The sequence below is a fragment of the Triplophysa dalaica genome, chromosome 10, assembly GCF_015846415.1.
Source record: "Triplophysa dalaica isolate WHDGS20190420 chromosome 10, ASM1584641v1, whole genome shotgun sequence".
In the NCBI taxonomy this organism is placed as follows: Eukaryota; Metazoa; Chordata; class Actinopteri; order Cypriniformes; family Nemacheilidae; genus Triplophysa; species Triplophysa dalaica.
In genome coordinates this window covers 21787878-21932056 of record NC_079551.1, presented here as the reverse complement: position 1 = coordinate 21932056, position 144179 = coordinate 21787878, and the positions used below count along the sequence as shown (strand labels likewise).

General features: G+C 37.4%; 8 protein-coding genes across 10 annotated transcripts; 4 read left to right on the top strand and 4 right to left on the bottom strand.

Moving 5' to 3' along the window:
* Positions 1 to 2105: 2105 nt before the first annotated feature.
* On the bottom strand, positions 2106 to 3780 carry LOC130430374 (receptor-transporting protein 2-like). The gene is made up of 2 exons (XM_056759463.1): positions 3568 to 3780; positions 2106 to 3063 (listed from the first exon to the last, which is right to left on the bottom strand). The coding sequence occupies exons 1-2, from the start codon at positions 3711 to 3713 to the stop codon at positions 2721 to 2723; spliced, it is 489 nt and encodes a 162-aa protein (XP_056615441.1). The 5' UTR covers positions 3714 to 3780; the 3' UTR covers positions 2106 to 2720.
* Positions 3781 to 5514: 1734 nt separating this feature from the next.
* LOC130430435 (uncharacterized) lies at positions 5515 to 9745 on the bottom strand. Its single transcript, XM_056759551.1, has 5 exons — positions 9647 to 9745; positions 8687 to 9037; positions 8435 to 8593; positions 6853 to 6887; positions 5515 to 6751 (listed from the first exon to the last, which is right to left on the bottom strand). The coding sequence occupies exons 1-5, from the start codon at positions 9708 to 9710 to the stop codon at positions 6530 to 6532; spliced, it is 831 nt and encodes a 276-aa protein (XP_056615529.1). The 5' UTR covers positions 9711 to 9745; the 3' UTR covers positions 5515 to 6529.
* Positions 9746 to 10626: 881 nt separating this feature from the next.
* On the top strand, positions 10627 to 12293 carry dynlt2b (dynein light chain Tctex-type 2B). Its single transcript, XM_056759386.1, has 5 exons — positions 10627 to 10769; positions 10976 to 11109; positions 11203 to 11272; positions 11619 to 11682; positions 11775 to 12293. The coding sequence occupies exons 1-5, from the start codon at positions 10720 to 10722 to the stop codon at positions 11820 to 11822; spliced, it is 366 nt and encodes a 121-aa protein (XP_056615364.1). The 5' UTR covers positions 10627 to 10719; the 3' UTR covers positions 11823 to 12293.
* Positions 12294 to 19662: 7369 nt separating this feature from the next.
* Positions 19663 to 22537, bottom strand: nmur1a (neuromedin U receptor 1a). Its single transcript, XM_056759476.1, has 2 exons — positions 21640 to 22537; positions 19663 to 20054 (listed from the first exon to the last, which is right to left on the bottom strand). Exons 1-2 carry the CDS (start codon positions 22535 to 22537, stop codon positions 19663 to 19665), a joined length of 1290 nt encoding a protein of 429 aa, XP_056615454.1.
* A 21611-nt stretch (positions 22538 to 44148) lies between these two features.
* On the top strand, positions 44149 to 51695 carry hykk.2 (hydroxylysine kinase, tandem duplicate 2). Of its 2 annotated transcripts, none has more exons than XM_056759632.1 (5): positions 44149 to 44178; positions 47926 to 48231; positions 48335 to 48477; positions 50239 to 50419; positions 50693 to 51695. In XM_056759632.1, exons 2-5 carry the CDS (start codon positions 47928 to 47930, stop codon positions 51127 to 51129), a joined length of 1065 nt encoding a protein of 354 aa, XP_056615610.1. In that variant the 5' UTR covers positions 44149 to 44178; positions 47926 to 47927; the 3' UTR covers positions 51130 to 51695. The 2 variants fall into 2 exon arrangements, with proteins under 2 accessions (XP_056615610.1, XP_056615609.1); XM_056759631.1 differs by lacking the exon at positions 44149 to 44178 and adding an exon at positions 44740 to 44865.
* lamp3 (lysosomal associated membrane protein 3) lies at positions 51223 to 58334 on the top strand. The gene is made up of 7 exons (XM_056759633.1): positions 51223 to 51358; positions 54200 to 54373; positions 55042 to 55274; positions 55863 to 55982; positions 56100 to 56172; positions 56473 to 56643; positions 57200 to 58334. The coding sequence occupies exons 2-7, from the start codon at positions 54313 to 54315 to the stop codon at positions 57337 to 57339; spliced, it is 798 nt and encodes a 265-aa protein (XP_056615611.1). The 5' UTR covers positions 51223 to 51358; positions 54200 to 54312; the 3' UTR covers positions 57340 to 58334.
* Positions 58335 to 58750: 416 nt separating this feature from the next.
* Positions 58751 to 68622, top strand: mccc1 (methylcrotonyl-CoA carboxylase subunit). Its single transcript, XM_056759715.1, has 19 exons — positions 58751 to 59042; positions 59546 to 59589; positions 59674 to 59807; positions 59914 to 60009; positions 60097 to 60218; positions 60319 to 60466; positions 60554 to 60675; positions 60763 to 60874; positions 61194 to 61275; positions 61440 to 61567; positions 62364 to 62547; positions 63067 to 63176; positions 63844 to 64060; positions 65320 to 65406; positions 66835 to 66884; positions 67077 to 67214; positions 67307 to 67414; positions 67792 to 67863; positions 67939 to 68622. The coding sequence occupies exons 1-19, from the start codon at positions 58987 to 58989 to the stop codon at positions 68056 to 68058; spliced, it is 2130 nt and encodes a 709-aa protein (XP_056615693.1). The 5' UTR covers positions 58751 to 58986; the 3' UTR covers positions 68059 to 68622.
* Positions 68623 to 68707: 85 nt separating this feature from the next.
* atp11b (ATPase phospholipid transporting 11B (putative)) lies at positions 68708 to 96118 on the bottom strand. 2 transcript variants are annotated; one of them, XM_056758450.1, is made up of 31 exons: positions 95846 to 96118; positions 91860 to 91976; positions 91611 to 91700; positions 90693 to 90773; positions 90485 to 90592; positions 90099 to 90227; positions 89811 to 89914; positions 89207 to 89254; positions 88992 to 89056; positions 88660 to 88741; positions 88421 to 88571; positions 86924 to 87121; positions 86549 to 86707; positions 86205 to 86380; positions 86008 to 86076; positions 85846 to 85919; positions 85655 to 85758; positions 84101 to 84282; positions 82238 to 82441; positions 81989 to 82142; positions 81751 to 81853; positions 81485 to 81630; positions 81346 to 81405; positions 79418 to 79545; positions 79157 to 79295; positions 78469 to 78534; positions 78290 to 78393; positions 78038 to 78203; positions 77231 to 77316; positions 73427 to 73560; positions 68708 to 70113 (listed from the first exon to the last, which is right to left on the bottom strand). In XM_056758450.1, the coding sequence occupies exons 1-30, from the start codon at positions 95870 to 95872 to the stop codon at positions 73458 to 73460; spliced, it is 3423 nt and encodes a 1140-aa protein (XP_056614428.1). In that variant the 5' UTR covers positions 95873 to 96118; the 3' UTR covers positions 68708 to 70113; positions 73427 to 73457. The 2 variants fall into 2 exon arrangements, with proteins under 2 accessions (XP_056614428.1, XP_056614427.1); XM_056758449.1 differs by lacking the exon at positions 77231 to 77316 and having other exon boundaries at positions 95846 to 96117.
* Positions 96119 to 144179: the final 48061 nt, after the last annotated feature.

The window sequence follows — 144179 nt, the reverse complement described above, 5'->3', positions numbered from 1 at the left end:
CCATTTGAGTGCATTATATTGATAGATCTGGATAGAAACATACACTTGTTTCTTGATTTATTTCATTTTGATTATTCTATTTCATTTATCTCATTTATTACAATATAAATCTATCATATGTATTCCTTCATTTATTTTATTATTCACTTCTATTTGTTTAATTTGTTCCTTACTTTCCTATTGTTTAACCTTGTTGGGAGTTGTATTGTGAATTATCCTGATATGAGTATCCATTGGTCTCCATGTCAAGGTTCATAATAATGTCATAAAACAATGTTTTGATACTGTAATCTTGAATGGTTAAAACACATTGAATCTGTAGTCAGACGAAGTTTGACAGAGCTTGACTGAGCAATAACGGACATCAGAGTATTCAATGAATCATTCTTCTGATTACTTAACATCACTTCGTCTCCTGCCTGCTGTTCTTCCCTTCATCCCTATATCTCCCTGGTGGTTGGGTTAAAGGATTGACTCACAACGGAGTTGATATCTCCAGGTGTAATTTGTTCCTGACGGAGAGAGATCTAGTGAAACTGGACTCAAAGTTCAGATCTGTTAGACCTACAAGCCATATCTCATAGTTGGATCTATCAATATGTTGTCATCAAAACAAATTCAAATATTCTGGAGAAATAAAATGATTGGATGTTCTACTAGAGGTTATTTTAAAAAAACATATTATGTATGGGAAAAACAAAGAAATAGTGGAAGAAAGAAGTGTCCATGACTAATATACACCAACACACAAAGATATTTAGGGTGAATTCAAGTAATCTGGGACATTTTTTGCAGTTCAGATTTCTGCAATTTATTTCGATATCTATCTAACACATTAGAACAACACATAAGACTTTTCTGAAATCCCTAAGATGTTTTCTAACCAGAAATCACCTGAGAACGCATGAAAGTACCAGCATTTGTTCTTCATATTATAAGGATGCATATGCATTGTGCATTGTACTTGCACACACAAAACCCACCAAGTCCCAAAAGTCTTTGCGGCACGTCCATCCGAATTCATTTTTGCAAGGTTGCCTGCAGGTCTCCACGAGATCGTAAGTCTGTTCTTTGGGTTCTTGGAATTGAGAAACGGCCATTGAGTTAAGGAGTGTGCATTCAATTTGCTTTTGGATTAAAAATCTATGAGCTTGTTGTAACCAACAAGTGTTAGTTAACTAACCAAGAATGATTTTCTACTTGCAAAATAGTTTCAGGTGGTGCAAGGAGGAGGTTTGGGCTAAACTCTGTGTAGTGCAGGATGGGTCTGTTTTCCGGGGAAAAAAGGATATTCACTGATTTACAGATAATAAATGCTATGGCAGGTTGTTATTGAGTGCAAAATAAAATGTCACAACTGTATATCTCTCTTATAAACTCTTACAAATTTGTCTTCATATTTGTGACTGTCAAAGTTTTCCCTTAATCACTAGTGTTTTGTTAAAGGAGGCATGATTGAATATATAAGGGAATCGTATTCACCTGAACATCATGTAAGGGATAGAACTGATATGGCCCTTGTTACTGAGATTACATCTGTTATTGACACCAGGCCCAAGGTTCTGGAATGCATCTATCTATGAAGACATTGATAGGTCGAACACCACCTCCAAAGAATAAGATCAACGACTACTTCTCTAGCCCCGCCTACTGGTTCGTGGATGTCAGAACTGAGGTACCACAAGTGGCGAGGAACGTGCAAGCAATAAACAAATAGGCCATTATAGAAAGCTAAATATTGTGCAATCCCTGGTTGTGGAAGAATAGAGTCGCTGCACAACCTTCCTTCGGATTACGGTATTAGGAATGTGGGGTAAAGTTTATTTTTAAAGACCTTCCATCTAAAGTGGGAAAAACATAGACAAAATCACTATGCTTTGTTAGAGATCACTTGATGTGCCCTGAGCACTATTTGCACGAGATTAGTATTACCTGGATGTGGACCTCTAGTCATTTGTATTAATTGCAGAGGTTGTCTGTGATCTTAAGGCCGTGCGAAAACTGTAAATGGTGCTAATGTGTACTTATTGATTTTGATGTTTTTGAATGTAGAAATCACGCGAACGTCATAAGTAGACCTCATATAACAGGATAAAACAATAAACAAGCACAGTTCATAAGACCTTTAAAAAACTGTTTAATAAAACATATTCAGTATATATTAACTAACATTTCTTTTTGTAATAAATAAGATACAGTACATCATCAGCAGGAGGACAAGCAATAACTCATGAAAAAGTGCAGTTTTTAAACAGATTCACAAAACTGATTGTTGTGGAGTAGGCGGGGCGAGTCCGTGGTTCGAGACCGGTGAGTTATTGTTAAAGAGCGCCAGCTATGCGCGCACCGGTCTCAAATCACGTAGGATATCGGGAGCATATAAGAGAACAAGCGACCGGACCGTCAAAGAGAGAGGACCGGGCCCGAACATGTTTTACTTTGTATTTATATTTTATTCGCCGGCCTTCAAACCGTGAGGGGCGGCCGGCTGTCATTTTACTTTTTATTATATAGGATTAAGTGTTTAAATGTTTGCCTGTTCCCGTCTCCTTCCTTCCCTACTTTGAATCTGCTACACTGATCTTAAGAGATAATATAAGAACTTTCTTGAGAAAAATTAGAGGAAGAATATTCTTATGTGGGGTGCTACTTAAAGGTTCGTACCGCACAGTATTTTAATGTCACTTTACCTGGACTTTAACAGTTTAATGGACTCGGTATCATGTGGCCTGACTACAGACGCCATTCTGGCAGGCTTCGCAATGCATAGTTTCATGAGGCCCATTCATTCTGCCACTGAACCTTGAGGGCCTGTTTGATTCACCCAGGTATTCAAGGTAGCATCTTACACGAATCTTTGTAACCAGTCTCTCAACCAGCACGTCAATGTTTTCCACCGAGAAGTTTGGATCCTCCATCCGAGCTCCAGTGCACCTCTTGCATTTCTGTTTGAAGCGTCGCACCTTAATGGTTCCCTGGTTGCTTGCTGAGTTCAGATAGAAATGGAAGATCACCTGCACTCTTTTAGATGCCCAAGTCCTTCTACAAAGGGAACAGGAGAACCTACAAATTGTAGTGGAGATTTAATGGTTAGTATAGTTAGTTTTGCTGACAAATGCAGTGAGCGTTGTATATTGTCTCCTGACTTTTTATTATTATTTACCGTTTAAATTTAGTATTTATTTTTCTCTTAGTATGTACTGCATTTTTTATTCTTTTCTGTTGTCTTGCAATTTATTGCTTCCATCCCGTCTGTGTGTGTGGTAAAACAATATAAACATTTTACCATATGACACTAAAGTATCTTTTTTTCAAGTTATCAAGTTATCCGTTTGAAGTGCAACCAACAGATCCAAATGCATTTACAGTACAAAATTAGAAAACATATCTAAGAACAAATCTCTCTGATTTTGTTCTATGTCTCAAGAATCAGTGATGTTATTTCACAATATAAAATCCATGTATTCCCATATGAAAAAAATAACATATGAAATTAAATAAATAATTATTATTATTCATAAATGAAAAGGTTAAATTATTACACGGTATAATTATTTGTGTTCTTACCCTGCAAAAGATCCGGAGATGTAATGGTACCACCCAGAAGCTGTGTTGTGTTGAGTAATAGAGTCATCAAATACAACATCCCAACTGTCTCCGTGAAGCTCAGTAGCTCTCTCTTGTACTGCACTGTTCCACAATATTGATGCCATATCCTTAAAGTCTTGTTACAGATGTTCCATACAGTGGTGAAATGATGCACTGCTTAGTCTTTGCACACCTAATATATAGCCTACAGCTGCTCTCTCAAATCATATGAAATGAAACTGAAACTGACAAAATGAAAGTCAGGGCGCCTTTGCTAGTCAAAGTAAGTGAAACCTATTGTGAGCCAAAGTCTCTTTAGGCAATGATCAGTGTTGTGTTATAAATACATTAAAAGTAATACATGCAAATCAGTCTTTAGATCTGCGTCATGACTGTTCGTTCATCTTTTATCATTCATCTGCTAATCATTTAGCGAATAAATGTGTTGATATTTTTAATAAAAAATTATGTGCTTGAAACTAGTGGATGTGGAGCATGCATGTAATGACAGAGCAAGCGTTCACAGAGAAAGATGATGTCAGATCTGTCATCGATTCCTACTTCTGATTGGTTCTTACGCTTTGGAGGCTTTGGAGGAAATTAATTAGCATACTGGTTTATAGAAGTGCTGAAATGGACGATGGACAGTTTTGATACATGACAATGTGTCACAAAACATATTTCACTGCTGTGGTTAAACTGACACTTTGCTCTTTATCGCAGCCACAAACGTAAAGCACAAAATTCTGTTTAAAGAAGAAAATAAAGCGATAGTGATTCTTACTTTTGATCGCCGCCTACTGGCCAACATGGTGTATTATATGCAGAATTCACTAATTTCTTGACCTCTCTTCATTTAGATTTATCTGAGAGGAAGCTATTAGAAACGTCAGAACATAAAATCCACATAAACATTAATAAACTCAACCCAAAGGTTAACCATTATATAAATCTAATCCTAAAATCTGACAGTTGAATAGAATCTTGTTCCAGAACCAACAAGGATGTTGAAAAATAATCACGGTGTTGATTGTACTTTGTTATAAAAATATGAAATAAATTGAATTTGATTTGAAAACATTCTGTTTCTGTTCATCCGTCAGGGATTATTTCCACCAGAAGCACTTAAAAAATGTAATGTTATAAAATGATGTACATCTAGTGTAGTTAAAATGTAATTCCCATGTCTATGCTTTATTGTATAAACATTCACTCAGCCGAGCCTCTTAAGCCTTCAGCTGTGAATAAGGATAGTTTGATAGTGATTTACCTTCAATGTTGATTGTAGGATGTGTTGACAATGAGTCGAATGATGGGAAACGACAAACAGAGCGCCGGTCTGCCTCCAGAATACAGTAAATGCTTAACCAGCACTACTGTGGTTTTCTTGCTGGTTAAATGGAAAATATTTATCTATAAACTGAAAGTAGTGAAACTCGCGTGTGGCTCCCTTTGTCACCCCACGGTTTATTAAATAGGCCATATCACAATTGAATGAGATAATCAAGCTCATGTGGGCGCTGGAAACTTTGAAGCGTTCAACGTAAACTGGTCGGAGTTGTACATCTCTCAGGCAATTTGCATATTTTGCGGTGGGAAATGTTTGATTTTGATGCTAGCTGAAATTTAGTGAGAGGAGCAAATCTTCGTTTTCTCTAGCTCTCTATTTAGAAAGAAAGCAGCATTTCTACATCAGCACTCCTACACACAACTGCCATCAAATGCAACCACATGAGATGTTATCTTGGTGGCCGTATACATAGGCGCCTGCTCAAACGCAGGCGTGCATGCAGCGATATTGAGGATTGTGTGAAAACTGCCAAAGCGAGATGTTTCTTTTGGTGCTGTTTGCATTTTTTACGCATCTTATTTACACATCTTTTATTAACTTTGTGACTATACATTCATATACAGACAATATTCAAGTACAGTACCATGTCAAACTTCCACATGTACAGAGTACATTATTAAAACGTTTTCATGGTAATATTTTATGAACAACTGAATACTCAAATAGTGTTAAAATACACAGAAGCATTTTAGCAGCAGTAACAGAGTCATAACTAGATTTTTGGTGCTTGTCAATGCAAAACTCATGACCAGAATGCAGAGACGTTGCTAACTTGTACAAGGTGTTCTGAGAGGTTTATAGCATGTTGCAATGAGGTTGCTTGGGTGGTTGCTAGGCTGTTCTGATGTAGAATACTTTGTCGGATGTACGTGCCTGCCCCAAAGTTAACTTCGGATCTGTGTTTGGTTTTCAGTCTGGCTATTAAGACATTTTTTTTCATATTTAATTTATATACATTTTAATTTATAGTATTATTTAACTGTATATTAATTATTTATTTATTAATTCAATTCAATTAAAACTACTCGACAGTTAATGATACTTTGCAGATGTCCACCGAAAGTTAAGTTTGGCCACATAACATTAATGTTGTTGCCGCTGAAACCATTGATAGGATTGGTGGGTTTCTGCTTCTATATTTTTCTCTATAGGGCCCACCCAAAAGATTTGAGCAAAGGCCCAATACAATTAAGCGACCACATTAAACAGCAATATTCAAGTAGAAAGTTCCTTCTTCATGCATGGGGGCTTCTGTGGTTGGCAACTCGCTATGACTCAGTGTTACAGTTTGTGGCATGTTTACAGTATTATCATGATTGACATCACATTTCATTAACACTTTCAACTCGTGGTTGGTCAAAATATTGAAAAACCCAATTTCTGGTTCCCACATCTGACACAACTGTGGCTCTAAACCGCCCAACTCATCATTGGTTTATACCTTTTACTCATCCATGGGTTAAAATGATCGAGCACTTTTTAGAGTGTAAGGAGCATGTATGAAGCATGTATATAATGTCCCACATTTTGCGTGTACAGCAATCATGCAAGAGAAAAGGTTTGGTGGACAAAGTGTGCTCATGGCTTTGATTATCTCGTGACGGGATGTACTCGCTTTTTATCTCTCATCCGCCCACCTGGTGTCGTTTTTTTCTGAGGGAAAATGATAGCAGCATATTCCACGCCATCTTGGGTATTTGATGTCACCTCAACAGGTTTTACTTTGTCATCTCTTGTAGGTCGGTTTTGAAAGTCTAACTCTCCGTACTCCACACAGCTGACAGTCACAGCATCCGGTCTCCTACAATCTCCCTGCAATCAGTTCATGGCTATACAGTTAGCATTTGAATTGAAAGTGAAATATAACCTTAGTAAAAAATTATTGAGTTGAAATAAAGTGGTTGGAAACGTACTTGTGTTGTGCCATTGCTTTGGGTTTGAGGGTTGTCTGTGGATGGGCAAAACAGAAACAGTTTGATAAGCAACTCCATAAACATGAATTAATCCACTTTAAGTAACTCACTAAGTTAAAGCTCAACAAAATATGAATGCCTTAAAAACTGTAATAAAACACACCATAACAACCATCCAAACTGACTTATCCTCTGCATTTTAGCCCATGGGCTATAATGTAATGTAATGAAGCATTGGGTGGCTTATTGTGAGAAACAGACCGATATTGCTTCTGAAGAACAATTTAGCACAATTAAGTTAAATGTTACAAATATATGATTTTGGGGCATTTGTAGATTAACAATTACTGATCGAAGTCTGCTTTTGCTGCATGTAGACCAGGAGCTGAGCCATTCCGTCAACCGATTGTGATTCAAAATGATCGTGTTAGCGAAATGAGGTTTAGCAAATGATAATTGATGAACCTTCATTTTTGGTAAATGATTCCATTGTATGTCCACCACCTAATAGTCATTCTAGATCTTATGTGCAACTGCCTGAGTAAACATTTCTTATGTATGCATATATGTTAAAGAAAGCACCGTGCTTATATGTCACCAGTTTTTCCAATTAAAAAAAGCACATGTTTCTTTTTGTGTGCATGATCACGATCAGAAACATAAAGAACATCTGGATTCATTTTTATTGCACTGTTATTTTAAAAGTTTAGGGTCATTGCTGTTCTAGTTCTACAATATTTTATATTGTGATCTTACAGCCGTGGAAAAAATAGTGATCATATAATATCTAAATAAATAATATTTTCGGTTTTATCTGAATTTACAATTTATAGGTATGTGTTTAAGTAAATTGATTATTCTTTATACCGAGACCTAGTAATATCCCACAAATTCCAATATACAATCTGGTCGAAATAAAAAAAAAATCTATATTTGTAGATTATGAATGCTAAAAAAGTTCATATTTATGTTTAACACAATTCTAATGTTTTGCGTGTATTGTTTCAGTTCAAAAATGAATATTTAATGGAATAATCATGATTTTTATTAACTTGGATTCGTCTCTCAGTGTTTTACATTACTGTTGGGTGATTTTATGTTATTACTGAGATCTGTTTTCTGTTGAAAATTCAACACACTGGATTGGAATTGACAAAATACAAGCAAAAATGCTGAATAAAGGCAAAACTGGAGTGCTCTCTTAACTTTACATACATACAATAACAAACTCAGGTAATTGTATTCTGACAAAATAAATCTATTTTTTTTTAGAATTGACATTGTATCAGCTTCCGTATAGTGACTGTTTGTCTAGAATTTGTAAAACGAAAATGACATTTTACAGGTCTCAATCTGAGATGCTTTGCATTAAATTCACATGCTGGGCTTTTATTGGCTTCCTTTGGGGTCCAGTTTCTAGTCTTGGATTTCAAAAACTTTTTTTGTGGTTTTATTCAGAATTTGTTTGGACTCTATTGACTTTTAGGATCATAAAAAACACATACAAATGACACTAAACTTTTGAAATGTTATGTGTGTTTTTAAACAAGATACATTCTTGCATGAATACTAGCACACATACCTTGTTTTCTTGAGTTGATCCAAAAGAGCCAAGACACCAAGGCTATACAAAAACATATAAATAAAATGACTGATGCACTGATGTAAATGAAGAAGGTTTGTGCTTTGGATGTCTCCGGTTTAAGGATATCGTCTTCTGTATTCAAAGATGTCCTATTTTCTGAAGAAAAAATAACTTGTAACACTTGTAAACTTGTCTAAAACACATTTAATGTTTGCTCAATACAACAGTATAGGTCAAGTGAAAACCTACCGTTTGTTATATTCCGTGGTTTCACTGCAAATGTGATTTTATTACTAAGAACCATAGGTTGGGCCCCATCCAAAAGGAGTGAAATATGATATGTTCCTTCATCTTCCAATGTGATATTTATGATGTATAATGTTGCAGTACTGCTATCATCCACATCGCTGAGTACAAATCTTTCATGGCAATGTTTGCTAGTTTGCTTGCAACTCCCAATCTTTTTGTTATTTTTGTGAAGAAGAGGCATTCTAGAAAGACTATTGATACCAGAAGCTTTAAACTTGAAGTTAACGGTCAAATTTTCTCCTGTTATACCATGGACTGGTATACTATTATCATACGTAGATTCAGCTGAAACTAAAGAGAACCAAAGTCACTTCAACATAGCACTCCATCAAAGGACATTGAATCATGCAGCATTGCATTTTTCTTGTCATTTAAATCTATGTGTTATCTCTTTATCACCAAAACAGCAGGCGGACATTTTGAAACTCTTGAAACGGGTATGAAACTCTAAGCAGTTGTTTTGTGTGTTAAGTCACATTTTCCGTGAGTCAAAGGAAATTATTTTGCCTTTTTCTAGAATCCTTTGAAGCCTTTCAATCAAATGATGTTCATTTACTAAGTTTTCATACATCCACTACAATTTTCTGACACCTGGTGCTTTAAAATTATCACAAAATGGAAAAGTTTTGTTAATTGAAGCTTTGGCATACAGTTTGCTTGCAGATGCCAATTGTTTTTATCATTCAGTTGGACAATGCCGTGACATGAATTGTCCAAAATGGCCCAAAACATCTTTTGGCCCACTGTATGTCACTATTTTACGCTGCCAATTAAAAAGAAAAAAAAAACCACCGCATTGTTTTAAAAAGAGAAATAGATTTGACAAGTTTCAATGAAAGTATCAATAAATGATAACTGAGCAAAAGGCAAAACCAAGATATAATTGTGACAGTCGCTTACCTTTAAGAATCGAATAAACCATGAATAAAAGTTGCATGAGAGTTTTTTTGAGGTCACACTTCATGCTGTAGACCTGACAGCAATTGGAACCACACAAGACGCAAACTCCTTCTCGTTTCTGCTGATTTATGCTTTGCACTGTTGTTTATGAGAAAACCTTTGGCTTTAAGGGGGAGGTACAGACAGGAAGCCTCTCATCAGATTCTCTTACAGTAGTATGGCAGGTTTTTTTCCCTTCTTTTTTCCCTTCCGCTTATGTTGAGAAATTGTAGAGATTTTAGATTTCAGGATCCTATTCAATCGGCAAATCACAGTCTCGCCCCTAGACCACCTGCAGACGACCCCAGGTTTCACAAACCCACAGAGGAAGTGTTTGGGTCTTTCTCTAGCAGACATTCACTTTTTTGCATTAAAGACCACAAAACAGAGTTCAAAATAGTTCAAAAGGTTCATAAGCTTATAACAAAGCTACAAGATGGCATGTATATAAGCGCACGCACACACTTTTAATGGGTCGCATGTCAGCAACTAAGTTGTGGGTGTAGAAAGTTTTTCATTTTAATCTGTGAATATCTTGATAAAATTTGAATTACTAATTCAACAATTTCCTTAATTTTATTCACAATTCAACAATTTCTTTAATTTAATTACTAATTCAACAAATTCAGCGAATGTTGATTATATAGACTTCACACACTTATTGTTTATCTCCTCCCTGTTTAAAGTTATTATTTTTTAATGCCCTTTTTCCTTTTTTACTGTATGAACACTTACAAAAGTATTTTAAACACAAACAAGCGCTTAGAGATCACATGCGCAGATTTATCGATATATGACATCAAACACCGCGAGAGCAGATAGCTCTGCACGCTTCTCAGTCTCTCTCTCGCGGTACTCTGATGTCATAATTTGATCAAACATGCGCAACGCATGAGCACAACCCACATTCTGCGCGTGCTGCCAGGCCATTTCCCGGATGTTACCGAGCAGGTCGTTATCATGACAACGACAGCGCAGAAATCTTACCACGCGTATAACGTCTGAATGCGGAACGCTTTACGTTTATTTCATTCATGGAGACTAGCGCGAGCTCGTATCTTATTAGACCGAATTATAAACACAAGTAAGACAAACTCGCTTTTCTTTCAAATGCTTGAATGATAACTTTAGTTAGCTACAGCATCCAGCTAAACTGTAACGTTACATAATGACGTGTTTATCTAGCGACAGCTTACTTTGCACGACATTTGTGTTTTATTACTCTATTAAACTGCATTTACCCAATAATATTTACTCCAGGCTTATTAAGTTACATTATTCCATTCACAGGTTTAAGGCAGGGGTGGCAAAAGAGTATATGAGGGAAATCCTCAGAGAAGAGCTTTCTGGAATTCTGTATAACCCAGAGGAGATCCCCACACTGTCCAGATCTTTAGCAGACTCTATTAAAAACAAACTGAAAGGTAAAAGACATACACACATTTGAAAACATATACAGGGCGATACATTATAAGCAGATACATTATAACTGCATGTGTTGTTTTGTAAATGAACAGATGTTGGTTTTGAAAGATACAAGCTCATCGTGCAGGTGGTTATTGGAGAGCAGCGAGGAGAGGGAGTCAAGTAAGTGCAACGCTTACAGGACATGTTCACATGTTAAGTGCTTATAGATCTGAAAAGATTATTCTATACATGTTGCTCTTTCATAGATTTAATGAACTCAAATGCAGATATGACTCTTTGATATATCTCAGATATGACAAATGCAGATGCTGACTCTTTTCTCCAGAAAAATATGTGGTACTCGGGAGACTAACATTTTATCTCCATTTAATCTCATCCTGAAGTGACTGACATTATTAAACAGTTAATTGTGTCCAGTAATATAGTTTCAAAATCTAACCATAGGGTGTTTATAGCTGTTGAGCCAACAAATAAAGATTTTTCCATGAATGCGCTTTGTTCATAGGATGGCTGCACGCTGTTTTTGGGATGCAGACACGGACAGCTACGCTCAAGAGATGTATATGAATGTAAGTGTGACCTGACTTTACTCCAGGAAGATGTTTCTGAGATGTGATTATTGTTCACTGCCCTCTCATTTTTTTGAGTTATGTCTTTTTAGGACAGCTTGTTCTGTGTAGCAGCTGCTTTTGGTGTCTACTATTACTGATGGAACAGAAGACTCAGATCTCCAAATATATTATTTTATTTATTTTCATGTAACTTACTATTATTTCAGTTATGTTCATGTTTACGTCTATGTCTAGACGTTTGTCATTTTTTTTAAATATAAATATTTGTATTATCATTTTGTGTTTGGCATTTGTACAGGATACACTTTTATTGTACTTTTGGATGGTTTCTACAGTAGAGGTTGGTTTCTTAAGAGCGCCTTCATGTTTCTATAGATACATATACTCACTAACTATATGTGGATTCACATAAAACCTGACATTTTGTGGATGTGTGAAAAATAACTAAAGTGCCTTAAGTGTGAACAGCAGGGTGGATTAACTTTCGATATTATGTTTTTTACATTCTCATTTATACTGGGGGCGTGTGATGGTTTCACATTGTTGCAAGTCTTTTCCTGTTTACAAAAAGATTTTAAGAAAATATAATAAAGTTTTAAGCTTCATAAGCAACTGTTTAGTGGTTTGTTTGGTGCTCATTTTAAATATGCACATGAATGTACATTGGACACAGGGGCATTTATCTAATAGTGCTCTTTACCCATGTCACAGAGTTTTTTCTAAGATAGTATGTGAAAACACACATGCATATCTGTAGATCTTGCTTGACATTACATTGATTTCCTGTCATAAGTTATACACTATTATAGCCTTGAAGTTGAATAGTTAAACCTACCTTTCGACTGTGACTTATAAATACATGAGCAAAGTAAATTATATTTTTGTAGCCATTTTTAAAAACTCCTTTCCTACCGTTATTGACATTTTCCATCATTTACACACAAGAATTCCTGCAACTGAAGGTTTAATTCCATCATTTATTATATGACTTGATTAGTTTTTTTCTGCAGGCCATGTTTTCACTGTTACGCAGTAAGGGGGCCATTATGTCATCTTTTGAAAGATATCCAAAAACAAGCATAATCTGATTTGGACAAAGTCTTGACAAAAACACAATTTACACGCTTTAGTAGCCTTATCTTGTTCAAGGTGTGTTTTTTTGTTTGTTTGTTCTCTATTCTCTCCTTTGACATACTGGATGTCAAATATAAGTTTATATATTCATAGAAGAAAATATGATGAGGGCATCAAAGTTGAAATGATTAAAGTTAAAGTAAAAATCATAAAAAACGCTTGTGCTGGATGAGGGAACTATATTAAAAAAAGCTTGCGGGGAAAAGTTAAAATAAACAACCAGTATTTATTCTAATAATTAATTTAAGTCAGGGCTTGACATTAATCACTATCATGTGGTTGTCCTTCGCAAAAACATTTTTTTCATTCACTTGTCTGAAATACATTACACTTTTACACTTCCGGTAAGATAAAAAATGATATTTAATTTGAAGTGTCAATATAATTGTTTTGGATCCTGATTGGTCATGTTTGCTTCTAAGCGTTTTACCCACTGTATGCTGCTGCCACTGAAATGTGTAAATATTCTCCATTTTATATAACAAAGGCAAGCAGTAATTATTATTAGTGTTAAGGCTGTATCTGAACTTTTTTTGCACATAGCACTGTTGCTACAGAGGTTTAAAGTTTTGTAGCACAGGCCAAGTATAAAACTTGCATAAGTATAAAACTTCTGTTGTCATCATTAAAAAAAAACACTACAGTGTTTTTTAACCTTAATATAGTATACTACAGTGTTTACAACAGATCAATTTACAACAAGGGTACTACAATGTCCTTTAGCAAATACTACAGTATGGTTTTCGTCTGAGTGTTCAGGGTAACGAGGCTTTTAGTTTAAAGTCTCTTCTGGAAGACGCTCAAGTTATTGTGCGTTTGACGATAGCTTCACTCACTCAAACAGTAGTTTACTTGTAAAATAAACTCCAAGAGCAACTCTGGAGAAGAAATTTGTGTTTATATCCTCATACAGTGCAGACGTACAGATCGTCGACCATCCCTCTTGTAGTATGTTAATGTGCACCTCATTCAACCAGACACAAATAACAGCCAGATTGACATTTAACATTAAACAACAGGATTCAGCGTCCGCATCTAGTTAAGATACATGGACTCGGTGCGGTGCACCATTGATTATTGTCACACAATGCTTTGACTAAGCATTAACTTTTCAACACCACTAGCATGATTCTTTTTTTTGCTGGGGAATATACAAAAAAGACCTTCAACCCTGCATAGATTACTTTGGCCTAAATGTCATCACTGTCTAAAAGTGTTTTCATCTTAGCTGCCGCACATCCCAAAACTGACCTTATGTGAAATTGCATTTCAATATTTTGCTCATGTACAATATGAGTATCCACTACTACCATTAACTCCCAAATGTATCAGTGCCTGAAAAGATCTCTGGTGATCTTAAAATATAGTCATGGGCTCATATTTCTTATGCAAAATAGGGGAAAATATAAAATGTAAGTATAAACGTATAGAAAGGACTTGTCATATTTTCCCCTCTAGGTTTTCTCTTTGACCGACCACATGTCTTTGTTTTAACAATGTTTGTGCTGCTGAAAAGCAGTCAATGTGATGGCCACAATGACAGTGATTTTAGCAGTGAAAGCCCATGGGTGTGATAATAACAACCCCATGTCTCTGCAGATCAAACTCTGCCTAACAAAAAATAAACACTAAGCAGAGAAATGTTTCACATGAAGCCACAGTCAAACCTTGGAATCATTAATAAAAAGGTCAGACTCTTAATGTGTCGAAAATAACGAGATATAGAGCTCCTACAGGAGAAAAGAGTTATTCGGTAATGGGTAACCGTGGTAACTGATTTTTCCAACCACAGTGGCCATAAATGTTGTCATCCACTGTATCTAGAATTGAAAACAATATATTTATTATCGTAAATTGCCTCAAAAGCTTTAATCAGTGTATCCGGGCATAATGTACTTGTCTAAGTAAGATAATAGGGAGTAATGCACAGTTATTATTTAGGTAGGAGTATCACATTGTTTCTCCTCATTAAAAATCTGAAGGATAAAATAATTTTGTGTTTATAATCGGAAATAATTTTTTCTCAAAGACGACTTTCTGTATTATTGACATAATGTTCTTTGTCAGGATGGTCAAAAAACATCATGTTTCAATTTATAATGCTTTTAATTTTGCAACAATAACTGCATTCATTTCATTCTAATATCAAGGGCTGGATTTCCTTAACTCTACGTAACTCTGAAGTTATACCTAGCGATATCTTCTTATGAACGACGTAGTGATACGAAGGTTCGGGAAACCCAGCCATGGTTATTATGACATAATGTAGACCTTCCACAGTGGCAGTACGTCATATGGTAAATTAGCTTCTATTACCAACGGATGTGATTTTTAGGAAATATATAGCTGTATAAAACAAAATAAGAAGCTTTTAAATAGCCAAACAAGAGGTTCGAATAACATTAGGTAATAATGATACAACAGTCGTGTTCTGTTGAAATCCACAAACCAGAGAAGTCGCTGTTACCATGGAGAGGATAAAGAACCATACACTGAGAGCCTATTGCCATTAGATATTATATATAACCATTGATAACGTCAGCATTTCCCCTTTTAAATACTGTATATGTGCATACGTCTTGATATTTTGCAATAAGCTCAAACTATATTGTTAAGATAAATTGGATACTTCAAATAGAGTTTGCGGCATTTTTCAGTGTATAAATGTAAAGTCTAAATTATGTTGTTGAGTATTTGCTAAAAGAAAAACAAATCTAATGTGAAAACGTCTTGGTTACGCCTCCGCCCCGTACATACGGGTTTATATTCCCTTTGGGCTGAGGAACCTAAGAAGTATCTCCCGGTTGCTGCAGGGGACCGACGATGCGCTTATAGGCGCATCCATCAGGGGAAGGAGATTACAGACGAGACATTCCCTTTCAGTCGGTCTCTCGACGTTGTGTTGAGAGACAGACTGGGGACCTATCTTTACACGCCACATCGCTGAGCCATTTCACAACCTCAAGCAGAGCAACACTGACTAGCTTAGCGAGTCACAAGTGAGCGCTACAGCGAGACATATTCTTCCAATGGAACAGTAGTGGACATACTGAGAAGCCTGTACTGAAAGTCATCACGGACAGAGGCGTTCGCCTCTAATAGTTAGGCGCTGTCCAGAGCCGTAGCACTGGGGAAACACTGCCCTCCCATTTGGTGATTGTGTTACGGAGACCACATCCTCGGCGGGCCTTCTGGGTGTCACCCATCTGCGCAACGTTGAGCCACAGATGCCTCACTTGGGCCACCATAGTGGACATTGAATGACCCAAGGTACGTGCCGTGGCCTTTGTCGTCCGGAGCGCGAGGTCAGTGGCAGTGCGTAGTTTGCTCATGCTAGTTGGGCTTCCCATCATCCAGGTCCTTCAGGGCTTTAGACACCTGGAGGATCGCCATGCCGTGGAGGGCACAGGTGCAACGCGACAGCATGCTCCACTTCGGGGATGTCTACATAGCCTCGGATCACCTCGCCATCCAGGGAAATCACAGCTACAGAGCTCTCTAGCCTAGAACGCACCGAGAAGGGTGCAGTTCTGGACTTAGTGAGCTCCTCATGCACCACCAAGAAAATTGGCACCAGGGTGGGCTTTTGACCGCTTTTGACCACGCTCTGACTCCAGAAACAATGAATCAATGAATGAGCGTTTCGAGGAGGGCGGCGTTCCGCACTGCAACCCGATGCTCACAGTCGTCCGGGTGAGCATGGCCTACTTCTCACCTTCGGTCTCATCTTGAGATGATCCACTGCGTCTGATGCCAGAAGGTAGCTGTCCGACAGATGACAGAGACAGATGACAGAGATTTCGTCTTCATGCCTCTTTTGAGTCTTCCCGCTATGAGACGCTCTACCGCCGCCCATCGGGGGACGCACCAGGTGAGCGTGTTGGGGTATGGGTGGGCTGCTAAGCCGAAGCTGGCGGACTGACATCCATAGGAACCCCCAAATCACCCTCGCTGCTCGCCGAAGCCGCAGTCGAACTTGCCTTGGAAGCAGATAGGGTGGCGGCGGCATTCACAAAGAACGACGCCAGCCGTGACAGCAACACCTTGATCGCCATGTTCTCGAAGACAGAACATGCCGGATCAATGAAACCAGCCTCAGCATGTTTAATACACAAATATGTGACACAGGTACCATCTGTCACACACAAGGAGAAATTTGCTCTTTTAGTAAAGGTCTGTAGCTCTTTGTCGAGGCGCCCAGGAAAGGGAGAAGTCTGCTGTTCTGCATCGTAAGGTTCCCGCAGTAGAAGATCTCGAAGAGATAAATGTGTCGCAAATGGGACGTAGGCGGGCATTACATGAAGTAATGCACATCCTACCTAGAACTGATATTAGAACGAAAGACAACTCGTCCTTTTGTCCCAATGAATAACCTGTTATTCGTTCACTTTCGGCTTTACAACTTTTAAGGACATTAAAATACTTACTCTTTAAATACAAATATGGCTAATCAATAACATAAATACGATTATAATTACAAAGGATTAAACCAAATGGTATGTTCAATTCAATTCAATTCAATTCAAGTTTATTTATATAGCGCTTTTCACAATGTGTATTGTTTCAAAGCAGCTTTACAGGGGCAAATAGGAAAAACAGATAAGTTAGGACACAGCACAGTGCATGGTGTTTATACAACGAGTAAGATCATTCTAATAAATAATATCTAATTTATAAATAAATAAATGAATGAATGCAGTCTCCCGGTGAGCAGGCCAACACTGCCCTGTTTGTTCATCTTAATTGAATGTCTTATGTTGTTTAAAGCCACTAGGAAACTTTATTTTCAGTCTCATTATTCACTTTTGTGGCAATTATTTGTGTATTAAGCAGGACGATGTACATTCAGCCGGTTGTTATCACAAAATATTACACGGCGCTCTGAAATACTTGATTCTGATTGGCAAGTTGCAACATTTCAAGTTCATTTCACTGACGGCTTAAAAAATACCAAAGTCATCCAGGTACTGTGATTCATGTTGTCTAGTGCACTTTAATATTACATATAAATTAAATGAAATTATGCCTAAATAATAACATTTCTGAGATTATATTTATAAATGATTGAACCAGATTGTCTTGTTTAATCTTTTAAAGGTTTTCCTTGCAGAATGTGGTTGTCAAAATGAGCTATTAAAATATTTCAAATCAATATTTCATTTCTAATCATTTTCTCATGAGGTATAGTAAGTAAATGTCAAAAAGCAGGATAATGTTCAGACAGCCAGTCGCAAAATAACCCCCTTCAGTCTTATACTAGATCATTTACACAATTCTGTTTATTTTGCAATAGTAACCAGCTGGGAATTGTTTGGCTTCTCAAACAAACACTACCAATTTTTTCCACAGTATTTACAGTTTATTAGGAGACCAACCGTATTCTTCATAAGAATTCATAGTACAAGTAACACAACGGACACATAGCGTGCTCTAGGCGTGACGAAAAACAACAGCAAAAATGACACATCATAGTTCAAGTTTTTTTTGAGGGGTTACATTTTTTTGTAATTGAGGAATTAAAAAAATTGTATTGGAAGCTGTCACAGTATGGTACCGCAGGGACTTTTTTGTATGCAAAAACCAGAAGCAAGTTACCATTTTAGCTCCATTTGTTCCATCGCCTCAAAGTTTCTAAATATTTTCATGTTTAATTCTGACATAAAACACATTTACTTACTTAACTTACTTTTAGTATTTAAAGCTTTAACTGTGTCTTCAAACGGTGTTTGCTAACAGGTTGCTGAAAGCGACTACATCCTTTGGCGGGGCCATTAGATGTCACCACACATAAAAATCTCACAAATAATGTAACATGGGCACAAATCTCTGAAAGCATGGATGGAGATCAATTTAAAGAGTGATTACTTACTGGTAGGGATGCACCAATGTTGGATTAATTTGACCTCATTAGTTTATTGATTAACTGTATAGAGGCAATGAGTTGCAAGTCTGAATAATCCAATGTTTGTCTCTGAGCAAAATAATTAAATAGCAACAGCACAGACTTTATTTAAGTGTATTAAAGAAATGTTCAATGTTAAGTCAATCATGAGTTAATGTTGTTAATTAAATAAATATTGGATAGCAAAAGTCGCCTATGAAGATTGTCATGTTATCTAATTGTATTTTTATTTTTTACCTTGCGCCTCTCCTAAAACTTTAAATTGATCCATTTCATGTTCAAATCAAAATAATTTTATTTAATGCAGAAAAAACTTGCTAGTATTGTGAAAGTACTCTACATTTGACCAATATCGTTATCGGTATCGGACAATAGTTGTTGCCAAAATAAACGTTTTTAATAAAGTGGCTCGATGGTGGTGATGTTGATATCGAGCGACCATAGTGTCTGTTTAAAGCCTTGCGTTAGCTTTTCACCTCTCGTGATTGTTATTTAGGCTTCAAAAAAAGCAAATACTTTGTTCATTTGTAAAGATTATCTTGATAGACAAAACGTGTGAGTAGCATAACCTTTGTTAATTACTGAGCACATTTTTTTGTGTTCTTTCAAAAGTCGATTAGGAAAATGCGTTTCAGTCAAGGAAACCATTGTGCCGCTAACTTCCGGGTTTGCCTACTAATATGTCATTCCTGCACCAGACTATTCACAGCGTTGAGCTTATAATCATGATTAATAAATTTGGTAAATTTCTCTGGAAAGGTCAGTTTGATGTTAGCTGACTTCACAGACAAAGATAAGTACACAAAGGAACCAGCAATTGTTTTAAACATAGATGACGATAGAGAGAGAAAGGTTACAAATTGCAGCTCTTAGCATACAGAAGATTATCTGAGAACCCAATGAGCACTTAATACAATACAATCAAAGTTCCTTTTGTTTTTTTAGGATGAGGTGGTCTTATTTTCCTGGCTTTCATATACATTATAGTCTTCTCCGTCTGTAGCGACTGTGCCATTACAGGGTGGGATCTCACTGACGGTGCTGCGCATAGTGACCCTGGTCATGCTCAGAGAGCATTTCCTCGGGGCTGGATGCCATTTACGACGACACATCACCTCTTTAAACATCTCCCTGAAGCGGGTCGACATCAGGTTGTAAAGGATGGGATTGACGGCCGAGCTCAGGTAGAAGAACACCCCGGAAATGACGTGAACGTACTCGTACACCTGAAATATTTCCATGTGGTCGCTGGATCGCTGGTCCATGAAGCTCCACATCAGGCGATCGGTGTGAAACGGAGCCCAGCAGATGGCAAACATGACCACTAGTACAACTGAGAAAAAGCAAAATAAATGGGTCACATGTGAAATTTGACAGGTCGAAATGTTCATATTTTTTTATGAAAGGTAAAGCAGCTTCTAAGAGATCATATGTGAAATACTTCAATATTGTTTAAAAGCATGTCATGGTAAGACCTTAAGAAAACATGAAAAGGAAACATTTCTTCAAATTCTAGAAAAAGGGTGACCACACTGAACATGATCAACTATAATATAGTTTTAATATATATATGTAACATAATTCAACATATAAATAAATTTCGAAAAATATATTTATTAATTATAAATGTTGAATATATATTTAATATAGAACATACCTTTATAGTAAAATGTGGTTTATGAATGTTTTAGAAAATAATAATAATAAATTACTGTCTATTATTAAAATAATATAAATTTGCAAAAAGCACTATAGAAATACATTCACATTGAATATTTATTTTTTAAAGATTACACGGTAGCACATCAGTGTCAAGATAAGCCTGATAAAAGACATTTCCGTGTCTTCAGCTGTATGTTTATCACCTGCTGCATTCCACTTCAGGTCAGCAACCAAACGTGACCTTTAACAATGCTTGACAATATTGAGCTGTTTGTACTCATTAACAGGGAAAGACTGACCCACTGATTTCCCCTCTGGCAGTCAGGCTTACATTTTAACAGTGTCTTACATTTCAAGAGCTGATTTCTGTTGTTTTGCACGTGTGAATCTTTTTAACAAACGCAATGCTGCACCATGGCACTAATGTTGAGCATCCTAGGTAGTCTTTGAGAAATAAATTTTTATTATTATCCCACTTTGAGGACACCCTGTATGTATTATACACAGTATGTAAAAAGATGGGATGAATTACGTCCTGCATTGATTTTATAAAAGGTACACAGTCAAGATGTCATAAGAAGGTAACAACTTGTCGCAGACGGCCCTGAACACATCTCATTCGATACGGCATGATCCCAAATTATAAGAGAGAGGGAGCAACTGGAATTGTGTCTGTTAAGTGTCTGAATAAGATTGTTCGAATTGTTTGAATTAGCCAAAATTACCACATCTTAAAATAGTTTATTTTGCTGTGAGATTGTGTTGGAATAGACATGTAAATATGCTTTCTTGAATATCACATTTTTCTTGGGATCTTTGTAATTTGAATCAAGTCTTAAGGCTAATTTATGCTGATCTGCCAAACAGCAACAAGTGCTAACAAACACGTTAGTCATTCTAATATTGAATTAAAAAGTTTGTAGCCGTTTCTCAGATCTGTATGAATTGGAATATAGTTTTTTTTAATTGTTTTAAAAAATACACGAAAATCTAGCCATATTTTGATTGGCGGGTGTAAATTTGAAATCAGATGTTGCAACTGTGAAAAGTCCATCCCCCACATTTTCATAATGATCAAAACCTTTTGTTTACATTTCTAAATATTTCAGATTCTAAACACTCTAGGCCCCAAATTAACTCCATACACCGGCACCCAAACCTCTGCGCTTTCTATACATGTGTCATCAACCGATTACGTCACAAACAGCTGTGGCACAGATATAAATGCGTTAAACTGTAATAATTGACCTACTTACACAGCATTTTAGTGACCTGCTGGCGTCGTGTTTTCTGCTGCTGACTGCGCACATTCGAGTAGCTGTCTTGCCCCAGGCTGGCTTTTGCGTCCAAGACCTGCAACAACTTCTCTCGTTTCAGCTGGATGCCGATGAGCAGATACAGCACGCTAATGGTCAGCATGGGCAGCAGGAAAAAAAGAAGCGTTGTAATTTGGATGATCAGGTTGTACATCCAACGTGGCTTGACCAGCATGCAGGTGGCAGAATTGGCCATGTGACCTGTTGCTCTGCCTTTGGGAAGAGGAAGAGTAAAGATGCCGTGGATGCTGGTGTTTGGAACGGCACACAACATGGACGCGCTCCACACGCTCAAGATCACTCGCTTGGCGTGAGTGCACGTCACAACGTATTTGGCTCTGAACGGGTGAACTACAGCGATGTAGCGCTCCACGCTCAACGCTGTTACGTTAAGGATGGATGCGAAGCACACAGTCTCAAACAGGAAGGTTTTGAAGTAGCAGCCGCCCTTGCCCAAGAGGAACGGATAGTTACTCCACATTTCGTAGAGCTCCAACGGCATTCCCAGAAGAAGCACGAGGAGGTCAGACACAGCTAAACTAAACAAGTAGAAGTTGGTGGGCGTCCTCATGACCTTGTTACGAGCAATGACAGTGCACGTAAGAACATTGCCCACCGCCCCTACTAGGAAGATGATCAGGTAGGTGATGCAAACGGGCAGAAACACAGGAGAACGTCGAGGTCCTAGATGTTTCTCCAGGTACTCATCTTGGTCGAGACAATACTCATCCATCTCCTCCTGGCTAAGGTTTAGCACAACACTGATGTTACAAAGCACATCTTGCACACAACTAGACATTAAGGAATCCGTAGAGGAACAGTTTGAGGTGGAAATCATTGTATACCTAGTGATAAAATGAGAGAGCGTGAGATTAAAAATTGGATCTCTATTGAATTTTAAAAGCCTATAAAAATAAAAGGCTTTTGAACTGTCAAGATGTTTTATGTTGACAAAGTGGAGCTACAGTAAGAAATTACTCAAGATTTTTTAATAAAAAACATTTATTCTTATACTACTAAAATGAGACAGGTGACGTACACACGATACAAAAAGGAAAGTCATCACAAGAAATGACGCACAAGAAATGGACATTATCACAAAATTGATGAGCCTTAATAATTTCCATGAGGCCTACGTGTCTTCCAATGATGATACACAATAAATGAACTGCAGGTAGAGAAATGAGACTTTTATTTGAGTGAGGCTACATTTCATGGTGTACTTAATGAAACAATCAATTCAATTTGGAGAGACGTGGAGAGAAAGGAAACGTCTATATCTTCATCCAATAACTCCATCCAGCTCACTCTTCAAGGCCAATTCTTCTGGAGAATTGTTAGGATTCCATATTTCCATATTATAAGTCACTTCTTTCAGGAAGGCCATTTCTGTTGTAAATACGTTAAATGTACAATAAAAGGCAGTCCTAGTTGAAAAACATGACTAGTCAAACGTTTAGACTAAAATTAGGATCTTAAAGACCTTGCATTTAGAGTTGTATGTTTAAATAATTAATATTCACAAAAAAAATTATGCAAAAAATAAGTAAGTCCTGCATAAACAGTAAATGTGGTCATTTACTCACCTTTGAGTTGTTCCAAATGTGTGAACACAGAGAAAGATATTCGGAGAAAGATATTTGGAATAATTCTTATAACCAAACAGATCTCAACACCCATTGACTACCATAATAGGAAAAGAATAATGGTAATCCAAAGTGCCCCAGAACTGTTTGCTCTACTGCATTCTTCAAAATGAAGAAATAAAGCATTTGTTCCTACTATGGTAGTCAATGAGTGTTGAGATCTGTTTGAGAGGTGATCCACAATAGCTCTAATGCACAAAAACGTATTATTTATGAACACATTTTTTTAATTTAAAACTCATTTTTTATATTCTGCGTTGTTATTCTTGCTTGCAAAAAGAAATGTTATTCATTTAAAATGTGGTTTCATTATAAATTTGATATTCTGATAATAAAATCATACATTCTAAAGAAATTATCATACTGGTTGAAAAAGTACATGACTTTATAGGGTAATGATGACAGAATTTATTTTGATCTTTTACAATACCAACAGTCTAAAAAAACCTTTAAAATGTTGTCTAAAATATTTTTTTCTTGTTTTTGTTTTTTTTAGGTTAATTTAAACCAACAATTTTGTTTGTCCATATTATATTCAAAAATTGGTTGAAAGATCCCTTTATTTTGATAATGTATATCAACATTTTAAACAAATAATCCTTACTTCACAAATTGCTATTAGATTGTCTAAAACCTTACAGTCTAAAACCTTACAGATATCAGATTCATACTTATTCCCTAATATTAAAAAGTAATATTCCTAAAAGCCACAGGTACCTTTGATTAGAAAGTCACATAAAAAATAAATAAACATCACCAAGAAAACTTCTCTGTTACTATTTGATTTCTGCAAATTACAATTATTTTTTCATTTAATTTCATTTAAAGAGCATTAAAAACAAACATATGAAAATCACACAAAGATCAATTGGGATTTAAGGCATTTATCTTACCTTGAGGTTTCACAGTCCGGTATTTTGGAAACATTGAATGACGTTCAGATGTAAAGTAAAGATTCACTCTCACAGCTGATGATCTTGTTAAAGATGCTGTATCACCACGTCTGCTTTTCTTAGAGCTCAGCACACACAGTATAGGAGTGCTTAATTCGCCTTAGAAATAGAGAGAAACACAGTTATGCTCTCTCTCTCTCTCTCTCTCTCTCTCTCTCTCACTCTCTCTCCCTTACTCTCTTCTTTAACCCTATACAAGCACATGTAATGTGATGTAAATGTATCAGTTGATGTGAAATTGCGTGGACTAACCTTTTAATTTCTAACAATGCAGCACACACTTAATAATTCTGCCCCATTTATTACTGATAATAAGTTTTAATCAAAGATAAAAAGCATCTCTCATTGTCTTTTTTAATCTTGTCTGCCAATGATTTTATCTCTTTAATTTCAATAGCATTTCATGACTTTTTAATGACGTCTGGAAAACCTATGCACACAATAATACGAACAGCACATCACACAAACACTATTAACAGTTAAAAGTTATCAATTCGTCTAGACATCAAAGTGCAGGGACAGAATCATTAAACTGATATTATTTAGTCAAATATGAAAAAAGTTCCATTCCCAAGTATGGTTCCTGTTGCTCAGGTCATGGGTTTGATTCCCCGTGAGCATACAAAACGTTAACCTTGAATGTAGGTCGCTTTCGATGAAGGGGTCCAACAATGTAATCATTTAAAACTGTTTTCTATGCAAGTCATTTTTTCTTCTTGATTCTTGATTTGTCCATACAGTATCTTTTAAATCCAATTCCAAGCAGCACGTACAAAGGGGAGACCTTGATTGGCTTCATTAGCCTAAATCATGGCCATCCAACTCCAGTCCTGGAGGACCAGTCTTAGGAAATTAACAATGCTTTAATTTTATTGACCCTGTATTTCTACCTATATTGATTACCATTTGTATTACCGTAGTTTTCTATGAATATTTTTGAAAAACTGTGATTGCTGCAAACATAACAGCTTTCCTTCATCTCAGTGGTAAGACCATTGCGTTATCAACGCAAGGTCGTGGGTTTGATCCCAGGGGATTGCACATACCTAAGTATAAATGTATAGGTAAATGCAATGTAGGTCGCTTTGGATAAAAGCGTCCGCTAAATGCATAAATGTAAATTTATTAACAATGGTTATACATTGCGCTCTAAAATACTTGATTCTGATTGGCCAATCATGACATTTCAATGTCTGTTATTCCCAGAAAATAACACAGTCATTGGGGTCACATTGACCGGGGCAGTTCGATGAATGTAATATAAATATAGTTAATCATACATAAGATATTATATTATCCAATAATCAAACCAAATTGCATGTTTGTCTTATTTGAACTTTGTCTTGCAAGGTTGCGTTGAAAACGTTTCTGTTTATTGAAATTCCATAAAAATGGGCATACAAATATTCCAAAAACTGAAACTAAATGAAATATTGAAACGTTGTCTCAGAGAAAAATTGAAATAAGTTTAAGGCACTAAAATTATAATAATAAATAAAAACAAAAAATCTTATAGCAACATGAAAAATGAATAAACAATAAACTGACAAAAGCATGAGAAAAGAAGTTGTGTGAAATGTAAGTAAAAAGAACTTGATAAAAAAAAAATTGTAAATGAAAACAAAACAAAACTCTTATCACTGGTGTCTTGTCTTAAAACCAAAAGGAACTTTTGCTGATTTATCTTCATGTATTCTTGAAGTCCGGTAAAAAAAGGTAAATTACAAAATTAAACTGAACATTTTAGATTGGTGTAAAAAAACATAAAAAAACATGTCATCGTGCAACATAAAGTAAATAATGTTTTTTGGGGCCCCAGAAAAAAAAAGTGCAACTTTTATTAGGTAAATTATAAGGTAAACTGGACTGCTAAAGCAACACATTTTAGTTTGCTTCTACAACTCTCTCAGCGTCATTTTGTACACAAGTACTATCCAGTGCTGTACCAACGGAGCTACTAAGCAAGTTTGTAACTAATTATTTTCTCAGCTTTGCATGAGGAAAAGGGTCATGAAAGGGTCATTTTTGACATTTGTAAGGCTATGATACTATAACATATTCACCTCTGGAACTCAAAATGTCATGTAGCCATTACACATCAAGGATACATTTGTATGATATTATATTTATATTTATTTTGGAGCTTTGGTGTTGCCGACTTTGCATTCCTAATAGGCTTCTAATTGTTTTTTAGTCAAGCAACCATTTGAGATCGATGTGCATGCTTTTGCTTGCTCTTTATGATATTATATTTACCACACAATTAAGTAGTGATATTTGTTAAGTATGAATTATGTTTAGATCATAAATATGGCTGTGGATCAGCATCTCTGGGTAGCCTCTTCAATGATTCTGGCATATTGATTTTGTATTTTTATGACGTGAAATGTTGCTGAACTTTGTGGAATTCACAGGCTCGAAGACGGTAAGTAAATTGCACAACAAAACGTTATTGAACAGGTTGAATAATGCAGCTAATGTTTCTCAAAGCAGTTATGCAAAGCATGGAAAATGACTGTTTATTAAGTAAGTCAGAACACACACACTTTTGCATTCTTATTTGCTAATTCTGATGTAAAAAATTAACCTTGAATTTCAATCAGTGCGAAACAAAAGGAAGATATCTGCAAAGGTTGCTCAGGTCATGCATACAATATGTTGAGGAGTTCATTTGTAATCAAATTATAGTATTTCGCTTAAATGTTCCCTGCAGCATTGTCAGCACCTCATTAATGACACAATTATATACATTCCCCGGCGTCTCATTTAGAGATAACCTTTCCGAGGTGTGAGAATGGAAAAGTGCTCCTAATAGCATTCTCTAAGTAATTCGGAAAAATCAATCACAAGCATTATCTATAATTAAAGAACATTAAAGCCTTCTGCAATATAATTATGTTGTATGCATTGCAAATATGGTGCATTTTTCAGCTTCTGTGTTCTGGACAATATGTGGGGCAGAGTTGACCTGCCCTGAACCCATATCACTAAGAGTGGTCCATTAAAATGACAGCATGTTGAGTGGTGCCATTGTCTGCTGTTGCCAATAAAATAAAAATGAATCGTTTCTGACAGATCTCTTGAAAAGCCTTTCTGTGAGAATACATAATCCTTTCAGACTGTTTTGAATCACCTGCAAATCTTGAAGAAAATATAAAAAAGAGAAAAGCTTGTAGCATTCCAATGTCATTACACTGCCTTGGTGTTTTAGAATATACAACTACTTAATGAAGTACATTAATGGCTCTTGAAGGCTGTGTTGCATTGGGGAGTCTGGGTTTATGAATTTAACTAGGGCCAAATCACTACTTGAATCCAACACGGAGAACGCTATCTAAAAACAAAGAATCGACCACTAAAAGTAGAAGTTTGTTTAGTGTGTTCTGAGATCAAAAGCATCAAAAGCAATTATCAAAGCTTTTTACTTTTACAATAAAATATTTTGCACCCACTGCATATGTAGTATAAATGACTATAACCATAAACCATAACAGGTATAAACCTTAGATGCTGCAAAAATGACGGAGGACAGTTTTTGATTAAAGGGTATTTTTAGACAATTATTTTTCTTTTCCATGCAACGTTATTTGAGACAAACCATTAACAGCATTAAAGCAAAGGTAAGCTGCTTGTTGTTTTCTTTCCACTTCCCTTCTCTGTTCCAAAAAACGGATAAGTCCTGAAAAATAGAGGGCTTTTAAACTAAAGGGAGGAATAGCCCCACTACACTATTCAACATGTTTCTTTTCTATTGTTTCATTTTGTACAGTAACATAGAAATGAAAAATATAATAACATTAGAAAGATTTAGGCTCACCGACCAGGAATAAAATGCTTCATAATTATTTATTAAATGGTGTGGAATGGGACACGTGGGCAGTTTCAAGACACATGAATTCATTTAGCTCTAAACTGTAGTGTTTTTCATCAATGTTTGAATTTTTTTAAACAGTGTTGGCGTACATCTATGCAGAATAGAGGGGGGCACATGAATACAAACATGAATAAACAATGACATGAATAAATCTATTAAGAGTGTGAAAATCGCTTTGGATAAAAGCATCTGCAAATAAATATATATATAAAAAATATATTAATATAAAAGCATATTGAAAAAGTGACTCTGTCATTACAGCACAAACACGAACGAGCTTCTTATTTAAGAATGCTAATTACGATTCCATTAAAATCCAATATCCAGTTCTATTAAACTGTGAAGTCACACACCATGTCAGAGGACGTTGCCTCTTTTATCAAATACTGTTGACACATTTATTGCTCATTTTTGTGTCATTAAATGATCAGGAAAGCTCAACATCTGGATTGTGTCATTTCAAATGGTCAAGAAATAATCAGTAAGACAAGACAACAGACATGTTTGATCCTAGAAGAGATGAACAAAAGTGAGCATATTAATTATGCTTTACACATTCAAGACTGAAAGACAAGACAGACTTCCATCAGCTCCTCAAGTTATAACTTGAAAGTAAGAAAGACATTGGATTAGCAATTGCAGAGAAAGACATCAAACATCAAATTGTCAATTATTTGTAAATGATATGGCATGGTTTCTCTTATTCTTGTATTGTTTTTATTGTATTTGTATATGTTTTGTTTTGTTTCATTTTTTTTACTGATGTTAAAAATATGTAATTGGAAGCTCCACAGATGCAGTGCTCGAATTGAGAGAGGCGTTAGGGACACCCTAGGTGGTCAAACATTTACTTCCTCAGATAATAAATAATATTAATGACAAATCTACAATGTAATGCAGATAAGATATGGTAATTATTATAAATGAACGATTTACTATTTTAAAACAATTTCAAAATAAGCTTTAAGATTTTTGGTCCCACCTGAGAAAACAATCCCACGATGGGATCCCATTACTGCTCAAATGGTTATTGCTAAGAGAGCACAGGCCTTTTTTCCACTAATGTGAATTTTATACACAGGCGTAGGTTTTTCAGAGTTAATCTACATCATTGTTTCCACTGAAACGGTAGTCACTGTGGTGTGAGGGGAGACAATTTCCTCTTCACCTCATTCTGGTAGAGTAAAGGGCTGAGGAGGCCAGTCGAATTTCTCAGCACGTCACACAATATGCTGTAGCTGCCGCATCGATGATGCAGAACTGAAGCAGATAAACAAGTTGAAAAGACACAGATTCCATCATGGCAAGGAAATGAGTCCTGGATATGAGTTGAATGACTCATAATACTCTTCGTGGTAACAGAAGTCAAGGCAACTGGTCTCTAATTATTCAAGCAGGTATCCGAGTTCCACTGCATTACATTCACAGTGTGTGCGTGTGGGTTTCGCCATCGGCAGATTCCGCACACACTGTCTGCAGAAGATCTGTTGCCTTTGGCTGATCCAACACAATCTCATGGCAAATTGTCAAATTCTGATGATTTTGTGCAGTGTCATTTATATGATTTAGTATGATCTGCTTTAGCACCAGTGACTGTTTTATGGGTGGGGCTTCATTATATCTTCTTCTAATAATAATACATGTAATTAATAATTGTCAAATGGATGTCACACTGGCTGGTTATAGTATTGGAGTTGACGAGCCACTACTTCTATAAGTCCGAGCATAGACTGAAGAAACCTGAACCTGGACAGTTCATTCAAATGAAAAGATCTTTGTCTGCTGTCTCACAGACTTCATTGTTCCACAATGCCCAGGGCTGCGTTTCTCAAAACCTTCTTAACGCTACGTTGTTCTTAAGTTATAGCCTACGTTAAGCTGTACCTTATCGTTAATACGTGTTTCCCGAAATCTTCTTAGTTAAGTATACTTTCTGTAAATCATACTTTCGTAAGGTTGGTCTGGACCGCTCTTAGGACCTTATCGCCTTTGATGGTTCATACCACAATGCAAAAAGCTTTTCTACATCGCAGTTAAATTTCACATATAAAATGTGATATAATAATGTCATTTAAATTTCTATTTAGTATTAAAAAATTTTTTTTACATTAACTTAGTTCAAATTTTACAAATAAAATACTCGGGTTTAAGACACTCGGTGTAGGTTATTGAAGTGTTTTCATGAATAAAATTGTCATACACTGAATGTTGTTAGCGTTTTAATAGCGTTACAGCCTATTATCCCAAGACACATCAGCTGGCAAACCATTTGACAGGAAAGTGTCATGATTCTGCCTCATCATGTCATGTCTTTCTTGGTCTAGTGGCAGAATCATGACAGGGCCTCATGTTTTATGTGGAGAGAAGCACGTGATTGTTGGTTCTGACAATATATGCGTTCTCTCCGGTCTCTTTTTTGGCCTCGCCCCTCTCGTTTCCCCTTCCATTAGTGTTTCATCCCTGACACCTGTCCCTTGGTAATTATACTTTAGTCTCCCTATTTAATGCCGTTGTGTTTGCTGTCCTGTGCTCGTTCATTTTGATTGTTTGCGGCACGTCTTTGAAGACACTATCTTGTTTCTGCTCGTGATTCTCAATCGAAGTCTAGTCTAGTCTAGTCTAGTATATTCCCAGTGTTGTCATAGTCCAGTTTTAGTTAGTTTACGTTACTGTGTTGTCTGTGAGTATTATCCCTTTGTCCTTGTTGTTTTATCCCCTCATGGGTCTTTGTTTTGTATTTTTGATAAATAAATATTGTTTTGTTGACCGCTGCCTGCATCTGGGTTCTCTTCCTGTCCACCCAAATCCTGAGAGGAAAGGCGTAGTCTATATAAAGGGAATGAATGTTATGGGGAGTTTGGTCAAACTATGGCAGAGAGACAGCGAATAGTTCTTTTAAATCAAAGTCGGCGCCATCCGCGAAGCCAGTTATTTGATGAATAGGGGCTGAGAAAGACCTTGGTGAGGTGGTGCGTTCACATACTGACAAACATCATGCCCCGTCATCCCACCGATTACATGCCTTTCGCCAGGCACGACGTGATGGGGGCACATCAAGGCTTCCATGCCATTGCGGGTGTCCTGAGAGTTATTTGTATTCTTGATGGGACACTTATCCCTATACACAAATGAGTGATTTATGCCAATAATGTGAATCAACACAGATCAAGGAGAACATTAACACACGATGGCAAACAATGAGAATATAAATGACTCTTTCAAAAACAAGCAAAGCCAAACAGCCACTCAATGTAGCTGGTTTTCTCAATACTTCTCCTACTCTATAACGCAAGGTAGAGCGAACAATCGATTCTCAACCTATTCAGCACCACCGCCATGGACAGCACTAACGTTGCACTTAAGAAGGTTTACCTTAAGTAACCTTAAAAGGTTTAGTTGTAGTGTTGGGGAAACACGCATAGAAAAGGAAAAACTTGAGTTAAGGTGTACCTTTAGAGTTTTCGAAGTGCGCTAAGAGACAACGTTATCGAGAAACGCAGCCCAGTTTACTATGCAGGAAAGGCTTGGGGCAAATCGACAAGCTTGAGAAGTCCATTAGCCATTAAGTTAAAATTCCTTTGAATTCTCAAGGTTTATTTTCACGGTGAACAATTGGATGTGACTGAGGGATAATATAAACTGTAAACGGCTCTTTCTTTTAAATAGCTTGGATAATGTCTGCAAAGTCTTCTTTCTTTTTTTAATAGTTTAGTAACGACATATTGTGTTTAATTAGTTTAGGGACTTCCATCGCTACACAAAAACAAACTCAAATGCCCTGCCAAAAAATAATAATTTGATATTAAATTGGGTTGGAATTCATCATTTTTAAATATAAATGAATGAAGCACATTTTCTATGTAGCTGTGATGTAACAAAAACAACCCCAATAAAATCGCACACACTTTTGTGATGTCATCTCGAAGATGTTATTCTAATAGAGGGTGTTTAAGCCAAAACATTTACCTAATGTTCTCAACTTGAAATAGAATAGGATAATGTGCAAAGTACGACTAATATAATGTATGATGTTTAAAAATATATCCTATTGTATGTTTTATATACAATTTGAAAGCAAAATCTGAATTTGGTTTCTGTAAACGTCTGTAGTTGAGAACTTGGAAGTGATTTTATTGTCAGCAAGTTACTGAACAGATGGAAATACATAATAAACAGTACCTGCTTAATGCATAAATGAATCTGTGTCTGTTCAGTCATGACACCCATGTTGGATCTTTTCAATAATACATACTGAAAGAACATGTCAACATTAACCGAGCACAGGTCCAAACTCTCTTGAGTGACATGAGGTTACAGTAAAAGCAACTTTATAAATCATTTTACTATAGTATTTTTTAAAGCATTTTATGCAGACCAAGAAACGTCCAGAATCAGATCATAAAACATAAGTATCTGATGTTAAGTAAAAAGTAGCTAAATGTTATTTTAAACAATTGAAATCAGGTAAAAACACAAACATGTTACAAGTTACAGTATTTCTAATTCCGTTGCATATTAATACTTGTTTTCATTTCGAAACAAACTTGGTTAATAATAAATATGGCAATGGCAATGGCAAGTAAACACTGTGCATGCAGTGTCAAAAAAAAAGTATTTCACAGGAATAAAAGTACTCACAAAATTGCTATGACTTAATGATTAATGTAAGAAAAACTTTAATGAAAAAAAGGTCAATGGTTTCATACAATACAATTTCTCACAATAATACTCTTTAAGACACTTTAAATGAAAGACATTACGAAATGATTACTAGTCATGCAAACAAATGCTTAAGCAAAAAAGTGAAATTTAAGGCTGTTGACAAAATTTAACAAGTTGCCTGTGAAGCCAAGCCAAAAGCAAATACACAGAGCTGAGGATTTTTATTGCAACTTTGCTCGGCATTAAAAGGGGTTAACTCGTACCGATCTGGAATATTTATTTTCTTTCACAGGGCTCAGCGTTGTGAATGGTTGTTCTTCGCTGCTGTCCAAAGTTTGTGTACAGTAATTTTGCAGCATTGGCTTCCTAAATGCGACAAGAGCACTATATAGCCCACTTGAGGCAACCTTTTAATCATGATAAAGGCCTCAGGGATTGTTGTTTTGGGTACGCGATCGTCCCTTATGATTATGCTTTTTCAGAAGAAATGGGCTTTTCTAAGAAAAGGGCAATATGCACAAACAAATTCTTGGTAATGTTAACATCATTCTCAGTATGTATGAGAAGCCTCAGGCTTACAAAGCGTCTATTATACTCAAGCTGCTTATAATAATCAAGGTTGACCAGAGCGAATGTCATGAATAACAGGCAAGCAAAGTTATCATTTTATTGCAGTATGTAGTCTCCTCTTCCTGTTGGAACAGTTCACCCCAAAATACCAATTCTGTCATCATTTCCTCATGCAACCTTTCTTTGTTCTGAGAAATATATTTGGAAGAATGCTTGGAACTGAATAGGCCACCTTTTAAATTTTGCTCTGATTACATTTACATTTAGACATTTAGACTTTTATCCAAAGCGACTTACAAAGAGTTTGGAGCCATAATACATTAGGTGCCAATACAAAGTTACTGGTTTCAACAAAAGCTAGCCCACTACCTGTTGAGAGAAAGGGTTAGTGTATTTTTTTTTCATTGTTTGTAAAGTATTCACAGAAGAGTTGGGTTTTAAGTAGTTTTTTAAATGTTGTGAGAGATGTGGTTGAACGGACAGAGTTCGGAAGAATGTTCCACCAGGAAAGAGTTGCCCTTATGGGAAGGCAATACAAGACGCCGCTGGTTTGCTGAATGCAGGGATCTTGATGGGGTGTAGGAGTGCAGGAGAGTGTGGAAGTAAGCCGGTGCAGATCCAGTAATAGTCCTGTAGGCAAGCTTCAGTGACTTGAATCTGATACGGGCTGCAACCTGTAGCCAGTGAAGAGAGATGAAAAGGGGAGCCACGTGAGCCCTTTTGGGCTGTTGGAAGACGAGGCGTGCTGCTGCGTTCTGAACCAGCTGAAGTGGTTTGATAGCCTTTGCTGGAAGACCAGCAAGGAGAGCATTGCAGTAGTCCAACCTTGAGATTACCAGGGCCTGGACAAGGAGATGTGCCGCATGCTCCGTGAGATATGGTCTGATCTTTCTAATGTTGAATAAGGCATATCTGCATGACCGTGTTGTCTTTGCAATGTGATCATTGAAGGACAGCTGTTCATCAAATATGACTCCGAGGTTCCTGGCTGTTTTGGAATGGGTGATCGTGGTATTGCCAAGATGGATGTTGAAATCGTGTTGGACTGTAGGGTGTGCCGGAAACACGAGTAGTTCGGTCTTGGCAGGGTTCAGCTGGAGGTGATGGTCTTTCATCCAAGCTGAGATGTCCTCGAGGCAGGCTGTAATGCGAGCTGCTACAGTGGTATCGTCTGGGTGATTAACATAAAAGAAGATATTTAGAAAAATAAAGGAAAGTATTTTCCCTAGGGTAGTAGCCTGTAGATGCATTTTTACTATCTGTGCCTGAAGATTATTTCCGAAAACAAGAAAATGAAATAACAAGCAAATTTCATTAGCTAGCAAGTATGTCTCGTTACTTGCAGAGTGAAGACTTGCAATTATTTTTATAAAACAAAATTAAATAAAAAAGTCGCAAATTTGCAAGAAAGCAGGAAAACGTGTCATTTGTACAGTGAAAATGTGTTATTTAACTGTTTATTTTTTGGGCCCCAGCTGCCAGAAAATTACCGCTTTTTTAACAAGATGTCATTTTTACAATTTAGTTTTCAATCATATTTAAAAACTACAGAAAAAGACAAAAAATTTAAAACGAAATCGCGGAAAACAATTTATTATTCCTCATATCCTGTGATTTTACAAAACTATAATTTTACGGTATATTTCTGTCAGTCCAGCAGTTTTTTTACTGATTTTTTTACTACAATTAAAGGTAAAAGTTACACAACACATTCAACAAATTGTTTATTTAATACGATTGTAATACAATAAAATATTGATATAAATTAATATTAATATAAATTAAATATGTTATTAGCCACTAGCCAGACAAACACAGACTAGAAATTAACTTTGGGCCAGGCGCGTGCGTCCCATAAAACATACATAGAGTTAAGAATCTGTGAATATCTAGATTCAAAGTAGAGACCAAAACTCTTTGTGCACATACGTCAGAAACTGACGTTCGTCAGAAACTGAATGTTCTTTTGCTTCTGACCTAGAAAATCTGCACCTCCTCTGTTGTATTCCATGTGATATTACCAATATAGAGACACCATTGACCAACGATTCAATGCTCAATATGGCATTCTCCAATTTTAAATTCTCAAATGTCTGTGTTCAGAGTCTAGTAGAACAAAATCAACAAGAATTGTTGTCTGTCACTTTATTTCTACCATTGAGCACTATTGTAGATATGTGGCATAAGTGGCCAAAAGTCATGTCTGGGGGCGTATGGTCTGATCTTTCTAATGTTGAATAAGGCATATCTGCATGACCGTGTTGTCTTTGCAATGTGATCATTGAAGGACAGCTGTTCATCAAATATGACTCCGAGGTTCCTGGCTGTTTTGGAATGGGTGATCGTGGTATTGCCAAGATGGATGTTGAAATCGTGTTGGACTGTAGGGTGTGCCGGAAACACGAGTAGTTCGGTCTTGGCAGGGTTCAGCTGGAGGTGATGGTCTTTCATCCAAGCTGAGATGTCCTCGAGGCAGGCTGTAATGCGAGCTGCTACAGTGGTATCGTCTGGGTGATTAACATAAAAGAAGATATTTAGAAAAATAAAGGAAAGTATTTTCCCTAGGGTAGTAGCCTGTAGATGCATTTTTACTATCTGTGCCTGAAGATTATTTCCGAAAACAAGAAAATGAAATAACAAGCAAATTTCATTAGCTAGCAAGTATGTCTCGTTACTTGCACAGTGAAGACTTGCAATTATTTTTATAAAACAAAATTAAATAAAAAAGTCGCAAATTTGCAAGAAAGCAGGAAAACGTGTCATTTGTACAGTGAAAATGTGTTATTTAACTGTTTATTTTTTGGGCCCCAGCTGCCAGAAAATTACCGCTTTTTTAACAAGATGTCATTTTTACAATTTAGTTTTCAATCATATTTAAAAACTACAGAAAAAGACAAAAAATTTAAAACGAAATCGCGGAAAACAATTTATTATTCCTCATATCCTGTGATTTTACAAAACTATAATTTTACGGTATATTTCTGTCAGTCCAGCAGTTTTTTTACTGATTTTTTTACTACAATTAAAGGTAAAAGTTACACAACACATTCAACAAATTGTTTATTTAATACGATTGTAATACAATAAAATATTGATATAAATTAATATTAATATAAATTAAATATGTTATTAGCCACTAGCCAGACAAACACAGACTAGAAATTAACTTTGGGCCAGGCGCGTGCGTCCCATAAAACATACATAGAGTTAAGAATCTGTGAATATCTAGATTCAAAGTAGAGACCAAAACTCTTTGTGCACATACGTCAGAAACTGACGTTCGTCAGAAACTGAATGTTCTTTTGCTTCTGACCTAGAAAATCTGCACCTCCTCTGTTGTATTCCATGTGATATTACCAATATAGAGACACCATTGACCAACGATTCAATGCTCAATATGGCATTCTCCAATTTTAAATTCTCAAATGTCTGTGTTCAGAGTCTAGTAGAACAAAATCAACAAGAATTGTTGTCTGTCACTTTATTTCTACCATTGAGCACTATTGTAGATATGTGGCATAAGTGGCCAAAAGTCATGTCTGGGGGCGTATTTATAAAATATTTGTTTACAATGACCCCTTAGGTTAAAACATGGGGTCTATGATACAAACCTGAGAAAACAATAAACTTGGTATTTAGAAATATTTCTGAATAATGCATAAATTGAGTAAAGATGTATCTATTAATATTTTGTTGATGGGTACATCTATAATAATATTCCTGTAGCTCAGTGGTTAGAGCATAGCACAAACAACGCCAAGGTCATGGGTTTGAGCCCAGGGATTGCGCATAAATGTAAACAACAGTTTAGTATAATTCAATGTAAGTCGCTTTGGATAAAACAGTCTGCCAAATGCACAAAATGTAAAAATGTAAATAATATATTTGAAAAGTGAAGTTGGGCATACATTATCAACAACTATTGTAGATTGTTAACGCGGTGATATTAATAAGATAAAGCTCACAAAGAAAGAATTAATAAATATTTATTTAATTAAAAAACTTGTCAGGTTTGTGTACAGTTCATTCCCAGTTTAAAGAACACAATGTGAGGTGTGGTCTGCAAATGTTAAACAGTTCAACAAAAAATCGGTCATTTTTTAATCAAATTCCCATTTTCATTTCCTCGCACACAGTTCATGGGGACGTCAGATGATGAAAGGAGCATAAAAGTAGTTGACAAACATAAAAAAGTAAAACAGAGGATAAATGTTGTTGATATGACATATGATACATTCAGATTCAGAAGGCATGAACAGTTTCGTGTTAGAAACATTTTGATCATTCTTAAGGAAAATCTTTGAGGTATTCAAAGACTTGCAGTTGAATCAATAACAACATAATTGGTGTGCATTTGTGTTCCGCAAAGAGTCAAATGAGGACTAAAACATGGGTTTCCTCCATTTCAGGTTATTTACTTATAAAACGAACAAACAGGAAATGACACAGAGAAATAGCATCCAGGTACCATATAGCCAATGTACAACAAAAAATACTTTGTTTTTATCATTCCGTTTAAAGGCACTGAATAGTGTGCAGATCATTCAAAGTTTGAAGTTTAAGTCTTAGTTTAAGTCTAAGTCTATATCTTTCAGCTTTTCAATGTTACAGAGCATTGTGTTGGCAGTGCAAAGGTCATGGGTTTGATTCTCATAGAACATGAATACCAATCGAATGTATACCTTAAATGCCCTTCAATGCGCATTTGGAAAACAGCGGCAGGCATATGCATAAATGTAAAATGACAAGCAATAATGGCCCGATAAGAACCTCACCACAGGATGCTGAGGCAGATGAGCGCTTATACATTTCCCTTTGACACACAGAGTTACTCTTTCGCTTTTGGCTCCAGCACGCACGCCACTGACAATGTCTTCCGCTGTATATTTAGAAATATTGTGCCGCTTTACGCCAACTCATTTCCTACTCAAGCCTTTGAGACCTCTATCCCACTCCCTCCTCTGTGTGTGCTGGAACAAATGTCAACGTTTAAAAAAACATATTGGTATGAATTCTGAGCAGTGTGTTTTTTGTCAGCTATAAAATTTTGATGAAAATTTACTTAGTTTTCCCAGAAATAACATGACATATCAATAAATGTTACAAAATAACAGCATGAAGAATAAAATAACTAATCAATGTTTGACAATAATGATTACAAAACATAAAATGTTATAATCCATCAACAAGTAAATGACCCTCACTATACACCATATATTAAACTTTTTTTGTTATTATATCATGTATACATGCGTAATATACTACATATCACAATATAACTTAACTTACAATGTTTGTAGAAAAAAATATTAATTCTACTCAAGTATTTAAAAATGGCTCACTTGGAAGCTCACATGCTCCACAACTAATCTTTTAATTATAAAAATATTAAACTTAACAATATTTGATATTAAACATCTATTTTGCATCTTCTTATTTCATTGTGGGGGGCCAACATGCCTTTCAAATGCCTTTTTAATCCTACATACACTACCTCCACTTATGTGACAGTTCCTAAAGTAACTTTTTTGTAATGACTGAAAAGTAATTTATTGATAATTGTTGTCTTATACTTACAATTCATCATTAAAGTCTGCAACTTTCGAAAAATGATTATATTAAAAAATTCTTACGTTGGGTATTATAACCTATATCAATGGCATTGCATAATAATGACATATTTGGAATTTAGTGTTTTAGCAGAAAGCAAACCCACAAGAGCTGGTTGCCCAGTGTGGTTTTTGGTCTTCTACACTTGCTTTGTCTGCCCAACTCCCCATTTGGAACCTTCTAGTGTGTCACTCGTGTTATAGTCATAATATTACATGTGTAATATATAGTAACATTTGTCCACACACCAGTTAACATGAAACGGGACATTAAATTTCATAAAGGTGTCATTTTGAACTCTAAACCGCTGAAATATATTCAATTCATTTAGTCTAAGCTCTATGTATTTTTCTGTGTACGCTGCAAAATTTGTAAGCAACTCACCAAAGAAAAAAATTTCCTCATTGTGGTAAGATTATATATCATAACCTTGTTACCTGAATATTATGCTTCAAAACAATTACTAATGTGTCCATGCACAGTCAATTGAAATACTTTTAGCTACCTAAGACAACTTTTTCTTATTTACTGAATTACTTTTGCACTGTTAGTATTAACATCTCCTATATTTATAATTAATTATAATAATTATTTACATTTATATAGCGCTTTTCTGGGCTGTCAAAGTGCTTTACATGGAAGGGGAATTTACTCAACCACCACCAGTGTGCAGCATCCACCTGGATCCACCAGAATGCCCATCACACACCAGCTTATTGGTGGTGAGGAGACAGAGTTACAAAGTCAATTGGTACATATGGGGAAATATGTACCAAGTGTCCTCATTACTATACTGGGGCATAAGGGCCCACACAGACCACAGGGTGAGCACCCCCTGGTGGACTAACTAGCACCTCTTCCAGCAGCAACCTAGTTCCCTTTCTTTCTGTCTCTCGACGCTGTGTCGAGAACGACAGATGGGGTTCGCCCTTAAGAACCAATCAACCCTGACTACAATAGAAAAGGCCAATGAAATTTGGCGAATGAATGCTGCAAAATTTCATTCGCCAAATTTCATTGGCCTTTTCTATTGTAGTCAGAGTTGATTGGTTCTTAAGGGCGAACCTTACCTTTTGTTCTTCAGAGCCTTCGCTCATGACTCCTGAAGTCCGCCTGTATTAGCAGCGTTAGTGATGTGGGGACCTCTGCGAACGTAAACCCGCCAGCCAAGTGCTCACGGGCCGATCGCACCCCCATTCGCTCTTCTGAATGTTTCCTAACCGGCGGTGGCATACCGTCCGGATCCTCAGGCACGCACTCGGAAACGATGCGTGACGTAGATGAGATGTCGCTCGCACCATCGGAGGGAGACTGGTATCCGACTTTGACGTATCTGAGCTCCCCCCAGGGGGGTTGAGCTCAGGAGGATGCAGAAGTGATGTCAGCCATGCTAACCCGGGGATACGTGGTTCCTGAGGTCGGAGCGCGGTGCAAACCGCCCCCACTCCGGGTGCCATTTTTTTCCCGGAGGTGAATGAGGAGCTGTGTAAAACTTGGAGCTGCCACCTGGGGAAATCGGCCACGCCTACCATCCAAGGCGTGTAGGACTTCGGCATCACTTGCCATCCTGCAGGTCCGCCAGGCCATGGCTTTGAGAGCTCCATGAGGGTAAGGCCGACCCGGGTATAATGCATGATTTCTGTGCCACCATTGGGAGCGCTCTATGGGCGACCAAGGTGGCGGCAAGGGCTATGGGTCAGACGATGTCCACGGTAGTGGTCCAGGAGAGACATTCCCGGCTGAACCTTGCGCATATGAATGACACAGAGAAAGTCTGCTTTCTTGGTGCACCCGTCTCGCAGGCTGGGTTGTTGGGGACTGCGCTCAGCAGTTTTTGACGGTGAAGAAGCATACAGTGCCGATTAGGCACATTTTACATTTAGGCCGCCCAGAGGCCTCCGAGATCTCGCGTGATGTCTGCTTCCCGGCAGCCCAGGACCCCTTCGATATCCGCTTCCAGGATGCCGCCTGTGGGGGTCGAGGGGGAAACCTCCACCCTGTAGCAACCATCTCGCGAGAAGTGACACAGATGGGAAGACCCTGATCAGCTACGGCTCTGATCAGTCGGTATGGGAAGGTTCCTGCCTCGTCACCAAAGCCCGACCCTTTTCAGGGCCTGGCGCCCACTTACTCACAAAGAGAGTTTTCTGTTTCCTCTGGGTGTTCCTTCTAGCCGATCACACACTCCACTGGACTGTGCCCGGCAAACCCAACCTCACTCCCTGGCGAGGCGGAGGGTCGTACACACGACAGCTGCTACCACTCTCAAACCGACAGTGCGTGCACCCCAAGAGCCCCTCGGAGGTTCCAATCTTCCTCACCTAATGAGTAAGACGCACCGCTTACCCGGTGTAAACCTGAGCCGGACGGCCTCCGTCCAAGAAAGGTTACCGGTCTGGGCTGTACCCATCTTTCTCCAAGAAAGCTCTGGAACCCCCCGACCACCACACTGGAAGGTTACAGTTTCGTGAAAGCACCGAGCTGACACACCCAGGCCTGTAACCGTCGCTTCGTTAGAGATTGTCACGCGATACAGCGTTGTGGCGTTTTCCATAGGCAACCCCATCTGTCGTTCTCGACACAACGTCGAGAGACCGACAGAAAGGGAACGTCTTGATTACGTATGTAACCTCAGTTCCCTGATGGAGGGAACGAGACGTTGTGTCCTTTATGACACAAACATGTATCGTATTCTTCTGCCGTCGTGAGAGGCTCTCGGGCTCTTCAGAACAAGAGGTAAATGAATGCTGCACGCCGGCTTCCTTTTATACCGGATATCCGGGGGCGGAGACCGGCATGAAAATTTCATTCACCAAATTTCATTGGCCTTTTCTATAGTAGTCAGAGTTGATTGGTTATCAAGGGCGAACCCCATCTGTCGTTCTCGACACAACGTCTCGTTCCCTCCATCAGGGAACTGAGGTTACATACGTAACCAAGACGTTTTCCCAGCAGCTCTCCCATCCAGGTACTGAGCAGGCTCAGCCCTGCTAAGCTTCAGTGGGCAACCAGTGGCCAACCAGGGATACAGGGTGATATGGCAGGATGATATTCATTTACACTTTTATATGTATTTTATATTTGTACATCAACATTATTTATTTATTTTTCTTAACATTAAAGTAAATTCATATGAAATAATGTATTCAACGTTAAATATTCAATACATATTATGCATTACTGTTTTTATATGTTTTTATTCATAAATAATACGCTGCTGCGCGTAGAACGGTGCACCAATGCTGCACTCCAGACAACTCGGTATTAGAATATTTTCCACTTTAAACCTGGAGATAACTTCTTACTTTGTAACTTTTAAAGTATGTAGAAATATTAAAACATTTGAAGCATTAAAACAATATTTTCTGGATGAAGTGGGAAATGTCCTGACTCCGAGATGCCTGGAACTAGGCACACTGCAAAGCAATGCAAAAAAATAAGTAGAGCCTATGTCCCATCAACAATTCAACCTGACAAAATGTGCCATACAATTTGATTTTTAAGCTTAAATTGCGCTAAAATCACCCGCAGATCGCAAGTTCGATTCCAAATGGGTATCATGCCAGTTACGTCACTTTTAGGTGTTCATATCGTCCGTGTTTGCGCAAAGGTTTGTCATGTTTCGTGCAGAGCTTCTCGCCCAGAGGATCGTTATGCTTCAACGATTGACGATTGGTTCTTTTAATAGAAGGCGGGACTTCCGTCGCTTGACTGTTCGCTTGTTCCTTCATTCATAATAAAGGCACTGCTGTATTATCTGATTTTCAGTTTTAGCATATTCAGTGACGTACGACTTCCAACATAATGTCTTCCGACCAGCCGAGAAATATTCCTCTGCCAGGTATAAATGCACTTAACTCTTTTACCGGTCCGTTATTTATTACTATTGTTTATTTTATATACACTGACTGTACACGGTTCGTGTTCAACAACACTTTTATAAACAATTTAATCAATCATTTACCTCGCAGTACTTCCAAGGACAACTGGAATACAAATGTATCTGTTGCAAATGACTGCATGCTTGATGTAAAAGTTTTAAAAAGTTTGTGTAACCTTTAAAAGTGTTTAGTAATCTAAACGAGCACATTGCAGGCAGTCATAATAAATCACGTCATGCTTTGGATAAGATATGCTACACAAATGAAATGTTAGGGGTAGTGTTTCAGTTTTTGTAATGCTCTCACAATTGCCAAAGTGCTAACATCAAACATGTTATAAGAATGATTTATCTGTGTAGTGTACAGAACTGAGTAGTTTTATAACCCAGTTACTTTTAAAAGTCTGCTTTCATTTAAATAAGGAACGGATGTGGACAGATGGCGTAGAGCAGTGTTTCTCAACCCGGGGTAGGCGGACCCCTAGTGGCCCGTGTCGTAATTGCAGGGGGTCCGTAGAACTTCTTTAAAAATAAATTGAGTTATTATCTTGCATCAGGGTTTGAAATCAACACCCTCTAGACGCAGATAAGTTCCAACCGAGTCGGCTATTGCAGTCGAATTAAATGCCAAATGTATGGTCACTTTAAATTGTGTTCATAAAATGTCATTCACTTTGCTGTGAAGGTTCATGTAAACCAAATCATATTCTGCGCATTTCTGACTCAAACATAAGCTACTCATCTTGCGGGATCATTAAGAGCGGTCGGCGTGAGAGAGAGTCGACTGCTCTGTTTGCTTTTGAAAGCGCGGCCAGTATGAAATGCGTGCATGATTATACGCGTTCGTAGCGCTTGCTTGTGCATCCATTTTCCAAGCAAAAAACGCATAAAACAACGAACAAGTGACATTTTTACTCAAAGGAATAAACTGTTTTTAAGTGTAATTGTATTGCAAAAGTCATATAAACTTCCCAAATGACCGTTTGGGAACCACCGTGAGAGCTGCAGTCAAAAAGCGGAATGGGCAATGGACCGCCCACTATATATGATAAATATTCACAACGAGTTATTACAGAAAGAATTTATTAAAGTATTTATTGTTTTTGTCCCCACCACTTTTCAAAACAAAGTTACGCCACTGAAGGAATGCGTCAGGTCAGGTGCGCGTCATGGCAAGTTGGGCAACTCACTGCTCTTGCCCGCCAGAGTTCAAAGTCCGCTCCTGATACTAGAAGTTTAAAACGTTTTTTTTATTGAACAAAGGATAGCCTCTATATCACGTTGGTAAATGTGTAATTGTTTTTAATCATTTTCTACAGATATTAAACATTATATAATGGTTACAACGCCAACTGATCAGTACTGGTTGGTGTAAGTCTTCGTTGACAAATTAATATCAAAAGAATGAACTGAAGTTACGTGTTGGTTTATACTGTTGGAGACACTGAAATATAATGTTTTGGCGCGTAATTGTGATTAATGTTTAATTGTAATGCAATTGAAAACTATGAAATTGTCACATGTCATTTTAAGTTAGGCTTCCATATATAGACTTTCCTATTTTAGTGGAATGATGTTGTTGTGCTGGGGACAGAAAATGGGACGGGGTGTGAGCGCGGGGGTCCATGAGGATGTTTTGAGATATGATGGGGTCCAGTACTCCAAAAAGGTTGAGAAGTCACTTTCACTTTTAGGTGTTCATAGCGTCCGTGTTTGCGCAAAGGTTTGTCACGTTTCGTGCAGAGCTCCTCGCCCCTATGGGATTAGAATCCCATACTCGCCCAGAGGATCGTTATGCTTGAACGATTGACGATTGGCTCTTTTTAATAGAAGGCGGGACTTCCGTCGCTTGTTCCTTCATTCATAATAAAGGCACTGCTGTATTATCTGATTTTCAGTTTTAGCATATTCAGTGACGTACGACTTCCAACATAATGTCTTCCGACCAGCCGAGAAATATTCCTCTGCCAGGTATAAATGCCCTAACTCTTTTACCGGTCCGTTATTTATTACTATTATTTATTTTAATATACACTGACTGTACACGGTTCGTGTCGAATGAATGAAGAGTTCAACAAAACTTTTATAAACAATTTAATCAATCATTTACCTCGCAGTACTTCCAAATACCACTGGAATCAAAATGAATCTGCTGTTGCACATGACTGCATCCTTGATTTGTTAATGTAAAAGTTTAAAAAAGTTTGTGTAACCTTTTAAAGTGTTTAGTGATCTTAATGAGCACATTGCATGCAGTCATAATAAATCACGTCATGCTTTGGATAAGATATGCTACACAAATGAAATGTTAGGGGGGAATTGTAGGGCTACAGAATATTGTGATGTACATACATTTCTTTCTGAAATAGCCTACTTTACAAATGTGTATATAAATTCATAAACACCAATATGGAAGCAAAAAAGAGACATAATGTTTTGAAATTTAACAGTCTATGAATACTTGATTTTGAATTATTTTACTTTGGAAACCATGTATTCGAATTTATTTGTTTCGAATTTACCTCTATGAAATTTAAATAAGAAAATTCTTGATTTCCAATTTAAAAACCTGAATTTAATGCTCACAAATTCAGATACAAAAAAATCAATTTACAGAATTTCAGATAAAATACATTCAGATTGATCAAATTTGATTGCTCTTATTCAGATCTCAAATTTCAAGTTAATACTTTTCAAAGAAACATATGTCTAATTCGACTGCTCAAATTCAGATCGAAAAATTCAAGTTAAATATTCACATGGTAACATCCGGGCTACCCAGGATAGGAAAAACAGTTGAGCCCAGAGCCCGTCTGCAATTGAACCGAACCATTGAACCGAACCATTGAACTGAACCAATAAACCGAACCGACGTCAGTCGAAAAATAATAATAATAATAATAGTTCCAAAAAATAATTAGCAACAACATACTTTTGTTCTGTAGAGTCTGATTGTACATAATCAGCAAACTTACCGGAGCGCCTTCGTTTTCCCTAGATGTCATCTTCTTAACAGGTTTAATTTCCGTGCCTTGGCCTCTTCTTGAAAGTGAAAAAGTGAAGTGAAAGTGACTAATTTGTCAGTTATGGTGACCCATATCCGAGATATACCTCTGCTTTTAACCCATCCAGAGAGTAGTGAACACACGCACAGCAAGTGGTGAACACACATACACCCAGAGCAGTGGGCAGCTATCGCTGCAGCGCCCGGGGAGCAAGTAGGGGTTAGGTGCCTTGCTCAAGGGCACCTCAATCGTTACCCGCCTGACCTGAGGATTGAACCGGCAACCTTCTGGTCACGAGTCCAACCCTCTAACCATTAGGCCACGACTGTCTTGGATCATGACAGTCAGGTTGTCGTGCTCTGATAGGCCGCCCGACGTCGGTTCATTTGTTCGGTTCAATGGTTCGGTTCATTGGTTCGGTTCAATGGTTCGGTTCAATGGTTCGGTTCAATTGCAGACGGGCTCTGGGCTCAACTGTTTTTCCTATCCTGGGTAGCCCGGATGTTACCATGTGAATATTTAACTTGAATTTTTCGATCTGAATTTGAGCAGTCGAATTAGACATATGTTTTCTTTGAAAAGTATTAACTTGAAATTTGAGATCTGAATAAGAGCAATCAAATTTGATCAATCTGAATGTATTTTATCTGAAATTCTGTAAGTTTTTTTTTGTATCTGAATTTGTGAGCATTAAATTCAGGTTTTTAAATTGGAAATCAAGAATTTTCATATTTAAATTTCATAGAGGTAAATTCGAAACAAATAATTTCAGATACATGGTTTCCAAAGTAAAATAATTCAAAATCAAGTATTCATAGGCTGTTAAATTTCAAAACATTATGTCTCTTATTTGCTTCCATACTATGCACCAACCTCTTCTTTAATACTACAACTACTATAATATTATTATTAGTAGTAGTAGTAGTTATGTAAATGAATAAGGAAGTCACAATTTGATCCAACTTATCCATCAAATAATTAAATACAAATAATTTTGTTGTTTTTGAAAGGAAATTGCCACAATTTATATTCTCCTTATATAGATACAAATATATAATATACATTAATGTTCAAAGGTTTAGTGTCACTTATCTAATTTCATTATTCAGTCCACCTTTTTTTCATTAAAGGAGTCATATGACACGGCTAAAGCGAATATTTTTGTTTGTAATATTATATGTATAAACGATTTAAGGCTAAAAAACGCTGTATTTTCCACATACCGTGAATGTTTGTATCTCCTCTTTGCCCCTTCTCTCTGAAACGTGCAGGTTTTTCACAAAGCTCATTGCTCTGGAAAGCGAGGTGTGCTTTGATTGGCAAATTAACCATTGCATAGTGATTGGTCGAAGCGTGATATGGAAATGTAACGCCTCTTACCATATTTGGAACATCAGGTTCCAAAGCAACTGTACTGACAGGTATACCCTTACCTGGGTATACATTTGGGCGGTCTTAGTCTACTCATACCACAAACTGATGTGTGGATTTGTGGAAATGTGGTTACACAAGGCGTTTCAGGCAGGTCTAGATGAGCATTTGCATTTGGATACAATGCATCTTTTGTTTCGACACTTTATTTTGTGCAAATTTTCTTGTCTAATACATGAATGGGCAACTTATAACACACTAAAAACACAGAAAATCACGTGTTCGCGCCATATCACGCCTATAAAATGTTAGTTTTGTTTGATTTAACTCATTTTCTGCACACTATATTTGTCTACAAAATCAATTTGAATCATTTTGGCAAATGCCTTCCAATCAAAAGGTTTGTTAAACGTGTCACTCAAATGATCCTAGGCAGTAGTTTTATTATCATCTATAAAACTATTTTCATGCCTTTTAGATTTAGGTTTTTAGAAAAACTCAGTCAAGTGCATTTTTCCGTTTCTTCTGCTCCATAAACAAAACAAAACACAAGTTTAAAACACAAAACATATATTTGTTCTCAACAATATACATGTTTAATTCTTAACAAGCATATTGTTTGTCTTATCATTAAAGGTTGTGTTTTTCTCCCCAGCCATGTTAGCTAAAGAATCAAAGCCAAACCTCAGCCATTCCCAGGTCACAGAGGCAATCCGGAGGCTGTATGGTCTGAACGCATCTGTTATTCGCCCGTTGCCCAGTTATGATGACCAGAACTTTTATGTGGAATCAAGTGAAGGTGGAGAATACGTGCTGAAGGTTATGAACTCAACAGACAGTCAGAACGTCACTCTGATGGAGCTACAAACTCACGCTATGAATTTCTTACATCATAATGGCCTTCCAGCTCAAACGGCTCTGCCCACCCTGACGGGTGAGCTCATGAGCCTGGAGGACTTTGGTAAGCTGTCAATTACTGTAAAAAAAGTGTCTAAGTAACAAGGTATTGTTTGTTTTGTCATTTACAGTATATTTTTTAGTTCTTAACCAACTTTTTTTGACAGTTTGTGGTTTTGGTAAGCAGAAATATTTGGTGCGATTGCTCACCTACCTGTCTGGAACTACGATAGCCAAAATTACCCCCAGTCCCCAGATTTTGTATGAGGTTGGGAAAATGGCAGCTACATTGGATTCAATTTTACTGCAGGTACAGTCCTTCATTTCAAATGATTGTTTACCACAAACGTTCATTTTATTCAAGGTAAAATTCTCTTAAACTATTCTAATATATATAAAAATGGAACATTATATAATCAGCATGTTTGATATCCTTTTTGGAAAAGAACCCTCTGTTATTGCAAATCATATCATGATATGTATGTTTAAAACATTTTGAGTATTTCGAAAGATTTACAGTATTTAATTTCAATATATCGTCAGGGATGTTATTTTTATGTGTAAATACGGATTTCTGTATTTTTTTACCTCGCTGGGATCACCCGCGTCAATTGCATGAATTCAATTTATTTTAATTTGTGGCGGGATCGGGGATGTGCACATGGTAATCATACAGCTGGCCAACAGGATTCTTTCTACACTCTCTGCATCATGCACACGCTTGTTATAAATGCTGAGCGACCGCTTAATTAAGAAGAACGTCATTTTGGGAGTGAGCCTATCTTTATGTTTCCATAGAGTCCAAACAGACTAGTAGAAGCCAAACACGGCTGTTTTTGTACTAAAAAATGTGTGTGGAGTCATGTCATTTTTTATTAAGTGGGGAAGTGAAAAGCGTTTTGATGGCTTGAAACTATACAAATGGCAACTATACAAATGGCCGATCTAGTCACTGTAATATAAACGCGTTGTCGTCTCTACTGGAAGCATACATTTAAATGAACTAAAACCCAACATGCATCATTTGCAAAACCTGCGGATTAACTCTTTCACCGCCATTGACGAGTTATCTCGTCATTTAAAAAAAAAACGGTTCCCATCCAAAGATGAGTTATTACGTTAATCAGTGTTTTTACTGTTATACAGCAGGTGCCGCTTTTACACACCTTTGGGAAAAAGTACAGAATCCCTGAACCTAGAACGTATATGTTTTAGTGGTTTTTAATGATTGTTCTGAGTGTAATCTGGACGGAATCTTTGACAAAAAACATTAATTATCTCAGCTGTTTAATCAAAGTGATGCATTTTTGAAGACATCTATGGAGTGATAAAAAACTAACTAATGAATGAGGTTTCTTTTGTTTAAAAGCAGAGACTCTGTTCTTTCATTTGACAAATTGTTTGTCCATATATTGTTTACAGAAAATTTACTGTGAGCCATTAAAGTTAGGTGAAAATGGCAACTTTTTTTTAAAAAGGCTGGCGGGGAATGAGTTAAGGGCCTTTACCTGTGAGATGCGCCTCTTCTGTATCGTTTACAGTCGGCAGGAAGCGTTTTGCACGCTGCTTATGCACGCCGGGTACCTCGTGTCTTAGGCAGAGCGCTCCAAACGGCCAAAGCTGAAAAAACTCAACTCTAAGCATAAAAGCGCTTGACGTCGTTTGCGCTTTTTTCCAATGTCCAATCGAATATTGTTTAGGTGACTGTTAAACTAACACACATTTCAACTGATATTTCCGAAATTGGAAGACAGAATTGGGAAGTTATAATAGTTTGTTTTTGTGTTGCTAAGTGAAAAATATCTTTTAGCAGACAGTTTCCTGTTTTTAATCCTGTAAAATGTATTAGTTACATTAAACACTATGTTTGGGGGGATTGGGGTTGGGCCAGGGTGCGTGCGGTCGTACTTCTTTTTTATCCTTGGCTGATCACATGCCTGAGTGTGCATTACAATGAAAATAAAAAATTCTAACATTGACAGACGTGATCAATTTAACGTGAACTAATCATTTCTTGCTCATATAAGGATTTTTTATGTGTATATGATAATTGTTTGTTGTTTTTGTGTAGATGGAGCACCCAAACATCAGTTGTCTTCAGAGAGAAGGGTTTATATGGAGTCTATCCAGTATTCCGCTCTTGAATCATTATCTTTATGTGATGGATGGGAATCCTGTACATAAGATTGTTAAAGCAGTTTTGGAGCAGTACGAAACCCAAGTCGTACCCAAACTATCATTGTTTCGCAAGTGTACGACTTTTGATTTACTTAATATTTATTTTGATTTAAACACTCCAGAGTTAATGCAAACTTAATGACAACTATTTAAACAAAAGGCTGTCAAGCTTTAAAAAGCACCATAACTCAATCAAAGTATACTTTTAAATACAGAAATGTTACATGTGTTTGAAGTTAATTAGTGAACAATGATTTCAATTTGATTTAAAACTTTCAGAAGTTGCAAGTTTCTTCCTATTTATATAAAAAAGATCTTGAATTATTCCTTTCATTTCCCCATCGCAGGCATTAACCACGGAGACCTTAATGACCACAATCTCTTGATGGAACCCGACGGACCCACGAAGTACAAGATGTCTGGCATTCTTGATTTTGGAGATATGAGCAGCGGGTATTTCATATTTGAGCTGGCCATCTCTATCATGTACATGATGATCGAAAACCCCGATCCCATAAATGTCGGAGGGCCGGTGTTGGCGGGATGGGAAAGTGTTTTTTGTCTCAATGAAGCAGAAAGAGACTGTCTCTATTTGCTGGTTCTGGCTCGCTTCTCTCAGTCTTTGGTTCTGGCCCGGTACACGGTCACACAGCAGCCAGAGAATGAGGAGTATTTGATGACCACAGCAAAGACCGGCCTCCTGCACCTCTGCCGGCTTTGGGAACTAGGGAAAGAAGAAGTGGAAAGGATTTGGTTCCAAAGGGCTGCACAATTCAGACAGTAACCAGAGCTAAGTGTAGTAAATTGTTGTGCTTGGTGATTGTTCACCCAAAATGTAATTTCAAAACTGTATGAATGCAGAACACAAAATGTGTTTTTTAAAAACAACACAACATTAGCCCCCTTGACTTCCATTGTATAGAGACAAAACCCCTGAGACTTTTCTCAAAATATCTTATTTTGTGTTCAACAGAAAGAAAAGGAGTCAAATACAGGTTTTGATCCACACGAAGGTAAATAAATATGAGCTGCTCATTCAGAAAAAGAATCACAGCACAGACTGTCTCCTTTTTTCTTTTTAGTGAATTAAGAGTTTACCATGTATAGCCACCAATGCTTATTTTTACCATCAAAACGTTTTGAAGACTGTTTTCCTTTTGCCTTTAACCTGTTGTTGCACAAATAATCCAAAAGCATTTGTCCACAAATTAAAGTGATGTAAACTAATCTGATCATTGTATATTTACTATAAAATGGTCTGTCTGGAATGTGATGAAGGGCCACATGAATGTTTTGGGGGTCCAGTCTGTTCTGTTCACACAGGTAAATAAACCACCAGCTGACAATGAAGTTTGATATCTGGCTGCACAGAACTTTATCAAAGATCTGTTTTACTGCACAGATTATCTGTTGGTAAAGCTCTGAGATCTGATCAAATCTAAACCTGGCTGATATATTGTGTCATTGTTAGCATGTGTCCATTGTTGCTGGTGCAGATGCCAAACATGAGCAGGGTACATGCCATTAGTAAATACAGTATGAACAGTAATTAAAAATGTAAAATGATGTTTCTTTTCATTTATAATGGAAAATATTTGGAATGCTAAGATTAAGACACAATTGAATTATGGGATAGCAGCCCTGTTGATGTGTGACTAACAGAGAGCAGAAGTAGCATGTAGCCTACAAAGTGATCTTAATAAGTCTGGATAAATGTTTTCAAATGAATGGTAAAGCACGCAGTACAAATGTCCAAACATCACAGATGTGATTGTCCAGTTCTTTTGCTAAAAAGTCTTAAGAATGAAGGTCTCATGTGACTTATTATAATCAATATCATGTGACTACTGTAAATACTGAAGCCTTAGTGCTTCAGTTTTTGTAATGCTCTCACAAGTGCCAAAGTGCTAACAGCAAACATGAGGAATTTCTCTGTGTAGTGTGCAGTACTATGTAGCTTTATAACCCAGTAGTATTTTTTAATGTCTGCTTCCATCTAAGTACAGAACTGATGTTGACAGATCGAGTAGAGGAAGGTTATGTAAATATTCCTTAAGGACAACACACAAAATTTGTGTTACTTTCAATTAATCTTATGGTGCACCTTTATTTATTTGATACAATATTTAAACACAAAATTAGATTTGAGCTGTCTTAACTGAAAATAACTTGCCCTGTTATATGTAAAAATATGTCTGTTGCATTTTTTTGTGTCACATTGTATTTTTAAGGCATTTGAATAAAAGCGACTTAAAAAGCCTAAATTAACCAATGCCTAGTCCTGGTTTAGGCTAAGCCTTGTCTATGAAATCGGCCCATAATGTGTTAAAAAGCATAACACAAACAGTGAGTTAATAAGGAACACATCCTTTTTTACAGTGTACAGTAAGCATTGATCAAATTTGTTTAGATTGTATTCAAAGCAGATATTTGCATATAAAATGTGCAGCTTCTTTGACAGCAGCTTTTAACAGTGACTGAGTGTGCAGTATGTTTGTACTTCCACAAGACGTCGTGGTTACTGCACGGAGAGCAATAGACCTTGTCTTGGCACTACAAGCTTTTACTTCTCATCAATTACTCACAAGGGCCTACACAAAAAAACATTGCGACATCAGAATCAGATGTCTATAGATGGCCAATGGACTACATAAGAAACTGTTTAAGCAATAAGTACCATTTTGTCATTCATAGCAGGTATAGGCCTATTCTCTGCATGCTATGTGTCAAATAATGTCAGGTTCCAGGTTCTTGCTGAGTTGGGAACTTCTTAATGAAAAGACGACTGAATGGATTGACAAATGTGTCCAGCCTTTAAGGCAGTGGAAATGCTTCAGAAATATATTTTTAAGTATCTCAATGCTTTAGGGGGGATAATGATTCAAGATAGGCCCTACTCTATGAAGGTATATACTTGAGACCGTAAGACATGTAAAAGTTGACAGGTATCAAATCAGCTACAGCTCATTACAGCTTACTTGGAAATGCCCCATCCCCTAAATGTAAAATACATGAAAACTTGGCAATGTTTTTAAGCTTTTAATCATACTGATCATCTGACACCCTTAAGCCATTATAGCATGCAACCCAACATGGCAACCCAAGGCAAACCGATGATGACTGAAGACCTGAAACAAAATACGCCCATATCTACCTGTGTCACGATGTATGCTGATATTAGAAGTGCATTAATGCATTTTTTAATACATTGTTTGGCAGGTGAATTTAGTTTTTGACTGGGATTATTGTTGAGATAATATTTCCACAAATCGATCATGTCAGTTTATATTATAGCAACATGGCTAGTGATTCATTCAGTGCATTTTAAACATTTTCTAAAACATTTACTTGTATAAGCGCACAGCAAAAAAGGAGAGATAAGAAATTGTAACAAACGAAACTTACCAAAGTGTGAAAGGAAGTAAGAAAACTTAACAAAGCACAAACAGTGATGTGTGAACAAGTGAGTGTACTTTTTCATCATTTTACAACACATTGCAAAATAACGTGGTTTGAAATGTGTTGTACAAGAAATGTTGTGTAGTTACTACTTAAAATTTACGAATACATTTTTCAGCATCACATTAACACTAGAGGTAGCCTATATGCAACATCTTGGCTCAATAAATACAATTAAAATCAAGGGGCATGATGACAATAAATTAACACTTTTAAAAATAGCCGGGCTGTTTAAACCCATGGGTTTGTTAAAATATGAGCAAAACCAACTGTTGGTTTAAATAAATCTAGAAAAGGTCCATATGAGACTCAAACTTGTTTTTTTAACAACCTAGCATATTGCTTACTGACAAAATATTTTAAATTCTATTCATTTTTGTCAAATATTTATGCAGGTCACTTCCTGATGTCACACAACAGTAGCTGATGACATCAAAGCACACGGACCCTCCCTCATTAATGTGTGTATTAGTCAACTGCTTCAGCAACCCATAAACACTTCGTCAACATGACTCGCACAAGTTGCATCACCCTTCTGTTTCTCGTGCTCTGTTCCCTCAACTCTCAAGGTGAGTTTATTTACTTTTTTATTGCAAAAACATCTGAATTGAATATTGAAACGAATAGGCCGACACTGTAAAACTTTGATGTAGACTTTGCAGTACATTAGACAGTAACTTACTGTAGATTTAATTTCTTCTTTATAAACTAATACAATTATTACTGTTTTCAATGACTTTAATCAAAATTAAAACACTCTTTTTTTTTCTCACTTTTGAGATTCAAAATGAGCTAGAAGAGACATCAGCACGCAACATTACAAAACATGACATTGTTCCTAAGCATTTTTGTCTTGTTTTCTAGTAAAAGATTTAAAACTTCTTAAATTACGATACATTTACATATCAAGAAAGTGACCAAAGATATTTAGTCTTGTTTTATGAATAAAAAATAATTAAAATAGTTACGTTTAAGCTTAAAACAATAAGTTGTAATAATTTGTTAATTAAATCTACAGTAAGTTACAGGCAAACTTGCTGCCAAATTACAGCAAGTTTATACAGTAAGTTACTGGCAAACCTGCTTTGAAATTACAGCAAAGTTTACAGCGTATGTATCTATGTATTCTTATAACTCTGTTCAGTTTTTTACACACTAAACCCCAGTAAATGCTGTCTGAGATGCTCGTGACAGCTCATCTCTGGTTAACACTTGGCCTTTTGCCTTGTGGTTACAGGAAGTCCCCCGACCTCAAATGCTCTTGAATCTATGACTAAAGATGCTCCAGAAGAGGGTCTTGTTAGCCTAACCAGTGATGCACGGCCTCCCCTCACCAACGTCTCGATCCGTCCCGTTCTTCAGCCCAAAGAAAGCATCCCGCCTCGGTTTACATACATCTTGAAGAACCCTCAGGGTAAAGTGTGTGTGCGGGTCAGTCTGGGAGCGGAGTATGTGGTGAGAGAGAACAAAGTAAGTCTGTTAGAGTCTCAGCACTTTTACTTGACTCCTCAGCATATACGCTCAAGGGGTGAGAACTCACATTTGGTTTATGAACAACCCTGTGGCAAACCAGATAACGGTTCGCCAACGGTTCGGTGAACATTCATGCGTATCAAGTATTTTGTCATATAATCAATATTTTAAAAAGCTGTCAGCCATTGCTCTTTAAACAAAATTCTTAATAAGAACAGACATTTTCTGTCAGCTGGACCAACAGAAATATACTGTAAAATAACAGTTCTTTTCCTGTAAAATTACAGAATATAAGGATACGTAATAAAATGATGCACTGTTTATGTTGTAAATTTGCTGTATTTTTATGTAATTGAAGGGTTTTTGACCGTATTTAAAAAATAAATTGTAAAAAAATCTGGAAGCTGGGGCGGCACAAATAAACTGTAAAATAACGTTTTTTCCTGTAAAATTACATGTTTTTAATTTACTGTAAAAAACATTATGTTCTTTTACAGTAGCCTTAAAGTTACTATATTTTTTTAACATTTATGCAACCATAAAGAATAATTTAGATTTTAGTCATTTTGTCGTTTTGCATTGCAGAAGAAGTATTATTTCAACATCAATCCCAGTTTAACACGACCCACGGGATACTGTGGGGTCAGTGAAACTCTGCTCTCATTGGACTTTGATGGTGGAAATCTGCAGTTCGTTTTCAAGAAGGTCTGATTCATCTGAATGTATTTAGCACAAGAGCTTAATGGTCATTTTATTTTATTAAACAAACATCCCAACACGCTAATGTATTAATGTGTTGCATGTGTTTAACTATGTTTTTAGGAAGGCAGCTTCTCATATGTGAAATCCATTAAAGGTCATCTGAAACCTGCCCCTCCTTGTAAAAATTGCAAAAGTAAGTATGAACTACACAAAATTCCCCAGCAGTCCCAATAAAGAGAAACATGTTTTGCATAAATAATAGATACTACTGAAGCTACTAGATTTTCATAACAGTATATCACCCGTCCAGACACAATATGTATTTTTAAGCATTTAAATTTTTTTAAATAAGATGCATAAAATATGCACATAGTTAGAATAAAATAAAATTTTGGTCAGTGCTTTGTCAAAGAAGGAATGAAACATTACTAATGTCACAATGTTTTTTGTTGGAATTACTGTTTGCCATTAACCTTTTTCGCACACTCAATAGACAAAACGTACGTTGGAGTTATGGCTCACGAAAAGCTATTCAAAGCCACCAATGGTCTGAGCTTCAAGTGCAAAACTGAGACAACACTTATACTGGCAGACTTCTTCAGAGTCAAACTCGTACCTTTGCAGATTCAAGCCTTTGATCTTAATAATGGAGGCTTTGGAAAAGGTACTGTGGATATATATGTATTTTATTTTTAAAATCATGTTAAGTAAAAAACTCTTACTTTACATTTGAGCTTTCCTGTAGCTCAGTGGTAAGAGCATTGCAAGGTTGTGGGTTCGATCCCAGGGGATTGCAAATACCTATGTAAAATGTATAGGATAAAGCAATGTAAGTCGCTTTGGATAAAAGCGTCTGCCAAATGTCTAAATGTAAAGTAAATGTACATTAATGGGATGCATTAATGGGATAGTTCATCCAAAAAAGAACATTTTGTCATCATTTACTCACGCTCATGTAATTTCGTCCCTGTTTAAATTGCTTTGTTCCGGGTTTGGGTTTTCTTGGTAGGATGTAAGATGGCAGATGGCAATCAATAATACACTTTTAAAAAAGACCCAAAATAAGCTGTCTAATGAAACTCTGTAATGGTTTTAATGGTCTTTGTAATGGAAACCAATAGAACCATTGGTTTTCAGCAGTGTGGTTTAAATAATACTATAGGATGCATGCATGATTTATATTCATCAAAGAAAACTCAATTTTTCTGATTTTATTTCAGAGGTTGAGTGCTCGGCGGATTATAACAGACGGATGATCCCGATTATCTTGGGCGCTGTAGCTGCAGCAATTTGTCTCATTGCAATTCTTACCTATTTGCTTGTCCGTGAGCGGCGTGGGCAAGGCTATGAACAGCTCTGAGGCTCTATATGTGCATTATGCTAAGCACTCTCTCGTGATTTCATCATGTTATATTGTTTGACTTTAGTAAACAGTACTGTTGCTCACTGTAATAGTCCTCCTTTGATGGCTAGTTTTCATTTGTAGAGAAATAACTCAAATGCAGTCAAATATATTTTGAAAGGATTATCAAATACCTCTTACAAATAAACACAAAAGACTGTAAAACGTATCGAAAATAAACTCTTGTGGATTTGTATATAATAAAAAAGCATTTAGCAGCCATACTTTGCCAAGTAATTAAGTTTATTGCAAAGTATTTGAAGCGTGAATTTATAACAAACTCCAAATTGTTGACCTAGTTTGATAAAGGTTAAGATGTAAATGAATTTGTATTACTGTACGTTTACAAATCTATAACTTTTAACTGAATGAATGTCGCTCTGTAATCTTCTAAGTATTTTTAGGCGGATATAAGTGTTTTAACAACTTGTGTTTAATCCATGCTTTATTTCTGGATGAATATTCTGTGAAACACTGTTTGCCTTCAACATGTTCTCAAGATTTTCGTTTAATATATATATGAAAGTTTGTTAATATACATTTGTGCAAGATGTAAAAATATGGACATTGATGGGCATTAACACACAAATTAATGAGTAAACCAAAGACAGACACAGTATTAAAGGGGGATAAGAGATTCACTGCTGATTTACATGCAGGGATGTTACGTGAAGACTGTTTAGCTAATTTTTATTATGTAAAAATTCATGTTTGGTGCTGTGGTGGAGAGGGGAGAGACTGCTGTTTACTGTGAGGTTTCTGTGACAGCCTGAAATAAAGACCCAATTACTATAAAGCTTTTAACCTTGCCCCTGGAATAAATGAAATTATGTTTATGAAACTTTTTTTAAATCGTATCGAAAACAAGCAGTTTAATCAACTTCATGTTTGGCATATAAGGACAGGAAAGCAAGAAGTGGCTATTTTTTCATCATTATTCAGCCTACATTATGCACCCATGTCAACTTTTACAGTTTTTCACAACTTCCTTAGAAATAACTGCTGTGTAACTGCTAAAATTGTTGTCAATTTATATTTTATTATGTTTAGCTTTTTTTAGTATATTGAAATAAAACCCACCTTCCCTAATTTGCTATCATTTATTTAATTAATCTAGTTAATTTTTTTGTTTATATTTATTTTACTTAGCCTACTTCTTTATAGCGATGTGTGGTGAAAATGCGGAAGTTAGAGATCTTGACTGCATTATCTGCTTTTCTTTAACTGCTTTTCAGTTAAAAAAAAAAAAACTAGTAAAACCTCAAGGCTAGAGTATTTTGACATACTACATATCCCACAATACCTGCACACACGCTTCAGTTTCCGCCTCCCGACTCTCTACTCTAATTGGCTGCCGAAAGTACGGCAAGCTGCTAAGGTTAAACCGTTCTTCTGTCGGTTCTGGCTAAACTTATTACCAGTAAATATCATTTAAAATTGATAAATAACTTCATTATGACAACGAATGTTATTATTCGGTTAAGTATCATCTAATTTGACTTGACGATGTAGCTGTGAAATTCATGAAATAGATCAAGTAACGTTAAACCAGACGTTTTAAGACGAATCAATCGTTTGGTACTGCTAAATGCTAACACAGTCAACATGGCTACAGTGTTTCTGACAACTCACACGAGCAGAACTTTAAACAAACATCTGCTGTAAGTTCATATCTACAATATTATTAAGTGCACATCTACACGATTATAAAGGAAGCATGTATGTTTTAATTCTAACTTAAATGTGAATATTTAGCTAGACTTCAGTGTTCTGTTTTTAGCAATTGAAGAGATGTGCTTAATATGTTGTCATATTAAATGTTACATTATAAAACTGATGCATATTGCGTTACATTAAACAAGCAAGCAAACTGCTTTTGAAAAAAAAAGACAAGAAACCTGAAATAGACTTAAATGCAGTTATTTTTACTGTGCGGATAAACTCTGGATAATGAATTTTACATATATTGTTAACTAAAGAGATGTTCTAAAAGTTTTTTTTGGTGCTAATATGTATTTCATTGCATGAAATGGAGAGGTCACCTCTGCAGATGTATGTGCCCTTGACCGTAGCAAACCCAATCTGTTCACACTGTTTACTAAGCTCAAAGTAATAAAGTCAAATAAAGTTGATCTACTCCGATCTCACATTCTCTTGGCTTTAGGAAACTGATCTGGACTAATGGATCGGTCAGATATGCATCCGTGGGTAAGATCACATAGGAAACAATTAGTTTACTGTCATTGAGATGTGCAAGGATGCTCATATGTGTCTTTGTTCATATTTGTATAGGCAGGATTGAGAAAGTCCTCATTGCTAACAGAGGAGAGATAGCTTGCCGGGTAATGCGGACAGCTAAGAAGATGGGTGTTCGCTCTGTTGCCGTGTACAGCGATCCAGACAGACATTCCATGCATGTGGCCATGGTGAGAAAATATAAAAGTGACTTTCTTTCTTCTCTAGTCATTGCCATCTAGTAGAGAAGTTGACAGAAAAGTATTGTCATATATTACAATATCACTGCAATAATAGGCAGATGAAGCGTATTGTATCGGACCTGCGGCGTCTCAGCAGAGCTACCTACGCATGGACAGGATCCTAGATGTGGCCAAGAAATCCTGTGCACAGGTATTTCAATGAGTGAAAATGTTTTGTAACCTGAGCATTACAGTCGACTTCAAACGTGAAAAATAAACTAGATGTTTTTTTGGCAAGGCGGTACATCCCGGATACGGTTTCCTCTCTGAAAATACAGAGTTTGCTGAACTGTGCAAACAGGAAGGCATTATTTTCATCGGTCCGCCTTCATCTGCCATTCGGGACATGGGGATCAAAAGGTGCAAATAAGATGCTTTAAACATCAAAGTTTGTCTAGATATTTTTTTCCAGTTTCTTTTCTTATTGATATTCTAAATTAAATCAATATTTTCGTCGTAGCACATCTAAACACATTATGTCAGCTGCTGGCGTGCCTATCATCGAGGGTTACCACGGAGAGGACCAATCAGATGAAAAGCTTCAAAAAGAGGCAGCAAGGATCGGTTACCCCGTGATGATCAAAGCTGTTCGTGGTGGCGGTGGGAAAGTAAGCTGAACGTTGTACACAAGAATAATTTGGAATAATAATACACTGTTCATTCTCCTGACGTCTCTGTGCTTCATTGATTCGCAGGGAATGCGAATTGCGCTCTCAGAAGAGACCTTTCATGAGCAACTGGAGTCCGCAAGAAGAGAAGCCCGCAAGTCTTTCAATGATGATGTCATGCTGATCGAGAAGTTTGTTGAAAACCCCAGGTCTGGTTTGTTTGCTTAATTCCCAAACAGTTCTTGCCGTGTGACCTTCTACAGTATGATATATGAGTATTTGTGTTGTTGCGTTAGACATGTGGAGGTTCAGGTGTTTGGTGACCAGCATGGGAACGTGGTGTATCTGTTTGAGAGAGACTGTAGCGTTCAGAGACGACACCAGAAGATCATTGAGGAAGCTCCAGGGGTACGAATGACGCCATGCATCAGTTACATTCTTACATCCTTTGATATGACTTATTTGGCGTAGTCGGCAGGATGAACTTTGTTCAAGTAACATCTCTCAAATCTAAAGATTTTTCTAGGTTACAATAAAGTACGATGCATTAGATATATTTATCTGTTTTATATTTACTCTGATCTCTCATGACCTCTGCTTATTGTTAGCATGAGAAGTTAGTTACACAAAGAGACGTTTTTTCATCACATAGGAGTGACGTGCCTGATTTATTAATATATTCGTTTTTTTGCTGGTGACATTATTGGCTGTGTTCGTGTCATAACAGCCAGGCATTAGTCCCGAGGTCAGACGGAGACTTGGGGATGCAGCAGTGCTGGCGGCTAAAGCCGTCAACTATGTCGGAGCAGGTGAGGATTTTTTATGCATTCTAGTTTGCCAGTGTTCAACAAGAAGGAAATCATGTGATCTTGTTCACTGTATAATAAATAAATATTGTTGATAAAGAACGATATGGAGTTTTTAATGCAAAATATGATGTATCTATTTTTTATTTTTAACATTATTGTAACAGGCACTGTCGAGTTCATCATGGACGCCCAGCACAATTTCTACTTCATGGAGATGAACACCCGTCTTCAGGTGGAACACCCCGTTTCAGAGATGATCACAGGAACCGATTTGGTGGAGTGGCAACTGCGGGTGAGACAAGGGCCAATGGCGCAGTCTACAGACCAAACTGAAAATGGCATCCTTGTTTAAAGGGCTAGTTCACCCAAAAACTAAAATTGTTTCATTATTTACTCACTCTCAGGTTGTTCCCAAGCTGTATACATTTATTTGTTCTGCTAAACACAAAGGATGATGTTTGGAAGAATGTCAGTATCTAAATATTATATCTCATTTCCCATTGACTATAGTAGATAGACGATAGTATTTACTTTCACAACTATGGCAGTAGATGGGGTATGAGATCTGTTTGGTTACTGTCATTCTTCCAAATATCTTACTTGGTGTTCAACAGAACAAAAACATTTAAACAGGTCTGGACAACCTGAGAGTGAATAAAAGACGACACAACCTTCATTTTGGTTGAACTTTCCCTTTAAAGCAGGTTGCCAAACTCTGAGATAAGAGCTGCATTTTCAGATATTTTTTCGTGAAATTTCTAAAGTACAGAGCCAGTTTTATGCTGCGGTGAACAAAATGAATCTTGTCAGATTTTCATCATTTTGATTATATTGAGGTAATAATGATATTGTTCATACTGACAACAATATGGCTACAACATGGCATCATTTTTTAAACTGTAGTGTTTATGTAGCATTCAGACTGATTAAAATAAAAAACAATAGGCTTTGCAAAGTAATAAACTACCATTGTTTTAAGTTCTCAACAAGGGGTCACAGTTATACCTTTATTTTCCACAAGGGAGCTATTGTATTTCTTTTCTGAAATGGTTATAATGAAAATGAGTTGTGTTGGCTCTGCCCATCAGGTGGCAGCGGGGGAGAAGTTGCCCCTCTCTCAGGAAGAAATCTTGTTGAGGGGTCACTCATTTGAAGCCAGAATTTATGCTGAAGACCCCAATAACAACTTCATGCCAGGAGCAGGGCCGCTGCTCCACCTGTCCACCCCGCAGGGAGATCAGTGCACACGGATAGAGACGGGGGTTCGAGAAGGTACTTCCCATTGAATTGTGTGAAATGATTGCCTTTACTGAATTTATTGATATGATGTACCTAGACATTTAATAGTTGAACTCACAAAGACATGTTCAGGTTACAGTTTATTCTAAAATCAAAACCAAAATGGTTTTCTTTCATGAAAACCTTTTTGCATTGTGATGCTCTATTTATTGACCCCCACATTTTGACTTTTTGAAGTACTGCTTCACTCAAGTTTTCAAAATTGTATTAAAATTGAAGGTAGTGCAACGTACTCTGCCATGTCACACAGAGGGTTAAAACTTAATATAATATAAATCATACATCTTTTTTTTCCAGACAATATATTTAGAACAATAGTTCAGAATTGTTCCCCTGTAGTCAGAATTCATAACTGTTTATTCTTTGTGACATTTTGGCTTATTTATTTTAAGGTTTTGTTTGTTTAATTATTATTATAATTAAATGTGTCACTCTAGACATGTTTATAGTTGTTGATTCATGTGTGCAGTATCTGTTGTTATTGTGTTTAAGGTGATGAGGTGTCGGCCCACTATGACCCCATGATAGCTAAGCTGGTGGTTTGGGGGGAAGATCGCTCCGCTGCTCTGAAGAAACTCAGATACTGCTTACGCCAGTACAACGTAAGCAAACTATATGTTCATACATCTAAAAGAAGATTTTTTAACCAAATAAAATTTGTACACAATACATGCCAAAAGTGATATTACAGGAGGAACATTAATAAGACATCTTTGTGATTCAAAAACAAATCATACGCACGAGCGATTTAAAACAACATGAAAAATACAGAATGTTTAGATTTTAGATTTCAGCCTATGGTATTAGTGATATTATTGGTGATACAATCTGACTCAAACAATGAGGTTGACCTTCACAGGTCGGAACACTTATTTACATAAACAACACATGCAAAACATACACAACAAATAAAAGAATGAAAAACGACAGGACTGGGCACTTAAGGCTTGTTCATATCAAGAAAGATAACTTTATTAGCGTCCACACCAAGATGTTCATGTTTATTATAGTGTTATTCACACGCTGCACTTTAAATGCAGAAGTTGGTTAAATTCAAATGGGTTTCGATTGAGTGACAAATGTTTTATCATTCATCAGCTGGAAAGACATTCTTAAAGTGATCTGATCTGTATCTTTATCATTAATGTTGTGATCTGATCTTGATATTAATCTTTGTAGTAAACATCCTGGGTATGAATGGAGACTCCAGCTCAGTATTGAATGTCTGTATAGTAATATCTCACACTGACTGATCTCTCTTTTATACAGATTGTGGGTCTAAACACCAACATCGAGTTCCTGCTGAGTCTATCAGGACATCCAGAGTTTGAAGCAGGAAACGTTCACACCAGTTTCATTGATCAGCACTATGATGAGCTCTTCCCAGCAGCACAGAAGGCGTCCGGAGAGATGCTGTGTCAGGCTGCCCTTGGTTTACTGCTCCGAGAAAAACAACACACTGACAGCTTCAGAAACCAATCCAACGGTGAGACATTACAAGAGATCTGCAGTATATTTTCAGACCATTCACAATATGAGCATTTTAGCAATACATAGACAGTATTTACATACATGAATTATATTAGAAAGTTTGTTTTTAATTCCTTGTCCAAGTTATATATGGAGAAATTGAAATCCAGTAAACCCATTAATATGAAGTCTATTGCTCATCTAGAAAACACCTTTAAAGTCCTGTGAATCGGAAGTTGCGATCGTTTATACATAGCGTATTCTGACACATTTCCGAGTGAAAAGGAATTTCAAAGGAGAAAATGAGTTGGCGCGGCTTCTGTTTTTCACTGCAAATTGATTGGATGTGTAAAAAAAAAACACAGCCGATGCATTGACTTTGAAATGAAACTGGCAGCATACTGACAGAAGAGGGGGAGGAGTAAACGGATGCTTCGGCCCAGAGCCATTGAGAGAGAGTTCTGCCAACGGAAGTCCAAAACGCTGGAGTGTCACGTGATTCATGGAGCTTTCAGATAGTTCAAGGAAGTTATGTTTTCTCTTTAAATGCTTTATTTCTTTCATTTTTTTATTCATTAAATGGCTTTCGTCTTTAAATGGTTTAGAAGTTAACCTCAGTTGGTCTGTTTAGTCACAGCTCCATGCGTTATTGGTAACTTCCGGGATATATTGAGACTGTGAAAAAACTGTTCAATTGGAGTTAACGTAGAAGACGCGACTCTCTCTCTCTCAATGGCTCTGCTCCGGCCAAGTCTTTTGAGATGGATAGTCATTTCATGGCGGAAGTGCATTTTTAGATTTTGACTGAAGATTAGGACGGTATGTGAATTTTAATAAGAAAATGACCCACATTGATAAGTTATTTACTATATACTTGCAATATTTAATGAAAAAATAAGAATTGTCATTTTTTATTTCACATGGACTTTAAAGGTGATGTGTGTAATTTTTTTGAGAGAAATGCAAACCCGCTAGATACTGCTAAATTTCAAACACTGGACCTTTAAGGGCTTCTGGTCAGAACAAATAAAATGCATGTTAGCTTTTTTTTACAAAATAGACATCTTTTTACCACTTGTTGTTGATGATTATGTAAGACTCTTATCTTATAAATACGATTGTTCTGGGGTCAGTTATCTATAAATCATAATTAATAAGCCGAAAACGCTTTAGGAAGTATTCCTGTACAATTGATGTCATTTAAAAACTGTATTTAAAATCAATGCCAGTTCTCTAGTAAATAAATTGTTGTTTAACAGTAGTTTCTTTTTGCAGACACTTACTCTCCATTCGCCTCCAGTAACGGGAGACGACTGAATGTTCTGCACTGCAGGAACCTGACCCTGCAGCTAGGGGACAATAGTAAGTGTTCACGCTCTAATAAACACACAAATAAAGCAAAGCTGGACCGTGATGACATCATCAGCTGATGACTGATATGCTCGTGTGAACACATAAGTGCTTGGGGTAATGGACACACAATGCTAATCATAAGCATAAAATGTGTTCCTATAACTCGGTTGAAAGAACATTGTGCTAGCAGCATCTTAGGAAAGACGCATACTGATAAGACTTAGTGACTTTAGATAATAGTCAGATTTTTTTAGTTATTTGCTTATCACAAATATATACACTCACCAATATGAACAGACAGTATTATGTTGTTTGTGTCGTCAGGGCTAAAGCTCCAAGATCAGGTGATCCTCTTTTGCTTTGATTTAATGCCCCGGCTTAAAATGTCACAGAATGAATTTACATTATTCTGAATGAATGCATGATGGGTGCGGCTATTAATAGGCCGCACACATCTTCATTCTTCTACTTGTCAAGACTGTGAGGTTCTTCTCCTGAAATAGCAGCATATCCTCTGCATTATGTATGAGCGGTAATGTGATGGCATTGATCATCAGAAAAGCAGATTGGAGCATAAATATGCTTGAGTCGGGTCATATTTCACCTTGAAAGTACTTATTCATTAGTTTTTCACAAGACTGCATCAATGTTTCATATTACATGGGCTTTTGTTCGTAAATGTGGCAGTACAACATATGCTGTCCTTGGAAAATGTACAGTATGTATTTTACTGTCGGGCTGTCAGAATACCAGATTTACAATTATTATGGCCAAACAAATTCCCAACAACTTGATATTTGATGATAAAAACAAAGCTTTTCGTGACATTTATTTGTAAATTAGTTTATTTTGTGTCTTCTCTTTTTGTTTGTTATTGTCGTGGCTCTTAAAGGGATAGTTCACACAAAAAAGAAGATTCTGTCATCGTTTACTCACCCTCTTGTTGTTTCAAGCCAGCATACATTGTATTGTTCCACTGAACACAAAAGAAGATATTTGGAAGAAACAGTTCTGGGGCACCATTGACTTCTATCGCGAAAAAATTGACTACGGTAGTCAATAGTGCCCCAGAATGGTTTGGTTTTCTATATTATTCTAAGTATCTAACCTGCAGATTTGAAACAACATCATTTATGTAGTAAATTATGAAAGAATTTTCATTTTAGGCTGAACTATCCCACCACAAAACCAAAATGGACAGTTCTTATTTTTATGTAATATTGCAGTGTTTATTATATATTTATTATAATAATATTTTATGAATTTGATTAGGTTACATAAATAAATAAAATTACCTACTCAAAGTCAGAAACCTCCCCTTACCCTTATAAGAATTTGTGGTGAACATAAAAATGATAATAACAATGTCACAATGCAAGAAAAGTTAATGCTTGCTTCACTTGGATGATTTATGAACATATTTGTTTTTTTTTGCAGAAGTGGCAATATATGTTACATACAATTCAGATGGGACATACAGCATGGAGGTACGTTTATATTTTCAGTTTTTAAAATCTTGACGATGTATTATGAGGCTCTATGTGGATGTATATTGTATTAAGAAACTGTTTTGTCAAATCAAAGTTCGTTTGAGTTATAGAACCGAGGCTGTTATAGTCAAGGAGTGTCATGCTTTTAAAAAAGTGAATGTGCAGAAATAATTGTTTTTTTGTTGTCAGAACGAAGGTCAGGTGTTTCACGTGTCAGGAGAGCTTCAGACGGAGGGTGATGTGACTTACCTGTGGTGCTCTGTCAATGGAGTGCTGTCCCGACCCAAACTGGTCATTCTGGACAACACCATACACATCTTTTCTATGGTGGGTTTGGTTGTGTTTATGAGTGGTGCTTTGTCACATGTGGCATGTCTGAGGGAACGACTTTTTATGGTCTTGTATGTTTTCTTTTGCAGGAGGGTAGTGCCCAGATCAGCGTCCCTGTGCCCAAGTTCCTGGCCGGTGTCAGTGCCACCAGTGCACAGGGAGGCGCTGTTGCACCCATGACAGGCACTATTGAAAAGGTTTGAATTTGTAAATTGTATGATCAGGATTTCTACTGCACTGTATCATAAAAAGTCCCATACAGTGTTGGTTTTCTGAGTTTTACCATACAGTAGACGTGTACACCTAGATGCCACATTTGGCCATACCACACAACATTTGAAGCATTGTCACTTGTGCATGCCATGTTTGCTCTCACCTTGTTGTATTTTGTTGGTTTGGCTGTTATAAAATTTGGGTCTACTCAACTGCGCAGTAACGTTTCATAATCATGAGGCATATCTGTATATATATCTATGAGTTTTACATTTATGCATCATTTAAAACAATCACAATGTCAGAGTGGTGAGCAATGTACAGTTTTACTAGTGTAACTGATGTTGTCTTTTGTTTGTAGGTCCTTGTCAAGGTTGGAGACTCTGTCCAGAAAGGAGATCCTTTAATGGTGATGATTGCCATGAAAATGGAGGTGAGGCTTCAACATCCAGATCTTATTCGGTGCATTTCATAATCCACTACTTATGACTCGTTTGTTTCTGTACAGCACACCATCCGTGCGCCCAAAGCAGGCATCATTAAGAAGGTGTTCTTTAAGGAGGGCTCACAGGCAAACCGGCACGCGGCTTTAGTGGAGATGGAGGAGAAGAAAGATGAAGCGGTGTAACAATACAATACATTTAGTGTGACGTCACAGGAATGTTTAAATGATAGAGGTTTGAAACTGGGACTGTTGGCTCCACACATCCCCAAGAAGCACTAAAAATGAATTTGGAAAAACCTTGTTTAACCTTTAGGAATTTTCTGTTGTTCTGTGTAGAATAAGAAATCTGAAGTAAGCTATAAACTTGTTTATCTAACACAACAATCTTTTCCGTTATTTCAGTCAGTGATTTAATTTCTTTGGCTTTTTTGTACAATGATGTCATTGTTTGGTGGATGATGTATTTGGCCCATTTTCTGTATGGCTACTGTTTAAAACGCTCTGTATGCTTGGTTTGTTTTCCGGGTCAGACACAGAGGACTGTAGACCGTCAATCCATCTCCCATTCTTAAGCTTATTCGGATGGATTTGCATTTTAACAAAACCCACTCAGGTGGAAGAGAAATGTTGTTGACTGAAGGTACAAGTACTTCTACCAAGTCAGAGAATACAATGGTGATGTGTCTTAACCAGACATGCTGTTCAGTGTACTGTAAATAGTAAACAACATTTGTGTTGTCAGTGTCATACTTTGTCAATTCTTTCTAAAAGCATTCGCTTAACACCATCCCACCAATGCTTTTCACTGTTGAGTATAAATGACACGCCACAATTAAAAAAAATTATTTATTCTGTAAATAGAACTTTCATAAACATCATCAGCATTGAAACATATGCAATATAAGGAGAACAGAAGAAAACATGAAACTGCAAAATGAATGACTGACAGCACGGCTAGATCGAGTCTTATTGCTAATGACTTCAGAAAAATGGCATTCTGAATTGCTATATAATTCAATACATCACATAGCAAAACACTTCGAAGTGAGAATTTGAAAGAGCTGACCTGTGTTCATGAGTCATTTTAGGTTCGTTCAACCAACAAAGACATCAAAAAAACAGAAGCAACAAAACTAATCCACAGTATGACATAACGAAACGGTTCCAAAACTTCAGTCCCATCATTCAATTGCCATACGGGTCACGGCACCTGATTTGAAGGATCCAGATCCTTGCAGCAAAAAAACGAAACAAATCCCAACGTCCCAAGCCTAGTTAACGCTTGGCACACTGGGATTAGAAAAGTCCAGTTTTCCCACGTCTCCATTGCGAGTTACAGAGGCAGACCGACCGAAGCGTTGCATGCAGTCGAATATCAAAGACGTCAGTATAGTTGATAAAGCAAGTTTAAAACGGTTGTCTCGATGCTTAGGCATTCATGTAGCAGTAACCCACTGCCCATGTAGGAAGTTTATTCCATTAAATCAGTTAAATACACACACACACAACAAAATCAAACTACTCTAATGAGTGGTTAGCAATGCAAGTGGAAAAACGGGAAACACATCAAAAAATGAACTAATGACAATGGTTAGAAATGCAAAATAGCAAACGTGCGCGAGAAAAAAGAAAAAATAAGATGGCACGTGGCATATGAAGATTAAAGTGAGCGAGTTTAAGAATGATATGTCAGTTTTTCCCCATCGGCCACATTCTTGCATCGTCTGCACAATCCAAGACAGGTTGGGTAGGCATCTTAGGTCCTCTTCACTCTAAAGGAGGCTACAGGTTTGCTAGCTAGTGCTACTTATGCTGAACATACATGTAATGCCTTGAAAATCAGGCATTTAAAGGGGATTTATGGCTTTCAAACAGACCCCTGGTTTTCCTCAGGAAAGACGGCGGCCCTTTGCATAAGCTTCCACGGTTTACGACCGTCAGAAACAGAATCGTTCGAATGAGACAAATCCTTTGGTTAGTTCGAGAAATCGCTGCTTATCCCTTGTCGCTGGTCACGTTTGATGCTCGGAGAATCAGAGCCGCGTGACAGTGATTTCTGCAAATGACTGGCTGGTGATTGTACTAGAGCGGGGAAGGGGAACGGCTCGGTGTCTCCGGACTCCACGAACGGTTCCTTTTGGGCTGGCGCATGGGTGTCCTTAACAATGAGAGACCTCCATGGGCGAGAGCGTCAAGATGCTTCGGTCATTGGAGAAGGTCTCCGAGTCCCTCCATGATCTGGAAGCATCAAGGAAATGGGGAAGAATGAGGGGGAGAGTGTGGATGCTTTGGACAAGTGCACAATATAGCATTCTTGTTCTATCTGCTCTACAATCTGACATATATTTGAGAGGTGGAAGATGGAGAGGCACTAAAAGGCTTTTTTTAAGACCTTTATACTAGGGATGCACAATACAGTGTATTTAAGTGACTACATTGGCAAGATTAAACTAGAAATAATAATCGGTTAGAATTGGCTGATATCGGGAGGCCAGATAAATTGTTTTTTTAAGTTCTATTCAAACTGTGAAGTGATGCCAAATCATCATTTAAGATTTTATTGGGAATTATGTAGACTGATGTATTGGCCAACCCAAACTTGGCCAATGTATGGTTGTAACTTAAGTGACCCCACATTGGTTAGCTACAACTTTAAGCACGTTTTTTATATAAATATGGCTAAACAATATACATATAAAACTGATAATCATCTTTAACAAAAAAGTAGTCATCGGTCAAAATTCTTATATCGCTGCATCCCTACTATACCAATCCTCCAAAGCTTTTGAACTCAGCCCATGAAGATCAGCATGCAACAGTCAAAGTCAATGGAAAATGAATGAAGATGTTAGTGAAACATGGGTTAATGCATGGTCAAGACACCAAACACAAATATAAACACATCCTTCCACAGCCTTCACAAAATATAACATTCTTCTAAAGAAATGATAACTCTCATACGCATACTATAAGGTATATGAATCAAGGTTACGTTACAGTACATATTGTAAATTGGAAACTAGCCGATGACATTAATCTATAGACTGTAGAAAAATATCTTGCGTGTATACAGGTTTGCTGTACAGTGCATATAATGTATATGTAAATAGAATGGCAGCCCTTGAGCCGGCCAAAAGCTTCTCGAACGCCATACCTGTCCCGCTTAATGTCTTCATACAATTCATTTGCTTTTAGGACTAATGCCCTTACAATACAGCCGGATTATAAAGAGACCCATGCTACAGAAGAGAAAGAGTACATTGGTAACTACAGTAATGCGATTATCTTTGGATCACGTGTGAGGAAGAAGAAAGACAATAAATGTACCATTGTTGCATCCTGCAGATGAAGACAACCGTTTTAAGGTCTTGTGAAGGGGTACAGATGGTAAAAGAGAGAGTGTATTTGCATTAATATACCACTGACTGCGTACCACAGAAGATCAATTATCATCGCTGTTTAAAAGTGGTTCTCAACTGATTTTATAACACGGATATGATTTGATATGATCCTAATATCGAAGTATATGATACTATTATAATATTATTGGCCAATTTCAATACTGATATTCGTCACTTGCTTATTTTAATAAGTGACATGTTTTCGATGAATTAAATAAAAAGCACGGACTAGAATCAGATTATTTTTGATATGAAATAAATCAAATCAAACTATTTCACTTCTTTTTTTTTGAAACCTCCTATCTCCATATTTCATGATTTTTTGCCAATAATCATTATTATTAGTCACCCTTTATGTTTGTCACTAGGTTTTGTCACTGGGTATATCCAATAAAACTGATCAAGAGTTTTTGCTAATTTGGATAAGACAGTAAGGAATAAATTCAATGTTTTTTTCTATTTCCTGAAGAACAGCAAATTTGGACATTCAAGGTTTCAGTAGAAAAGTGACAGATATCATATTTTCTCTTTCCCATTTTGACATCATTATAATGTTATATAGCCTTTCTCACACAATATCTGATGGTGTCAAATTAATATTTGACTATTTTTGTATTTAGTTTTATTACTTTTTAACTATAGGGATGAGATCATGTGACGTGTATATGTTGTCATCTGCCTAATCTGACAAGTTTCTAACAAGTGATGATAAATGTAAAAAGATTAAAACGGTAACGCTTCACAATAAGGTGCTATTATTCAATATTAGTAAATGCATTAGCTAACAATTTAGTTTTTCACCATATATTAATCCTTGTCAATGTAAGTTCATGTCAATACAGTTATGCATTAACTAATGTTTACAGTGACAACGTTTGATTTCAATACAGTATCATTAAATGATGAAACTAACACAAATTAATATTAATAAATGCTGTAGAAGTATTTCTCATTGTGAGTTTGTGTTAGCTAACGCATTAGCTAATTATTAACACCTTATGCACCTTATAGTAAAGTTTTACCTTTAAACCAAATTAAAATACTTGGCTATCAAAATATTCTTTGTATTAACTTAACATATATCATTGTTTAGACATTTTAATTTGAGATTAAAGTAAACAAACAGCGATGAAGCTGAATGTGTCTAAGAATATTCTGGAAAACACACATTCTGGCATTCACTGACCGCTCAACAGCAATTCCCTAGAGCTGCCATCACGCAAATCGTCTTTTTCTTTCGTAAGGCTTAAAAAGTTAAACACAAAAAGTGCAGAAATGATTAAAAAATCCCCTCGAAGACTACAGTTTCCAGTGTCTCTCTCGATCATGATGTGGTCTCTTATTTATTCTCTTTGCTACAATCGAGCCAATCGGACCAACGGTAGACGGATGCTGTATCTACAGTCGAAATTGGCCAGTCAGATCAGAGGTCATCTCTGACACCCTGCTCTTAAATGGCAGTGTTCTAGCGCTTCAACTGGAACGGGAATTCTACGAGGCGCCGGAAGCGCCGTGCGTCCCAAAGTACGGATACATACAGTTGAAATGATTACGTGAAAAGTGCATTACAGTAGCTAGCATGCCGTCACAAACTCCCTCCGATTAGAGAAATGCACACGTGGCAAAGTCAAAGACGTGATGCAACACTGGGATGCGACAACACAGAACACACAATGAGAGGATGTTTCAAGGATTCTGTCATTATAGTACAACATTCCACAAGCATATACTTGGATGTCTGATAAGTAGACGGATACAGAGTCTGATATATAATGGAGGCACAAACTGTATGGTATATCTTCAGCAGATCGTATAATCTGCCACATAGAAAAGACACACAAAGCAACGACACCAAAGAACGACGCACCTCGAAATGAGGCAAAGACCATGAAAAACGGAGTAAACTGAAAAATATAAGAATTATGAAACACTTCCTTTGTATACTATGACACATAACTAGACCCTACCATCTCACTAAGAGGTTCAAGGCAAATGAATGCACCCGTTTCTTTCCTAAACTCTATGCTTTAACAATTATGGAATGCTTGAAGTGCGGTGCCGGCCTTCACTCGTCCGGTGCGGCCGACTCTTCTCGCTCCAGCTTGTAGGAGATGTGCTTACAGCAGAGGCTAGAGAGAGAAAGCTCGCACCTGGTGGCTCGAGAGAGGTCGCAGCGGCCCATCATTCGCTCCACCAGCCGGCCCAGTCGGGTGCATGAGTTTTGCCCCTCTGAGAAACAGCACATGGAGTCCACACATCCGATGCCCTCGTTGGCCTCAATAAACTGAAAACAGACAGAGAGATAGAGAGAATGAGGTAATAAGGTAAACACAAACACATGCCTGTCCTACATAATGCACCGGGTGAGCATGGTACTTTTACCTGGACCGGCTCGTATTCGGTCGTGTAAATGTTTTTCTGCATTTAACAATGCAGTTTGTATTTTTTCAAAGATGTTTAACCGTTGATCGCCCAACTCAGGAAGACAAAGGAAATACTAGACAATTTCCACAAATAAAGTAGAAAATAGGAAGATGGCTGGGAATCAAAACAGAAATAATAAAACAAAATGAAAAATCTGACCACAAAGTAAAACAAAATTTTATTCAATATTTATTTTATTTTATTTAACTTGTTTATTTTATTTCACGTATGCAAATTGACTTTTACAGCTAAATGCTTCTCAAAACGTACCAAATTAACCAATTGCTTCGCAAAATTTTTGTTTCACTATTTCGTTGCGTTCGAGGACATCTGTTGGTTCATGTGTAAATGCAATGAAAAAACGAGTCAAGATATATACTTATATATAGCATCTTTTATTTCTAGGGCTGTCAACAATTAATCGCAATTAATCGCATCCAAAATAAAAGTCTGTTTTTATATAATATTTGTTTGTGTACTGTGCATATTAATGTTGTATTTATAAACACACACGTATACGTACTCCGAAGGATGTTATACCTGTACTTGTACACCCTTATTTTGTACTTTGCATATGAAAAGCGATTCAAATACAGGACAAGGACCCCAGAAAAGATAGGGCATCTGGTCATCTAAAAAACAGAAGGCAGATATTTATGCAATTCGCTTAAAATCAAGAGAAGCAGTGCATGGATTCATGCAGGAAAAAATGAATACTGAATACATTAAAGTGATAAATTATCCTGTCTCTTTGAATCCATAGGCATAGATTTGGCCTCCATCTAAATTATTAAAGGCTGGTATGGTTTCTTAAATTACAGCTCGGAGAACGCATTTGCGTGTAATATTAAGTTGTGTTTTGGGTATACAGAAACATCCCTTAGTTTTTACTGTGGGGTGTAAATAGCGGAAGCTCTTTGATCGAACTACTACTACGCTTTTGCGTTAATTTTGGATTCTTTTCTTCTTCTTTGAAGCTGCCCATAACCAAGAATGCTTCATACCACTTAAATCGCTACGTTTTATTGAAAGTAAAAGAAAACATAACGGGATCTCAATTCACTGCAAACCAGGCCTACGTGATTCAAACAAAACTGCAATGGTCAAGATGGTGGTCTAGTGGGTTAAACCATTGAACTGGTAAATCAAAGGTTGCTGGTTCGATCCCAGCATCCACCACCAGTGTGTCCTTGAGCAAGACACTTTACTCCATGTTGCTCCAGGGGGATTGTCGCTGTAATAAGTGCACTGTAAGTCGCTTTGGATAAAAGCGTCTGCCAAATGACTAAATGTAAATGTCAAAGATCATCAAGGAAGGTCCGTAAAGGTGTACGTGAGCGTACAGCGGAACGCACAGCCTTGAAAATTATACTGCTTTTGACTCATACGTGTACAAACGGGTTTTGACAAGTGCGGATTAAGCCATTACAATATTTCTCCCGGGCCTACAGGGGTCAGGTTTTCTTCAACAACATTGAATTGATGCTCCCAGAAAACAGTTGCCACCTGGTGGTTACTGCAAGAAATGGAATGCGCATACCCAACCTGCGCGCACTTTATACGCAAAGTATAAATGACAAAATTTTCGTCATGCACACTGTACACTGTCCCTCGCGTACCTGTAAAATGGAAACTATACTACGGGCTTTAGTGGGTGCACTCAGAGTCGCGGGTCTAGAGGAAGTCAATTCTATCGTCTCATTCACAGTTACCCTGACTAGGCATTATGCAAACTACCAATACAAACATCCCTCCAGACCCACATCAGCACACACTGCAAAATTACAATCGGGTCTAAAGACAAAACAATCTCCTGCATGAGCATAAATGTACTGTACTGACGCATAAATGATGAAATAAAGAGATACACCTCCTGGTTAAGTATAACTGGTGATCAATTGGCATCCACAAACAAAACTGTAAAAGTTTTATCTGAAACGCATGTTCATTTCTCAGTCCAAACAGGAAAAAACTGCCTGGATATCTGCAGGGGTCTAGAATTACATCCTCACATATATTTACACCAGGTGCAGAAAAACCTCTTGTGCAAATGCCCTTAAAGGCTACACTGATATTTTTAAACTGTATGTTTTTTTATGCTTCAAAATAATATCAACAAATGAAACTGTAAGCTCCCAAAAACAAATTTGTGCTTTGGAGATGAAAACGGCATTGATAGGGGGATAAAAAGCTGAACTATCCATTTGCTGTTTGCTGCAGATCTGCACACACACTGAAATGTACATATTGCAATATAATAACCCATAGACAACTGCATACAGAGTAGCAAAACATGATTTAAAACAAAATATATCGACTATTACCGCCAGCTGTTAGTGAACGTTACAGTTTTGATGGCAACGAGACCAGCTCATTCAATCCGTGATGGTGATGATTATTTGATTATGAAAGTATGCATGCTTGAGAACAACAAAGTCTTCTGCAAATGAAAATATATTAAATCTAGCTGCATGACAGGAAGAAGCAGTGTCACATGACCGGATGATTGGGGAGGCGCGAGCGGGTGCTGTACTACCTAGGGGTAAGGGGCGGGGGGCTGCACCAGAGGTGGGGGGAGGAGAAGCAGCGATCAGTGGCCGATTGTCCTCCCCTCTGCTCCTGATTTGAGCAGTGTCATATTCTGAGCTGACTGAAATCTTAGCCTCCTCCATCTGGAAGGACAAACAATGCGGTAAGTCTCGGAAAAAAAGGTGAACGGGCGTTAAAATGCTCCGCGTCCGCCCTGAGGAACACAAATCGAAGTGAAGAGAAAAGTCAATTTTAAATAAAGCAATTGCAAAATGTATTAAAAAAACGTTATAACTCAATTAAAGTGGGCCAAATACTTGCACGCTTCCAAAGTTATTATAGTTTACTAAAATTACAACTTAATAAAAGTGCTAATTCTTTATTTTATTTCAGAGACGTTTTCAAAGTAAATGTTGTGTCAGCAACAAAAAAACCGAACTATAATTACTCTTATTTATATCAGCAAATATTTTTTACCACGTAAAAAAGGCCTATTTTATGGTCATCAAAATGCTTACATAAAACAAAAGTTGCGCGTCAAGTCTCTCATGCACTTTTTGAAAGAAACTTTATCTGAAAGTTGCTAACGATGCCTACATAAAGCATCCTAAAATAAAATAAGCTCCAAACACGCAAATAAATGGAAGATTTATGTCCGAGGACAATGTTTTGTGTTTAGGAATTGCAAAAACTTCACTTAGTTATAGTTCCTTTCCATCCGGCTGAAATCAATCAATAAAGAACAAGCATTTTCATCTAGCTAGATTTGAAATCATCGTTTTAGGATCATGCAATCCATTCAATTATTTGAACAATAAAGCAACTAAAAGGCTGCAATACAACGCTCCTATACAAACACGTATCTCCAAACATGCCCTGCATGCACTTGTGGGTGGTGGAGTACACATGCAAGGAGAACTGCTCTCTTTTCTCTGCTCTCTCAAATGCTGGTTAGTTTATTTTCCGCAGCATGCAGAGTGAGAGTATCTGTCCTACTCTACCTAATCTTGCCCAGCGGATTCTTGGCTCTGGACAGAGGCTGCAGTGCGATGAAGTCATCACCTATAGCCTCACGGTTGGTGTACATCTACAGAACACACACAGAGGGTCAGAAAAGAGGAGAAAAGCACATGTGCGGTTAAACACACTCACGCCCTGAAGGCAACAATCTGGACGCGTTCAAAATTGACAGAGACAGGCAGCGGATGCAGAGAGAATGCACGGCAGGACGACGTGTGCTGACGCCACAGAACCTTGCTGCTGTGAAATGAATCGCTCAACTACAGCTACTGTCTCGCTAAGAGGTGTCAAATGTAGCGTAGACTTTGATCCTAGGTCAATACACATCACATATCTGAAGTACAGCCACAATGCAAATCGAAGCTTCTTACTCCAAAAAGAACTATATTGAGGAACCGTAATGTTATGTTAGTAAGGAAATATCCTTCCTAAGTGTTCCAACAAAATCACAATTTACAGGATGTACATGCAGTGAGCGGCTCTAAAACCTGTCAAGATTCATTATTATCATCCGTGCATTGTGTTGTTCCTGCACCACCAACTCTGCAAGACTCCAGAGCGCTTCGACTGCCAAGATCTCATATAAGACGACGTTGCAGTGCTTGCAAATGATGTGTCCTTTGTCTCATTAAGCTCATGAGCGCGTCCGAGTGATGGTGGCTGAGCGCTAAGAAGTAATGTGGTAAGCTGAACTAAAGCTCTTATTTTGATAAACACCGCTAATATACCAACATGCACATTGACAACTCTTTACAAGCTCATACTAAGGTTGAAATCGAGACGCTCACCTGTGATTTCTGTGTGTTGGTTGGATTCAGGTGCCTGAAAAGCACTTTCTTGATGACATCAGGAAACAGACACGTGATGATCATGATGATAATGGCAAACCAGGCCGAACCGCTGGATAGTAGCTGGACGAAGACAAAATACATGTCCTGTGTGTGGAGGAACGGCCTAACACCACGGAGAGAAAATCAAACTACGGTTAGTTCAAATAAAAAAACAGAACGAGCGGAAGAATCAAGAAAGCCATACAGTACCAGATGATGCCGCCGTAAAACAAGGAGAAGATGAAGTAGAAGGCGATGGATCCCCAAGTGACGAAGTGATTCATCCACGTCCAAAAACGAGTTTCTAAGGCCAGCTGTGTTGAAACGGATTAAATGAACGGCATGCCCACATTTAATCCCAAAACGTCCCATGCTGGAGCCAAACTTACCTTCAACGTTACCGTAATAACCATCACAGTGAATACTAAAGTGCCAAAAGTCCAGTTTCCAAACATCTGCAAGAAAGAAACCGCCATTTGAAAAGTTCAAAGTGCTTCGACTGATGCAAAATCAAGCGTGTCTCGAATCGGCTTGTCGGAAGCCATTTACTCTCAAGCAAAAGTCAAGATCTGGTCGTAATTAATCCCCGTAATTGAGGATGGCATTGGCAGGAATGGAAAGAAAGCAAAAGACAGCCGAGAGACACTCACACAGACATCTGGTCATTTACAAAAGACACATGCATCAGCTGGAAAGCACTCAATTCTTACCAGTTGCTTGTTAGCTCGGAAAATCTGAAAGCATGCACGGTAAGAAAGAGAAAGACATAAGCAGAAAAAAGAGAATACGGATAAAAAAAGAAAGATAGTAAACGCTATCTCTGTGCCAGATAACAGTGTCATTACTTTAAGGATTTGACCAACAGTCATGAACGCTGTGATATGGTTATTAAACTCCAAGTGCATTTATTATCTTAAGCGCTTCGAGGTACTTATATCCACACGCATATATAAATTAAAACATTGATATCAAAGGAGTGTCATGCGGAAACAGAACAAAACTGAGATGGACCCACATGAGTTTAAGAGATAAATCCAGATAGGACTGCACTAAATAAATCTGAAAAGGAGTCCTGACCTGTCCGTTCCCCATCAGCGTGGTGTCCTCTCCCATCAGGATGTAAGACCCAAAGAAGAAAACGAAGGCGTGGCAGAAGCCCAGGAGGGTCCAGTACAAAAAGGTTTTGAAGGAGAGGAGGGAGTTTTTACTGATGTCTCTGATGAACAAACAGAAATTCATTTAGCGTACCTGACCCGAACTGACAGGCTATTGCTGCTTTAAACTGTTCAACAGTGATGGCATATTCTTTTATTATGGAGTACGTGTTGATTATTGTACCTGTAAAGTGCTGGCTTGCTCTGCAGGACATGCGGATGCACCAGTTGCTCAAACAGACTGTACACCAGTATGGGCAGAGAGGTGAAGGAGATATTATACAGCGTCAGATATACGCTGTCATAAAGAGTCTGTAAAACACCACAAACATGTCAAGCCCCACACCGCAAATGACAGATTCACACTTCAGTCATGCAAAAACAAGCAACACAGTAAAATTATTCTATATACAGTATATACACTCACCTAAAGGATTATAAGGAACACCATACTAATACTGTGTTCGACCCCCTTTCACCTTCAGAACTGCCTTAATTCTATGTGGCATTGATTCAACAAGGTGCAGAAAATAATTCTTTAGAAATGTTGGCCCATATTGATAGGAAAGCATCTTGCAGTTGATGGAGATTTGTGGGATGCACGAAGCTCCCGTTCCACCACATCCCAAAGATGCTCTATTGGGTTGAGATCTGGTGACTGTGGGGGCCATTTTAGTACAGTGAACTCATTGTCATGTTCAAGAAACCAATTTGAAATGATTCGAGCTTTGTGACATGGTGCATTATCCTGCTGGAAGTATCCATCAGAGGATGGGTACGTGTGGTCATAAAGGGATGGACATGGTCAGAAACAATGCTCAGGTAGGCCGTGGCATTTAAACGATCCCCAATTGGCACTAAGGGGCCTAAAGTGTGCCAAGAACACATCCCCCACACCATTACACCACCACCATAATTGCATTAATGCCACATTGGACGGGTGTTCCTAATAATCCTTTAGGTGAGTGTATATATATATATATACACACACACACACGTGTGTGTAAAAAAGACATTCACATGTTAACTTCCAGAGCTTTGTAGATGTTCAGTTCCAGAATCCAATTATTTATTCATGAAAATAAACATTTCATTATCTCTGTACTTTAAGTATATTTTCCATGATGTAGAAGGATTAAAACCAGAATTGTGGCATCGGTTGGTTAGTAAACACGTCACAACCCATTAGTTTCAATTCAGAAGACATTAACCATATTAGAAAACGAATATGGTTAAAGATGAACCAAACTTGTGATCAATGAAGATTTCTTGATTATTTTCATTTAGATGTAATATTACCATAGAGCAATGTTCTGCAGTCACTTAAGCAAGGGATTGTGATAATGTAATATGTGTATTAGTGTTCTCTGTACTACAGTTCCTAAGCATTTGAATCTCTGCCCAGGGACTGCAGATGCAATTTAGCTTTGTATTTAAAAAAAGAATTGAAACCCACTGGAGTCATTTGGATTTCACAGTGTAACAAATTGTTGTTCGCTAAACATTGTGATAATATTTATTTTCACGTAGCATCAATGTTTTAGTGTATATTTAGCTCAAGTAAATTTCGAGCTTATATCATAAATTACAACATATTATATTGCAAAAAAAAACATTCACACATATTAAAAAAAAATTCAATTGTCAATGTGAGAAACTTCTAAACATTTCTGTAGCACAGGGAAGGTTGGATGAAGCGATGATGGATGACTAAGTCTGGAACATGGTTTGTGAGAACAGTATTAGTCATAAAATACAAAAATTTACAAGTTTTGGATGACTAATATTTTTGTAACTGTTAACATGTTGTTTTGAGGTCAGTGATATGCCAAACCTTTTTGTTTTTGCAAATGAGTAATAATACCGAAATGTATAAATGTGTGAAAAGATTCGTAAGGTTTTTTTTGTGAGTACCGTCGATGAAAAAACAAAAAGTCTTCATTTTAAGTCTTAAAATGTTGTCTTAAAGAAACTGGAAAAATGTAAGCGTAACACAACTTTTGAAAGAATGTGTTACATTGTGTTATTTATGGATGGATGTGCGTTTTGGAGCTTCAACGTTTTGGGACCTACTTATGTACATATAATGACAAAAGATGAAGAGACACTTACCTGTTGTGAAAACAGACAGAAGAACTGGTATAAAAACTGGGGGGTGATAAAGCACACATTCTACAAGAAAAAACAAACACTTTCATAAGAACATCACATCTCGCATAAAGCACACGCAAATGGCGGACGGAAACCATACCTTGTAGAAAAAGTATTGCACAAGGGTCGTTATTCTAATATAGTAGAAATGGCCGTGCACTAGCAGCAATTTGGATAGGAATCTGAACCTTGCAATTGCATAGTCGCTGTTTCTCACAGCTTGTCTTCCTTCTTTCCCCATGATACCTGTGTGGAATGGATTTCTGTTAGCTTGACTGCGAGATTCACTAACGGAAAATGTACATTTTAATTGCAAACAGTGTCTATCTCCATCTCAAACTAAAAAGCCATGTTTGCTGTTCCTACCGATCCCGACGTGAGCTTCCTGGATCATACTGACATCATTGGCTCCATCTCCAATGGCTAACGTAATGGGCTTCTCCGGGGAAGTCTTGAGAAGTCTCACCACCTGCCAAACACACAGTGACCATTAACACCAAAACATCGAAAACAACAGGCCAGTGTGGGGCAATTTAGCCTAGACCGAAGACACGCGATCCCTGGCCTTAAAAGACCAATGTGAAACGTGAACGAGGTCACTCACCTTGGCTTTCTGGAGCGGTGCCATTCTGCAGCAGAGCACAGCCGAGCAGTTCTTACACACATCCATGAAGAGTTTCTCATGTTCCCGCAGAGCCAGAGACAGGCTGGCACCGTCCACCACCAGCCCGTGCTGGATCACGTGATCTTCTTTGATCCTGCGCAAACATCAATAAACCGCCATCATTCTGCGTCTGATTTCATTGCAGAGATAAGAGGATTGTGACTTAAAACCCAAAAACTTCTACTGTACCTCCTGGCTAGCCTGCGGAGCTGCTCGGCACACTCGCTGTCTGATTTCTGCTGCACGAGCTCTAGGATGTTCATGGTGCGGTGGAAGTGACCGCAGGAGAGACTCACGCTAACAGCCGTCTCGTGTTTGTCGCCGGTCAAAACCCACACCTTGATCCCGGCCAATCGCAGGGCTTCTATTGTCTCCTGGACCTTATCCTGCAGCCTGGAAAAAGGATTGATTTCGCTTTAATGCGATCATTCTACATAAAACCAGAAAATGAAGTACTGCCTAAAGTTTAACAAAAAGAACAAGACTGACGATGCTCTGAATTTAGCACTTGGATTTGCTTGTTTGTTTACTGTAACAAATCTCCATAAAAGGGAAGGAAGGAGGCGGGAACCGGCAGACATTAAACATTTATTAACAGAAATAAAAACAGCCGGCGGCCCCTCACGGACGACCGCCGGCGAAATAACATAAATATAAATACAAACATAACATAAGTTCGGGCCCGGTCCTCTCTCTTCGACGGTCCGGTCGCTCGTTCCTTTTATATTCTCCCATCTCCTACGTGATTCGAGGCCGGTGTGCGCACAGCTGGCGCTAATTCACAATTACTCACCGGACTCGAACCACGGTCTCGCCCCGCCTACTCTACTACATTTACATTTCATTTTCGCTTAATATGGTGGCACGTTTATAACATCAGACCTCATTGGTTCTTTAGTCACTAAAACAGGTGTTTGCTTTGTAATAAATATAGTGAAGATTCGACTGAAGATCCTCAATAAGTACACATTGGAAAATGTGTTTAGGCTTTAGTACTTTGAGGCTACAGGTTTTAAAGAATAGTGAACATGCTCGTGGAATGACTTCAGTACGATAACAGACACATTCATATGCATGACTTTATATTTTACTGCGGTTCACATGGCTGGCCTTTAGTCCACAGAGAGCCGCATGAGTCACCACGACATGTCAAACCACATCAGTCGCAGCAGCAGCAGCCGAAGGCTGACTCAACGCTAGCTTCCTGCTCACCGTGCAATCACACTCTTGCAAAATCATTACATTTTGGCTATTACACTCATATTGACTGATGTATTATTTAGCCGAAACTGTAAGTTTAAGCAAAAATTTTATTCATCATCCATTAACCTGAAGCTCAACTGGCAGTGTTGAGCCAGTTGATGCCCTATCCACACAAACAGCTTTTTCTATGCGGTTTGGCCGTTCGTCCACACGCAAACGCAGTACCTGGTCACTGAAACCGAACCATCCTGAAAACTCCTTTCAGGGTGAAGATTTTTAAATAAAACAAAGTTTTAAAGTATGGCATTGAAATGCCACCAACTGATTGGCCAACATGACTTCATAGTGATATCCACACCTGTTGGTTTGGCATGCTCTTGACAACGCGTCATTACGTGTTTGCGTGTGGACGTGATTTAAAAAAAAAAGTAAATACCCATGTTCATGTGGACTAGGCCTTAAATTCTTGTGTTAATAGTCGAAGTTCTCATCTGAAATTTGAAAAATATTTTTTTTCTATGTAGTTTTATGAAGTTATATTGTATTAGAATATTTGAGCTATTTGATTATTATTTATTTAAATCAAGTTTAATGAGTGTTTTTAAACTCTTATTAGAGTCTTCACCATTTGAGAACAAGCTTATTATTAAGGGCACAACAAGCATATATTATATATATATTATATACTTAAAACAGTTAGCTAAACAATGTTGGTAAACAACAACAAAAATAGTACCAGGCAAATCATGCAAAAATTCAGACAAACTTTGAGCAGTGTTTTACGTCTTTCATGAATTTTAGTAAAGACGTCAGCCTTCAGAACAAATGAACACAAATCTGATGACTCACTTGTCCTCCACACCGGTGGCTCCCAGCAATTCCAGGTCTTTCTCGATGAAGTTGAAGACCTCGGCTAGCCGTTCCTCTCTCTGTTGTAGAGCGGTTCTGGCTTCATGGAGCCGTCTGTCCACTTCTTGGTACTCATCCACGCTGAAGTTTCTGCAGGCCACCACCAGCGTCCGCAGACCTTTCTACAAAGAGATGTTGCATATACAACTATTGAAACGTGTCGGGGAAATTAGACAGTTTGAATTAGAAACTCCAAATTGCTCCCATTTGTTAAAAGCTCTCATTTATTTCGTCTGTCCCTCTTCAAGATTTTAAATCTCTAAACAACTGTTAAGAGTTGTTAGCTGCTATGATTTAAGTGTTGCGCTATGCTTAAACGTGAGTCTGTGCGCATAACTGGACATGAATCAAAATCATGTTTGTGGAAACAAGTTTTAAACAGTTGTCCAGCTTAAAACCAAAACAATTAGCAACAGCCAGGAAGTCACAAATCATATATTAAGCTATTTTGGGGTTATTATTATAGCATAAATTGTTGGTTTAAAAATAAATCATTGATCTTCTTAAATACTTTTAATTGTAAAATCCCCAACACAAAAAGGTAGTGAGTTAGCCTACATTAAGAAAAGAACGAGGTAGGCACAACGTCTTTATGATTCGAAAAGAAGTGTCGAACCTAGGGTGAATTTATAAATTCACTTATAAAAAAAAAGGGTTGTATATCGCAGATTTACAAAGCCTCAATTCAAAACAATGAAATGAAGTACAAAACTTGTTTATTTGTGTAACTGTAACTCTATAAAATAAAGTAAAGAAATGTCTTAGCTTTGCCATAAGTCCATAGCTACGGAGAGACATTGGCCGTTATGTCCTTGGAGTCACAGTGTCGATCCATCGACTCCAAAACCCAGAAATCGAGCAACCCAACTAAATGGCGCATAAGTGTATTTTCCTTTCTCATAACAGGAAACACTGCTCAGTTGACTAGCATGAAAAGCAGCCGATAGCAGACATCGCATAATGTCACGTAATATACTCTACATGGAGGGACATTTGGGTTTTTACTTGATTGTATTTAAATGAGTTTGATCAGGCCAATCGCACCAGTGCGCCTACATATTTTTTCACGGCCGCACAGACCAATTTCCAGTCGCAAATGTGAAAAAACCTATACGAATTCCAAACAGCGTCTTGTTCCTTCGAAGAAGAACACCACTCAAAAAGTCGTTCCAGATAAAGAGAGGTTTGTTTTTCAGGTCCGTTTTATCTATTTTAAATATTTACACTTCAGTTATTATTCACAACCCAAATGTACAAATATTCTATTAAAAGGTTTTGTACTTTAAAAGGGTGTCCTTGCATTATTATTTCTCACTAACATATTTATAAAATGACAATAATATGGAGTATCGCAATTATTTCTTGTGCAATATACAACAAACAAAAAGCTGCTATCACGACATGCCTATTGCTTGGGTGCATCATTATCGAGGTTTAACTTACAGACAGAATCAGACAGCCATAGAAATCAGAGAGCGTGTTAAACAATCTCACCATTGCAAACTCATCCACGTGGACTCTGGTTTTCTCGATCTCTCCACTCGTGGTGTAGGGGAGGATGGCTGATTCAGCTCCTTTGGTGAACATCACCTTTTCACCTATAGAGAGACATTATGGGATAAGGTTAACTCCTCATCCGCCGCGTCTATTCGATAACCAGCACATACGTGTTAAAAGGCACATGCCTGAGGGCTTCTGCAGTATCACGCTCATTCGTCTGCGGTTTGCATCAAACTCAAGAACGTGGAGGAGTTTGTACCTGCGTACAGAACAACAGCTGTTAAACAACTATGAATGCTGTGATAACATCATTTACTACCATGTAAAGACTGGATTTATCTATTTACTTCTCTGTTTTCCCAAACGTTTTAATCTCCATGGTTTCTCCACTGCTTCTTGTTAACGTGACACCCATCCTAAAGTAAAAAAACATGCAAGATTTAAGTTGATAAAATGAGGACGTTAATCTTTTGTAAACAATATCTCAAATCAGTAAAAGAGGTTTCACGTCTTTACAAATATATGAAAACAGCTGTACTCTCACCTCTTGGTGGCTTCCACAAGTGCCTTCTCATCAGGAGAGGAGGCGTAATACTCCATCTGAGGTGTGAAGCCATTGGCGTGAGAGAACGGGTCTCCCAGTCCATCTGTTTGATCATAACTGATCTGTACCGTATGACACAGCGAGACAGCTTTCAGGAACCACTCCTCCTCTCTGTTCTGAAAGTTACGTTAAGAAACTGTTGAGATGATATGTGGCTGTAATGTATCGTTAACTTAAGACTAGAAGTTTTCTAAATGACACGTTTATCATTTGAATGCCATATTTGGTTATTTTATCCGTGCGTTGTTACTTTATACTGATAGTGTCATGAGATTAAGCCTTACCAGACAAGACACAGGTCCGTCTGGAGTGTCTTCTGTCATTCCTTCAGGGACAAGCTTCCCATTGATCTCCTGGTATTTTATGCCATTGATGGAACATTCCCTGAACTGCATCTCGTTTTCGGTCAGAGTTCCCGTCTTGTCTGTGAAAACATACTCCACCTAGGACAAAACATTATTCTTTATTATAAATCGCACATTCAAACATGTCCCCTCTCTTGTATTTAACAAGCACGACAAGTCTGACGCTATGCACACAGATAGTCGAATATCTCTGTTTATTAAATTATTTTGGAGAATTTCAAATCCTTTACGCCAAAGATGTAAGTGTTAGATTTCTTTTGGGCCTGTTTATAAGGAGGACAGCATCCCACACACCTGGCCGAGCTCCTCGTTGAGGTCCGATGTGTTTACTTGAGCTTTCTGGTCACTTTCTTCGTGGTAAAGATCCAAGTCCCAACCGATGAAAAATGAGCCCAGAAACTTCTGCAGCTCAACGGTCACGTACAGAGAAATCGGGATAATGAAGTTGTACAACACCAGGAAAGCCAGGAAATCGGATATAAATGTCAGAATCTGTAAAGAAAACAGAACCAGGCGTCTCAAAGTGCGAAATGAGTGAATTTCATAATGACTGATGTTTACAATTAAAGTGCCATACGTGTTCTTAGTAGTGCAAACGCTCATCGTGTACATATAAAAGAACTAGGGCTGTCAACGTTAAAGCGTTTGAGATTTTTTTTTTGCGCAAAGTAACACGTTGTAATTGTAATTGTAAATGTAATTAACGCATCACCCGTTTATTGCGTCATCCTTTGTCTAGGTTACATTATATAATGACGCTCTTATTCGTGTACAGGCTTTTAAACCATTTAAGCGCGTCTTTGAAACAGTTGCTTTGTTCAGTGAAGATAGACAGCTTCTAGCTCTGGGACGCGGCAATACGCGACGTGAGGTCCAGTCTGGTGGTGTATACAGTCACGGGCTAAAGGCTGCGTCGGTGAATCTCTGTCAGACAGCAAAACAGTATTAAGTTCTCTTTCATGCTTGAATGAATAAAACCAAAATTATGACAGAAAGCTGTTATGTCTTGCATTTTCGTAAGCACAGACTGCAACGTGTTAAATACAATCTTAAATGAGTGCAAAGAGTTGTGAAAATGGGAGTGGCGTCATCTGCGTAAAGAGTTCTTTAACCAGTCCCTACAGCTCCTTGCAGAGCTTTCTTGTGATTTCTGCAGCCAAAATGCTTAATTTTGTGATAAAATTGCAGGGTGGTTTTATCGAAAAGTAAAAAAAAACTACTTGAATTGGCAAATAGGGTTCTTCTTTAAAACTACCACCTGTGAAAACATTATTTATGCATTACTTATGATTAAAAGGCGTGCAGCAGATTCATACTGAAGGTCTGGAAACCTTGGCTGCTTTAAGTTTAAGGCCCGCCCAAAAGGTCATTTTGATTGACATGTCAAGCAACCAATTACATATCATGTCATGCCGTTTCATGTTTATGGTTGTGGAAATGTCTATGCAATGAGTTTATGCCATGAACCTTGCATACTTTTAAGAAATCAGCATTTAGTTGACTGTGATGAATGTTCATTGACACCGAAATAAACATGATTCATAATTTCATATTTTTTTTTGAAATTCAGAAATCTATTGTTGCACATTAATTTGAAGATTAAATGTGAAATTATTAGATTGTAAAAGTATATTTTTAAAACATTTATGTTATGCCAAAATGTGTGATTAATCAGATTAATTTTTTTAATCGATTGACAGCACTTAAAAGAACTAAACTCAGGTTAATTGTATGCCAATACAAGTAAGCTGATTTCTGTTTGTGTTTTGAGAGATAATGTTGTGTACTGACCTGACTGCTGTTTCTCTCCTTTTCAGTCTTCTGGTTGTAAAAAGGCTCGTTCCACTTTGTCTCTGCCTGCCACGCGTACTTCAAAATAGTGCTGAGGATTGCTTCAAACAACAAAATACCCAAGTAGATGATGAGAAATGTATTCATGGATCTGCATGAGAGAGACAAAATGCATTGTCATTTAAAGGACAGGCACTGAACAAACTAAGAGAGAAATGAGAACGTGAGGAAATACACACTTCTCTACTGCCGAGCGCTTCTGGGATTTGCATTTGTAGTTGAGTGCCATCTTGGCCTCCATGCCGGTATACACCGCTACACCTGCACAATATAAATGTTGCATCAAAATACAGAGTGGCACCAAAATATAAGTACTATATATAATATCACATAGTAGCACAATAAATAAATAAATAAATGCAAAGTCAAAAACTGTCTTTGACATTTTTTTTTTAACAAATCCCATTTCCAGTATTTCACACTGAATATTTTGTTTAACTCTACAACCACAAATGCAACATTTGATGGTTTCTCTGATCTCAGGACACAAAAAACAATGCGCAAGTTATACCAAAAATTTCTTTGGTGTTTTTTAATCTTGCTCCTCGAAGCAGGAGGTTCTCTGGTCCTAAAGGTCTGAAAGACATAAAAAATGAGTAAATCTCAACCCCCAACCCTGATCTTATATTAAACCAAAATCAACAAAGACCTCAGAACTTAAATGCTTAAGAATTTTATAACCCGTTTCGATTCTGCAAAGGGTTTCACATCTGAAAGTGGTCTTACCTGACTATCTCCTCTTCTTGTTGGGTAACAGTTATTCTTCCAACAAATCTGAGAGAAAATGCATGAGGAAAGAGTATAATGAGTCACACGGCATGTAAAATTGACACCATGGCACCAATCTGGAATTTTTGTCATGCTTCAGCATTATAAAGTTCTTTAAAGGGATAGTTCACCCAAAAATTAAAAATCTGTAATCATTTTCTCACCCTCAGGTTGTTTCAAACCTGTATAAATGTCTTTATTCATATGAACACAGAGAAAGATATTTTGAAGAATGTTAGCATATTTTCACTTCTGGTACATTATCCACTGCCATAGTAGAAAAAAATGTATAGTATTTTTTGTTCTGTTGAAGACATATATTTTGAAGAATTTAGAAAAACAAAGCGTTCTAGGGCACCTTAGTTTACCATTCTACTCTTCCTACTGTGGAAGTCAATGATGTCCTGGAACTTAAAATAACTAACATTCTTCCAAATATCTTTTTCTGTGTTCATTGGAACAAAGTAATGCATACAAGTATGAAATTACATAAGGGTGATTAAATGATGACAGAATATTCAATTTTGGGTGAACTATCCCTCCCTTTCTATGGGCTGTATACCTGTACAAGTCAGCTTCGGGTTGCTGGCACTCTACCACAGCCTGGAGAGATTCCAGCCGAGACACCGTCTGCGACACAGCAGTTTCTGGCACTGCAAAGTGCGTCTACACATCACAAGATACATTCAGTTTACCTCTAGTGCAGTTTATAAAACCAGAACATGCTATCCAAAAAGATTCTTCCTGTTTGGCCAATACATTCTCCACAGTTTTGCCAAACTATACTGCTTCTCTTTAAATCAATTGTATGAGCTTCCAGAACATTTGTATGAGCAGATGAAACAAAGACCTTCAGGTTAGTCTCTCCATCCAGGCTGGTGGTGGTAATATGGCAAGTTCCCTCCGCGCGGTCTGATGATAAGAGCACCAGGTCCGCAGGAAACGTCTCATCTTTGGCTACTCTCACAATATCACCCACCTGCACACATGCACATTTCAGCCTGTCATTAAAGAAACATTTTCCAACTATATATTATTAACAGTGTTGGTCTGTGAGACACTTTTGGGGGGGATGAGTAATCGAATGTACTTTGCATATAATGTACAAATGAATCTTATTTTTGTATCACCTGTGCCGTTTCAGACGATCTGAACTAAAGCAAATGTCCTTTGAATGTACATCCCTATTTATCAGTTTACCAACAATAGGAGGACATGCCCTCAGCTGGACCTTACTCTGATATTCTTGGATCGCGTCTGGACCAGACTTCCGCTGCGCACAACAAATACCGGAGCTCCGTTAACTTCATTGTCAGCTTTGTGCCGCAGCCAATCCTCGTATCCCTGTATTTGTGAGCATTGAAACAAAAACAAAACCCTTCAGTCTTACTGACAAAACGTTGTGTGCACATCGTTCTCTGCAGTGGCCATAAAAAAAGCTCACCTGTTTGATGGCAGTTACTGTGATGACAAAAAACAGAGGAAGTCCACTTGTTATAGGGGAAGTGGGTGTGTCTATCATTAACTGAAGGGGGAGAAAGCAGATCTGATTATGAAACAGTGTACCATCTGAAGTTAATTTTTTTCCCAAAAAAATGATAATCTTTGATAAACTAAAGCTCATTGAAGAAAACATTGGTAACAAAAACGTTTGACTCAACAACTTATTTGGATAATCACACATGAAATGTTTCACCAAGTCTCTACAAAGCAGTTTTCATGTTTTATACCAAGTTAGATACAATGTTGTTTATAAGAACATATTCCTGTGTAAACATACATTAATGCATATCCATGTATACGGATTGCCCTTAAATGTATTAATGTAGTAATTAATAATTAATTACATAATTTGTTTACCCTCCTGTTTCCCTAAACCTTTACTGACTTCCTTTAAATGGAGTAATGAATATTCTATTCATAAATAATCTTCAAGCAGATACAACGAATTTAGGACTGGAACCTAAAACTTAAAAATGCGCAAGTCTAAAATAGCATCATGAAGTATAGTATTAGATACACACACAATATATCCTAAGCGCTCTGAAGCCAATCATTATCATTGTTTGAGAGCAAACTATTTGTTCATCATTATCGTCAACATTCAAACAGTTCTCCAAATATTTATCCAGTTTGAACAACTGTACAATAAAATTTATGCAAGAAAACTAGCCAACACGATTGCTGGAGGGAAGAGCAAAATTTAACAACTTAAACATTAGTCACCCAAAACAGTAACCATTACATTATCATTTCTCTTTTGTGTGATATGGGAATACATTTCTGGGGGCTACTTTTCAATATTAGTAAATTATAGGGAAATGGGGATCATCATCATTATTGGTCACGATGCAGGACTTACCTGAACTAAGAAGATTATTAGAAAATAAAAATTGGCTATTCTTCTGAACTGCTCAAACAGATTCTTAGGGACAAAGTTCCACACGGTGTACTAGAAAGAGAAAACAACAACAGCATGGAGAATTTAACTGTCAAATCCTCTCCCAGAGTATGAAAAGTCTGCACACGTGACAGTCAAATAACTACAAATTTACATCTTTCTGTAGGTCGGCTGTAGACCTTTTTACATTCACTGCATGTGAACTCCTACCTTGGATGAGATGATCCTGTTGTCTGCAAATCTCTGAGGAATATAATGGCCGTGGTGCGGGAACTTGTTTGCTATGTAAACTGTGCGTGTGTCACTCTGATGGGGCGGGTCAAAGCCCTGTAAGAAAGAAGAAGAGACAGGACGGTTTGTGTATCGGACAGGCAAGCACCTCACATTCACACAGGGAAACGAATGAAACCGAATCAGATGTTTGGGTTTGGGATAGCACAGTACAACGCAACCATGTATAAATTTCCCATTAAAAGAAAACTGAGTGCAGGCATCAACACGTATGCAAATGTTTAAATCAAGGCTTTAAACAAATTCGTGACCACAAACTAATTCTGTACAGCAAGATCTAGTTATTCGGTCATCGCAGATTAAGGATATGGACTCATTAATATTTCAATAATAGGGAATAAGAAAATAGTGAATGAAGGGGAAATGATAAAACATGAGATGGTGAGGTATGAGGAACTATTGTTTGGTGATCTTCTCCGTAGTCAGATTTTCCTACCTCCAGCCTACGAGATGGACCACCTTGTTAAACCAAAGAAAGAAAACTATTGCTGCAAATCAATGCCACGCGTCATTGACGCCCGTGTGCGCTGTTGGTGACTTACGGAGGGGGGTAGGTTGACCTATGTAAACATGATATTGGCATTTGTGAATAATGATAGAGGTGGAGCACAAAAATGACTAGCAAATGCTAGAACAAGAGCAGTAAAAGCAGCACAGACAACATTTCCAAATGCTCAGAATATGATCCCCCTTATTCACTACTTTAACAATTAATGTCTCATGAATATGAGCAAAGAATGATAAGGGACCTTAACAATTATATTAGGTAGACATAGAGGGCAATGACGCCATTACTGGCAGAACAATTTCAGACAGAAGATAATCAGATACACTTGACCAGGAATAGAAATTTGGCAGGGCTGGGATGAGGGTAAGAGCAAAAAAGTGTACCAGCGGTGAATGAAGTAGAAGCCACGATGAAAAATGTCTTGAACTCATCAAAAGAAGTACTGAATGAAGGTGACTCATTACCACATGTTCCATGTTCATAATGCACACAAACAAATTCACGGGTGTATATACAATATCCCTTCAATCATTGGCAGGGAATAAGGACTACCATGTCAGTATACATAAGGAGGTTGTAAAATGGTTGTAAAGCTATAAAACCATTAATTAGAAAAACAAATGATATCGCACCTTTTATTATTATTACAACTAAATGCTTTATGTCTTGAGACCCGTTAGACTTTTGGCTATTTTCTCAGGCTCAGAATAAAAAGGCTATTAATATTTAGATACTGTATGTCGGGCGATATTTCTGTTATCGCCCTCCAATGTTAAAGAAATATTACACTCTAAAAAAAATTGGGTTATTTGAACCTAGCATTGGGTCAAAAATGGACTAACCCAAGCCTTGGGCTTTAACTGAACTTTGGGTTTTTCTATACTGATTTATACACGATTTACAAGTAGTTGAAAACATTTGAGATATTGTAAGTACTCAGCTGAACAAAATATATAACACTAGCCTAGTGGTTTTTGTATATTTTACTGCAAAATTATTATAAACTGCACCTTTAAATAAATAATTTGTTGAATGGGTCATGTAGTTTTGTCACATTTAAAGAAACTGTATCGTACATCGACATCAAGCAGTTAAACTTGGTATCGCAGTCTCGATTCCAAATATCGGAAAGACACATTTAGCAAAGTAACGGGTATTCTCGGTTTCTTTTGCTTGCTATCAGAAATAATCTACAGGGACTCTATTGTTTATGAATTTCAACATTTCAGTGTCCAAGAAAACCTGATTCCTTTTTACTTCGTAAGGATCACCGATCATCCTGCTGCTCGTAATTTCAGCAAATTATTTGGGGTGTTTTGACACCCAGGGGAGCTTGGGCGTGTCCAAGGGCGTGTCCCAACATTTTCACATGGGCAAATGACGTCAATGCATTCCCTCAATAGTGACTGTGGACTTAAGCCCGTCATTTACAACCATTAATCAAGCAAAACAGATGTGGCGCACCTGCTTGTGTGCTTATATTTTCCATTAGTAACTAAACTTATGGTAAACCACTAGCTAATTTTTCGTCTCGAAACAATAATATTTGGGAAGTTTGGATACTATTGATGTCCATTGCAGACTGGCAGGTGTTCCTTTCACCGTTTCAATAACACCTCTCTGTTCGAAAACCATCCAATTACTCAGAACAAACCCAATTAGCCTTACTGACTAAAAAAGCCCACCAGTGTAAAAAAGCCCACCATGAGTGACTGTAAAAAAACGTAGATGTAGTTCTGCACCACAAAATTTTTCCATCGAAATGAACTTGCAGCCACATGGTAGCAGTGTCTAAGGGCGTACTAACATATATCACAGTTGCTCTCAACTGTGGCCGAGCGCGATTTTTGCTTTAAAGGGAGGTTAAAGAAAACAACCACAGATGTCAAACCAGATCTAGCAACACTTCCTGAGTGAACCCGAAAAGCATTAAGACACAGCCTTTAGATGTACAAACGCTGCATTACCAAACCAATGTTTTGCAATAATCAGTTACTAACACCAAGCAACTGATATCTGATTGAGAAAAACTACAATAAAAAACCTAAAACCACGTTTCAACCCTCATAAGAAATTTATTTTTGCCAGATGAGTTGTTGGCTTGGCTATGACATCATCTTTATTCAAGTCCATATTATTGATCGATGGTAACCTTTAACAATATTAACTAAATCCACTAAATCAACACATTCTGCAATTTCACATTTTTACACAGACATTTTAGATACCTTAAATAAAGCAAAAACACACTCAATGATAAAATATCAGCTTGCTGCTTTATGACTTTTAAACAGTTCTATTCTACACACGTTTGAGGATTTAGGTATAAAACATCTATACTTATTTATGTACCTTGACCTACAATACGACATTCTTATTTCTGCACGCACCATAGAAGTCCATTTCCCATATGTACAATGGCCATTGTTTATGGTAGACAGATTTGTTTGTTTAAATGTTTACTTTACGTGTGCTTATGGAGTCAAAGAGGAACAATATTAACTGAATAATCACCTGAAAGGTGTGGACCTACTTAGAAAATAGACAGTTGCTGCAGTTTCAATAATACCTGTTTACTGCTCCATTCAGAAATATTGAACACAATGACCAAACGCAATTTGTTCATTTACGTGCATATAGATTTAGGTTTCTGGCCATTTGGTTATGTTAGAGTAGCTAAATGTATTTTTATTACAGAATATTAAAAACAAATAAGTTCATTTCAGTAAGATCTTACTATTTCATACAGTTCGTTTAACATTGAGGGATTTGGAAGCACAGTGGTGCGCATTAAAAGAACAAACATGTTCCCAAAAACTTGGCCCAAAAAAAGCCTCAGATGCACGAGACTTCACCTGTGATATTTATCGCAGAACAAGCCTTGCAGTTTCCAGAAGTGTCAAGACAGAGAGAAACAATACATACATACACACTAACAAACCGAAACTAGCAGCAACACATAACGAAATTAGCCCCCGACCTATAAATGCCACACGTTCTTCCTTCCAAAACAATTAACACACACACACACACACACACAAAGTAGAAAAGTAACGGACCATTCTCTAACAATTTAACATAAAAAAATTCAAAATCGGTTTTGTTAACTCAATACCAGAAATGAAACATTCCCGTCAACAGCGTTATTTAAATAAACACCAGCACGGAAATGTTTTACAAAGGATAAACGCTAACTTGCTTTAACTAAGTAACGTTAGTTGTTAAACCTGTTAAAAAACTTAATTGGCAGACTGATGCTGCTAACACGCCGCTAACTTACGTTACTGACAAAAGATTAATAAAATCCAGAAAACCAGGAAGCACATCTCTAGGACAAGCGTGTAAGAAATGAATAAAAGTGAGTTTTGAAGGATCTTTAAAAGTGACAGCGTCATACCAGCTGTTGTCGGATCCAGCGGATCATTCTGTCCTCAGGTACCGTAGCTCAGTAAGCTAGCCCACCTCACCGACACGAATCCCCGCGGCATCAATACAACTGCTTCTCCCGATACTTCCTCCTCTCCGCATTACACAGAAAACGTGTGCCCGCCGATAAACTTCGATTCCCGACCCATTATCGAATACGTAGACGCTCGGACACAACCGCACGACGACTGCGCTTTACGTTGATGACTTCTGACTGACAACACTCCGGAAGTGACGTCACCAATCCCTCGTATGAACTGCGCACGTCGGCGGCGGAAAGTTGTTACAAATGCTACAGGAATTAAATTTCTACCGTAATATTGACGAGGTGTAAGTTATTTAAACTCGTCGTATAATTGACCACGAACCCCTTTTCTGTTTATTAGAATACATAACGTCGTATGAACGCGATCGTTAAATAGTCTTCACCTTGAAGCTACAGGTCACACACAAGAACTTAAATTGTATTAGTCAGCCTCATGTTATTTCAAGCCTGTGTATGAAATTATTTCTTAACATACTTCATTTATTTGGTGCGCTTTTTATTACACACATAAATTATAACGACGTCCAGCGATCCATTAACAAAATATACTTTTTATGTAAAAAAAGGTCTCAGGTATAGTTCAATAGATGGGTCTGGTTTAGTTCCGGGTCGTTTAGGAGTTTAGTACATATCTGGTTGTATTTATGTTGGGGGGATTTTTTAGTTTTTGTATTTATACGACTGTTTTTTAGCAGGCCGCGGGTGTGATATTTATCTAATGTGCTAAATCTAAACAGACAAATCTTGTCATCATGTTGCACCTCAAAGGCAGAATAGGGAACATGCTGCATTGAACCCATTACATGCACCATGAGGATTAATGTCAAACCCGGTTTCACAGACGGTGCTAAGGAAGATCTTAAGACTAAACAAAGACACTTATATATTTTAAGGAATTTCATTTATTTGAGTCTGTCTGTGAAACCGGGGCTCAAAGTACTGCATTGTACTGCCCTCTGCTGAGTCTCTCTGGAATTAGCAAGAATATTACAGCTGTCATATCACTCCCTAATAAGAGTGTTGACATAAGCATGTTAACCATGAGGTTGATGAATAGAAATGCCACAATGATCTTGATATCTTGCCTTTACATTAACATTAGATTACATTAACATTTACTTTTATTAATGTTTACAAAGAATAGTCCAAATGCTTACAGCCTGGGTCTTATTTTTTCATGATTTTATCAGCCATATATATTATAAAAAATTCTACAACTTTCAACCAAAACGTTTTGTTAACATTTTAACATGATCATTTGTTGTTCTGTCCAAGATGTACCAATTCTCACTTATGACGGTCGGTCTTATAGGATTGTTCAATTCAAAATTTGCCCCCATTGACTTCCCATAATGTAAATAAAAATGACTATGGGAGGTGAATGTGGGCAGATTTTGAAGTGAACTACTACAAACTATTTGCAAGACTCTGATGGGCAATAACAGCTTTGATGGTTACTCGATAACAACTACTTGACAGACCACAGGCAATTGCAATGTTGATTGTCGCAGCTGTTTTTTGAAAACAATTATTTACAAGACAAATGTTGACGGTAACAGATGTTCTTTCAGTTTTTCATAAAAAGTTATTTTTGACATCAACACACTCAATGATGAAGTTTCAGTCGTTCTAAAACGTTCTCACTGTTTGCAAACTTCAGCTCAATTCTGCTTTCCTCCAGACCATCAAAGATGAACACAACTTTACACTCGTCATAAATATTTGAGTCCAGATCTTGAAGTTCAGGATAAAAGTCCAGCAGAAGTTTGTGAAGACTGTACCGGCCATCTTTAATCAAGTTCAGCTCTCGAAACAGAAGCACGTACATGAAATCGACATCCTGATCGGCTGTTCCCTCGGCCCAATCCAGAATGAACTTCTGCACAGAGACTGTTTTTCCATTTTCAGCCATTCCTTTTGTAAGAGCGCTCTTGATTTTATCCGTCCTCTCTTTTATGTTTTCCTCGGATTCTAGTTGCAGTTTAAATATGTCATTACAGAAAATCTGTGTGTCCTGTGTTCTGTTTTTCTTCTCCATGTGTAAAATCTCATGTTCTTCATTCAATCCATCACTCTCTCCCTCTATGATGTACGGCTGTGTGTAAATCCTATTCAGGAGGGTTTGATTCTCTCGTAGTTTGATTCCCTCAAACAGACTCTCATACTTGTTCTTCATGGTGGTTTTGTGTTTGTCTTTGACTCTGCAAGATATCATTCATGCCGATCTAGAAGAACCGGGTCCTGTCATGACCTTGTGTGGCTGTGGAACCGGACTGGTTTTTAATCTCATTCTGCCCTGAGGACAGCTGAAGTCTTCTGACTGACATGACCTGAACCATTAGTCCTTGATGCCTTGCCTACAAAAAGTGTGAACAGGTGATAGAGACTGGATCTCTTAGAAACTCCTGACACAAAATGGATTTATCCACACTGCAAAAACAATCAAAGAGAGACATAAAAGAAAGATTACAAAAGTAATTTTGCATTTGTTTCTTATGTAACGGGACAAGGAATAAAATATACTATGAAAATGTGAAAATGATGTGTTCGTGACTATATTGCAATATTGTGTGTGTCTGTGTTTGTGTAATGACGTGTATAACAATGTAAACATGGTTTACAGCAAGGCTAGTTAACTGGCGGCCAGTGTGCCAAATGCAGCCCGCCAATCATCTTTAACTGGCCTGCCTTGACATTTCAAATAAGTGGAAACTGCTTTAAGAAATGCACGTCCTGAGATTCCACATTTTACGTCATAAATGATGCTATATTCATTATGAAAGTATTTCCCGAGCCTAATAAAGATTGATGTCTTTTGCACAGATCAATTGATTCGCTTTATAATACGCCAGTTTAACATCAAGGGGCAGGGATTACTTTTGTGCTGAATGTATAAGCATTTTTGACTTTCAATGATTTGACTTCCACTAATTCAACCAAATATCTTCATAAATAGACTATCTTCCAGAAAAACAATTTATCTTGGATGGAATAGTGGTAAATAAATTAACAGTAATTTTATTTTTGAGGAATGAGGAACGCTGCAAGGAATATACAATTAAATTAAGAATACAATATCCCTTTAAAAAATGTAATATCATGAAAAGGCACAAATACCGGATGCAATATTTGTGTGCATGTTTAAATATATATGACCTAAAAGTAGCGTATAAAATTAACAAAAATGCTATAAATCAGTTTAAAAACATTCTAAATTATGATTTTTTTAAAGAAAAATGCCAAAAGATTACTGTGATGCAATAAGAGGATGCCTACCTCAGACCTCCTTTCCTCTATTAATATCCTTGACTGCTTCCCCCTGCATAAATTGTGGGAAATGTCCCATTGGGCAGTTTAACTGTGCTGAAATAGTGGGATTATAACAACTAGTCCTATTAAGTGAATCACCTGGGTTCAGAGGTCAATCCTCCATCACTGAAACCAATTGGCTGAATCATGGAGTTGTTACGCTTCATAGTCACACAACTGGGTTCTGGGGATGTTCCCATCTCTTTCTCACTCACTCCTGCTGATAATTAAAAAATACTACAATCATTTTGTTATTTATATTCACAGTGGTAAAGGCTACTTTGGATTATTTTAACCCGATTTCCCAATAATGGACCACCACTGAAGTTCTGGCTCACTTTGTACCAGCTATGCTAACATATTTTGAAGGAGCACCTGTAACATTCAGATTATTGAAATATTGTTTTAAATATATATAACATTTATACATTTTGTAAATTGATCAATATGAAATGATGTAAAATTAAGGATTGCACAAATTCGTGCAACGAATGATTAAACAGTTTTTTATTTTACCAGCAGTAATTTTAAATAGCAAACGCAACAAATGGTCGGAGTAATTAAAATATAAATCAAATATTTTAACATTTTCATATTATATAGGCTTCATGTATTACTAAAACGATAATCTCCTTGATTACATCATTTAAATTTAAGGTCATCATAAACATGGCTACAGGGCATCTGGTGGAAATGATGACAATTGGCATTTCATTTAGACCGGGAATGCATAAATTGAAATTTATCTTGTTTGCCTTCTAGAAAAAAAGAGGTAATACATTTCTGTTTCGTTCTGGTCGTCTGAGACCAAGTACCATAGAGTGCAGTTTGGATAAGGGGGCGGTGAGACACATTAGGCGGACGACATATGTCGCCCCGGCAACTTCAACTTTTTATTGGTTCATGGTTAGGCACAGCTTATCGGGTTAGACAAGTGTGAGCTTTGCACGGGTTGAAACAAGGAAGTGGACAACAGTGGCAATAAACAACATATTAACAATAAGACAACGAACGAGGACAATACGTATGAAAAGTTCCATTTAGTAGAAATCTCAACAATAAAGCAAAGTTTGGGTTCCTATATTCACTGTGTTTTCTGAAGTCCACAGTCAACGCAGCCATACCAGAAAATGTTAGAGCACTTCATGCTTCCTTCTCCTGACAAGCTTTGTGGAGATGCTGATTTCATTTTCCAGCAGCACTTGGCACCTGCCCACACTGCCAAAGATACCAAAAGCTGGTTCAATGACCATGGTGGTACTGTACCACTGGTACTGTGCTTGATTGGCCAGCAAATCCGCCTGACCTGAACCTGGTCAAGAGGAAGATAAGAGACCCAACAATGAAGATGACCCGAAGGCTGCTATCAAAGCAACCTGGGCTTTCATTACAACTGAGCAGTGCCACAGGCTGATTGCCTCCATGCCACCCCACAATGATGCAGTAATTCATGCAAAATGAGGCCCAACCAAATATTGAGTGCACAGAAATGAACATACTTTTCAGAAGCCTGAGATTTCTGTTTAAAATATCCATTTTTATTGATCTTATGTAATATTTTTTATTTTCTGAGACACTGAATTTTGGGTTTTCGTTAACTGAAAACCATAATCTTTAAAATTTCAAGAAATAAAGACTTCAAATATTTCCCTCTATGTGTAATGAATCTATATAATATATGGGTTTCACTTTCTTTAAAGAGTTACAAAAAATATTGACCTTTATCAAGATAATCATTTTTTTATAATATGTACCTGTTATCAAGCACTAGCTTCGGGCGGTATATCGGAGCTCCCCCGGGTTGGCTGTCTCCAGATGCCCAGAGACAGAGTCTTTCGTCCCTGCATCACTAACATAAGAACATTTTAAAACTATACCTCTGTTCAGAGCCACTTTGTTCAATTTCTATTGTTGAGCAGTCAATTTTGGAAAAACAATATCGATAATCATTCATTCATTCATTCATACATTCTTTTCTTTCTTTTTATTTCCATCTATGCGTGTAACTAATACAACTTGTCAAAACCTAATAAGTAAAACTTCTCAAATGTCAAAACTAGACCGAAAGCGCCCTCGTGTGGCTGAAGGGAAAAGCAGGACCACACTTTATGCATAGTGTCAACCAAAGCCAAATCTTCTTTCTCAAAGCTCTCTTGTCATGGTTAAAAGGAGACAAGCACGCTATTTTCTCATGTAGCCAATAAATGTTGAACGTAGAAAAACCCTGGAATCAAAAAAGTAACATGCCTTAATGAATATTTCAATATGGTGGTAAAAAGCTGGGTGGCATAGGCTACACTGGAAATGTGCCTTTCAAACGACAGGAAGAGCAACAACCATCAAGTGTCAAGTTGTCTTTTTATTTGACTTTTGCAACAGAGTTGAAAATATGAATAAATGGAAGTCCCAGAGCAGCATCTTTTCAATGTCAATGCGAATGTTGGGTTCGCCAACAAATAACCCTGCACCTCATTTTTTTTTTTTGCACCTCAGGCAAAATTCCACTTCAGATGCAGTGTCCTTAAAAATGCATTCTTTTTTGCATTTGTCAATTGACATAAATATTTTTTATTGAACTATTTTGTTTTCTATCTCTTAGCTGGAGGTTGCATTTTAGTGTATTCATCAAATACAACTATTCTGACTAGCTTCATCACGGTATGGTGCCTGCAACGCATCCTGCCGCTAGACTCTCCAACGCATAGTGAGAGCAGTTGAGAAGATCAATGGTGTCTCTCTCCCCTCACACCCCTCCCTCCAAGGACATTTATGGAGCCCCTCTCACCCGCAAAGCCCTCTGCATTGCAGGTGATCCCACCCAACACAAAGCTTCTCCAGGCTGCTACCATCAGGAAGGAGACTGCGGAGTCTCCAGCCCAGGAGCAGCAGACTGAAGAAGAGCTTCATCCACCAGGCAGTCTAGCTAAACTCCCTCACAAAGTAAAACTCTTATTTACATCGCGTCTTGACTTTGTTAGTTATAAAGGGAAATAAATCTCCTGCTGAACACATCCGATAGCCCGAATTCTACTACCCTTAACCTCACCATACACTTTATTATTAAACAACTGTAAGCCATTTTCTAATATTTTGATTTTGCCGAAAATAAATGCCTGTAAGATCTAATATGTGATGTGAATGTAGGATTCAATCTTGAATTCATATGTAGCGATAGTACTATTTGTCACATGTCTAATAAACTACACCACAGAAGATGCTAGGAACGGAAATTTAGTTTTTACACTCTAATTTAACACTCTAATTTTGTTTTTACACTCCTTCTCTGTGCCGAGAAGGACCCACTCACATTTGCTCATGGGTAGACTTGCAAAAGATGCAAAATGTAAACACCCCTTAAGTGATTCGTACACGGCATGGTACAACATTCGGGGGTTTACTGAAGACTTTCCGGGCTTCAGCTCTCTTAGCCCACCCCAGCGCTGGCCAACAATTGAGATCAACTGTTCTCTTTTTTTTACGTCGTAACATTGTTTGGTTGTGCGTGATTTTGTATTAGCTCACTTCCTATTCACATCCATTCCGTTGTGTATGAACACAAAACATAGCACAATACTTGGGGTTGGGATTCAAATATGTAGATATGACTTGTAAGAAATTTGTCAACCTACAACATGGTTTCTAGGTTTAAAGGCATAGAAACTCAAGCAATGCCAGTGCTTTACAGAAAGTACACCCAGACAGTTCTGGTGTGTTGCTGTTTTTAATCCTATTTAATGACAGAAATGTGTAATTGCCCACTTAGGATCCTTAAAGCTGGGTTCCTGTTGGTCTTGGTTGGTTGCACCTGGCAAGCTCTCTGTACTTTAAGAGCAGGCTGGATTGGGTTTCGTGAGGAACTAATCCTTCCTGCCTACATCTTTAACAGCCACTGACCCACAACCAAATGAAATGTCTCTCTAAATATTTTCCATGGCTGACCTGTATCTGAAAATACATTCATTTGTTCATTTAAGATTTCAAATGGTTTCACATAAAAAAGAACCCAAAATAACGAATAGTTTGTATAAGAAGAGATGAGTCACAAAAGGCTTAGCAGTCCACTTAAAAGCACTATGTCTTTTGATAGGTTTTCATTCAAATGTTTTACAAACTATGAGCAATGATAAAAGGGATGCTTGTCTTACACTAATATTTGTTTGATACTTTCTGACCAAAAAGTCAGCAGGGATTAAACTGACTATAGTTTACGACGCGTCTCATTTCCAGAGGGGACCTGTTGTAGCTTGAGGGGATACCAAGCTGACAGCTCTCAAAGCGTTGTGCAGCTATCACAACATGCTAATGGTAGACTGATTATAGGGTTTGGCAGGGAGTCTGTCACACATGCTCTCACGTAATAGGCAAAAATGGAGTGTGGTCCATCTTAGACATGCGTCGGCTTTACAATGATTGTCATACTGCAATCGAAGGGCCAGTAATATCTAAGTTGGTTACCATTCAACAACAAAACACGTGGAAGGAATGTGGATGTGTCTGGATTTTTACTTTTTTGTATAAGAAACAGGGAATATATTAAGCAGAAATGACTCAGAACAGCTTTTATAGCTTCTTGTTCAGCACATTGTTTAAACCATATTTTGAAAAAACATTAGGCTTGAGACAAAACAATCGCACCAATGCATTTTAAGATATAGATAGAAAGTAGTTTTCGATCAAGACACCTTTAACATTTAAGTTAGTCTGGGGCTAGGCTTAAGCCCTGTCCAGAAAACCACCCCAAAATATTATAAGACTAAGTACTATTAACTTATGGTTATCTTTATAACATATCCAAATAACTTTGCAGTTGACAGTTATCAAAGCCCTCAGCAAAAAACACAGCTTGTTCTAGATCTCTAATATCCTATTTATGCCTAAATCATAATCCATCAACTTTTTTCTCTTATTCAGAGAGACCTGTGGGGATTTTAAAACAGGATGTAGGATCAAACACAAGTAAGGGGTGCCACAGGTTTCAATTTTAGGCCCTCTGCTTTTCTTCTTGTATATTCGTCCTTTTTTCTACATCATGTAAAACAGAAATAATTAATTATTGGGTACCCTACAGCTCAGCATTCCAGAAACCAAATAACCAAATTTATGCTTTTATGAGTTGAAATGTCCACATGTAATTTTGTAATGGTGTTCTAGCATACAGTATATCTATTTTTGACTTTCAACATAGATGAAAATCACAATTTAACCCATGTTGAGGTTGAAAGTAAATTATTTGTTTTGACTATATTCATAGTGTTTCATATGGTGTTATTGAGGTATATATAACGGTATGTTATTGTCAGTAAACTAGGTGGTTGCTAGGATGCTGCTTTGTAGTCGCTAGGGTTCTTTAAGGATCTTTTTTTGCAATGCTCTCCGTAGTATATGGATTAGGTCCCTAAGTCTTCTCAATAAATAGGGTTAGAGTTGTTCAAATACCTTACTTTATTTAAAACAATTGTAAAAATACAAAAATCAAGGTGATACTTGTGCTGGGTAAAACATTCATCATACGTATATCTTGGTTGTTGTCATTTACATATAATTTCCTTGTCTCGTGTGCATTTATTGCTAAAACTACATGAACCTGTTCGGCTTTGAGGAGCTGCAGTTCTCTATGTGATCAGTATGTGGGCATCTGACATGTTGAAGAGTCCAGGTGTTGCCTTGAATGTTATCACAAGACCTGGAAATGAACTCTGTTCAAAGAGAGCGTGTCAAAATCACGCCGCTTGAAGTCTTTTGTTACACCTTTTTTGCTGATAAATCTGACCAAGTTCACTACTATAAATCATGTACGGTGAAGACAGGTTTTGCATGTGTCAGATAAGCTTAAAATAGTTGTTGAATTAGTTAGTAATGGTAAAGTACGGACGTATTGCTGTAAAAAGCATTGGAAAAGTTTTACATTCCATACATTTGAGTAATAGTGCAGATAAAGTATATTTAAAGCTAAAACATACTCATATTACTACAGGTTCAGGGATGGCATTTATACGACATTGTGTTCAACTAAAAACAAAAAAGTTTTTTTTAAAGATTGTAAGAATGATACTTTCTCTGACTAATCTACTAAAACATAAATTTGTGAAAATGGAAATGTCATGAGCATGAAAATAACATGTTCAAATGGTAATGTATGTGCAAATACTGAAGACCAAACAAAAAATGGTCCACCACATGGACCACAGGCGTTTTGCTGCTTTATCGTCCAGTGGCACTTAATAGTAATAAACCAAGCTTATTGTCTGTCTATTGACAAAATGTTTAGATGCTTTCGCATTTTGATCATATGTATTCACTGCTCTGTAAAAGAAAGCACATGTTCGAAAGTAGCTGTTTGTTTTTATAGTAGTGACATCGCCAACTACTGGCCTGGCATGCACAAAACAGCATTGTAGTTTTCGCAAATCTGTGTGACCAGATTCAACTACAGATGTTTTGTAGGTTGTCAACTAAAATCTCCAAGCTATTTTGGCATTGTATGAATACTAAGCATAACTATTTATATTGCTGATGTGATTTAGACACAAGTACAGTAATACTTAAAACTTAAAAACGTCAAAGACTATCTCATGATAAATCAAACTCTCTTTACAAGTCATTAGAATACATTTAACATTGATATTCATCTAGATTTTTAAAGTCAGTTTCATATAATTTAAATTCAATTGACTGTTAAAGTCAGAATTTGAAAACTTTTTTTGTACAAACTTTTATCCCCGGTTTCATAAACAAGACTTAAATCTAGTCCCATGCCTTAGTAACCACATGAGACAATCTAGATATGCCCTAGTAACAAAAACTCACGACTAAGCAACCACCTTGAATTTCCACTTAAGGAACAACTCACAACACATTAACAACAGCCCAAAAACATATTTAAAAACTTCTCGAAAACTGCATAAAAACATGCAGTTAAATGGCCTTGAGACTTTCCAGAAGACCCTAACAACCTTCCAGGACAATTTAACAACCAGGAATGCAATAGCAATCTCTAACACTCCAGTCTCACGTAGCCAGACCTTCAGTTAAAAAAGAATTGTATGATTTTTCAGCGATAAAAAGTATTTTCGAATTAAGTACGCAATATGCATCAGGTGGTTGTTGAACGGTCTGTGGGTGTGATGTTTGAAGTCGAGACTACCCATACCCATATTAAACTTTTCTTAAAGCTACAATCTGTCCCTTTTAACTCTCTATCGCCATCTCTGTTCGAAACATAAAATTGCGGGTTAATTTACCTCTTAAAGTGATAGTTGGACCAGAGATGAAAATCTGCCATCATTTACTTACATCATTTTACGCTCTTGTCGTTTCAAACCTGTATGACTTACCTGTTTTTTTTTGCAGAACAAACAAGAAGATACTTTGAAAAATGTTGGTAAATGATGAAAGATTTTTCATTTTTGGGTGAACTATCCATATTAAGTTTTTCAAACAGACATATTTCCTACAAAAACATACACGACAGTTTAGGAGACAGGAGCCTTGCTCAATAACCAAGTCTTTTTTTTACAAAAAAGTTACAAATTGCTTTAAGCATGATACCACTGAACATAAACTAAAGGGGAAATTTTCTTCTAATACACGTGTGGGATCTTTCGTCGCTTTTGTACTTTTTGCTAAAACATGTCTTGAAATTGCCATGACATCATGTGCCTGCCGACCCTGCCTCGAGTAAGCGTGAAGTGCCCTGTCAAATACTTTCTTGGGGCTGTTAGTACCTGCATGTGTCTTAATCCACTCAATTTCGCTTGTTTTTCTCTGCTTAAATGGCAGAGAAGAATGCCTGAGGACTGTCAGCACACACCTGCAGTCTACGCTCCCCGGGCTGATCTCTCGGCCTCCAACGACGCTGCCGCAACACGAGAAAGATATTAGCGACTATGTGAAATGTAACAAACAGATCGGCGGTATAACAGAGCGGCTCCCAAACTTGGCGGGGGTCCAGGAGGAAACAAGCCAGGGCAGTGAGAATCCCAGAGTCCTCCAGACGTTGTTTGCATGATGAAAGGTGGATTCTCAATGGCTCATCTCACCGCAGGCTCATTTTAATGCCTGTGATGTTTTGGGGTTTTCTTCAGAAATCTGCAATAATTACATGTAAGCAAGGGTTAAACTTTAACATTTACACCTGATAAGAGAATAGTGGCAGTTTTCTTGAGCGACAGCGAAACATAGCTGTCAGCCGGCGGTTAATCCCTGCGTTTGAGTTGCTTGCGTTCTGCTCAAAGACCACCAAGTATACATGCAAAGTTGTTTGAGTCGATATTTTCTGTTGTTTCTATGTTTTGAAAAGTAATTAGTCAATCTTTTATCTCGGGTAAAACATGTTTTTTTGCATGTTTCCAACGTGAGCTGTGTTCCACACCCACGTTTTCAGCATATTATGGAATCATAAACATGTTTCCAATACAAAGACGACTCCAAAAGGTACAACATAAAATACATATAATTTTATTGACGTGTATTTTAGAGAAGGTATAAAGCACTGTTAAGGATTGTGACAAAACCAGTGAAAAGGTCCATCCAACACTCGTAAAAATACATAAAGGTGCTCAAAGGGATATATTTTTTCGGGGTCTTTTAGTAGAATTCGAGTAGTCTGATTAATCTTTTTCATTCTGAGTGAACTTTTGTTCTGTGGATGTTAAAGGGTCTTGAAATTAAGGAGTGAATGTAGCAAAGAAACACATCAAAAAAGCAAGAAGAACATCATTCATTCAGGTTTATAAATTATCAATTAAAATAATGAAATTGAAGTAAAAATCTGAAAAAAGACATAACATAAGAATATTAATATAATATAATATAATATAATTATATGCTTAAAATATTACTGACTGGTCACAGACAGTACACACAGCCTAAGTAGACACCTGTTCCCTAAATAGGTGTAACCAGTCTCCATAAAATTCAGATTTTTTTACAATTGTATGCCATATTAATGCTTGTTCTTAAGGTTCTTTAAATATTCTTTTGCTTTCAACTGTTTCCTTTGTTATGCAATGGTTCTCAGGAGCCTAAATAACTATAATAATGCGTCCCTTCATTCTCACATTATCTGTATGCAGTATAACACCCCAAACACACAATACACAAAACCACATATTCTATTAAACAGACCTGAAAATGCATTTGCATTATATTTTACAGTACTTGCACTTGAAGTGTACTTATTCATAATACTGGAAACTACACATATACATACATGTAAAAACACATTGTAAAAAATTGCTATGGGACAACTGATTTCATTGATAATACTGAAACTATGGACAACCCAGTCTCCAACCAGATGATGGCACTGTGTATCCATCAATGCCCTGCGTTTCATATGATCCTGCCTTGGACTGCAGCTTTTTGTTTTGCACCCAGTAACCCATTCAGTTTGAATAGATCTGTAGTATGTAGTAAATAAAGCCTAATATCATTTAGATTCTGAAAGAACAATAATACAAATGAGGTTGGGTTCATTTGGCCATAGAGAAAACATCATGTGTCGAGTTATTTTACGGGACAATTGACAGTTTAATTTGTTTTGTTATTTATATTGTTATTTGTGTAGACTTATTTAGTTTACTTTAGTCAGATTATACAGTCAATGATGAATTACAGTGAAGTTTACTCATTGTTATTTTTGTGTATTTCACAAAGGTAATAGCAAACTTTATTCAATTCACGTTTGAATTACATTTTGGTGAATTTGCCAAATGGCAAAAAATATTATTTTATAACACATGAATGTACTAATTTTGTTTGTATTAATGCAATTAATGTGTGCAGATTTGTGATACACTTATTTAAACATATTTATCACATCAGATCTCACATTGTGACTTTCAGCTGCACGACAAGACGGTGGTCTTATACGAGCCAATAATGGCCCGCAAAACATAACAGCGCACTCGTTGGAATCAGCCCGACTGCCAGACATGACATAAATGGCTAAGCGGTCACAATTACATGAAAGATTGTTTGTTCAGCTAAATTGATCCCTCTTGTTTGCAGTGCTCTAGCTGTCCGGCACACAATACGGAGTCGCTTCTGAGAACATTTCTGCTCTGTGTGTTTATCCGCCTGTACGTACTGTAGTGACTTTCACACGAGCATTTAAATCCATCGTTTAGGCCGAAAGTGCATGTGTCCACATAAACTCTCACATACATGGCTTCCAAGAGGCGAGGTCGTACACGACAGGGTTGGGCAGAGATCAGAAGTAACATACAGGTGCACGGTGACAATTGACTGTGGATTGATGTTGCCTACAGAGAAGTTGTGGTTTAGTACCTGCGTGACTGCAGCGGGTAACCCGGGGAAGGTGGAATGGGGCGGCAGCTGTGTGTATGGAAATTCTTTTCTTGTTTGTTTGCTTTTAGGACGGCGAGAGTACCGCTGCGCTCTAATGACACTAATCCCTCCTCAACGCAAGCGGAAATTCTGATGGTTTCAACAGAAACTATGGACAATGTCCTCCTCCGATCCTCAATTACATCCGAGATGATGAAGTTTGTTTGTTTCTGGGCAAGATTCGCAGGAAGGACTTACACACACATATATATAAAACTTATCTTGAGCTTGTTACCTTCTGCTAAAGTAAATATTGGTTTATGAAGCCTCAGAAGCTTTCATGTCAAGAACAGATAACCGCTGTGTCAATAAGGGGAATGAGAAAGTCAAAGTATTACTTTCTCGTGTTGAGCATAAAGACATTTGGATTTGGCTTTCCGACTCAATAGTCTCACACTTTGTCAATAGGTTAAAAGACTTTATAGAACGGTACTCCCAAAGTCTTTGAGCACACGCGATTTCATTAGGGTGGTTAATGGCATAAATCCTCTCCCGGCCCCAAGGACACGTTGTCATGGCGACGGCGAACAGAAAAACAAAAGCCAGGCAAATGAGAGAGGTTTAATGTCCAGAAACGGGACGGGATGCAGAAAGTGACGTAAACCAAAAGACTTCAAATTGAACGGTCATAGCTTGAATTCAATGAAAAACTGGGTTCAACTGAGAAACAAGGAAAGTTCTGCTGCCTTACGGAATCTCATGGCAATTCGTATCTATTTTGACGAGGTGTAGGCTATATTCATGTACATTCGTTTCGTTCATACGTTTTAGTACGATTTAATTTCGCGACAGTGATTTTAGAGCTGTTGCATTTTCTTACAATTGCACGTTTTTGTATACTTCACATATTACGAATTTAAACAAACTAGCCACCTTGTCAAATATTGAAAATTAGCATATAGCTGAACATAGTATTTGTTTTTTGTTGAAAGCTCTGAAATATTTAAACTAAAATATATTTTCTTTGCGTTTCTTTGTAAAACGAGATTTGGAACTCCTGATTTTGAAATTCAATATAGGTAAGAGCCGCCAATTGTTGGCTCTGCTTTTCGAACATACGCTGTGTTTAGCATTCATCTTCTTCAACAAGCTGTCACCGTTCCACATGGCCCCCAAGGAAGGCCTGCCAAAATATCTACACTAGCAGAGGCTCTCGTTGGACGTGACTGGAGGATCAGGTCTTTTTGTTTCACGCAGGGCCCGTGGAGCATGATCCCGAGGAGTCGCATGCATTAATCATGAGGGGTGGCCGGGACACCCGACAGGCCTGGACATTCCTGCGACCGCTAGCCGATGGGCAGGTGTAACTCGGAGGCTGGCCCGTCTCTGCTGTGAAACCTAGGTAGGGGCCAGAGGCGTTGCCATGGGCCCGATCCCTGCAGAGCGTTCGGCAAGCGTGCTCCTGACAAGTAAATAGGATGAGTAATTAGATATTACAATGAAAGATTAATGGTGTCAAACTGATGGTTCACTCATGGAGTCTTGTCTACAGGAGGTCATCGATCTTTTTCAGTCCTGCACTGGTCATCATCACTTTGGCACCCGCTAGAGTTTGGAGAATGTAAATGTTGTGTTTATGTTTTGGTGTTGCGCATAAGTTTATTGTTCTGCCAGAAAGCTTGGATTCGATCCAGTTCCTCATGCCCAGCGACTAGATTCAACATCACCCACTCAGCGAGTGAACAGGTTGTGTTGGCACCCTAACAGTGGACATATGTTCCTCTTATTGTGAATCAAACCATTTTGTTCGGCGTTTAAGTGAACATGCCAAGGAAAGTCGAATCGTTTCTAATTCAGATGCTCATTTTAATTATGAATTATTAATGATCACCACATAGTGGAATTGTTATCCAATTAACATTGATGTGAGTGTAAAAATAAGACATGAAAAATAATCTGCAATAAAATGAAAACATCCAGACACTACTGCTAATAAAAATAATAAATAAACAATATATTTTAGTTAGTTCATTATTAAACATGTAAAGGTATTTTCCCAATTCATACATTTATTATTATAGTTAAACATGCTAGACATTTTAATAAGTAAAACACTAATAAAAAATGTTATTTATATTAATGTTTTTTTAAAAGACTATTATTTTGTATTAGATTATATTATTATTATTCAAAATTACCATATACAATGTAGCATGTAAAAACATTTTATTTTGTAGAGAAAAAGTCTTAAATATGTCTGTTAAGCCAGTTTAAATGTTTCTAACCACTGTGCTAACACTACACATATTTTCTGGTTAACTGTTCCTGAAGCTCAATTGGTACATCCTTACGCTAGCAGTGTAAAGGTCAAGGGTTTGAACCCCATAAAATAAATTCAGTTTGAATGCACTATAAGTCACTTCGGATAAAAGTATATGGGCAATTCCATGAAAATGTCTACGTTACCATGAAAAAGAAAGTATTTACAAATGGTTTTTACTTTGGTAACAGCACAGATATTAACATTTGGTGGTTAAAATATCCATGTGAGATCTCTCTTCAAATTTGAAAAGCATTTTTTTAATTTTTAGTGGATGATTTTTCATAGTCACATAAATGACATTATCAATATTGTCACATCCATAACATTACATATTCCTAATAAATGGACACACGAAAAATGTAATAAAACAACTATTTCATGTTCTATAAAGATGCATCCCTTCTCCATTCATTGGGTATTATTGCTTTAGGATTGTGCATTTTATTTCACAGAAATCCTACAAAGTTTGTCATCTCCCAAAAAACGTGTCCTTTTTTGTCACATCCATAACGCATGTTTATTTCCCTTTTTTAAAATAGAAAATTTGTTCATAGACTGAGATTTTTTGATGTTTAGAATCTATCAACAAGGGTTGAGTAAATATAAACAGATGGTTCAATATGTATGTAATTAATTTCATTCTCTGAGCATTTTTATGTCATGTCCATAACGCAAAATGTCACTTCCATAACGTTGGAATTGCCCATATGCCGAACGCATTATTGGTAATGATGAATCTAAATTTATGTGCCCTATCTAGTACACAACATGTCCTCAAACCACAATTCGGTAAGCATTCTTTCTTAATTGATGACGACAGATGCAATTACACACGATGGACAGTTTAACCGAAGCTGACGCTCATTTTTGTGGACACCTCCTCTTGAATTTTGGGTTCACTGATTTTCTTGACCTGCTGGAGTGCCGCTGCACTGGAAGGCAACAGAGTTAAGCCTGAGACCCTGTACATCAGGACACATGTCTGCTGTTTAATGAGGGAAAATGAAGGGATGCTCCGCCATACATCATCTAACAGGGCCTCCTCCTTCTCTGTGTTTCTATTGTTTCAGAGAACTCAAGTGAGCTGTGAAGCATTCCTGACACATTTTTGGGGTTTGTTCATAGTGTGCTGGTATATTTGTCTAGAATAATTTTGTCCAGAATTACTTCACATTGTTTGCTTAAGCATCAGTTTTGACCCCAAATCTTTTACTTTAATTATACATTATTTTTCAAAAGTTCACTTTTGGGTTGATAACTTACTCATTCTGTATTTTTATTTATCCACATGTCTGAATAGTAAACTCATCAAATCTTTGAAGTAATATAAACGTAACTTCGTGAATTGTGTAGTGACAGAAAATCAACAACTACAAATTCATTTAAGTTGTTTTATCATCTTCAGTGTGGTCATCATTTGTCTAGAATTTGAAAAATTGTTGTCTTGTCATTTTCTCAAGCGGCTTCTTCACTTGTATTCTGAAATTTTTATTGACTTAATTTTTTTAGTACTCAGTCTAACTCATTCATTTTTTTATAAAATGTTTTGTGAAAAAATTAACTTTATTTGCACAATTATTTTGGTCTGCCAAACTACTTTCAGACATTTAAGCAAACACCTGTAGATTTGTAATGTCAAGAGAAACATGTCACTCAAGTGACCGTAAACCTTACAAATGCATTTAGCTTTTTATCCCTCACTGCTTCAAGAAAAGAAGCAAGAATAGCTGTTGTTTTAATCACATTATCCCTTTTTGCTTTAAAACCTGAAATCATCGGTTACAAAACGCTTGCGCTCACTCATTGTCAGACATGCAAAGCACCCAAAAGAAAGGTCAACAAAATGAGTAATTACACTAATCTCTTCTGAAGCCTTGCTGTCGGTAAACAGAACATATCACCAACCTTACAGTTTAAAAATCATTCTTTCAGAAACATACTAAACACAACGAAAAGCAATTCTAGTAGTGTTAGTAGCCGTGTTTGACTTTTTCCCATCTTTGTAAAGCACTACACGGCTTTTAAGGATGTTTGTATATCATGATGAGTGTGTGTGTGTGTGTGTGTGTGTGGTGTTTTGAAATGGTGTTTGCTTTGGAGCACATATTATGAGATGAAAGAGATACAGCACTACGCCCTGCGGTGCTGCGAAATATGGAACGCTCCACGTTTGCTCACCTGGACCCACAGTCAGTTCAGAAGCATTAGTAAACAAAAGGCTGGCTTTTCGCTGCGAGCATGTACAACAGATGTTCACTGCGGCTCTGGATAACAGCTGCCCTTCACTGTCTGACTGCAGGGCGTCACATTTGACTCGCAATCCTACCTGTTTTGTGATTCTGTAGTTTCGTGAGTTTGTTTAGTCTAAATTTAAAGTACGTGTAGTTGACCTAGTGAGCTGCTAACCTTCAAATGTTAAGACAAAAGGTAGGCTAACTAATCGTCTCATTGTAGCCTACACTCTTAAAAATAAAGGTGCATTAAAAGATCTTCACAGCGATGCCTTTGAAGAACCATTTTTGCTTCCACAAAGAACCATTTAGTCAAAGGTTCTTTAACAAACCATTATTATTGAACTTCAATATTATACTTCAAATGTTAAAGGTTCTTTATGGAACCAAAAATATTCTTCTATGGCATCTTAGAACCTTCTGTAGCACCTTTTCTTATCAGAGTGAACTTCTAATCGCAGGCATCTTTTGGTGAGAAAACCGTCCTGTGATACATCCAAAAGAAAGACATTTGTGATTCAGACGAAAAATGGCAATTATTATTTTGTTAGCTACACACTCAGAGGAAAAGTAAAATGTATAAATGTTTTCTTACTTACCTTCGTTTTGTATTAACGCCCTTCTTGCTTTCTGTGTTCTTCAGAACCAAAACTGAAAGATAGTCCTGCGCTGTGTCCGAAATACTGTGACTCACTGACAGTACAATGAATGAAGTACCAATCTATCAACCGTTAAAACAATACGTTCTATATTGTATGTGTAAAGGTAGTATGAATAGATTTCGGACATACTGCACCCATCATGTTTTATAGTCATGTGACCCGTATGCTCTTTGACCTATGACGTATCAACAACAACCTGTACATAGCAGTCGGTAGAGACAACATTTATTCAGGAAGAAATTAATTTATCGGTACTTACAATAACTTTTTAATATGTTTACGTGATTTAATCATACTCGGCGGAAGCAGTAGACCATCCCAGTTTTCCTTGCCTACTGTTTTTTGCATACTGAGGTTTTGGACATACTACTCATGTCTCATTTTCGCCTACTATATAGTAGGGAAGTAGGTGATTTCAGACGGAGGGCAGGTTTTAGTCCTTATGCTGGGTTCACACCAAACGCGAACAATTGCATTCCATGGGCTTTATTACTCGCTGGAAATGTTCGTTAGTTTGGAGTGAATGACATGATCCGACTAATATTTTCAACCTTTGCGGATGACGAGATTGACACATGTGACAAGTTTGCGTCTATACGCGTCTTTCATTGACTTTGTATGTAATTTGCGTTTGGTGTAATCCCAGCATAACAGTTGCAATGTATAATGCCTGAATGTTCTCAAGCTTAAAAAAGATAAAAAAACTGGGAACACTTTACAATCAGTTTGTATTTGTAAATGCATTAGCTAACAAACAATGAGCAAAATCATTTTATTACATTTATTAGTATTTCTTTATGTTAATGAATGCCAATACAATAATTCATGTTCTCCAACTGGAGATTGAGAGCTTTGCAAAGGCTGCTATGTATTCCATGAAAATGAAACTAATGTAGAGGTGCGTAAATTATGACAGAACTTACATGTCCATTGGATTCCATGGACAAACTTATATTATGATGAATTAAATGGATAATTTTTTTATATAACTATTCTAGATTTTAATTAAAATGCATTCCCTACGTTGATGTTTGCCACCAAACTCTTGACAGTCGACAGGAGCATTGGCAAACCACTGTAATTGGTACTGCTTGACATCAAGTTTACTGTGATAAACTACTCATCTAATTGAAATAATGGTATTTGCCAAAGCTTCTCATTAGTTGCAGATAATTAAGCATGTGTGATTGAAGTGCCTTGATAGTGGTTAAACAGTACTAATCAAATAATTCACAGCGACACAAATGAGTCCACTGGAAATGTCTTCATTATGTACACAGCAAATCATCTGTGTTAGCTGAAGATATTGTCTTTACTGCCTGACCGAATGAACAATTACCTTCTAAGACTGACCTACCTGACCCAAATACAATCTCCAGATGTACATAACTTCATTAATGCTCAAACCATAAGGCACTGTTGGTATGACGTATTTGTCCACAAGCGAGTTAGCATTAGATCACTTCTGGTACCATCGCCCCAACGTTAATAGGTTTTAAATTTACACATTTGGGGGACACTTCTATCCAAAGCGACCTACATTGCATTACCCTATACATTTATACATAGGTATGTGCAATCCCCTGGGAACGAACCCACAACCTTGCGTTGTTAACAAAATGTTCTTAATGCATAATGAGCTACAGGAAAGCTTTTTTATGTTTTATTATATGTCATAAAACACACCAGTTATAACCCGCTCGTGATTTTTAAAGCTTTATCACTTCTTAAAGTGACAGTTCACCCTAAAATATTTTGTTGTCATCATTTACTCACCCTCTTGTCATTTCAAGCCTGTATGACTTTCCTTTTTCTGCAGAACACAAAGGAAGATATTTTTTTTAATGTTGTTAACTGGCCCCCATTCACTTGCATTGGCTTTGTGTCCATTCAGTAGAAGTGAACCGAGTCTAGTGCTGTTCGATCACCGACTTTCTTCAAAATATCCTTTCTTGGGTTCTGCAGTAAAAAGAAATTCATTCACGTTTCCGGGTTTCTCATCAGTGGAAGTCATCTTAGTTGAGTAAAGTTCTATAGCAGTGAATGGGAGACTAAAACAAGTATTTGTTTTGCATACTCATTTGCTCAAATAGCAAAAGAAAAACTCAACGCTATAGTTTTCACTACTTCCAACAAAATAAAAAAAACTTGTGTCAAATAGATAACGGTCGAATGGTCTATTAGATAACAGCAGTCACAAGAGAGAACGATATATAAGAAATGCATTAACGCATTAGCATTAACTATTGTTTTCTAATTTGGTAATATAATACAAAGTATGGTGTTACAACTGTACATACATTAAAAAAACATGAAAATATAAAAAACTTTATGAACGATTAAGAACGATGACAGCTGATAAATAGCACTATCTTCAGATATCTGCGTATTTGCACATAGTCAGTCCTTCAGCAAACTTCACATAACCCCATTTTTTTACAGTAGCCAGCATTTATGGTGATTATGTGAGTAAACGACACAGACAAACTCAGAATGACACGTACATAAAATGGTTTATAGAGGACCCAGCCGTTACCCTTAGTTAGCTTTTAATGTTGCTTCATAAACTGTCCTCATGGGAGAGGTGTAGGGCCATAAGCAGTAGTCTTAATTGGGTGTGAAGAGAAGCATGGGTCCATACAAGGTTATTCACACAGTCATCCACAAATGACCCCTCTGAGATTTGTGTTAAGCCTCCCCGCCACTCATAAAGGCCAATCACGTGAGGAATTTCCTGTCTGAGTTTGCTTTAACAGCTTGGAATAAAAGCTGCGGGGACTTGTGAAAGAAAACTCAGTGGGGAAGGGTTTCTTTTTTTTAAGCTGATCTAAACACCTGCAACCCTTTGCCAACTGTCTACCCCGGTGGCACTATTGCTTTCAATGCGTCGCAATTTGTCGACAAACTTTGAGTCCAGTGACATCAGGAAATTGCCTCGTTAGAAAGCCCTCACAGAACGATGACATCATCATATGGAAGTGTGTGTGTTGTGGTCCCAATCTCATAATAGGGAATTGCCAATTCTTATCTGCTTAAAATCTCCTCCCAGAGGAACCTGGCTAGGATACTGCGGGTATTGCATACCAGTGTATAACAATCGGTATTGAGTTTGTTTCCTTAAACTACAATGTATGTTTAATGAATATCCTTTTTTAAACATTTATTCCATTGCTATTATGAAAACTAACTTCTGCGAAGTGGAGGGAGGCAGCATGGTTATTATAATATTAAAACTGTTACATTTACATTTTTATGTTTTACATTACTTTACGTTACATTTAAACAATTACGTAAACATTTCTGTTCGTTCAAATGAATTATAGTCCTACATACTACTTTCAAATCTTTAAAAACAAAAATGAGAAGTGAAATCATGCAAGACACTAAAATGTTTAACTAAAGATACATAAACACAGATAAAGTTAAAGTTAATAAATAACTACAAAACAAACAAATAAATGAAAAAGCAAACAACAAAATTGGTGATAAAAATTTAAATGCAAATCAAAATATTATTAAAACCACAAGAAAATGGTCTTAAAAATGATCACACTTTCTTTTTTTACTGTTTTATTTCACAGAAATTTCACAGAATTTTGAAGTGTGTAAATGCTTATTTAAAAGGAAAATATCAAGAAAAACGTTGTTTTACTTTACAAAATTTTGATTTTACCTGATTTTCTGGCACCCAGCTGCGGGTTATTACTGTATTTTATACTTTTTTACAGTATATAGTAGTTTTTAGTATCCGCTATAAACTTCTTATGTATATTAGTTATATATAGCAGTTTAAAGTTTCAATATATCTCTAATACAAACACTTTGAAATTACATGTAATTATACTGTATACTTATAAAGTTCATAATAAAACTTTGAAAAGTTCTTGTATCAGTATTTTATACATGTCTGAAGAAACACCTCCTCTTGTGTCGTGTCCTATTTCCTCAAACCATGACTCCCTCATTGCTATGCACCGCACGAACAGCCACTGCATTTGTTGATCCACAGGACTCGAATGAAGGAAGGGTATGGATGGGGTTGGGGGGATAGGTTCCTCATTCATTCATTACGGCCTCTCATTTACATTGCAACAGCCCTGCTTACGCTCCTAACTACCACCCTAATATTAATGCACTCTCCGTTCCCGCTACCAGCCTTCATCTCAAATCTCCAGCAGTTTCAGGAGGAAAGCTCTTATTTCTTAAGTCGGCACTCCAGACCTCCTCTCCAACCCCCCCATCCGACGTTCAGCCTCTTTGATGTCTTATTTTCTCATCTCTCACCTCTTTTCTCTCTCATCGGAGAGTCTTGAAAGACTGGCTATAGAAAAAAGAAACCTTCTTGTTTTAGATGGTGAGGTGAAAATGGTCTTGCAACAAGCAGGTGCACTGGGCCCAAAGCAGCTGTTTTTGGTACTCAAGACAAGGTGTCCCGGCTCTCCTTAAACACTTCATATAATCCTCTCGTGCAATTCACAATGTAATTGCTGAGATACACGCACTCTCTCTTTCTCTTTCCTCCTGTGTCCACTGTAAACACGAGCTGCTGAATTAATGAGACCCGTGAAGCTAGGCGGGACTGTATCAGGCAGACCATTGTTCCTGTTTCACATTTGAGTGCTCGACAGTTCGTATGTGCCTTTTTCCTTTCGAATCCAAAGATGGTTGAGGTTGGGCATGAATTCGATGAGCTCCACGTGGCATGGTCAACAGCACAAGTCTGGCACATATTTCATCGGCTGCTAGTAATGTTTCGCACAATAGCGCTCTTCCCCCAAGGCCTCGGCTGATAAACTGATGACTAAAGGAGGGGGTGAAATGTGTCCGTCACTGTCTGTGTGAATGCTTTATTTGCCTGCCGAGGTCATTTTCTTGCTGATAAATATGTAGTTTGAGAGCTGCTTGTCACATAAAGCCATTTGGGAGATTTCTGTTTTGTAGGTGATGTGTGTCAATATTTGATTATTAAAGTTGCAGTCTGTAACATTTATTTGGTTACAAAAAACTAAAATCGATTATTGAAAGCTTGTTTCTCTAAAACTGCCACTGCATTTTTTCTTTCAAAAATTAAACACTTGTCAAAGCTTACTCTTTTTGACACGTTTTATTTGTTAAATGTTCACAAAACACACAAACAAATCATAAAAATGGATATCACAGGTTTTAAACCTAAATCATTTGTTGGTTGTTTGCAATAAAAGGAAATATAAACTTTGAACCTCATAACTTTATAAAAACATTGTTCTGATTCTTGAAGCATCACAATCAGCCCAACATAAAAACATTGGCAGTATTTGATTTCATTTTGAGGTATGACAATCAATCCGGTTTTGTCAAGTATAGAGATTCCCAGTAGCTCCAGGTTACTTTCCATTCATTTCAATGCCATTTGGGTTCAGCTCGGTCCCTCCTGAAACTGAAGGAATGCAGATGCAAAGGACTAACGGATTTAGGGTCCCCAGCGCTGAGTTCTCGCAGCCCGCTGAGGGTCCCGCCGCCCCTTCCAAAAGCCCCCAGGGATGACACAGCTCATTGATGCATCTCTCATTAGCATTTTACCAGCTCGCTTCACTAGTTTCAGAAGCAATCCGTCATGAGAAAAACGGAAGAATGTGCTCTATTTGCAGATGCTGTGCCAGAACTACACTTCTGTTCTCTCTCATGGTCATTTGGTTATATGCCCAAGACTGTTCAACTTTCCCAGGGAAAATCTTAGAAATCATTTGCAGTGATAGGTGAAATGATTTGGACTCCGGCATTACAGGCACAAGTGAAACGTTATTGTGTTATATAATCTGTATGGTATATTTCTATCAAGATACAAGACTTTTTGTTTACAAAAGATAAATTGTGTAGGATATAGCATGCACACAAGTAATGGTGCTTGCTTTTATACTCTTATACCTTAAACATGGGGTTAAGGATTTGATTTGATCCCTGATACGTTTTGCATCCCACCGTGTTTGTGCTGTGGACATGAGTGATCCCCCAACTCATTTTAGTCTTGTCGGTGTTTTGTTACTTTTCTAAGTGTTAAAATTGACTTTAGAACATCCACGTCTGGAACCCAGATAATCAGAAACTTTGAAGCTGTTTTTACATTTAGTATCCACCCAGACAGACACAACTAAACAACTATTAAAGGAACAGTTCACCCATAAAAGAAAATCTGTCTGCATTTAGAATTTCTTTTTTTGATGTTTGAAGACAAAATAAGATATTTTGAAGAGTGTAGGAAAGCAAACATTTATTGGGCACTTTTTACTACTATTGTCATTTTTCCTAAATGGTCAATGGGGACAAAGAACTGTTTGGTTGCAAGCACTCTTCCAAATATTTTTCTCTGGGTTCATCAGAAAAAAAAATATTTTTAAACATTTGGAAGAACTCGTGGCCAATTAAACGATGACAGAATTTTTATCTTTGGGTTAAGGGTCCCTTTAAGAACACTTGTGTTCTCCTACCACATGTTGAGTATTGACAAAGTTCACGAATTTCAAAATGATCCTATTACAGAATATTTGTTAATAGTTTCACGTTTAAGCGGGACTCCCTTTATTTTTACACATATTTCACTTTAAATTTTCCTCTCAAGGATGATGTATTAGTGCCCTCTGTAGTTGATGATGTCTGACTTTGCCATCAAAACTCACTTTTAGAGAAAAATGTCATCTTAAAGATTAATAAAATCAAGTTTTTACCAAAGGTTTTCACTATAACTGATGACTTAGATGTCAATATTTGGTGGTTTGAATCCCCACGTGACGTCTCTCTGAAAAGCTGTTGAAGTATTTTTTTTTAAACGTTCTTTTCCATAGTCGTGTAAGTGGATTATCACATTTAAAACAGAATAATAACATCCACAACGATACATATTTCTTATAAATGGACACATTGTTGGGTAATATTGCTTCTGGTTGTTGTTTCTCAAAAAATGGTTCCTTTTTGTCACATCCAATGTGTGAATTTTCCTCTTTTTTAAAATAGAAAACTCATGCATAGACTGATCATTTTGGATGTCTGGACTCAACAGCGGTTTAGTTAAATTTAAAAAGATGATTCAATATATTGGTAATAAATACATTATTTTAAAATTTATATTTCAGGTTTTGATTGAATACGTCACAATGCTGGAATTGGCCTTGGAATAGCTATTCAATGTAGTCATCTCTATTTATAAAAGGGTTAAAAGAATGGAAGTTACCGTGTAATAAAGGAATATTAGCTGCAAATTTACGAATCTCTTTTTATGTGGTGCCACGTCTTAGTGTTTTCAGATGTAGTCCTGAGATTACGTTGTCCTCTCATTTCTGCTCATTATCCTTGGCATTATCAGCACCTTTGAGCTGAATATGACCTGGAGGTTCCTGATTTGTTCTTCTTGTAAACTTGAGATTCTGCCTCATTAATTACAAGTAATTAATTTTACCTTTGCCAAGGCCTGGAAGCCCATCCCATTCCTATCCCCGATAGCGCTCGGCGCAGCCTGTTGTTTAAACCCTCCATCTAATCCGGCTCATCTTGAGCTGATGGGAACCACTTTTATCCCACTTCTTCTGGAGGTAAAAAGGAACAATCTTCTTATTCATGAGGATCAAACACACCCACACCAACACACGTAGACACAGAAAGACAGTAAAAAAAACTAGACCTGATTAATGGCCGCTAATTAGCAATGTTAATGACCAGGTGTCCGTAAACCGGCCAGATTCTCTCAGCATGGAGGGGCTCCTCATTGAGAGGCCTGCAAATCTATTCCTAGTGACCCCTTCCCCTCAGCTGGCAGCTCCCCGATGCTCCCATCTCTCTCATTACCCCAGAGAGAGGCTCAGAGGGAGGCCGGCGCTGAGAGAAGCCTCTGTTCCCATTTCCAGCCGGGCTTGTATTAATTAAGGTCAGGATTGGCCAAGACTGTGGGGTCCTCAACAGGAACGCCGTGAAGGACGGCGTCGGCAAGCGGAGAAGAGGAGGAGTTTGTAACCGCTTGGAAACGTCTAACACTCGGCTAATCCATCATGACCATCATGAACAACAGTTAGCAAAGTTAAGACGAATTCTGCATGAGCGCCAACTCGCAAGGCGACGCTTTTCAGTGTATGGACAAAGATGAGAGAAGCATCTCAAAGCAGTATTAAAAATAAAAAATAAATTGTCCGCTAACATCTGGATGCTAACAAAAAGACAATGTTCTATCCACAAGCCCCCTGCTAAACAGGCTGGCATAATTGCGTGCATTGAAGAGTTGAGGAGCTACGGTGCTCAAGGCTACCGAGTAATTAAGGAGGCATTTTCTCCCCAAGCTTTGGCATCCTGGTTATGTTCTACTTCATTACCTTTTATGCTAAAACCTCGATTCAGAAGAGGCAGAAACCTTGTCGCAATTAGCGATGGGATAACACTTGAGATATGAGGAAGCGTTGTGCTGTGGGAGTGATGACATTGAGAAGAGGCTTATTTTGTTTGGAAGTTTTAAGTGCATGTAGGAACGTAACTTGCCGATTATGGTTTTCAATTATTATTTTTTTTGCTAAAGGTTGAGATTTGTCGGTTGCTGAAAGTTAGCTAGTTCAACATAAAAATTGTCTATAATTTGGAAACAAGGCGTCGCATTCAAAGATGTGATAATAAGGCTAGACCCACCACTATTAAGACAGTGAAACTACAGTCGCGCAGGTAGGATTTCGTGATAACTTGTGGCAGTTTAGGTTAATTCTGGTCCGTTCTCGGGCAGGGGAGTGGGAAAGCTGCATTTATCACACACTGTGCCATCAAGCTCTGGTTCCCACACACTCTGGTTACATCATTACGAGGTTTGCGAGCCCGACCATCCAATGGCGCTGCGGGTTACCGGTCAGCTGACCCGGGTATGAAAACATGGCGGAAACTTTATCCCGGCTATGGGGTTTCAGCCCAAACCCACAGATAGCCGTCTTCTCTCCTGCTGCACTGCAATTTTCAGATTCTGTTTCACCTTTGCTTTCATGCTAAGCTGTCGGCTTCCCAAAGGCTGATGAGCGTGTCTGTGTGCGAGTTGGGCTGGGGCAGGCTTTGTACCCAGGTGCTGTGGTGGAGCACCACCTAGCTGACATTACAACAGACTCCCTAGAGTGAACCCCATCTCAATGACACCCGTTTACAATGACGTTTCCCTTTGGGTGCGATCACTCACCTCTCTTCTAGTCAGACGCTACCTGGTTTAGTCCGGGAGAGGTTGAGCTCACAGATGTTATGCTGTAACAATGCGAGCAAGGAAGCATGTAATCACGATGTAAAACTAAGATGAATGCACTCGCAAAAACAATCGCAAAAAGATTTCGCTTGTGGCTTGGATACTTTCTTCAAAAATTATAAAAGTTTAACACTAGGGGGAGACAAGAAACAAAAGGAGCAATTTCCCTCAAATAATATCCCCCAAAACAACCTCAGAAGACCTAAGCATGCATCAATTTACTTTTTTTATTGGTGCCTGCTTAGGCAACAATTACTGTTTACACAGTTTAGCTGCGCGTGTACAGTGCTTGCTCTGCATGCATTAACGCATTCATAAAATCATACTTTAAGGATTTGAGGGTGTGTTTTTTTTTCCTTGGCCAGGAAGCAACCCTTGCAATACTTTAGCCAACTCTTTCCATCCATCCATCCATCCATTTTCTACCGCTTATCCGAACTACCGGGTCACGGGGAGCCTGCGCCTATCTCAGGAGTCATCGGGCATCAAGGCAGGATACACCCTGGATGGAGTGCCAACCCATCGCAGGGCACACACACTCACTCATTCACTCACACACTCACACCCTACGGACAATTTTTCCAGAGATGCCAATCAACCTACCATGCATGTCTTTGGACCAGGGGAGGAAACCGGAGTACCCGGAGGAAACCCCCGAGGCACGGGGAGAACATGCAAACTCCAAACACACAGGTCGGAAGCGGGAATCGAACCCCCAACTCTGGAGGTGTGAGGTGAACGTGCTAACCACTAAGCCACCGTGCCTCCCCGCCAACTCTTTCCAATGCTCCAAATCCTCCCAGAACCAAAGAAACCAATGACACTCTAAAAAAAAAAAACGATTAGAAATGCGCAGGACACCAACCAGAACACTACAGCCACTTACCCTTCAAACCATCAACATTGCGGTGATGTCTTACCTTGGGCATGCAATACTCACATTTCTTTAGAAAATATACATACCTTAAAAAACATGTGTGGATGTTTTTTGAAGCAAACATCTTTTGATGTTGGACTGTATAAATAGTTAAAGTAACAACAATCATTTTGAATACTTCAAATAGATGGATGTCGTGGTTGTCTTTCATTTGTTCGAGAAATAAAATTATAAGAATTATTCTCCAGCAGTGTGTAAATAATCAGCAAGGCAGCGATGCTCGGTCAATGTCCGCAGGCTTTACACATAAGGGCACTTCTGCGGCTCTTCATCTCACAAACCACACACATCCCGAACACCTTGACAATGAAAGCACAATATTAATAGACTTTAATCTTCTTTGCTAATAATTGAAATCTCTGGAGAGTCGACACGTGGCTAAACCAAAAACAGTCTTTATTAAAGCTCCAGGGATTATGGTAAAGCAGATATTGGATGTCCAGTTTTAAATTATTGTCATTACATGCACACCGTTTTTCATCTGTCTTTGGTTTAGGTGTTCCGGTATAACATCATCCTTCTAGGTGGTTGATGGTTGAGCACACAGATCCTGTCCCTCTATCTAGCTGTGAGAGTGAGTGACAGGCTTCCTAGTCTTTCAAAGTGTAACTCAATCTAAGATCTTTACCTTAAACCCTTGGGCAACATGTTCCCCTGAACTTGATTGTTAATTCTCATGGCACTTTGACCCAGAGTGAAACCAGATAGGCCTCTGGGTGCAGGGATCGAACTTCTTCATGTGAAATCATTTGAATGGTAGCTCACACTTAATCTATATTTTTATTTGTCTAAATAGTGCAACTACACATTCTTTTAATAAGATTAAGGACATATCGAATGTACCATAACATTTGTTTATTTTCCTTTAAAGTCACAATTTTGCATTGTTGCATAGCAGCTTGAAATACATTTAGGCAATGGTAGTAAAGAGATAAATTGATGCAGGATATTATTGCATTTCTCTCAATATGATGTACATCGATGAAATTTATGAAAATAAATAGTTTGTAATCTGACTTTTTAATCTTGTCTACACTATTCATTTCTATGTCATTTTTTAATGAGATGTATATAAGTAGTCCCGACTGTATAGTTGTCTTAATATTGTGATTGTTTATTATGTAGGAAGATTAAAAAAAAAGAAATTTGAAAGAGTTTTCAAATTGAACGGGACCAAACTTAAGTATCTTTAGAGATACTTGATATGTATTTGTTATATATTGAACCATCGGTTTATATTTTACTAAAGCCTTGTTTAGTCTAAACATAAGAAAAATATCGGTCCATGCAAATAAACATGGAAATAAACATGGGTTATGGATGGTGACAGAAAAAGACATTGGGGGATTTCTGTGAATCAGAATGCACCAATAATACCCAAAAAATCAAAATGGATGACTCTTCATAGAACTTTAAATATTTGCTTTTATTTCATTTCTGAGGAATATGTACAGTTATGAATGTGACATTTCTGATAGTGGCGCTTACCTGACCATCCAGTCTCACGGCAGTTTGTGCATTTGGAATCTATTGTTTCATGGTCATGGAGTTTTTTTTCATGTCCCTCAGCACAACTTTTAATACACAGACCACATGTGTATCTACATTTATATTTATAACCGGGTATTACAGTCGTACATGGTAGGGGGTGGCTAACCAACACCTTACCCTATCCCAAATCCTTAAATCACAGCTTAAAAGGCTAATTTTACTAAAAATGTGAGTTTTATGATGAGAGAGACAAATCAAAGATAAAGGGTACGAATTCCCGTGAGACTGTGTTACACCTGACTATGAAACACCATGCTTTAAAACAAAAAGAGGTTTATGATCAGTCTTATAGGGGTGGGACTTCATCGTTGCCCCCCCCCAATTTGTTTTTTTAATGTTTGTCTGATTCTCATTGTACAAATGCATAAAAATTACTCTCCACGTAAAATGAATGAGGCATTTATATAGCACTTTATTGTGTATTGCAGTACACCCAAAGCGCTTTACAATCGTATTAAGCATTCTTGAAAGATCAGGCTGAGGCAAGGAGTTTGCATTATTCCGAGAGTTAACATGCTTTGCTAACTCTAGGACATATCAGTAATTGTGGTGTAATGCTTTGGATGAGTGGTTTGCGGTTTTCTCCACACCGCTGTAGCATTGACACCGCATGTCATTACAGCATCCCAGCAGAATGGCAAACAAATCATCAGTATAGTGATTCCTTAGAAACATCTCCCTACCTTGACCTTTGTGATTTGCTCCTTATTTACATTAACATTTATGCATTTGGCAGACGCTTTATCCAAAGCTGGGATCGAACCCATGACCTTGGCATTGATAACACCTTGCTCTTACCATTGATCCACAGAAAACCTTGCAAGAGAAGGCAAAGAATAAGAGAAGGCAAAGCTACATGGTTAAGGCTAACATGTAAAACTTCCTTGATTAACCAAAAAAGAGCCTCAAAGGCACCAATTGAGTAATTCATACCCTTGTAAGTACAACCCAAAGTTCAACATTTCTGTCTGCATTCCTACACTCAGTCCTCTGGCTCATAATGTACATTTGATTTCTGTTAGCCTGAAGAACATTGCAGAGACTGTTACACCAGACACCCAAGGTCAATGGCATCTTCATTTAAAACTGGCTACCTGTAAACCATCGGTTTTAATAGGAACCAAACATTCGCTAATGAAAATAGTTTTGCCAAGGTTTGTCAATTGTTCTCTCACAATTTTCCACTTCGCTTGCGTGCTCGCATGTTCGCCACGAAAAAGCTCATCTGATCAAGGTTATCTTTTCTATCCGTGCTTGTTGGGTTTTATTTATACAGCGTAGAGCCTTGTTTTTCCATCTTTTATCTGCATGGTTATCGTGTAATCATTGGCCTACCATACCAGTCACTCTGCTTAGGACCATTCACATGAAGGATAATAAATGTAAAGTTAAAATAATTCCTCGAAATATAAGAGAATAGCGCTATCCATGCCATCAATAAAAAACAACAAAGACAGATAAACGATAGGCTTTTGCAATTTTTGTCCAGCTGATGAGCAAGGAAACATTCATGACAGCCAAAAAAAATTCATTACATTTAAAGTGCTCTTGCATATGAAACTGCAGTACACACCCTTAGAAAAAACACGTGAAACAATGTTATTGTCTGTTTGGGCGCATATGTAGTTAGCATTTCGTTCTTGTTGTGAACAAGCCTTTGGGTTAAAATAACCTATTTTTAACCTTTTTATTGAATTAGTAAAATATATATTTATAATAATTCAGAATGTTTTTTTATGCTGTGAATCTGATACAGTATCTTCATCAAGACCTTGCATACAAAGGGCTGTAGAGGAGCCTTGTGTAGTATTCATACAAACTGTTATTTTACTTACACTTCAGGTGAACCTCAGCAAGATTCAAGATTCAAGCACAGTTAAAAAATATTTTCTCTTCATCTTCATTATACCACATATGAATAGACAGTCCATAATCTCGAATCGTTTTTTATTAGTGATCACATTTGGCAGGGTTTGTAGTAGATATAAACCGATATATCGGCCGAAAATCGGCATCGTCGATAAAAGCCCATTTTCACACTATATCGGTCGACAGTTTAGAAACAGATTATGATCAGGGCCGATACATCCTGTCATTCATAAAACCACTGGAAAATGCAATGAATTCATGCTCATATAATAAAAAAGTTCAGAAGACTAGATTGGTGTTCAATATAAATAGACATTACGTGTATTAATAACATTCAGAAAGTTAAGAAATATTCATTTCAATACCGAAAATTATTGAATGAATTCACGGTTTCGGCAGAAATTTTGCTTTAGCACGTCTCTAGTTTCTAGTTTAGTTTACAGTCTGGTCTGCTGAGGCTAGGTAACTCTGGTTCTTTTGTTTTATTTCTGCTCAGTCGCCCGATGAGATGTCCATTGTCCTAGACTGGATCTGCTGGGGCTTCCAAATGACCAACAGAAGAAGAATTGAATATAATATATAAGGCGTCTGTTTTTCGCCTTTCATACGGTAAGCATTGACTTGTGACAGAGAATTAAAAGCTATGAACAGACTAAAAGGTTGATATGAATGTCAGCTTTATGAACATTTGCAACGACGACCAATTTACTTTCTAGGCACATAATTTAACATTACAGCAAATGGTAAGTCTGGTAAGTCTTCAGTTGTGCTCCATGCGGAAGTGTGTGCACTCCATGTATCATTTAACACCTTCAGTTTCAGCCCAAAAATAAAAAAGATCCTCTTTACAACAGATTTGCAGTAAGATTGTTTGTTACCAGGGCACATTTTTGGGAAAGCAGAGTATCTTGGTAGTGTATTTCATTTATTAGTATATTTTATATTAAGGACTGTTAAAATGAAACACAATAATTATAAAATTTTGATCAATGCTAAATGATTAAATGTAAAATAACTACATTCGCGTTTCACAATTTAAATGTGATACACTTAAAATTCAAATAGATTTTGATTGGCTTTCAGTGTTGTATCATTCATTATCTGGAACAATGTCCCTCAGCTGTGATGTGGACTCCCTTTCCTGTTAAATTAAGAACAATTTTGAAACTTTATGGTCCTGGTTGTGCATGAGCCTTTCCAGCTTCCAAACACCTGCAATCACATGGTTTGTAATTGCACGTTGCTTAAGCCAAACGTGACGGCAGCGCTGTGCTTTCTGTCATGTGGACAGGAAAAATGCAGTTTGATTAATTTGCTATACCACTTCAGTAGCCAGGCCGAGATAATGCCAACAACTTTTGCGTTTCTTCTGCTAAGTACTCGGGGATGCATTTATTAACATTTCTCACGGCTCTCGCCCAGCTGCCGTGACTTTTAAGGAGAGGTTAGACTGTACAATCAAATTAGTTTTACGCGCGGCACATTAATCCAACCGCGACCAAGGAAGTACTCCTTTCTGACAAGCTCCTTTCAGAAAAGTTGACACCAACAAGGAATTTTGAATTCTGTCCAATTGAGATAAGGCCATGTAGACAAGCCGGTTGAAATTTGAATTGCTGTACCTGCCAAAGTGTGGGATATTTAGAAGATTTCTGAGGATGGAGGGAGGGCCGTACTTACAAGCGCTATGTACGCGTGTCATGCTAAATCGGCAAAACAAAGCAAACGGGCTGGCGAACTAAAGTGACATAAGCCGAATCTATGACAGCTTCTTAGTAAACACTCAAAAAAAAAATAAGACGGCGAAACGGCACGACTTCAGAAGAGAGGGTGGGATTATAAAAATGCTCTTAATTCGGACCTTGATGATCAAACGCTTCGCTGGAAGATGCACTCTTGCGTCTCCTCGGGGCAAACAGCATGAGAAATTGTCACCTGTCTCATTTACCTGATCGCATGGCCTGATAATGTGACAGTGGGAAAGACAAAAATTTCCCTGTGGACACAGCGCATTTCCCATTTCTGACAATGTCAACGGTGTCAGATTTAGTTCTTGTAAATGAAAATGTTTCTCATTGACTTTCAAATGATTCTGCTTGTGTTTATATTAATTTATAGAGATGTAATTGTTTACCTGTTATAAGTCTGATGTTCTTGCCCTCAGGTGCATATCGTTCTGTTGGTCTCTTTTACCTGTATATCCGTCATAAATTATTCACCGGACCATCTGCATGCAAACAGAAACTCTTTCAAGAGAAGGGACTCCTAAATAAATGAACACAAAAAGTCACGTAAACACAATTTCTGAAGTTGAGAGTGTTATTGTCTGTTATATCAATGCTGAACAGTTGAATTCCTTAATATTTTTTGAATGAGCCATTGAAAAAGCTGGATATCTATGTTTCAGTTAATAAACTGTCATGGTTTTTGACTACACATTGGCAAACATTAAAGTATCAAATCAGCATCTGTTTGAAATATACAAATGTGTTTGTCTCTCATCCTGATGTCCCACGATCCTGTTGGAAAATGGAGGACAGGGCAGGAACTGACAAGATGATTGAACATAATGCCAGTTTAGCTCTTCTCTTGAAAGACCATCTTTCGGGTATCAGATACCTAAAGTTGAGCTTTCTGGTCAACCAGACACCTCCCCTGGGATCCTCATGGGCCGAGGGCTACCTCTACCTTGCTGGCGGAGATAGTCACCTGAGCCAAGATCAAACGCTGCTTTTTCCTGCTGGGGACGAAACACACACACACAAACTCTCACACACACACACACATACTCACACTCTGACTCAGTGTGTCTTACCTGTCCCAGGTAAGGAGGTGTGGTTAGACCCATGGGACCGAGAGCTCAGAGTTCAGCTCACTGCCAAACAAGGGGCTGATATGAAAGATGTAGCGATCAACACCCATCCAACCCCCACCCAAGAAAAAGCAAGAAATTGAATGAATCTCACAAAAACAATTATGGGCAATATTAAAAAAACAAAAACATAAAATTAAGAAGCTGCTTTATTTTAGTTATATGAAAGTACATAGTCTCACTAATATGGATTTTTTTGCAAATTATCCAATCATTTATTAATTATTGTAATGAGCAAAATAAAAAAAAAACATTTATGCATAATGATATTTATCAAGCAAACTTAGGCTGACTACAATATATATAAATTGAATATGTGAAAATATTTTTTGAGTTTTCAATCAATTCAATATTTTTAAATTATTATATAAAAATAATTTTCTTTGTATCATATTGTTATTAATAATATATAAGATAACACATTAGGTATAATTCTAGTAAAATATTATTATCTGGTAAGAAAATATGTAATTTAATATATGAAATTGTTCACACCCTACACAACCAGATCCCGTTTTATGCTGCATTAAAAATTGCCCTTTGGGCTTATAACTAACTTTGAACCTTAAATAATAACAAAAACAACAACAAAAATAATAATTATTAGTAGTGCTAGTAGTATTCTTATAGCATTTTTATTATTAGTATTACCCAGCTTTATACATTATTGTTTGATTTCACAAATTGTCATGAAAGTAATTCCACAATCGAACAATTTCTTAATGCAAACTACACATTATTATTTCCTTTGAATTTTTAAGTGAAATTAGACTCTTAACAGGTTTTGTGAGATTCAGAAATAAGAAACGGGTGGAGGTAGTCATTTTTTTCCTGCATGTCAAATTAGATTCAGAAATGGTGATCTCATAAAGGTGATGCCATCTTTGTGTTTCATTTTGGTTTCTTCAGAGACTAACACCATTACGCATTTGTCTCCAGTCGCATAGGCTGTGATTCTCATTCAGTTACTATTTACTACCCCTTTTGTCCTGCTAAAAGACTGCATGTGTGCTATGGGGCTTGATTTGGTGAAGGCTTTTGTATCGCCCTGGAGGAGCTTGTCTAGTTCATACTCTCAATCCAAATTAAAGCGGCTGAAGAGAAATGTTATAATAATAACCTATTCAATGGACATAACAATCTTGTTAGATCAGTGCCGTATAGAGAATGAGCACATACATAATGATAGCTTGTTTAGGGCAATTTTCCGTAATAGTGTTGTGAGAACAACATCTTGGACCTGAATAGAGGAATACAGATAGATGCGATCTTTACAAAGATAATAATTGCAGAAATTTGAATCATAATGCTTGGATTGCCGTTTACTCCTCTGTATTATGGGAGCTCACTTCTTTCTAACATTGTTGGCATAGACACATCTCCTCTTAATGATATTTTAAACCTAACATAAAATGTATGGGGTGATGATATAGATCTATGGATGAGTGGGCCGTAATGACTCTTTTATGATGGTTTTGATGTATTGTCAAAGAATATACTTTTGCTTGCCTTTGTGGCTGTACAAAAGCTCAAATAACTCAAAATGACTCTAAACACAAGATAAGATATTTTGAGAAATGTCTCAGTGGTTTTATGTTCGTAAAATGGAAGTCAATGGGGGTCAATGTTGTTTGGTTACCAACGTTTTTCAAAATATATTTATTTTGTTCTGCAGAAGAAATCATGAAGTCATACAGGTTTGGCATGACACGAGAGAAAGAAAAAGAACAAAATATTTTCGATTTTTAGGTGAACTATCCCTTTAAGGCCCACAGACATTATAACACTGGAGACAGTCATAATGTCGCAGGTTGTAACAGAATAGCATAATCATATTTAATGGATTCCAACCTTTCTGTGTAAATCAATGTCGGCAACGAATAAATCACATGTGTTCCAAAGTTCATTCGACGTTGAGTTAGATGTAAATACATTTGATGCTCTGATCAGATTCACCTGAGCCTAACATCCCACAGACAGTACTGCCCAAGGGACCTCTGTCATGTCATATCCACCCGGACCAACATACTTTCAACACAGGGAGTATATTTTACCCGAACATCCATTAAAAGTGCTGGAGAGATCAGTTGAAGCATCCATATCTCATTTTACCTGCATGTAACTCAAGCAGTCTCCAGTAGATCTGTACAGGCAGGGAACGATCTGTCCGTTTAATAGGAAGTATTACATTAGCAGGACTGACATGTCAGACACAGTGGTGGGTGCGAACAGGGCTCCCAGAGCGTCCGGTGATGGCCGCAAAGTGTGTCAGTTACCGGGGGAATAAGGGCGAACAATGTGCGGCAGAGAAAGGGGTTGCATTACTGGGTGGAGATCTGCCCTGCCCTTAAGAACATGTGAGAACTGAAATCTTGTCCCATCCGCAAAAATAAGCGGAAGTGGGGATTGAGAAGTGAGACAAACTTAAAACAAAATTATGACAAAAGGAGCGAAAGAGAGCGATGGAGGATTAAGTTGAAAAATGAAAGGAAGGATAACCGCAAACGGTAACTAGGCCCTCCAGCCAAACTCGTCCAACCAACACAAGTCACCTGCAAACCAGCTGCTACTAATTCACTAGTCAGTGTTAATACTCCAGAGACTATCTGTATGTGTGTGTGTGTTTGTGTGCTCGAACAAGGTCCAGATGGGAAATGGAGCTGTAAATCCTGACCAACGCTCAACACGATAAGAAGATATGACCATAATTAGCATTGATGGACCTGACTTTATATAAGTTAACCCTTAAAGTAAAAAGAGAAGTACAAATCCTCATATTACATTTTAAGATACAGTTTAGCTGAAAATCATTCATACCCAGTGGGTCTCAAACTTTTTCATTGTAAGGCCACCTTGTGTAGAGTGCATCGTTTTGCGCCCCCCCCCCCCAAATTAAGAGGTCTGATCTTAAATTTTTATTAAACCAAAACATATTTAGTTATACAATGCTGGAACTTTAATACTTTTGAATGGTGGTCTTATTTTTCTGATGTTTCATGACATAACATCTAGGATCATTTTCAATATTTCATCAAATGCTCCAAAATCTGTGCCCCCCTCTGGATCCGTCTCCAGTTTGAGAACCTCTGCCTAATTGTAAATATGATCAAGGCTGTGAAAAGAAATCTGCATCATTGAGCATTTTGATCTTTTATTTAAAAAGATGACAAAAATGTAACCTTTCATTAGACCAATGGAATTTCAAATGGGGGGCATCTCAAAATCAATGTTTTCTCTGATAGACATTGCTAATAATTAATAACCCCCCTTTATTCCATACCTTTTGTAAACTTTTTTGGTCTTCACCTGTAATGCCTAGTGAGTTTGGAGAGCATCTGACAAGAGATCAGAGACAATTCCTTTATACAGAATCACTCCAGACCCTTCAGATTTCCAGCTCCATGTTTGTGCTTCTCCTCTTCTCCTCTAATTTTCTATAGGGTTCTGGTCAGTGGTATGTGACACCTAGTCAGGTTAATATTTTTTGTCTGTTGATATTTTCTCCAATCCATAATGCCATCTATCTGAACAAGATATCCAGGATCTCCAGCGGAGAATTAGGGCCAAAATTGTAAAGATACAGCTGTAGATTTAACTTTACATGGGGTACTTTTTTATCCTTGTGTGCATCTTGTGTGGTTGGTGATTAAAAGCTATTTTTTTAGTACAGTTGATGTGAGGTGTTGCGAACAAGGTCGCGTGAAACAACTTTTGTAAACAGATTTTGTTTCAAGGTATGCTGTATGTTTTATTATTGTGTGTGTTCTGGGATCATCCCAAATATTTTTGCACTGCTACTTTGAGGCTCTATCAATTGAGCTATTGGGCCTTGGCACACAGATTAATCTTCACAAAAAATTGAAGGGAACATTTTTGTGACATCGCCTGCTGTTGGTGGAGACAATTTATTACACACTCCGTATTTGCGGAGAGTAACAAACAGAGTTACTGGCCATATGAGTTTGTAAAGGTTCATCTGAGGACAAATATCAGCACTGGAATAGGCGAATAGCTGTATATATAAAAATTGTATCAGTGCATCCTTACGAATTCAGAATTATTTATTAGGGCTACTTCGTATGAATTGATACAATGTGAATCATACAAAAATCTACGATTATCCATACAGAAGCCACTAAATCGTACTAAAACATATGAATGAGATTGTGTGGAGTTCTCTGAACGGTTGCTAGGTGGTTACTTATTTGCCAACTTTACTTTGTTCTCCAAATGTAGATCAGTATAGATATACAGTATAGATATTTTTGTCATATTGGTTTTGTTATCCACAAGATGGAAATTGTAAGTTCAATTGCTTAGAAAAGTAAGAACACACTTAATACAGTTTAAATTACATTTGTTCAGAAGCGTCCTGCTTCCAGTGTGAGAAAAAGTTATAGTTGAAACACATTAAACTTTAGGGAAACTGTTTATTTAAAAAGGTCGCCTTGTAATTCTATCCGAATTCTGGGCAGTTTTGAGATATTAAGCTTAAAACTTTTTACATTCCATTTGACTCTGTAGATAAAACCTCTTTGTTTTTTTTAAGTCCAAAAATATACACATTGTCCAGAAAAAAAACATCACATAATGTAAATAAGTTGTCACACAAGAATATGCCAATAACTCAATTTTGACAAAAATGTGAGGTAGAACCTTACAATTCAAAGATGACAAATGATGTGTACTAGTACTCAGATATTGTGATATTGTTAAGACGTATGCATTTAAATTCATTTTTAAACACGCAAGCAAAGCTTCAAAATCCAAATGTAAAATAGAAATGTCGTCATTAATGGCCACTTGCCTGAAGGCACACACATCGGAGTAGAAAACTTTAAAGCTGCCAAGATGTTGATATTAGCCAAGAGGGTTAAAGGCGTAATTGGTCCATCTAACTTCCAAGCTGACAGGCCATGTTTTAAACAGATGAGTATACAGTTTCATTACATTAACAGCATCAGTCTCTGCTCTTTGAAGCTGTGCCCTGGCACTTAGTAATTTGGTAACAGGTTGGAAGTGGGCTATGGGGTAAAATGAGACTCTGTTGTCTTGGTAACAGCCATCTACAACCATCGTCTTATTTTAAATCAAGCAAAGAGCAGAAGGTGAAATATTAGTTTATTATTAGTTTATTCAGGGCAACCACTAAAAAAAACAGTCTACATAAACATAATACACTCTGGCTTGTTGGCTTAAATATGGACAAACCCGACATTTGGTTTAAATAATCCCGAAAATATTTGACCCAACCATGGGCTCAACAACCCAGCATTTATTGAAATACAAATCGATTCAAGATTCTTTCTTTATCGAAACACAAAATTTACAATGGCAGTACACGAGGACTCGCTTTAATGTATCAAATCATGGAAGATTTGTTTTACAAGTACTTTGGTTTTGGTTCAAAAAGCAACAACCATGGCACAACAATTTATCTCGCATTGACACCTCTTTTGTAAATGGTGCTATGCTTGTGGATGTAACATGATATAATATAGTACAAAAAAATTAAATTGGGACAAGTGTATCATTCATAAATGAAAGGTTGAGTAAGTGTTGACCACATCAGGTCACAAGTGTTCATATTTCTATTGGGGCTATTCTAGGCAGTGGAATTGGTCAAACTGGTCTAACAACTCATTCCTATAGTAAAGGACTATGGGATGAATTAGAAAAATGTCAGAGGGGATGGCCTAATTGGAGAGGAGCATTGTGGGGAATTAGAGATGACTTACCTTTGACTAGTTTGTATCATGACTAGAGGTCAGAAGCGGGTCAGCGCACATGGCAAACTTCAGTAGGCCCGCAGATGACGCCAGCGGAGTGCCTGGAGCCAGAATGACCGAAGACGACGTGGGGTCGGTCCAACAGCGGCGCAGGCGGGGAGGCACTCTGAGAAATTAACAAGCAGCTGCACATTACTGCCACAACACATTCCAGACACCTTCAACCACTGACCCATTTCTAAGGCCACTTGTTATTCAGTGTTGAAAACAATGTTCTTTAATTATACTCATTTAAGTTTCCATTTAATTATCTGGTAATTACATTGTATCAAGTAAAAACATGCAGATGTTACTAACTGTAAATAACCCTAATGTGATTCAAAGTTAATTTTTGTTGTACGTTGTAATGATGTAACCTTAATAACACAATACAGAATTTTTTAAATTACACTATTTTTTTTTCAACACAACAAATTTGATTAAACTTGGTAAAATAAAATTGTATTGCAATAATGTAACCTTAAATATAGTTTTTATTATAAATAAAACCATTTAGTGATAGTTTTGGTAGTTTTACTAAAATGGTTCAACCATTAATCATATAACCAATTTCTTTGAGAATACATTAAAACAAACATACACCATACAGGGATGCAAGTTAGAAAATATTAATATTCCAATAAAAAGAACTGCTCATTTCATTTATTTGATCACCAATGTTTTGATGGTAAAACATCTGATGGCAAACAGATGGCTGTAAAAACTTAATTCAGCTCTATTTATTGTGACGGTGTACCCTACAATAAGTTTACAGTGTGGGTGTATTTTACTGTTAAGATGTAACTGTGTGTTCTTTTTTTGATGTAAGTTTCAAAATGGCCGAAACCCAAACAATATATGTATACGTAAGTTACATTTTTGTGTAATGTACTGTAATGCCGTCTCCATTTTTATTATGAATAAGTAGTTCACCGAGATGTTATTATATGTGTGTTTAAGCACATGGTGTCACATTTTTGCTTTTCTATTTTACTAAACCCGTCGTCTCAGACTTTTGGACCCCAATGTGTTTTTGAATGTGTATTTCATATATAATACATTTCATTCATATTAAAAAAATATTGCAGGTGGCTTTATCAGATAAGGTCATTGGGAGAGCGTTTGATAGCTGTCATGTGATCAAACCCGTGAAGCATGTTGAAGGAAATACGAGAGACGGGATTCGAGTTTCAGCAGAGTAATTTGGTTTCCCAGTCACTAATTACCTCCACGTATTACAAGGATGATTGATTGTCATTTAAGCATTTTAATCTTGAAAATGTTTTTAGGGATATAGCAGCTATTTTTCAGACATATTGACATTGGTCATAAACATTACCTGAAAGAAGACTGTACTGAAACTAAATTGTATTGTGGCCTCTATTTCAAAGAATTTGAGCATATGGCATGGGCCAGTATGTTGTTTGACGGTATGATAATACGTGTCACGGTTTCAAAGTATTGCAATTACAGCACTAATATGTGTTATTTTCAAATGTCTGTGTATACAAAGAACAACGTTTTCAACTGGACACAAATACATTTGTACACAAAACATATATGTCAGGAAAAAATAAATAAATACTTTCAAATTTTTATTTTTGTCAAAGCCCATATGGCCAAAACATCAAACACATTGCATAAATTAATTATGTATTTTTGTATAAACACTGCTCATACCTTAGAAACGGTATCCCAGAGATTGTAGTGGTTTTGAAACCTTGACTGTTTCAAACCTCGGTATACCTTGGGAACGGTATTCACCCCATGCCTAAGCATATCTAGTTTTAGTTCTAATATCAGTGTACAGTAGTCTGATGATGGACATATGCTGTTTACAAAGTGTGTGTGTGTCTGTGTGTGTGTGTTTTTGTGTGTGTGTAAAGAGAGAATGAGTAAGTGAGTGCAAAGCGTAATGCACTTCTTCACCGTGACTCATCCCTACACTCTTTTACCACTACAAAAGGCTTTAAAACACAACTTCAAGCGCTTAACCCTTATCATTTATTCATCCCTTCAAAGACATCATCTAGTAACTGAAGAGGGGTTAATGGCAAGTAGGCTCAGGTTTGTTGTCAAAAGTGGCTTTAACTGTCCATGAACTTCGAAACAAAGCCTGCGGTTCGCTCGCCTCCTCCCCTCAACGTTCTTTATGTCACCAACAGGCAGAGTTAACTCTGTCGCGGTAATCAAATAGCACTAAAGTTATGTGGATTGTCACACGGAGACCTTGTCCAAACCTGATCAAAATCACTTCCCATCTGTGCTTGACGTTTGTAGCCTTGTAAAAGTTTGCATTGTTAAAGTAAGGCTTAGTTTGTGAGTCGCACTGCTTGTACAGACGACAATACTGCTTTGGTTTTTCTTACTAAATATCAAATGTGATTTTTGGGGAGTTTTATGGTATTTCTGTACTTGGTGTTTAAGCTGACTACAGTTTTGAGGTTTGGAATTAAAGAGAATTTACCCTAGAATTAAAGTTATTTCATTATTTATCACCCTCTTGCCATTTCAAACCTGCATGCTTGTCATTTTTCAGCAAAGACATAATGAAGAATGTTTTTAAACGAACAGTGCCGGTACCCATTCAGTTCTATCATAAAACCGTTGCAAGTAAACCGCCGCAGTTCGTTTACCGACATTCTTCAAAGTATCTTCTTCTGTGTTCAGTGGAAGAAAGAGAGTCGCACAGGCTTGAAATGACAAGAGGGTGAATTGATTTGGTTGAATTATTCCTTTTTTAATGAAATCTCGTGCATTTGCTCTGGTAAATTTATAACAGCTATTGTCCACATTGTTAGATTCTTTTTTGCTGATTGAGCTTTGAAGGTTCACAAATACAATGACGGTAATCCTCATATTTGGCATAAAATAGCTGTTCAAAGCTGTTTTGCGTATTTTGTGTAATAAAGTGATACATTAGTGTCTTAATGTGTACAGCTGAGTCTGTTTCTCAAGGTTTTCTCTCCAGTACCTTTTATTATTTCTCCTCAACGGCGTCTACCTTGCTCGACAGGGCTTAAGAAAGTAGTTAAATTGAGGGTAGATCGCAAAACTCAAGTTAGAATGGTGCTGTCCTCTGCGCTTCTGCATTCTCAAATTCTTGCGTGAGCTTTATGACGTCTGCATCTGTGGTCAGAGATCATGCTGCCGCCTACTCGATTCTACGTAGGTGCGTACAACCGGAAGCCGCGTTTTATAGTTTGAATAAATATGAATATTTATTTGAGATGACATGAGGGTGAGTAAATGATGAAGTACGTTTTATTTTTGTGTTCAATATTCCTTTCAAGACTTCGAAGACTTGTTCAGTTAACACACTGAAACGTGCGGACATTCTGCAATGCCGCCATCATGTACGCGTGGCTCTATTTACAGCAGCACCCTCTGGTCACGATCTCGTCTTATTAACACCATGTCTCGACTTCTAAAATTAGAGGTCATACTCTCATTTTGCCGCTGTTTGATCGTATTTCTTCCTTCTTTTGATAAGAGCCGGTCTGAGACCCGGAGAGCAGACGCGGGACCCTGCAGAGGCAGCGAGCGTCGCGCCCGTGATTACGGCAGGCCCTCAGACATGCCCGCCACTCTTGACGCGCACAGATTTTATTAATCTATCCTTTGGGAGCTTTCCGTGCCGCTCAATAACCGCCTCCAGATCCCACAAGACACTCGAGTGTGATGGAGAGCGCTTCTCGCTCACGTACCCCCTCAGCTTCCTACCAGATTAACAGCGCAATCCATTAATAACAATCTTCACCCTGCCCGGCTCATTTTGAGCACTTTATTTCAAACGACATTCATTTGAACAGCGAATACATCGGGGGGTGTAATGACAGCACAGATATTAATTAATTGCATGTGTAATTGCAAAATTAAGTTTCGGAAAGTTGGTAATGATCTGTGGAATTACACCATGTGCTCACATTATGAGGGACTTTTGACTTGCCGTCGCCTCCGAGTGGAACGCTCTCAGCGTAATCCAGAAGCGGTTAGTCGTTGGCCGTTGGAGGTTTTTGTATCCCTCCGTAATCTTCCTGTCATGCCTATCACTCATGTTTGACCATCAGTTTGTTGGAGAAATCCTCTATTGATTTCAACTTTGCCACTTTAATTAACTTCGCCGCCAGATAATGGGGATCTAACGCAAACTCTAGGAAAGTTGAAGCGTTCGGACGATTGCTCCTCATTTCTGCTTTTGTCTGACGGCGGGCGAGAATTAAATGTTCAATTGTTTATTGTCTTGAGTATTTGGAGCACATATGCGGTGCTCCTGCTGTGGTTTGATATGGGGACCGCCATTGTTCGGATGAGGATCCATTTCTGTAGGTTAGAGAAGGACAAGTGTCATCAAGTATGCATTTGGGTTATCCCGCAGACAAAAGTTGTGTAATTCGTGGTTGAACGATTTCTGTGTCAGCTTTAATATTGATTTTTGGCTTCAAATATGCTGGATCCGCTCAATTGTATTGAAACATAAAGTGTAAAGTTTGGTGAAAGTGAAAAAAACGCATTGCCCATGAAATAATACTTGTAGTAAACTTTCTTTTGCTCTGTAACTATTAATAAAATGTGTTTAAATGAATTCTTTATTCTTTATTTATTATAGGTTTACTGTAAACCAAAATCGTAAAGAAATGATAATCGAATATTATATAATAACAATAAAAAAATATTTAATTTAACAAACTTTACAAAAACATTTAAAAGGTTCATCAGAAAACGTAAAAGCAAGTAGGGAGTGGAGGGCTACAAAAGATTCAGAAGTTGACATCAATTACACTGTACACTTCACTGTACAAGTATTAAAACAATACACTGTTAAAAATCCTGTAAAACGAGCAGCTGAGTTGGCAGTTAAAAACATAAAATATTTTTTCACAGTAAACTAACAGGTTTTTCAAGTTTTTCTTGAAAATTTGCACTCTTTTTCTGAAATTTCCCTGTATTTTAAAAATATATTTATATTTGTCTATATTTAATTAAAAAAATCTGTAAAAAATACTTTTCTGTTAACTTACTGTTTTGTTGACATATTGCAAGATCTCATTTGCTATGTTTAGGCCTCATTTGAAACAATGAAAAGAAATGTATTTCTTACTTCAGGATATTTAGGCAAGACCTCTCTAGGTTTAATACTTCTGATTTGATTCAAGTCATTTTCGAGTCAACGTTTCCCTTTTTATTTCTGTTTACATTTATGCCTGTGTTTGGTTTTTCGACTCCACAGTCTTGCAGTAACCAAACGAGTAAAAGTCCTATAGTATACTTCCTCCATTATCTCTACAACTGCATTAGCTTCGACGTGCTCGGCTGCCCCAGCCCGTGGGCAGTGAAAGGGTTAAGTGCGATGCTCCCGATAGTTTGTATGTTTCTCATGCAGTTCTGTTTACCCTGAGAGAAAGGCTTTTATTCAGAGGGAGACTCATCTGTTTGTTTCCCAGGAGTGTCCTCCTCTACAGGTACAAATGACTTGTTGTTCCCGCATCCCGTCTGCTTCCTTGGCGACGGATAGACGAGAAGTGCCGTGTGAGTGAGCGAGACTCAAATGTGATCTGGGTCAGGCCGTGGGGACATGGACACACCTACACGCACACACAGAGTCACTCTCTCAGGCACATACTCACACACTGGCCATGCCAACCTCAATCCCAATCTCTTGTTCAGGAGAACAGGTGAACACATCCCTGTAGACCCACCACAGCTGCTGCATAAGTTTAAGTGTAGTTTGTCCGGCGAGAACGGCCCTTTAGACTGAATGACAGGGGATATAGTGTACCTTCAGCTAGCTGTAAATAGAGAGCTTGTGTTACTTACAGTGCTATTGTACATGGTGCACACCCAACACAATCTCATATGCGTAACTGTTTTACAAGGTGGCTGATTCTATCACATTGTGGTGCCATAGGTTTAAGGGTTAGGGGCGGGTTTCATTATTGCTTTTTAAATAATCTTATATTTGAATACAACTGATTTTATATGAATTCAATCAAAATAGTCACCTTGAATTCTCATGAGATCAGATCAGCACACACATCTAAACTACACACAGGGATGTGACAAAACTAGAATCTAATTGTGATAAAAACATAGAATAGACTGTCTAAACGCTTTATGGGATATTAACAAATACGTATCATAGAGCATCACTGTATTTTTGGGCTTTTTTTGCCAATCTTTTACATTGGAGTAGCATACAAATACCATGGTTTATGAATATATCAAAGTGCTATGATTTAAGCATCTCATGTCATTGTATGGCAGTACAACCACAGTTTTATTTTGAATAGGACGCAAATAACATTTTATGGAAATTCAATGGGTTATTGGTAATAATGATCTTTAAAATGTTATGCAAATAGCATTGTGTACCGTATGAATGATTTAAGCATCACAGTATTCATTGGCTAGTGGCTATGATCTGATACTATTATTTCCAGTGAGTCTGCTATTGATATACTTTCAAACTAAATCAGACGTAGATCCAATTCTGTTGTTTTCAGCAGCTACTGCCTTTCGCACTATATTACGAAATATTTGATACACTGTCACTGCATTTCAGTTCTTTTTCTTTAACTGTTTACAATTGTACATCTGTTGTATTGTGTACTCATTCATGATCACACAAGCAATACTGATATCTATACTCATGATCATGCACACAATACTCTCAACTAAAAACTTTTGTATATACTGTAACCGTTGTTTATATTTATATTAGCTATTCTTTTACTTTTTACTTTTTTATTCAGGGGATTTAAAGGGCTGCTAACCCCATTTTATGGTCTTGTACGACTGTGACAAAGCAGTGACAAAGATTTATTTATTTATTCATTAACCATACAAAAATAAGTAAGTATACTTTTTATCTATTCTCTAAAATATACTTAATGTAAATGAATGCTCAAAGTTTACTACTGTAAACAAAAAAGTGGGACTATTTTGTCCCAATTATTGATGTACAAGTGCACTTACAAGTATTTAGTACTTGCTACATAAAGTATAAGGGATACCATGGTTACAAATACAAAACTTTTTGTTAGGAAATGCAGCATATTTATTCACAGTTCTGTCATTTTTATCCACAAAACTAAAAGCCAGTCAGAAATGTTACACAACAGTTCATATAACACAGCATACGTTTCAAAAATAACATCCTTCTGTGAAAACAAACAAAAAAGGAGATGTTTCAGCATTTATCAGAACATTTTAATATGC

Excerpts from the sequence above, each read along its gene's own strand:
- LOC130430374 (XM_056759463.1), bottom strand. The coding sequence starts at position 3,713 with ATGGCATCAATATTGTGGAACAGTGCAGTACAAGAGAGAGCTACTGAG. Across the intron at positions 3,064-3,567 it reads ATCTCCGGATCTTTTGCAGG|GTTCTCCTGTTCCCTTTGTA; the intron begins GTAAGAACACAA and ends TACAATTTGTAG.
- LOC130430435 (XM_056759551.1), bottom strand. The coding sequence starts at position 9,710 with ATGAAGTGTGACCTCAAAAAAACTCTCATGCAACTTTTATTCATGGTT. Across the intron at positions 6,888-8,434 it reads GATCAACTCAAGAAAACAAG|ACAACCCTCAAACCCAAAGC; the intron begins GTATGTGTGCTA and ends GCCCATCCACAG. Across the intron at positions 6,752-6,852 it reads AAAGCAATGGCACAACACAA|GGAGATTGTAGGAGACCGGA; the intron begins GTACGTTTCCAA and ends AACTGATTGCAG.
- dynlt2b (XM_056759386.1), top strand. The coding sequence starts at position 10,720 with ATGGAGACTAGCGCGAGCTCGTATCTTATTAGACCGAATTATAAACAC. Across the intron at positions 10,770-10,975 it reads AGACCGAATTATAAACACAA|GTTTAAGGCAGGGGTGGCAA; the intron begins GTAAGACAAACT and ends TTCCATTCACAG. Across the intron at positions 11,273-11,618 it reads CAGCGAGGAGAGGGAGTCAA|GATGGCTGCACGCTGTTTTT; the intron begins GTAAGTGCAACG and ends CTTTGTTCATAG.
- nmur1a (XM_056759476.1), bottom strand. The coding sequence starts at position 22,537 with ATGATTTCCACCTCAAACTGTTCCTCTACGGATTCCTTAATGTCTAGT. Across the intron at positions 20,055-21,639 it reads GCAGGTCACTAAAATGCTGT|TTGTACTAGTGGTCATGTTT; the intron begins GTAAGTAGGTCA and ends GCTTTTTCTCAG.
- hykk.2 (XM_056759631.1), top strand. The coding sequence starts at position 44,829 with ATGTCTTCCGACCAGCCGAGAAATATTCCTCTGCCAG. Across the intron at positions 44,866-47,925 it reads GAGAAATATTCCTCTGCCAG|CCATGTTAGCTAAAGAATCA; the intron begins GTATAAATGCCC and ends TTTTCTCCCCAG. Across the intron at positions 48,478-50,238 it reads TGGATTCAATTTTACTGCAG|ATGGAGCACCCAAACATCAG; the intron begins GTACAGTCCTTC and ends GTTTTTGTGTAG.
- lamp3 (XM_056759633.1), top strand. The coding sequence starts at position 54,313 with ATGACTCGCACAAGTTGCATCACCCTTCTGTTTCTCGTGCTCTGTTCC. Across the intron at positions 55,275-55,862 it reads ATGTGGTGAGAGAGAACAAA|AAGAAGTATTATTTCAACAT; the intron begins GTAAGTCTGTTA and ends TTTGCATTGCAG. Across the intron at positions 55,983-56,099 it reads TGCAGTTCGTTTTCAAGAAG|GAAGGCAGCTTCTCATATGT; the intron begins GTCTGATTCATC and ends CTATGTTTTTAG.
- mccc1 (XM_056759715.1), top strand. The coding sequence starts at position 58,987 with ATGGCTACAGTGTTTCTGACAACTCACACGAGCAGAACTTTAAACAAA. Across the intron at positions 60,219-60,318 it reads CGGGACATGGGGATCAAAAG|CACATCTAAACACATTATGT; the intron begins GTGCAAATAAGA and ends TTTTCGTCGTAG. Across the intron at positions 62,548-63,066 it reads AGAGACGGGGGTTCGAGAAG|GTGATGAGGTGTCGGCCCAC; the intron begins GTACTTCCCATT and ends ATTGTGTTTAAG.
- atp11b (XM_056758449.1), bottom strand. The coding sequence starts at position 95,872 with ATGATCCGCTGGATCCGACAACAGCTG. Across the intron at positions 90,228-90,484 it reads CGCGATCCAAGAATATCAGA|GTGGGTGATATTGTGAGAGT; the intron begins GTAAGGTCCAGC and ends GCATGTGTGCAG. Across the intron at positions 86,381-86,548 it reads ACGGACCTGTGTCTTGTCTG|AACAGAGAGGAGGAGTGGTT; the intron begins GTAAGGCTTAAT and ends CGTAACTTTCAG.